At 40.6% G+C, this 144179-nt stretch overlaps 4 protein-coding genes across 5 annotated transcripts; 3 read left to right on the top strand and 1 right to left on the bottom strand.

The window, feature by feature from the left end:
• The first annotated feature begins 1159 nt into the window (after positions 1 to 1159).
• LOC131830456 (probable inactive serine protease 58) lies at positions 1160 to 8253 on the top strand. Its single transcript, XM_059172688.1, has 5 exons — positions 1160 to 1449; positions 2562 to 2718; positions 4389 to 4639; positions 7442 to 7578; positions 7971 to 8253. The coding sequence occupies exons 1-5, from the start codon at positions 1410 to 1412 to the stop codon at positions 8118 to 8120; spliced, it is 735 nt and encodes a 244-aa protein (XP_059028671.1). The 5' UTR covers positions 1160 to 1409; the 3' UTR covers positions 8121 to 8253.
• A 5861-nt stretch (positions 8254 to 14114) lies between these two features.
• On the top strand, positions 14115 to 21166 carry LOC131830455 (probable inactive serine protease 58). Its single transcript, XM_059172687.1, has 6 exons — positions 14115 to 14179; positions 14431 to 14517; positions 16679 to 16817; positions 17044 to 17300; positions 20685 to 20824; positions 20919 to 21166. The coding sequence occupies exons 2-6, from the start codon at positions 14478 to 14480 to the stop codon at positions 21066 to 21068; spliced, it is 726 nt and encodes a 241-aa protein (XP_059028670.1). The 5' UTR covers positions 14115 to 14179; positions 14431 to 14477; the 3' UTR covers positions 21069 to 21166.
• A 14520-nt stretch (positions 21167 to 35686) lies between these two features.
• On the top strand, positions 35687 to 43014 carry LOC131830454 (putative DBH-like monooxygenase protein 2). Its single transcript, XM_059172686.1, has 13 exons — positions 35687 to 35974; positions 36866 to 37012; positions 37523 to 37684; positions 37903 to 37986; positions 38732 to 38899; positions 39094 to 39196; positions 39379 to 39545; positions 39867 to 39958; positions 40186 to 40282; positions 40424 to 40483; positions 41586 to 41716; positions 42367 to 42481; positions 42772 to 43014. Exons 1-13 carry the CDS (start codon positions 35687 to 35689, stop codon positions 43012 to 43014), a joined length of 1857 nt encoding a protein of 618 aa, XP_059028669.1.
• A 4954-nt stretch (positions 43015 to 47968) lies between these two features.
• LOC131829864 (probable maltase-glucoamylase 2) lies at positions 47969 to 141307 on the bottom strand. 2 transcript variants are annotated; one of them, XM_059172069.1, is made up of 48 exons: positions 141208 to 141307; positions 136291 to 136396; positions 131986 to 132065; positions 123869 to 123992; positions 123642 to 123751; positions 123159 to 123313; positions 122157 to 122328; positions 119334 to 119433; positions 116706 to 116818; positions 116461 to 116586; positions 113998 to 114129; positions 113808 to 113906; positions 111247 to 111360; positions 110073 to 110157; positions 107496 to 107613; positions 104087 to 104258; positions 103464 to 103580; positions 100543 to 100697; positions 100331 to 100415; positions 99293 to 99349; positions 98245 to 98369; positions 97106 to 97194; positions 96145 to 96188; positions 92721 to 92888; positions 91383 to 91538; positions 90023 to 90244; positions 87917 to 88071; positions 86726 to 86894; positions 85166 to 85262; positions 84621 to 84733; positions 84038 to 84163; positions 82428 to 82556; positions 81070 to 81177; positions 79491 to 79553; positions 78540 to 78674; positions 76881 to 76965; positions 75738 to 75876; positions 73775 to 73908; positions 73466 to 73500; positions 73253 to 73369; positions 72580 to 72728; positions 72361 to 72445; positions 71471 to 71527; positions 70935 to 71059; positions 68640 to 68728; positions 58770 to 58819; positions 54196 to 54369; positions 47969 to 52867 (listed from the first exon to the last, which is right to left on the bottom strand). In XM_059172069.1, the coding sequence occupies exons 2-48, from the start codon at positions 136394 to 136396 to the stop codon at positions 49649 to 49651; spliced, it is 8577 nt and encodes a 2858-aa protein (XP_059028052.1). In that variant the 5' UTR covers positions 141208 to 141307; the 3' UTR covers positions 47969 to 49648. The 2 variants fall into 2 exon arrangements, with proteins under 2 accessions (XP_059028052.1, XP_059028053.1); XM_059172070.1 differs by lacking the exons at positions 47969 to 52867; positions 54196 to 54369 and adding an exon at positions 56726 to 57075.
• Positions 141308 to 144179: the final 2872 nt, after the last annotated feature.

Raw genomic sequence — 144179 nt, 5'->3', positions numbered from 1 at the left:
CAGAGAAAACCCTCACTGGCAAATTCCAGTGAACATTTAAAGAGAAATTAACACCCATCCTTCTCAGACTCTTCCAAAAAGTTGAAGAGGAGGGAACACTTCCAAACTCATTTTAAGAAGCCAACATGAGTCTGATACCAAAGCCAGAGAAGGAAGGACGCATCAGAGACAGAAAACTGTCTCTGATGGAACCCACTATTTGTCTCATATCTCTGCAGGGGTGGAAGGTAGTTAAGTTCCCATATAAGGCTAACTTAAAACCGGAGTGTAGCACATTGGAGAGTAATAAATGTCAAAGATAAAAACTGAACAAGAAAGAAGAATGATTTTATTCAGACTATTGCAGTAAGAACACCCCAGATCCAAAGATCAGAGTGTCTCAGCAGGATGGTTTTGCCTTAAGACTTCTAGAGGGAGAAATAAACATGTTTATAGTGGGGAGTTTTGTAGTTGACAAAAACAACTGGTTTCAGTCAGGGGACTTCTCAGTCAGCTGAACAAAAAGTGTTTTTTCTGTGTTTAACCAATTTCAGGGGAAAAAGGAATTCTAAGCTTAGCTAATCACTCATGAGACAAAGAACAGGGAGATGGGAGGGTCAGTTCTGGCCACCTTAGCAGGTGCAAGTGAAAGGGGAAAGTTCTGTGTTTGGTTTTGTCACAGGTAAACAAGAGTCATCCCGAGTTTTATGGGAGCCACAAGAAAGAGTGGCAAAGTCTCTAGTAACTCCTGTGCAGAAGGGTAGTTCTTTGTGGTAAGCCATTTCTCCGAACCCAAATTTCTGAGGATTCTTAACAGTCACTGTTTCTGGGAGCACAGGGCTCAGATGAAGTTTAACATGTCAGAGGAAATCCAGAGATTCAGTCTGAGTCCTGATTTTGCCAATAACTTACATGAGGACCACAGCTTCCTCTTCATGAACATGGGGAGTAAGAGATGGTTGGTTAAATTTATTTCTAAATAAATTATCTAAATGTTTGGTGAGTCTCTACAAATGGCAGAGAGACCCTTTAGAAGAAGGGAGATGGCAAATGAGTGTGGCCGGGAGGGACACCGTCACAAAGGGAGTATGGGACAACAAAGAAAGGCCATGTCACAGAGAGGGAAGGAAAGTGTCAGCAGATACATCAAACTCCTGAGAGATTTGCAATCAGAGAGGAGACATCAGGTGCTTGAATTGGTTTGCTCCTTCCTCTTCCACCCTGCATCAGAGACAGTGCCAAGCTGGGCATCATATAATTGGGTTTTGAGCAGCGCTAGTCTCAAGACTGCTATGAGATCCTTGCTTCTTCCTCTAAGCCCCAGTTAAGGTTTCCGTCCAGCTGTCGTGGCCAAAGACACTTGGACTAAAGACTGGGACGGTTTGCAGCGTGATCCAACTAGCCCACTTCTGGCAAGATTCGTGCCTGCCATGAAGCCCTGTCTCATCTTCACTCTTCTAAGCACAGCTGGTGAGCAGCTGGCCTTGGCTTCCTGGAGAGGGATAGGTGGGGTGGGTCAGAAGGGGAAGTAGGTAGCCACAACTGAGTAGACAGGAAAAGGTGGGCATTTCTTTCAATTAACTGTGGAAGGAAACAAAAGGAACCACTCCCTCTGCTGACTTATCCCATCGGGGGGCTCTTACAGTCCCTCCGAGCCCTGTGGTCATGGTGGGATAAGTCACTATATTGTCCCACTCTCTCCTGAGACTCAAGTGGGGGATTTTTTGGACTGCCACTGTTTCTGGCCAGCCACATCGCCCTCTGGGCAGGTGGACCCAGAGGAGTGTGCAGGGAAGGCAGGCGGGTCGGGTACACTATATCCCTGCCCCGAGCCTTTCCATCCCTCTCACTGCCAAAGTCAGGTGGTATGTAATTATGACTTTCTTGTTTATTTGGCAAAAGTTAGTTAAAAATAATGTTTTGAAAAAAAAATATTGGTTTGAAAGGACTAATGCATCCCCCCCGCCCCTTTTTGTAATATACCACACTGCCAATCAGGGTTTCTGATCAGCGCATGAGTTAGTCTCACAAAATTTTAATATATTTCCATCTCGAACAAAGACATGTGTCAAGGTCCGTAATGCATATAGTTTTGGTGACATGTATGATTCCTTCTGATTTTTAAAATGATGTTTAAAATAATTTGTAGTCCCTGGTATTATCTTTTTTTTCTTTTATTTATTTTCAGCATAACAGTATTCATTATTTTTGCACCACACCCAGCGCTCCATGCAATCCGTGCCCTCTCTAATACCCACCACCTGGTTCCCCCAACCTCCCACCCTCCCGCCACTTCAAACCCCTCAGATTGTTTTTCAGAGTCCATAGTCTCTCATGGTTCATCTCCCCTTCCAATTTCCCTCAACTCCCTTCTCCTCTCTAACTCCCATGTCCTCCATGCTATTTGTTATGCTCCACAAATAAGTGAAACCATATGATAATTGACTCTCTCTGCTTGACTTATTTCACTCAGCCTGGTATTATCTTTAAAAGCCTTAGGTCAGAGAACAACTACCCTAGCCAACTCTTGCCTCTCATTCTGTTTGACTCTCTTTCTACCTGTGACTCTATTAATTCTTTAGGAGTTATTCTGGCCACAGATTCTAAAGATGATGACCCGAACTTACCAGAAGATTTTACTATTCCATACATGGTCTATCTGCAGTCCAGATCAGAACCCTGTGTGGGGTCTCTCATTCACCCTGAGTGGGTACTGACAGCTGCCCACTGCCCTTTACCGTAAGTATCCCTTTGTTCCTGGGAGCTGAGAGGGATCTGTTTAAACAAAAGCATGTCTGGGGGGGCATCCCAACCACCCTTAATGACATTCTAAGGGAACGGGAAAAGCAGAGAAGAGAGAGGATCTCCTTCCCAGTAGGAAAAATAACACCCATTTGGGTGGTTTAGGAGGAGATCAATAGGAAGGTATCAGGAGACTCTCTCATGGAGAATAAATAATATCCATTCATTCAACATATTATTAGGCATTTACTATGTCTAGGAACTGTTTAATGCACTGAGAAAAGAGCAAAGAAACAAGATGGAAATAAATTTTCTCTCCTGAAGCTTATATTCTGGTAGAGGACGTAAGCCAAAACAAATAAACACCCCAAAATAAAACACCAAAGAATGGCAAGCTGTAACATACAGGAATGAAACCAGAGATCTGCTCTGGTTAAGGTGGTCATTTCAGGCCGCATTGAAGAGAGGAGACCAACAGGAAGAGGAGGAGGCAGCTGAATGCATAAAGCCTAGGAGAACATTCCAGGTAGAACAAACCCCTCAGATTGTTTTTCAGAGTCCATAGTGTCTCATGGTTTACCTCCCCTTCCAATTTCCCTCAACTCCCTTCTCCTCTCTAACTCCCATGTCCTCCATGCTATTTGTTATGCTCCACAAATAAGTGAAACCATATGATAATTGACTCTCTCTGTACGTACAGTCCCTGAAGTAATGAAGGTATTTGGCCAACTTTAAGACCAGTGTGGCCTGTAGTGAGTAGGGGAATGCCTACAGAGTGAGGGAAGAGTCAGGCAGAAGCCACAGGACACAGGCAACAGGAGAAGGACAAGGAAACAATGCACAAAATCCTGCTCCCCCTTGTAAATCTGCATCCCTGCTGTGACTGCATGAGAATGTGCTGTGTACCTGGGACCTATTTAGAGTTTCAAGAGTCTACAAGGCTCATTTAAAACTCAGTTCTCAGCCACCTGATCATTCAAGACCATTTATTCAAACACAGATGGACCCCCTGCTCCGCACATGATAAGACATACAAAGGAAAGATAGTTCGTCCCCTCCAAGAATGGGAGTTGGAAAATTCAATATTCTTTCCTTAGCCATATCTAGTGCATGAACTGTTTTTGGTAGGAAATGGTGCTTGTATCTGTGGCACAATTGGATTCCTGGTGATAAAGTGGGTGTGTTTGAATGTGTCCAGGAAATACAATGGAAAATCATAATGGGAATCCTGATAGACTAAGAGCCTTGAGGATCGATGATAAAGAAGGCAGCACATTGCAAATACAGTGACATGGGCTTGAGAGGACCTAAGAATATCTAGAAATGAAGGGTATTATACACTTGCTTGAGACAACATGGTAAAGGCACATCTCTATTACTTACCCACTCAGATTTTCCAAATCTTAGTACCAATAATAAAACTAGACTGTACCAAGTGTGCTCTAGGTGACTGATACATGCCAGATTTTATATATACACTGGCTCTAGACCCTAATACAACAACCCCGTAAACTAGTACAATTTGACAAACCAAAGCAAGTCACTTCAGTTCTCAGGAACGAGAGAGAAAATGAAGATGACTGGGGAGGTCACTTCTGACATTTGTTGCCATTCTGACAATTCTGTGACATTCTCTTTCCCAACACCCTGCCCTCTTTCTTCCAAAGCATTAAAATCCGACTGGGAGTTTATCAACCCAGCATCAGAAATAAGAAAGAGCAGATACGGAATTACTCATTGATTATCCCTGCCCCTGAGTTCAAGGCACGATCTCTGGAGAATGACCTGATGCTGATAAAACTGTCCAAGCCTGCTGTACTCAACTCCCACGTGGGGACCATAGCCATATCTATGGAGCCCTTAACATTGAATGATTCCTGCTTTATCCCAACCTGGACTTGGAATGAATACAAAAACCGTAAGTGTTTAAGTCTGTGTTCTTCATCCTGAGGAGGTTTTGGAGCTGGGAAAAAAATGTGGAGGGATATAGTTGAAGGGAATGCTTGCCATGAGGTAATGTTTTTGACCCTACAGTAATTATTGCCAGGACCTTATCCTACCGAGGTTGTAAGCCAAGAAATATCATTCAGAGACTGATACAGAGCAGCCAATCTGACACTAATGAGTGGACCACGCAGTAACTGCCCTATCTCTAGAATATTGAAGACCAGAGTCCAGGGAACTGAATTCAGGTAACAGTGGAGGAACTAGAAGTCCTCACCTAAGAACAGTATCAAAGTGTCCTGTGGGAAGCTGGCTTACTGTCTCATTGACAGCTGCTGAAAGTCCACCACGCAATTTATCCAACAGCACTGAGAAAACCAAAAACAGAACTTACAGTGAGGTGATAGAGGACACTTCCCATCCCCTGCCACAGACAACCCAGTCTATGTTGATGATGATTCGCTTAAGCAGACCCTGGGAGATGAGGGTAGCTGAGGGAGCTCTTCCCACCCACAGAGTGCAACTCTTATACCTACTGCTTTCCCCCAAATCTCCCCCTCACAGGTGGACACCAGGGCCTGCACAGGGGCATTGATTTTGATTATGACATACTGTTGGTGTGTCTCTGGCCTTGACCTACCTCTGAGAAAAATTGCCACAGACCCTGTTGCCGGCATGCATGCTTCCAGCCTCTGAGCTCTCTTGGCATGGGCAGAGAAAATCCAGTCTCTGCAGGAGCATGTTTTACCAAGGGCACTTTATGAAGAAAGTTGCTTTCATACGCATTTGTTGGTTATTGGTGGGTCTTTACTACATGGGGCTGCTAAAAACCTGTCATACCCTCTTTAGGGATTGTTAAAGGATAATGGGACCACCACTCAATACCTGAAATGAAATGATAAAGCTAAATTTATTAATGATTATAGTAAGGAGGAACAAAGCTGAGCAGACACCAGTCTTACTGAGCAGAGCAGAGTACTGGGCCAAATGGGGTTTGGGGAAAGCTTTTGGTACAGAGATTGGAGGACTTTCAGAGGCCTGAAGGAGTTTACATCTGTAGGGGCGTGGCGGTTGTTCATTGTTTGGCACTTTCCGGCATATATATTGGAGGAGGTCAGATTGGATGATTTTTTTTTATTTTTTTATTTTTGTATTACAGATTTTTATTTATTTATTTGACACAGAGAGAGAGAGATCACAAGTAGGCAGAGAGGCAGGCAGAGGGGAAGAGGGAAGCAGGCTCCCCGCTGAGTAGAGAGCACAATGTAGGGCTCCATCCCAGGACACTGGGATCATGCCCTGAGAGAAAGGCAAAGGCTTAACCCACGGAGCCACCCAGGTACCCCCAGACTGGCTGATTTTACAAAGGTGACATTGATTGTCTTGTTGAAGCTGTGTTCACTGATGCAGTTGTCATGACATTAATCAGGTTTACACCCAGCACTGATGGCCCCAGAACAATCCATCTGTCCCATAAAAACAAATAAAAAGTGGGAATTTTATATTCTCAGTATTTGGCAGCTTCATTTTTAATTCAGAAGAAAATTTCTGGGAATCTAAGTGAATATATTTTCTTTTTTTTTTTTTTAAAGAATTTATTTATTTATTTGACAGACAGAGATCACAAGTAGGCAGAAAGGCAGGCAGAGAGAGAGGGGGAAGCAGGCTCCCTGCTGAGCAGAGAGCCCAATACGGGGCTCAATCCCAGGACCCTGAGATCATGACCTAAGCAGAAGGCAGAAGTTTAACCCACTGAGCCATCTAGGCCCCCCATGAATATATTATCTGAAAAAATTGAAGTTTATGATTTTTATCCTTGAGTTTCAAGTCTTATTCAAAGTAATTACAAAAGTAATTTGTTACATACTGTTTGAAAACAAAATAAAATCATACAAAGGTTTTATCAGATGGGTTCTGCATGTCAGAATCATAGTGACAAACTAATTCTGTAAGCTCTTTGGTGTAAGAGTTTGGATGTTTATTAGGAATTCATTATTTCAAGTGCTTGGTTACTTTCGCCTTGTTTATGCTACACATTTCAATTCAAGGTTAAAAACCTAAAACTGAACATAATTCCCCTCTCTTTTTTGACTTGACACTTTCTGTTTTAGGACATCAGGTTGATACACTATCAGAAAAATCCTGCTCTGTAAGCCACACTAGGGTTAGTTTGTGCAATCTCTAATCTGTCTTTTGTTGCCTTCCTCCTTGTCTCTCCCACCAGAGATTAGAATTATATTGGTTAGAAATCTTGCATTCTGAGGTTAACAGTAGAGTAACAATTACAATGAGGGAGATGAACACTCTGACTTCTTTGGGGGAAATATATTCGTATCCTTATACACACACCTATAAATAATCCATTTATAAATGATCTATTTCATTAAAAAAGCAGCTTTAGACACATTACAAATAGTTTCTCCCTTTATGGTTAAATGTAAATGTAAAAATTAAATGATTAAATATAAAGAAGTTGACGTAGATGCCAAATATAAAGATTTCTTAGGGATAATGGGTTTGTGTCTGTTTTCATGGTCATTTATAATCTCTGGTGGGTTTTCAAAGGTTTCTGAATTAGGCCAAGGAGACGGAGAATGACAGATCTGTTGTCTGATGTAAGGAAAAACGTCGTGATCTGAATCTGCAGCTCTGACATAGTTACTGAATGAGAAACCCCCAGAAGGATGGAATGTGTTCACAAAGTAGGGAGTCATCACAAGAGTATGTGTGACAAGCACAGTAACTGTGGACTTCATTTGTCTTTTTTTCCCCATAGTTAGTGACCCTGACATCCTGACGTGGATAAACCAGCCTTCTCATCCCTTCAATTACTGCAACAATATGGTAGGAAATAGAATGGCAGTACACATCATGTGTGTGGGAAAACCTTTGAACATCATATCTAAAGTCAAGGTATTTTTCCTTTCTTCAGATAGAAAGATTGCAGGGGGTCCATGAAGAGGAGGGGTGATTGTAGAAAATCAAATGATGCTCATCCAAAAGACCTGGAGTCGCTTTCTTCTCCCCCCAGGTCTTTGGGTTGGTCATTAATTCCTCTTCCCTCATTTTATAGTTCTCGGTAGAACTATTTGTCATTTCTCCTCCTGCCTGAACTCAGGTTGGGCTCAAGCTTGAACCAAGAAAAGTTAGATCTAGGTGGATGTGAAGAAAGGGTTGTTACCTTTCAAGAAAAATGAGTCTAGTCCTTTAGATGCCTCTGAGTCTATAATATGCCATGTCTTTGAATTTATTCTTTTTCCATGAGGACAAAGCAACATTGACCTCCTGTTCCCTCTCTCTGGCAGGAAGTCTCAGCTGCTCCAGCCATCTGCAATGGGAGGCTGCATGGAATCTTGTGCTGGGACAAAGGAAGTGTCACCCTGGGAAGTGAAGCATTCTTCACAGAAGTCCATCACTATGCAAGATGGATCATGAAAACTATTAATACCCACTGAGGCACTCTGTTCCTCTGTCCCCCAGGGAAACATCTTCATGATTTCTGTACTGAATTCACAATTCTCTTGACCTTTCTTGTTCTTGGATAGAATCCAAATAGAAAACATTCAGTTTAAAAAAAAAAAAAAAGACACTAAGAACTCATGCTTTGACCGCCAGTCTCTTTATACCTTAACTGCCAGTATGATGAGAAATGTAGCAACGTGCCTGTCAAGTGTTCATCCCTTTCAAAAAGTATTGAGTTGTCAGCTCCTTAGCAGACATTGCATATGCTAGGGACACTTGAGAGACTATGACCTATGCTTGGCCATCAAGCAGCCAGTTATAACACCTTATGGCTATTGTTAAAATTGAGATAAGAAGTAAGTTTAAGGAAAGCAGAGGAAAAAAAAATTCCAGGTGTCACAGCGAGAAGGCATTTCACCAAATAGGCAGACAAATTAGGAGAGAATATTGTAAATCTGAGGGAACAGTTAAGTCAGTCAGAAAGGACAAAAATGTGGCATGTTCTGGAAAATATAACTAAATAAATAATACTGGAGGGTAGAAAGTAAATTGTCTGCAGGGGAGGAGGCAAGATGTGATAAAAGATTATTATTTATAGGTGAGCAAGGTTTAGATTGTGAAGGACCTGAACTGTTTGGTGAAGGAATTTAGATTTTATCCTGTTGGGATCAGAGGGAGGTGTCATACTCTATGGTAGAACCTCATCAAATTTCTGAATTGGGAGATAGTGAAGAAGCAGAACCTGTAGAGTTTACACGTATTGACTGTGAGTAGAAAGAGAAGTGTCTGGAATAATGCCCAAGTTTCTGACTTGGACATCTGCGTAGATGAGGGTTCACAAACATGCAGAAAACCAATATTTTCATGTGTAAAGGGTCAGAGCACAATCATGAGCAGGAAAGACAGGCATGTTATACATAAGATCCTTGAAGGACATGGAGGTGATCATGTCTAGCACACAGCTGGAGACAAAGATCTAGATCTTAGATAATGTCTGGGCAATGACAATAGGGGAGTTATATATTTATGGGTGGTAGCTGTGGACTTCAGCAGAGCTCTGTGCTAGTGGGAAGAGCTCTGAATGATGCTCAGTCCCTCTCTTGCCCTAGCATAGAGTGGAGAGATGTAGACCATCCAGGACGCACTGACCAAGACATCTAAAAATATGGAATTGAAAGGATTCCAAGTCACCCAAAAGTATGGGTCTACAGTGAGAAGCCATGAAGTCACAAATAGGGGAGTGGCAGTATGATATGAAGTCATCTATTAGGAAGGGAAAGGGGATCAGAGAGGGTCAGTGAGTTTAGAGAGAATAATGACACGGAAAGAAAAGACTCTACAAAGAGGGAAGAGATTCGGCATTCCATCCCATGAGAGTGGGGGTGAATCCATGCAACTGTAGAGATTGCAGGGGAGGGGAGAAAGGTTGTTTCCAAGACACTGATATACTCTGCTTTTCTTCCTCCACCAAAGCAAAATATTTAAAAAAAAAAAAAAAGCTGGATTATGACTAAGCCCATAGCTTTTCCTGACACATAAACAAAAAGAATCAAATTCTCAACTTGGGATACACTAAGGCCAAGTTTAATTCAAGATGTTTCCTTTTCTTGTAATTCTTGGCCATCCAAAGCACAAGTCCCTCTGTTTGCCTGTCTTCTCAGGCAGCCTTGCTCCTAGTTTCTCCCTGCTTCCTGTCTCTGATTCACTCACTACCCAATACGCTTTGTCCCCTTTACTGAATCAGATTCATATTATTCCAGAGTTTTTAATAAAATGATCATCTGATCATTTCTAAATTATGTCTTCAACACATACTGGCAATCCTGAATTTCCCAAGTCACTCTCTGTACAATGTTTCATAATGGCCACCTCAAGCATTCTCCTCCTCCTCTGGCCATCAGTGCTTCATCTTCAGTGAATGATGTCCAACTAGGAGGTTGAAACCATCAATGATAATTTCAACTTTCCTACCTCCCACTCTGCAAACATATTTTGTGCTTTTCTTCCTCATTCTTTTTGATCTTTTCTGGAAGTGAGGCCCTATTGTCTCCAGCATTTACCCTCACTTATGATATGGATCACTTCTCCTCTGACTTCCTCATGGACGGCTCTATTGAGCATCTCTACTTCTTTATATTTTTCCACTTCCCCTATCTATTGACTTTTTCCTATCACCATTTAAACAAAATAAATCCTATTCCATCTAAAATATGGACCCCAAGGATGTCCTCCCTTGATCTGCTCTCTGGTTGCCTCCTGGGTTTTCTTTGTAGGCAGTGCCTACTTGATAATTCCTGAACAGTCTGCTCTGGAGGATTCTTCTTGGTCTGTCTTCACTCTCTTTCATACATGCTCTTCTCTTTTGAGTCTTGATTCAACTTCCCAGAGGCTTTTCCCCCATCTCTTTATTTGATTAACTTCTACTCATCCTTTAAACCTCGAATATCACTTCCTCAAGGAGGTCTTCTTCTGACCCTTATGTTAGGGTCCCTGCTATATGTGCTTCTATCTCCCTTTCCTTCCACCATTCTGACATTCATGATGTCAGGTTTTCTTACACCCATCTTCTCTGTTAGACTTTATCATCTCATCTTCCTTACCACTAAATCATCAATAGCTAATAAAGTGCTGGTACACAGTATGCATTTGTATTGGTTTTCTATTGCTGCATAAAAACATTGCCACAAATTGAACAACTTAAAAGAGCACATATTATCTCACAGTTTCTGCAAATCAGGAGTTCAAGCATGGCTTAGGTGTGTCCTCCATTCAGGGTCTAGCAAGAGTCTGAGGTAAGAATTTGCTTCCAGGCTTATTCAGGTTGTTGGCAGAATTCATTTCCCTCTGGTTGTATGATAACAGATACTTTTTGTGGGCTCTCCCCTGAAAGCTGCTCTCAGGTCTTGAAGCTATCCTTAGTGCAGAGAGGTCATCCATACACAGTTCTTTGCCACTTAGGCCTCCTCAGTGTGTCTGTTCGTGACCCCATGCCAGTGAGAAGAATCTCTATTGTGCATGCTAGCAAGGTGGATGTGTATATGTGTGTATATACACAATGTTAATATTCTCTATCGATGTAATTATCAAGATGAAATCCCATAATTTTGCCATATTCTATTAGTTCAAAGGAAGTCACAGGTCTCACACCCACGGAAAGGAAATTGCAATAACCCCACTGGGGTTTGTCCAAAATATTCAATAGAATTTCATAAAATAATAAATGTATTGGATCCCTATCTCTCACACAGTAAGGACTTATGCAAGTCTTATATATGCAAGGCTTACATAATAAGACTTTTCATTATATAATTCCTGTTTCTTTTTTTTTTTTTTTTTTAAGATTTTATTTATTTATTTGTAAGAGAGAGAGAGAGTGAGAGCGAGCACAGGCAGACAGAGTGGAAGGCAGAGTCAGAGGGAGAAGCAGGCTCCCTGCGGAGCAAGTAGCCCGATGTGGGACTCGATCCCAGGACGCTGGGATCATGACCTGAGCCGAAGGCAGCTGCTTAACCAACTGAGCCACCCAGGCGTCCCTATAATTCCTATTTCTTTCTCTACCCGGTTAACACTTCTGCTATAATACATGGTTGCTATTCCACAAACACACCATGTTGTTTCACATATTCTTGCATTTACAGAAGACTTGCCCTCTTTTTGAATTATTTTTTCTCTTCTTTTTATGCCAGACAAGCTCCTTCCCCTTCTCTAAGACCCAGGTAAAGTATAATTTTTTAGAAACTCTTTCCTTTCACACAGTATACACTCAAGAAGTATCTTTAACCTTGTGCTCAAAGCACATAATTCAATTAAAAAAAAAACCAAAACTTTTCCCACATTAGGAAACAAAGCAGATGAGAATAGGGAAAAAAGGAGAGAGAGAGTCAAACCAAGAAGCAGACTCATATCTACAGAGAACAAACTGGTGGTTACAGAGGGGAGAGAGTGAGACCTGGGTAAAAATAGACAATGGGGATTAAGGAGGGCCCTTGCTATGATGAGCACTAGGTGATGTATGGAAGTATTGAGTCACTATATTTTACACCTGAAACTAATATTACACTGCATGTTTATTAACTAAAGACTTAAAATTTTCTCCCACATGTTATTATAAAAAATTTTAAACATGCAATGAGGCTGAAGGAATTTTATAGTGTATACTTATATCCCCGGAGTAGTCTACCACTAAGCAGTCTGTTGTTGTTTTTTTTTAATATCTTGCACTGATGTAGTATAACCATTATAGCAGATGAACCAATACTGATACGTTCTTAGTAACCAAAGTCCATAGCTTATGTTAGGGTTTGCTCTTTATGTTATATAGTATTATGGGTTTGGACAAAGGCATAATGTCATGTATCTGCAATTAGACTATCATATGGAATCATTTTACTTCCCTAAAAATGCCCCATGGTCTTCCTGTTCACTCTTCTCCCCATCACCCCAAATTCTGGCCACCACTCATCTTTTTACTGCCTCCATAGGTTGCTTTTCTTCAAAATGTCATAAATTGGAACCATTCAATATATAATACTTTTAGAACTGGCTTCTATCACTTAGTAATATGCATTTAAGGATTCTCTATGTGTTTCTCTTTTTTTTTCTTTCATCTCTTGATAGCTTGTTTTTTAAAAATCACTGAATAATACATTTTCCAGTGTGGATACACCACATTTTGTTTATCCATTTATCCATCTTGGTTGCTTCCAAGATTTGGTAATTATGACTAAAGTTGTTGTAATTATTCAGGTGTAAGATTCTGTGGACATAAGTTTTTAGTTCATTCAGTTAATAACCAGGGGAGTGATTGCTGGCTCATATGGTAAGATTATGTTTAGATTTTAAGAAACCACCAAACCATCTCCCAAAGTGGCTATACATTTTGTATTCCTACCAGCAATAAATGAACATTCTTGCTGTTTTACAGCCTCACCAACATTTGGTGTTCTTGGTCTTAAACTTTATTCTACCATTCTACCAGGTGTGTAGTGGTATCTTATTGTTGCCTTAATTTGTAATTTCCTAATGTATGTTGAGAATCTTTTCCTATATTACTTGTCATCTATACTTCCTCTTTGTTGTTGTGGAATGAACTGTGTCCTCCCAAAATTCCTATGTTGAAACCATAAACCCCAAAGTGATTGTATTTGGAGATAGGTCCTATAAGGAAATAATTTGGGAGAAATGAGGTCCTAAGGGTGGGGCACTGTTCTGATAGGATTAATGTCCTTATAAAAAGAGACACCAGAGAGCTGTATACATAAATACAGAGGAAGTACTGCAGGAGGATACAGTAACCTACAAAGCCAGGAAGAGAGCTCTCACCAGAAACTGAATTTGCTGGCACCTTGATCATGGACTTTCAGCTTCCAGAACTGTGAGAAAATAAATGTCAGTTGTTCAAGATCCCCAGTCTATAGTAATTTGTTATCATAGCCTCAACAGACTAATGCATTTGGGACAGTATCTGTTCAGATATTTGGTGCACTTTTAATTGGGTTATTCATGTTCTTGTTGTTGAGTTTAAAGATCTCCTTATATATTTTGGATCCAAAATCATGTAACGGACAACGTGTTTTGCTAATATTTCCACCTAGACAATGATATCGGTGGAGTTTTAGCTCTGAACGCTTTGTTTTGCAATTGCCTTCTTATGAACCTATCATTCCCACTGGTCTATAGGCTCTCTGAAGGCAGAGCAGTGTCTTCACATTTAAGCATCCTCTACAGTGAGCACAGAGCCTAGCACAAGTCAGACACATAATATAAATTACTGCCAGCTGTTTGAATAAATGAGTGGATGAACAGTATCATGAAAGGAAAAGCTGATCTATCTCAAGGAGGGTTTCAGTGTCAGGCAGAGGGGTCAGACCAGCACCAGCTGGCTGGGTTATGGCCATTGGAGACAAATGTCTGTGTCACACAACCAGGGGTTAGCATCACACAGATGGGAGGGGTCACTGTCTTGAAGGACCTGATTTCAGAGTTTGACAAAGGGTGGACCAGAGAAGAGGGGGCTGGGAAACACTCTGAGCTCCAACATCTCTCAGATTAGGTATGTTTTCCCCTGAAAAGGGAAAGCAAAATGCTGAATTCCAGATCCGTTCTCTGTCAGGGACCAAATCACCTGCTCTCCATTCTTGTCCCTCTGAGACCTGACATCATTCCCTATTCTGACCAATGGACATCTCTTTGGGAGCTGAAACCTGCCACTAAAGGAATTCATGTTTTTGTTTTCAACCCTGAAACCCCTTCTTGCTGTATCTTACTGAGTCCTTTTCCACCCCGCCTCTGCATCCTTTCCAGAGACCCTAGGCTGAACTTCATCCTTTGAAAAGGCTTTTGAAATCAATATGAAGTTTATCTTCTTCTGGGCTCTCTTGAACCTGCCTGGTGAGTATCTTCACAATTTTTCTCTTTACTTGACAAAGAGAGATCCTAGGGGAATCATGAAAGATAGACAGATACAGACAGGAGGCATGTTCCAGACTACAAGTGTATAGAACTGACTTTCCCTCAGCACTGCCACTGCCCCCATCAGCTTTCCACCGGTGACACTGTCTGCCTGCCTCACCTCAGCTTTATTGCTCATATGCTCTTCTGAAAGTATGGACATTAAAATCCAAATACCAAACCCTAATACCAAACCAAACAGCTTTATTGCTTGCATGCTCTTTGGGGAGGCATGGACACTGAAACCCTAATACCAGGGAAGACTGTGACCCAACTCTGGGCCCATCCGGAATGGGACTTCTCCCCTCGGGAGTGAATGAGAAGCAGAGGCAGGGGTTGAAAGCAGAGGTTCAACTAACAGGCACAGCAGAGCAGAGGTTCAACTAACAGGCACAGCAGAGCAGAGGTTCAACTAACAGGCACAGCAGAGCAGAGGTTCAACTAACAGGCACAGCAGAGCAGAGGTTCAACTAACAGGCACAGCAGAGCAGAGGTTCAACTAACAGGCACAGCAGAGCAGAGGTTCAACTAACAGGCACAGCAGAGCAGAGGTTCAACTAACAGGCACAGCAGAGCAGAGGTTCAACTAACAGGCACAGCAGAGCATTCAAGGGCTTTTGATCTTGTCCTTACAGGTTCCAGTTACTCAAGCAAAAACCTTGGAGGCATTCATAAAATCTTTCTCTCACACTCCACATTCAATCTGCTTGGAAGATTTTGTTGGTTCTATCTTCTAAATATATCCCAAATCCAATCACATCTCACCACCTCCCCTGTTCACAATGGCCAAGACACTATCATCTGCCTGGATTATCACATAAATCCCCTAACAGGCCTCTCTGCTTTCTACCTCTACACTCAACATTTCTCAATAAGGAAATGACCATCACTGCCTTACACAAAACCCTGATGCTGTTCCACATTCCTTCAGAAGAAAGTCCCACATCCTTATGAGGCTTTACAAAACTCTGTATCATGATCTTGCCTCCATCCTTTCCTGCTCTTCTCCCCTTCACCTGCCACGCCAGCCACACTGGCTTTTATGATGCTCCATACAAAAGTCTCAGGATGGGGCGCCTGGGTGGCTCAGTGGGTTTAAGCCTCTGCCTTTGGCTCAAGTCATGGTCCCAGAGTCCTGGAATCGAGCCCTGCATCGGGCTTTCTGCTCCTCAGGGAACCTGCTTCCTCTTCTCTCTCTGCCTGCCTTTCTGCCTACTTGTGATCGCTCTGTCAAATAAATAAATAAAATCTTAAAAAAAAAAAGTCTTAGGACTCTTGCTCCAACTGTTTCCTCTGCCTGGATCCCCATTCCCCAGATATCTGATGATCTAACTCCCCCACCTTCATTTCATTGGTCATTTCTCATCCTGTCCACAAGGCTTACCTAAACTGACTACTGTGTAATATTTCAGAATGCCCCACCACACACATGCACATCTCTGTACTGCTTTTTCCTCTTTCTCTATTCTACTATTTTTCCCCACAGCACCAATCTCCTTGTAATACACTAGACCATTTACTTATGTTTTGTGTCTACTGTTATAGAATGTCTTCTCTCATCAGAATATACAAGAGCAGGGGTATTTCTCTGCTTCATTCTGTGTAAACCCCTGTAACAGAGCCTGACATATACGAGGTGCTCACACTTAACCTGTTGAATTATCTCCCTCTCCTCAGATTGTGAGAACAGTTGGCCCGTTCTTTAAAATGGCAGTTATATTGTTTTGCCTTGCATTGTTGTAGGGAGAAAGGGGTGGGACTGGTAAAAGCATTCTTAAAAAAGTATAAATAGTAAGTTCTCCAGGAGTTGATTTAACATATGTTCACTGAATTGTAGAAGATATTTAAGAAAACCTATATTTTAATCTGAAAAATATTTATTGACAATAAAAGGGAAGCCCCTTTAGTTTTGAAATTGATATGTTTCTATCATTTTATTCATGTTTTTAGAAGAAAGTAAGCCAGTTTGCAAATTTAGCTTACAGAAAAAGGTACTGGGGAGAAGGGTAGGAACTTAAACGTATTAAGTAATTTTCCTTTGTTTTATTCTAATGATCTCTGCTAAAATTTCAGAATTCCCTGTCTATTTTTCTCTTTCCAGTTGCTCTGGCTTTTGATCCAAATTACCGAAATGATATCACTCCCCCATACCTGGTCTACCTGAAATCTGATTACTTGCCCTGTGTTGGAGTTCTGATCGACCCCCTTTGGGTGATCACAGCCGCACACTGCAACTTACCGTGAGTAATAAGCCCCCAATGCCACTTTGTGCTTTGGATTCTCTGGTTGGGCAGAGACCCGCCTCCCTGCCTGGTGCCACTGCTCAATGAAGTGGGGTTAGGGAGGCTTTCTGGGGACATGTTCAGTAGTAGAGAATAAGGTCTGTGGGAGGGGGCTAATAAAGGCTCATAAGGATGAATAAATAATCTCTGCCAAGTCTTCTCTCAAACAACTACATTGTTCCAGAAAGCTTCAGGTGGTGTTGGGGATTACAAATCCATCAAATGACAATGAAAACGATATACAAGTAGTTGGCCATGTGAAGATGATCCAACATCCATACTTCTCAACCACTTCTATTGAGCATGACCTCATGTTAATCAAGCTGGGAGAAAGTGTTGAACTTAATGACTATGTGAAACTGGTCAACCTGCCTGAAGAACCTGTCCATGAAGGAACCATGTGCATGGTCTCCACATGGGCCTACAACCGATGTGATGACTGTGAGTGACCTCAAGATAATCCTTTTCTCCCAGAGTAGGACACATTCTTTCCCTTCTCTACTCTTGGCTTCTGAATTCTTCCCAGTGAGGCTTCTTTCTAACCTCTTAATTCATCCTTGTCATCTCTTTTCCCGTTCCCTATACCTCACTAAAGGAGTCCTTCAAGCATTTCCCCCCCACTGTATCCTGCTATCATCTTTGTTTCCAGACATGATAGAAAAGATGTTAGTGCGAAGAAGACATTTGTATTCTAGTCCTAATTTGCTGGGTAACGGTTGGCCACTTTGTCTTTGGAGCATCAATTTTCTGAACTCCAAAATGTGTTACAAACTTATCAGATGTTTTCAAACCGTTCTAGGCAATAAAGAGAATTAAAGCCTTGAAAGAAGGAGAAATAATATGCATGTTTTAAACATAAGATAAACATATAATACTGTGCTAAATCAGGCAGAATTTCTGTATGCAAGATTGTGATACAAAAATAAATATGAAAAGTTTAAGAAAAATATTTCTGAGGGGTGCCTGGTGGCTCCTTCGGTTAGGCATCTGCCTTCAGTTTGGGTCATGATCTCAGGGTTCTGGGATCGAGTCCCACATCAGGCTCTCTGCTCAGTGGGGAGTCTGTTACTCCCTTTGTCTCTCCACCAACTTGTGCTTGCTCTCTCTCTTTCTCTCAAATAAATAAAATCTTATAAAAAAGAAAAAAAGCAAACTAATGATGTACTACATGGTGGCTAACAACATAATAAAAAAAGAGAAAAATATTTCTGAAACATTTTTCACTGGCAACATTCTGAACATTCACTCATTTCTTTACAAAATTAAAAAACAACTACCATTTGTAACAGTGGAGACTCTCCATATAATCTGAACCTCCTGAAATACATGTTCAATCTCAGTTTTTTTCTACCTCACATGCTTCAATTCCATGAAAAAACTTTGAGCAAATTAAGACAGCTTTTTCTCTTCTAAGTTTTGAGCCTGTCTGCCCACTATCCCATTCTAATATTTTATAAATTCGAAACCACTATCTGTAGCAATTAATAAAGAGAGTAATGGCTATGGGAGAAGGAAGGGCTGACTATAAGGAAAAGGGAACTATGGTCTGAATGTACTATATAGTTCTATGAGAGACTTTTAGGAAGAACTATTAGTACAATTTAGCTCCTGAGTAAGTTGTTTTTGTATTTAATATTCATCATTGTTATATACCATAGTATGAAGAAAGGAGATTCATGTTGATCAAGCCTGTTAGATTATACCCATCCATTTACCCTGACTCTATATTTATAAAAGTCAGGATAGAAGGATAGAAGTCACGTTTTCTAACTGTGCTGCCATTGTCCCAAACGTTTTAAACTGTTCTTTTCAGACCTTGAGGTACACTTCCTCGAATATATCAAAAATGCAGAAATTCTTTTTTCCCAGCTTTATTGAGGTATATAATTAAAAAATAAAGATTATATAGATTTAAGATGTATAGTATCATATTCATATATATATATGTGCACACCCATAGCACAGAGACACACACATACAAATATAGTACATATACATATAGTATATATAGTGTATATGTAGTGTATGTACATATATTGTGTGTGTATATATGTATATATAAATATATATAATGTGAAATGATGCCCCCAGTCGAGCTAATTGTCTATCACTTCAGATATTTACCTTATGTATATGTGTGTGGTGAGAGTATTTAAGATCTACTCTCTTAGAAAGTTTTAAGTACATGGGGCCCCTGGGTGGCTCAGTGGGTTAAGCCGCTGCCTTCAGCTCAGGTCATGATCTCAGGGTCCTGGGATCGAGTCCTGTGTCAGGCTCTCTGCTCAGCAGCGAGTTTGCTTCCCTCTCTCTCTCTGCCTGCCTCTCTGTGTACTTATGATCTTTCTCTGTCAAATAAATAAATATAATATTAAAAAAAAGTTTTAAGTACAGAGTACAGTATTATTAACCATAGCCACCATGCTGTACGTCCAATCTCCAGTACTTAGTCATCTAATAACTAAAGTTTGTACTCTTTGATCAACAACCCTCCCCACCATATCTTCCACCCACCAGCCTCTGGCAACCACCATTATATTCTCCATTTCTGTGAGTTTGGCTTTTTTTAGATTCCATATAGAAGTGAGATTATACCGTCTTGGTCTTGCTTCATCTGGCCTATTTCACTTAGCATTCTGTCCTCTATACAAGTAGAAATGTTTTGTCCTGTGAGTGTTAATTTGAGTTTTGAAAATAAATGTCCCCCTGGTGAGCAGTACGTTTGACTCATCTGGGTTATGACACTTCTGTCAAAGAGAGATACAACTTACCCCCACCCCACCTCCAAAATTCAGTTTATTTTGATCTGGCTAATGAAGTAATCTTTTTTTTTTATACTTTTTAGCAGATACTGAGTTTTTATGATCTGACAAATTAAAACTAGATTCTCTCTACAATCTAGAAATTTCAAAGTAAAAGAGATGTTATTTAAGGGTACAAACTTACAACTAGTAGAGAAATAACTCTGGGAGACCTAATGTATAACATAATGAATACAGACAACAATATCATATTATAATCAAACTTTCTAAGAGACTAGATCTTGATTACTTCCACCACAAAAAAGAAATGATAATTATATGACATGATAGAGGTGTTAACTATAGCTACAATAGCAATCACATTACAATCTATAAATATATCAAATAAATATTTTCACACCTTAAACTTATACATTGTGATATGTCTTATATATTTCAATAAAAAATTTAAAAGGAGACTGATGAATTTAAACTGTGGGACAAATAATAAACGTGAAAGCTCAAAAACTAAAATAAAATAACAAAGAATTCCATGTTAAGGCTATTCTTTAAATTTTACTTTTAAGATTTATTAGTTTATTTGAGGGAAAGAAAGAGAAGGAGGGTGTACTTGCAAGGCTTTGGGGAGGGGCAGAGGGAGAGAGAATTTAAAGCAGACTCCACCCTGAGCACAGAGCCTGAAATAGAGCTCGATCTCATAACCCTGAGATCACCACCTGAGCCGAAACCAAGAGTTGCATGCTTAATTGACTATACCACCCAAGCACAGTCAGTTAAGCATTTAGAGTTGTTAAAGTAATTGATTTCATTGCAGAGATGTCTCATATTTTGCATTATCACTTCCAGGAATTTAGCCTCTTTTATAAAGAGATAAACATTTGTATCATGAGAAATGGTTAATCTGATCATTTCCTACTATCCAGCCAGCCCCATCTGTGATTTCTCTGTGTTTGATCTGGTGTCCTTTCTTCCAGAAGAAGAAAGGTGCTGAAAAAGAGCGCAAGGAGAAAAGGAGGTTTGTTATCTACTAACTCTTAAGGAAGTTGTACACCTTTCTTTTCTCTAGCCAAGGAGCCCAACTCACTACAGAATGTGAACATCTCCATAGTCTACAGGAATGAGTGCCTTGAGGCCTATAAAACTTACAGGATCGAAGATAGTATGCTATGCCTGGGCATCATTCCAGGAAGGAGGCAGCCCTGCAAGGTAATATACTCTCAGTGCCTTCGGTTTCCCATTTTATTTCTTGTGTCTTTTGCCAGAAAGATAAGATAACCCTATATTCCTTTTGTTCTGGCAGGAAGTCACAGCTGCGCCAGCAGTCTGCAATGGGGTACTTCAAGGAATATTGACTTTTTTGGATGGATGTGTTTTGAGAGCTGATGTTGGCATCTATACCAGAATCTTTAAATACATGTCCTGGATTAGAAATACAATGGGAAACTACTGAGCTGCCACAGCAGGAAATCTAGATCATGTGACACAGGCTGTCCCTATGTCCAGCCTCACACTGAAGCCTAAATAGATGCTCTCGGTCGCACCAGCATGCCTGTGTCCCTTCTGCTCAACAGAGTGGATGATTTGTACGTCCCCATATTGTGACTATACATGACAACCCTTCTTCCACCCCTTTTGACAAAGATGACAAATACCATACCCCTTAGGCAGTTGAAGTTTAGGTAGTAGGGATTGTATTCTAACAAAGGGATCATTGACCCATTGAAAAAGGCCACTAAGCCATTTGAGGTGACAAAACCCTTATTTACTTGCGTTGAGTTAACATGTGCTTTTGGCAAGTTACACATGCCAGAAGGGAAAAAGGCAGCCTGACAAAGAATGAGCTAACTAGAAGCATGAGTGAAAGAAAAGGTTTCTGGGAGGGAACCTGTAAGAAGTATTACACTTATTTTCTCCTTGCCCATATGACTCTCAGCACCAGCCATAGATCCCGGTCATTCATTCTGCAGGGCTCTGGGTAGAGACTTGAGTTGTGAGAGGTTAATACAAAAGTGAACTGGGGCATAGGACCCAGCAGATGAAACACAGAGTCTGGGCCAGATTGTCAACACCTGCTTGCCCTTTCTATTACGCTGGCTGCTACAGGGACTCCATTCTCTCCAACTGTTACTCTTGCATTTTTCTTCCTCTCTTTTCACCTCACCCCTGCAGCTAGCTCCAGTTCCCAACAGAGAGTTTTCACTGACAGTGACTGAGGATCAAAATCTCAGAAACCAAACTGCATTTTAGAGGGTTTTGCCTGTGGCCACTATAGGTGGACTGTTGAAAACTTACAGTCTAGCTAGAGGACAAGGGAACTCCTCTCAGGAAGCAAGTTCCAGAAGTAAATCGTGTCCTTTCCAGGATTTGAAAACCTCTTGGTAAAGCCTCGCTTGCAGCGCTCAAAAGCAACCCTTTGTGTATGAATTACTAAGGCAAATGTGAGAGCTTCACCTTTATGCGTGTTATTAACTGACATTTTAGCTATGGGAGAAACAGATGGTTTTTGCAAGAGAGCACCTCATACTGTGGAGATATTCCCCACCTTAAAATGGAGCTATGATTTCAGAAGTTATCCTAGTCTCTTATAAGCTAGTTGATTCTAGGTGATGAAGCTTATGTCAAGTTCATTGAATTCCATAGGCATCAGCCTACTGTCACACCACTATCACTGTACAGTGACTTCCTTGGTTGGGAAACATTCTTCTGTTGTGGGGTATATAAGGCATTCAGTTAATTCAAGGATGGTGGTGCTGGGAAGATAGCAGGAAATGGAAAATCCAAATCTAGACTTATCATTCTCAGTGAGGACAATAGCTATTCCTTCCATGCTGAAAGGGACTACTAGGGTACCTAGGGTATAGTACTACATCAGGACTGTATCAGGGCTGAGTCACTGACACGGACACATTGTATCTGTAGCAGTAGTAGTAGTGAGGTGAGACTTTTAGGAAGTCCTTGTATATGCTCCATATGGTCCCATTATTTGTTTATGAAGTCACTAAAAAACCCTTGAGAAAATGAAGGACTTTAGAACACACCTGCTTACCTGAACTCTTATTAAAGTTTACAGAACTGAAAGCATTTTGGTGAGAATTCTTATGGGATATAATATTCTCCTGTTCCAAGCCTACCCTGAAAAATCCTACCAAAGAATTTTTCTCCAAACAGCTAATCCCTGTTCCTTCCCTCTGTTCTTCCTCCCTCTGAGTGCCTGTCAAGGTAGGCCAGAGACAACTCCCAAGAAATTCACATAAACCTCAGCCTCTCGGGGAAGAAAACAACCAGATGTGTTAATTGAATTTCTGAATCTCATTCCTCTCTTTCCTTCAGGGCATCCCTCGGAGGGGTCGTATTATCACAGTAGTCGGCATGCAGTCAGTCCTAATACATCAACCAGTGAAGTCTTTCTACCCTCACTGAACTATTTATAAAAAAAAAACTCTAAGAGGTCACAGTGTGGCTTAAGGAAAATTTCCCAGAGCAAGGGCTAGTGCAACTTATTTGGACTTTCAGGGCCTAGTTTTCCTCCGTTGTATTTACACTCCAAGTTGGGTGTGGAATGTTGCTAAGCATATCCAAGTCAACGACAAAGAGTCAGGTAACCTCACCTAGATAGAGCAAGTTTCATGGCCAGCGGGTGATCTGGAGTCAGGCACTTAGTCTCCACTAGACCCCAGTGGCAAAGCAGAAGCTATTTCCCAAAGAGGAAAAAGGAGCATGACTTTGCTACCATTATTTTGGGACTGCTATTTTGACTTTCTTATTAGGCTTTGCCATAAACTTCATTTAGTACAGAAAAAATACTTCTAGAACCATTGGATCTACAGAATTTTAGCTTAAGAAACAGATCCAATTAAACGGTCCAGAGCATGATATCCTAATGAGATAGATATATGTTTCTTGTAAAATGTATAGGTCTTCAGATACCATTCTTAATAGTAGGGAGCACCAGTATAACAAGGCATTCATTTTAATAGAGGAATCCAACATACACCAGTAAGTTCCACTGGTTGTATCACCTACCTACTACTACATATCTGGCTTTCCAAGACACCCAGGAAACTTGCTCCTTCCTTTTATCTCACCCTACCAACATGATATTGTTAATACAACGGATCAACATGGTACCCTTTGAGACTGTCAAGTTCCTTAAAGGCTATATTCAGATTCAGGGACAGAGCAATGAGGACTGCCTGAGTGTGGAGGTAAAAATATACTGTTGTCCCTGACAAACGAAAGCTCATTAATTCTGAGCTTCTCAATGCAATGTACAAAAATACATGTTCCAGATGGATAGTTGCATACTGAGTGTGAAAGACTGCATTTATTTGCTCTAGTAAGGAGCCACATATGGACCAGCAACTATAATTGGAGTTTACCACGCAATATTCAAACACTATCATTCTCCACCACTCTTATGACATGACCAACTGAAGAACCAAATGAAATTATAATACAAATTATCACCCAGCGTATTTCAAGTCCATATTGGCAGTACTGGCCTCAGCAATGTGCTGATGTTTTAGATTTACTAAGGGGAAGTTCCATCAACTCTCTTTTAGCCCTTCCTACAACAAAAGCTTACTTCACAGGCCTGACAGATATTGTAGTGATTCTACCAGTTGAAGAAAAAAAATATATACCCCTTCCATGCCTGCCAGTGCACATAGGTACTGTGGAAGGAAATTCTAGATGGTTTCAGAGCCCCACTGAATTACTCTAAGGAAGACTTAGGTAAAAAATCCAATTATCCCTCAATTTTCATAAGCCCCACTCTGATCAGAGGATAGCACTGATTATGAATCTTCCCTCCCCAACCACAAACATCACAGATTAGTACCAATTCAGAAAAAAAAAAAAAAAATTCAACTATGTTCTTGTTCCCAGAGCACAGGTCACCAAGTAAATAGACTCAGGTCCTCTTTGTACGGGCTGGAAAGGAGATTCAATGTTAGAACAAGGTTCATTCCTTAGGGTACTGGGTTCCAGTTCATTCAAGGGGCACTGAATCAGGTAATGTAAGGAACTGAGCTTTGTGACCTAGGGAGGAGCCCATACCACTTTAACATGTTGACTCCCATCAGTCCACTATTACCAAATCTGTCAGGTGTTTTTTGGTTCTATAAATCAAGTAAGAACTTGAACTTCCTATTAGTTTCATTCTTGGGGATCCCATTTTTGTAGAGAACCCCTGAAAGAATTTGCTTTAGGGCCCCAAAACATCACCAGATAAGATCGTTTGTTTGTTTCCATTTTAACAGTAAGAGAGGAAGATGAGTTTAATAGCTTGACATTTATCTATTTCCTTAAACAAGTTAAACTAAAATCTGAGAGGCCCGTTAGCAGAGGACAAAGGCCACTCTAAGTGGGGAATGTGACACCTGTAAGGTTCTTCTGCACAGCCTCTTTGTTTATTTTCACTTTATGCTTTTAGTAGAAAATATGATAGAATCCACCACTCAGTATGCTGAATGATGGGAGACTTCTTTCTAATTTTAAGTTGCAGCCTTGGGACTCCCATGTTGCCATGTATCTAAGCCATATTCTCTAACAGCTCAGTAAGTGACATGGCCAAAATTTTCCCTTCCCATCTGCCTTACTACTTTGTCTCTCTCAATTTGTTCAGAACTCATGTGGAAAAAATGGAGGGGGGTGGTCATTCATCAGTTTCCTCAAATCATAATAACATGTTAGGATTTAGAGAGCATGTTTTTCCACTAAGTATGGGGACACCTCCTATAACCACTATTCTCCAGGCTGAAAAGCTATGATTCCAAAAACTAAATGAGAATGGATAGGCCAGCATCTTACAAAAGCAAGGTGAAGATTAGGAAAGAGCTTCTGTTTGTGCAGAAATTAATACCAGCTACAGTATGGATGAGACTTTGTAATTCTTCTCATGTGCATTCACTTCAAGAACAGGAGGTTATCCGAAACCATAAATTGAGCTCTGTTCAATAGGGAATCAAGGTTTTAAAAAAGCCTCGATTTAACGCCGTTAGCTATAACAACTAGAGTTGCCCACTGGAAGCTAAAGATGGAGATGAGAAAGGCTAGCCTAGGACCTGACACTGGCAAGGAATCCCAAGGTCGTCGCTCCCAGGTCCTTTGAAAACTCAGCAGTACTAGGTACCTTCGTTATATCACATTGGGGTTTCTGGTAACTACTCTGACTAAAATCAAACTGATGTTCCTCATTGTCTCTCTTGCCCAGTCTATGATTTGTTGTCTACTGTCGGTTTGTTTTTAAGAGATTATTGTAAATAATGTAAATCACATGCAGGATTTGCTTCAGCTATAAAATGCACATCTAAACTTGCTTTTGTCTGGCTCTCTGTAGCCCCAGACTCCTACCTTGAGCCATTTAGTTGGCACACCTATAATCTCGAGTGCCCCATCTACAATAGCAGCCCAAGATGGGGCTCCAGTTCTATCCTTGGTTAGAAGAAGTTTAGCTCGTCACCAAGCCAAACTTGCTGTTATACTTTTCTACCCAAATAGCCCAATTTTAGAGACTGGGCTTCTGTTCTATTCCTGCAGGGAAGCTCCCTCTTCTCCCCCACCCCTTCTTTTAATCCCAGTTCCATTAATGCTGTCTTTGTCTCGACAACCTTGTCTGATTCCCCAGCTCCTATAAGCCTAAGACTCTACCTAACCCTGCGCAGATGCTGCTGTGGACCCCCAGGAGGCCTGCTGCTGACTGCTGTCCATATAGCTTGCAGGCCTGCTGCCCCTCTGCTGGCCACCAGCTCTGAATTCCCTTCCACCTTCACTTCAATATGCTTTGCTGTCAGTTTAGCTGACTCTCCCTTGTGACTGCTATTCCCCCACTCTGATTTCCACCATCTGTCCCTCCAGTGTGAGTTTATCTCACTTCTAGAGCCACAGAAGGATGATCTTGGGCTTAGCAGCGCTGAAAGAGCGCAGGTTTGGGATCTAATTTTGTGTGTAATCCCAACTTCCACAGCTATGAGCTGTAGGTCCTCAGGTATTAAGGAATTTAACGTGTCTTGTTTTAGTTTATCTCTAAAATGGGACCGATAATACTCTTCCAGATTGTTGGAAGTAAATAGGATAATTTGTGTAAGTCATGGAGCATAATATTCAGCATATAGTAGGCATTCAATATACGATGATCCCCCTTAATCTTTGCAAAGGATTACTGCTCATCTGTTGCCATTTCTTCACATCTGAGTTTATTTTTATTCATTTAGAATGGAAACTATTTTCATGGACACACACACACACACACAACACACACACACAGATCAATCAATCAATCAATCAATCAGGTTATATCTGAAAGCCAAAGAACATTCTTTTCCTTTTTTTTGCTGACGACCTCATTTATTTGCTAGTACAGTACTTTTTAAAATCAAATTCACTAAATACAAATAATACAAAGAGTGATATTTTGATATTACCATTTCAAGCAAAGACAATTTTCTCCACACAGGTGTCTAGCTGGAGAATATCATACATAGCAACTTTGAACTGCAGACTACGTTTGCCTCAAGAACATATTCCAAGCAAGAGCAATGATAGAGAGCAAAAGAACATTCTGATAGAATTTACCAATATATGTTCCCCTTCTTCAGGTGTTAGGCACCTGTGCCTTTCCCAGCCTGCATGGGAAAAGCCCTTAGGTATAAAATACATAAAGGAAGTTTTGCAATGTCATTGTATTTATTTGGGTAGAGGTCTAAAACTATAATTGCAAGATAAGTACATTGTAGTATCACTTAGATAGGCAATTGCCAGATAAGGTTGCTTTCTTTTTGAAGTGTTTCCCTGATTTCAGAAATCCAATTCATTGGATATAAGGAGGAGAAAAAACAAAAGTAGAAAAGTAAGTTTAAATTCACAGTCTTAGCTATTATATTACTTTATTAAGTTTTCTGGCATTCTATAGGTTCTCCTCAGTTTAGCTAATTGTTAATCCATGCTGGGATTCATTGTCTACCAAACCCAGTTAATACAGTTTATTCTTAACAAGCCTCATTAGTGTGTTATGGATGGATGTGTGCTTAAACTCAAAAGACTTGCACGGATCCTGAAGCTCTAATTATTAACCCATTATGAACTCTCTCTTCCCAAGCCCACCTCTGTCTAAGCCTCTACCTTCACATTAGATCCATGCTGGCTCTCCTGCTCAGGGGCCTGAAATGATAGCGTAGGGGCCCTAAATATGGGCTATGTTTCTGTTCAGGGCTCAGGAATCTGAATTATAAAAAAGACACTCATCCTACAAGTGAAACTTTGAGCTTCTGCTTTCTGTTCTCCGAGGAATATGGAAAGTAAGAAGATGGGTAAAGAGAAAACACATCTCATATTTCTTGAAAGTTCACACCATATTTGTTAAAATACTGAAAACTGAGTGGGTATTCTACACATGTATTGATTAATTGAGAGGATGACTAAGACAAAGGAGAACAGAGAGATGGCTGTCTTAGGTAACGATACTCACCTGGCAGCCCTAGAAGTCCGTGACCTTAAAACGAATCCAAACTGCGGCGATACGACAGAGCAGAATCCAACTTACAGAATCATAACCTATGTTACTTTCCCCTCCAAAGGACTGGGTGCAATTAGTATAATTCTGTCTATTCCCATCTGGACCTATTGAACCCTAGGGCGCATCTGTGGGGCCACTGTCTTTTCAGGATGCTCACCTGACCTGTTGCCACATCACATGTGGACGTCCTTGTCCTCTTTGACCACATCTGCAACATGAAGGGCGCTGCCTTTCTGGAAGGGACAGCGATGCCTGCCACGTCACACCTCCCTCGATGCAGTGACAATATATTCATTACTCAACAAGGCAGCATTATGGCGTACTGAGAGTCACAGGTCTGACGCAGAATTCCTGTATTTGAGTGCTGGCTAGGTCGCTCAGGTGTCACATACCTGTTTCCCTATGAAAACAAAAACAAAAATAAAATTCAAAAAACTTGGTAGTGCTTGTCTAATAGGGCACTTGAAAGTATTGGATGAAAAAAGTGAAGTTTAAATATGTTTTAAATATGCTTCCCAGAGGCATGGATGAATCCCTCACACCAGCCTGCGGACAAGAGACTACATCACAGAGACCAGTATTTCCTATGTGGATAACGACATTATGTTAAATAACATAATCCAATCCAAAAGCATTGTTTGGGCCCTTAACATCTGCCAATCTAGGGGAACTAGTTTAATCACCAAGGAATTAAGGGTCTAGGGGGTGGTATTAAGGCGTAGTTCATGGTCCAAGTGGGTAGGGCGGCATCTGGGTAGTGTCCACCGAGCTCCCAGGGACGGAAGTTCAAGGGGTTCATCAGAGTAATGGTGTCTTCCATCGCTCTGGTGAGGGCGTTCAGCTGTAGTTGTTTCCAGAGCTGCTAGCAGTGGACCTCGGCATTTCTTAAGAACAGGTGGTCCAGGCCTCTCTGCCCGGCCATCTCTGTATTTAACAGCCTCTCGGTGGCCTAGCACCAAGGATTTCCCGGTGAGGGCGTTCTCAGCAGTACCTTTCCCGGAGGGAGGAGAGAACACAGGTATCCATTTGTCTCCAGAACTCTGGCCAGGCTCTAGACCTGCTCCCCATGACTGCTGTAGTCCTCTAGAGCTGGGCAGGTGTTCACCATAACACCTGAGTGGAGGTAGGGGGGCGGTGAGAGAAGGCACACCTGTCATCCACGCCAGACCCTGTCTGAGCGGATCATGGAGAACTATGGGCCGATGGCGCCCCCTGGTGGACAAAATTGCTCCCTCTCCGCAAGCCCTGAAGAAGTGTGCTTGCCTGCCGCTCTGGGACCCAGAACCCCAGACCCTCATCAGAGACTGCGCTTCGAAATGACTTCTCATTCACCCCTCTCCCCTGGCTCCCAGTTACCTGCTCATCTGGTCCACATGCTCTGGGAGAGAGCTGCTCCTAGCTAGAAGCAGAGTGGAGCCGTTACAGCCGCCTTCTGGCCGCCCATCTCTGCGGCCTCCCTGGATTGGGGTTTCTCTCCCTGGGCACCTGCCTGCTGCTTCTGGGCCATTTCCCTGGGAGCTGAGCCTCCCTGCTCCACCCTCACTCCACGCATGGCCTTGCTCAGGTAGCAGACCCAGTTCTGAGCCGTGGCTGCTGCATCAATGTTTGGGGAGCCCTCACCGTGGATCCAGACCCTGGTCCTCTCTAGGTCAGGCTCTCTCTGAAGAGCTTACTTTTTAAAAAGATCAGCTTGAGATGGGGGTGGGGGGCTGAGACGTTTAGGTGGTGGTGAGCACCAAGTATGGGGATCAAATTGAAGAAGTGGGTGTTTATTCTAGGGTGTGAGTGAGGGGCTACACTCTGAGATACTCCCTCTTCCTCCTTTCTGAGCCCTCAGGATTTCTCCAGGTTTCTTTCCAGCACCCCTCTGGGCGTTGAGGCCGGTATTAAGAAGCATCCGTTTGCTACGTGGGCATACCGTGGAGAGTCCTGCCGTTTGATCCTAATAGCAAGCCTCTGAGCTGGGTCGAGTTACTGTCTGTACTTACAGGCACAGAAACCAGGGTTCGGGGAGATGGAGTCTTTCCCAAACCTTCCAAGGGGCAGAGCAAGGTCTGCAACGGAGCCCTTCAGAGGTTGAACTGGTGGTTAAATCGCTGTGCTGGGCAGGCTGAGCCCTCCCAGAAGGGCATGGGAAAGCTGCAGGAAGAGTCACTTGTAGAGAAGAGGCAACCGGGGATGTAGGGCAGCGCAGGGGGGTCGGGGCGAAGGAGGAGGTTGGGTCTGTGGTCGGCGCCCCGGATGGTTTGTGTTCACTCGTCCAAGGGGGGGGTGTCTCTCACTGTGTGTACTGCAGGTGCAGTAGAGGCCCTGGGTCATATTGGCCACATGCAGCCTCAGCTCTGTGCTGTTGACCCGCCTGACCCGGTAATCTGCTCCAGGAACGGACACAACCTCCTCATCCCCAGGACTCCGCAGAGTGGCCAGCACCTGTAGTGACCCCTGGAGGTCCTGTTGGTACCAGCTCATCCAGGGGTACTGGGAATTCCTCAGGATGCAGTGCAGGGTTTTAGCCTGTCCACAAGCTACCGGGACCCACCTGGGCCTTTGCTCCACCAGGCTCGCCGTGGCACCTGAAATACACAGTCAGGCCAGGCTAAAGTTCCCGCAAATAAAGTAACTCCTACAAATAATCAGCTGCAGCCAAACCCCAAAGTTGGGGTGGGGGGAGGCATGAGCAATGCCAGAAGCAGACTCCTGGGAACAGAAGGAGTGCTTTCTCCAGGGCTGCTATGCCAGCGAGGCTCTTAGCAAGGCTGGGACCTGGGAGCAAAACTTTCTGTCCCTCTTTCCCTCCCCCAACCCATGGACTGGCTTTTTCTGCCTGGCCTCTGACCTGTACTCATGGTAGCCACGAGCACCCAGACCCACAGAATGGATGGCGGTCCCATTCCCTGGCCCCACAGGCTTTCTCCGGCAAGGCAGCGGGACAGGGCCAGAAGAGCAGGATGCGGGTCTCTAAGGTGACAATTAGTAGCTGACACTCTAGGCCTGAAACTCAAAAGAAAGGGGCTTTTCCAGGAAGCTCAATATTTTATCTCATTGTTTCACTGAGTTTCAAACCCCATGGGGTTTCCTGTTTCCTGCATGCCAACGGCCCTAACACAGACAGGTGCACACTCCCCAGCTTCACGGAGTGCCTTACTGAAGGTACGTGGCCTGCACCCTCTCCCGAGAATCTGCACCGCACATCTTCACAAGGGATTCAAACATCTCAGTGCAAGCGAGCAGGCGGCTAGATTGAGTGAAGACCGCCCTCCCCGTGTGCCTCACACACGCACAGAGACCGCTCCGAGGCCTTCCTGGGCAGCACACAGTGAGCTCACATTTCGGATTCCCGTGTTCTCCTCTGTAAGGTCAACTAACAAACATAAGAGACTTAATTATCCCTGTTGGAAATAAGGGAAGAGACTTACCTCCTGTCCATTTTCTTAGAACATTTACGTTAGCAAACTTGTAATTTTAAGTTTTCTCTTTCTTTGAAATATATGTAAGTCACCCAGAAATGTTTTTCTCCGGGACCTGCAATGAATCTCTTTGAAATACAAAGAGATTGTATTTTGAACAACACATTTTGAACAATCACATTTTGAACAACAAAATGAGCCTAACCTAATTTAGAGTGCATGACTCACACTAAGATGTAAAATTATGCCCTGCCAAAAAGATAGGGCAAGCTGACTTGCCCTCCGGGTAAACCTGGAAGGGACCCCCAGTTAGCAAGGGACTCTGGAATGTCCTCTTCAGCCTCTGCTTTGAGGATCGGTTGTCCCTTATCTCGAGAATGTGTGTGTAATGGGTTGTGTCTGATGGCCTATACAAAAGGCTGGGATTTCTGCCTGTCTTTGCACCAACCTAACCAAATGCCTGAGATGTATATATATCACATTCTGATTTAATGCTTATTCAATAATAAGACTGCTTTCTTTCTTTTTTACTTCCAGGGAGAGGTTTCCTGTGTTGAGAAGAGTTCTGATTTTTGGTTACATTTTCCTGACAAGGCCCAGGGCTGGAACTACCTAGTGCTCGGACTTCAGACTCAGTTTACCTAGCTTGAGATGAAGATAATAGAGTGATTTCATAGGAGTCAATAGATCCGGCCACAAAAAAAATTCTTGGAATACAGTTTGGCACAGAAGGAGTCCTTAGTGAGTTGACTTCTGTCACGTCAGTGGTAAATTGCCAGTTCAATTTACATATGACAGAATTTATGGCAGGATTTACCTCCCTTTATCTCTCTCTTAGTCATCAGCTGAGATGAAAATCACAAGTTCTCATAGCTTTCTAACATTGGCAAGAGGAATCGTTTTCTAGAAAGTTTGGAAGCCAGTGATCTGGGATATTAAATTAAAAAAACAAAACAAAACAAAACAAAAAAACCCTCTCAGGGCACCTGGGTGGTGGAATCAGTTAACTTGGTCTCAGCTCAGGTCATGACCTCAGGGTCCTGGGATGGAACCCTGCATCAGGGTCCTCGCTCAGCGGGGAGTCTGCTTGAGGTTCTCTCTCCCTCTCCCTGTCTCTCCGACTCATGTCCCCCCCACCAAAATAAATTAAAAAAAAAAGACCCTCTCTTCACCCTCAACATATGACAGGCAAAAACATGGGGACACATAGGGTCTAGCAACCAGACTTTACTATTTCAAGACCTGGGATCGCACTGTATTCACCTCAGCGCTCCCAGTGTGGAGTCTGAGCCTTACGGGGCCCTTGATGAGGGAAGAAGGGAGCTGGATGGAGCCAGGTGAGATCACGGACCCATCACTCCGGAGAGCTGACACATCGGGGAACAGCTGTGGCCTGACGTCCTGGGGCTTTGCGCCTCCCAGATTCAATATTTTTGTTAATCTGCTGACATATAAATACTTACCACAATACGGTTCATGTGGTTCTAGCAAAGAACAACAGTTACTGATGCTGCGTGCTGACAACATAATACAGGTTCTAATTCAGTTGTCTTCATAGCTTTGCAATCTCTGTGGTTCTGGATTTTTTTTTTTTTTAAGATGCTCATTTTCATTATGTACAATTTTGGGTAGAAAGTGGGTTTGTTAATATTTTCATATCAGGCAACTTCAAATGAGCATGATCCAATCGTGCACAAAATGTCCATCTCCCGGCATGCCGAGGAACATGTGCTGCTTCTCTTTTGGCTTTTGCTCTCTTACCTCTTCCCAACCTCTTCTGTCCAGAGAGGGCGGGGGATGACGCTCTGGGAAGCATTGCCCAAATCACACGTCCTGAACACTAGAAATGCGTATGTGCTCACACAGAGGTGTCCTCCCCTGGCAAGCCACGCGCATCGCAGTCTGAGGTCACAGTGGAGAGAGTGACTCTGGGGATCAGGGACAGGCTCTGGAAGAGGGGAGCAAAGTGTAACTGGTCCGGGAGAGGTGAACAGGGAGAGAAAAGCGCAGTGGGTGGCCAGAGGGAGCCCACCAGCAGAAACCCTGAGGCTGTAGGCACTGGCTCGCAGCTCCCTCCCTCAGGCAGGCGCTCTGGCAGGTAGACAGATTTCAGGATAAGGGATTCTGGCCCCATCTTGGTTTACAGGGCTGGCCGACGTGTCTCCCTGTCGCTCCCTCCCTTTGCCTTAATCCCCAAACGCGATTGGGATCAGAGTGTCTCTGACACTCCTGTTATCTCCTCCCTGGATTCCTGCTCCTCAAGGTCAATGCCTCCCCAGCTCCTCCTCCTGTCCTGGCCCTGCTCCCATCCTGGGCCAACCTCCCTGCTCCCATGCCCAGAGTTGGCATTATGGCTGCTGCCTTGGGAGATAGGTTTTTTTTTCCTCCCATTGCACCCCAGTTTCTACTCAGGTGCTCAGGGGAGCAGCCAACAATCTCAGCTGGGGCCTTACCAGCTTTGATGAACTCAGTAGAAAATGGAAAGAGCATGCACGCCCGGGATGGAGGCATGAACAGATGCTCCAGGCCCTGAGCACCACGGTTGGAGCTGAGTGCCTCTGTGATGTGTGGTCCGGTTTCTGGGCTGGGGGGATGCCTCCCAGGCACATGTCCTTGTTAACTTTTCAGAGCCTCTCCATTGTCTGTTGCAGAAAAGACACTGGGGTCAGTGAAGTGATTTCCAGCTTTGGCTCAGCTGTGTCAGAAACTGGATAGAAAAAAAACGCCAGGCGGTGCCTGGGGGGGGGCTCAGTGGGCTAAGCCTCTGCTTTCAGATCAGATCACGATCTCAGGGTCCTGGGATCAAGCCCCACATTGGGCTCTCTGCTTGGCAGGGAGCCTGCTTCCTCTCTCTCTCTCTGCCTGCCTCTCTTCCTACTTGTGATATCTCTCTCTGTCAAATAAATAAATGAAATCTTAAAAAACAAAACCAAAACAAAACAAAAAACGCCAGGCATACAATGAGATGTGTGTGTCCCCTCCCTAAGAAGCAGTCAGCAGATGACAACTCCCTCTACCAGGGCAAGCCATGGCAGGAAAGCACTTCTGGCAGCTGGGCACCCTTCGGTTGTCTGTAACTTAAGCAAATAATGGAAAGAGCGCTGGTCTGGGGGCAGATCCCCCGTGTGCCGGTGTTAATTCCGCCTCTGACTGCCTGGGGGATCAGGCACTACTCCTGTTACCGCTTGGTATTTCCTTTGCCTCATCTAAAAATTGAGTGAACCTAAATTCCTTTCCACTCTGGTGTCTAATATTCTAACATTCCTTCTGTGCTTTCATGGTTTGAAAACGGAAGCACTTGTCGGTGGGGACCCTGGGCCAAGCCCCCAGTGGAGTGAGAATCACTAAATGCGACTTCTCTGGCAGGCAATTCATGGAGGGAAAGGTAGAGCGCCAATGATCCCAAGGGCCAGTTTACATTTATCTCCCATTCTCTCCCTCTTCTTCCCCTCCTCACCCTCCTCCTCCTCCTCGCCGCTCCCCAGGAATATGCAGAAACCCAGGGCTGACCCAGACTTGCCCATCTGGAAAGCTGATTATGGCTCCTTCACCTCTATGTGTCCTTCCAGGGATTAGTAGCAAAGACTCCTCCGGGAGATGGAAATCATAGCCTTCCCCGAACACCCCCTCAGAAACTTCTCTCCCTCCTCTGCTGCATGTCGTCAGTCTCGCCCTCACCCCCGGCTATGCCCCAGTTCCAGATATAGAAAATGCCCATAAAAGCTGGGGCCTGGGGCAGGTGCCAGAGAGCAGAGTGCTCCGTAAGGACATCCAAGGATATGGGGATAGGGGGTGCAGAAAGGGAGAGAGAGAAATAGAGACAAGGGGAGAACAGCAGGGAAAAACCAAACCCAGGGAGGACCCTGGCATGGGTTGGGGTAGAAGAGTCTAAGGACCTTCTCCTGAGAATTTCATGTCAAGTCCCTACTCTGGGACAAGAGCACTCTGCTCTGCACCCTCACTGGGCACCCCACACCTCCAGAGTTATGTAAGTGGCACCACTCTGAATCCAGAGGATAATCAGATCAGAAGAGCCCCAGTCTGTCCCTCCCCCATGGCACGGGGCCTGGCACAGGTAGAGGCACATATAAACCCATACTTCTTGAGTGTCCGTCTGTAGGAGAGATGCTCCAGACCCCAGGAGCCATGACCTGTGCCCTGCTCTTCAGGCTTCTCCTACTTATGGCCCTGGTGGCCTCCTCCCAAGGCAAACGCCTTGGCCCCACATCTCGCCTGCGTTATTCCAGGTTCCTAGACCCTTCCAATGTCATTTTCCTGCGCTGGGACTTTGACCTTGAGGCAGAGATCATCACTTTTGAGCTGCAGGTCCGGACAACTGGCTGGGTGGGCCTGGGTGTCACAAATCGCTACACCAGAGTGGGGAGTGATCTGGTTGTTGGAGGAGTCTTGCCTGATGGCAACGTCTATTTCTCGGTAAGTCTGAGGGTGATTCCTTTCCAAGGATGAAGGTCTCTTGCTGGGTTGAGGATATCTCTGGGTCCAGGAAGGATCCACATTTTCCAAACTTATCCAGGCGCATGCCCAGAACACCAGCTGACTACTGATCTCTCCTTACAGAAATGGCCCATTGAAGAGTTTCAAATTAGGTCTTCTGGACTGCATGCCCCTAAGATGCTAGGGATTGGAACCACTGGACTGAAAGAGTCCTACACCACCAACTACAGGTCAATAGGGGAGGGTCAGTGTTACCTGAGACCAAGTCTTCAGCCCTAATTTCTGTTAAACTCAGTCAGGTGGGCAACAACAGGCAGTGGTCTAATATCCACAGCAGCAGCTACAGTAATAAGAGCTTAACATTGTTACGTACTCTTGATCAACCAGGCCTTGTTCCCAAAGCTTCCCATGTTAAACCTCACAGCCTCACTATGAGGTACATGATTACTACCCCATTTTACAGATGAAAAAGCAGCCCACCCATTTCTCCCAATCTCACCCACAGGAACTGCATTTAAATGGGTAAGTGTCAATGTTATGAGCCACAAGAGAGGACAAATAGCATAGAGACTTCAGAGCGTAAGGAACTGTCAAGGGCTGGAGGTAGAGGAACACTAGGATTTATTGACTTGAGATTTGGAACAGGAAAAGTAAATCAAGGCCAAGTGGCGAAACCCCATCAGACACTGTGTATCCCTCTGCCCCAGGGATCCATCCTATGCCATGCTCTGTTCCAAGAGCAAGCTATGAAATAAAGGACCAGATTCTGCTAATTTAGTACCCTGGGGTTACTAAGGGGACACCAGCTTCTCCAAAGTTGTGATAATTGGGGCTTCCTGTTCTTACTCTTTGATATTCACTGGACCCCAGGATCAGCACCTGGTGGATGAAGACACCCTAGAGGAGGACGGGAGCCAGGATGCTGAGTTGCAGGGGCTGATGGAAGACGCCGTCTACACCACCATGCGCTTCTCTAGGCCCTTCCGCTCCTGTGATCCTCATGACCAAGACATTACGGTAAAACAGGAAGGGAGGGGGGAGAAGCATTCAACTGTAAGCAGCTTTTCCTTTCAGGGATGTGGAGTCAACCCCAATCTAGAACATGCATGTGTCTTAGGCAATGGTCGCAGTTCCCAGGGATTCTGTCCCTCTCCACATTTCCAGGCACTGCCCCAGTTGTGCCCCTCTACAAATCCACAAGCCGGCAGAGTGATTCCCCCATGGATTAAGCACCCACCCCAACCTCCCTGGATCCCCTCTCCAAGAACCTTCCTTGATTTCACTGAACTTTAGAATGTCATTTCTCAGATGTGGACACAGGCATCACGAGGGAATGTGTGCTCAATGTTTCCAGCAAGTTGGCCCCTGAGGTAGAACTAGAACCTGACCAGTTCTGACCCCCAGTCAGAAGCTCTTTCCACTCCACTGTGTAGATGTGAGCAAGTGGCTTGTGTCAGTCCTTGGGTGTGGGTGTTTGCGAAGTGCTATTCACGGGCAGTAGCACCTTAATGCCTATGACACCTCCAGAGTGACACCATAAGGGTGTTGGCCACCTATGGCCTGGATGACACTCTGAAGCTGGATCGGGACCGTACTTTTATCAAGTCCATCTTCCTGCTACAAATAGTCCATCCTGACGACCTTGATGTCCCTGAGGATACCATCATCCATGACTTGGAGCTCACTGATGTAAGAGTCTCTACCCATCCAGCCACCTCCAAGCCTCCTTCCCATCTTCCCACTCAATTTAGATCCTCCTTTTGCACCTATACTTAGTACTTCCTTGAATTGAGGTTACCGTGACTTCCTATAATTCCCTGAGGACCACCAAGCTTGTCTGTCCCTCCCCTGTCTTCTCTAAGGGCCTCATTACCAACCCAACTCAGCCTTTATGTGTCCTTCTCCAGTTCCTCATCCCAGAGGATGACACCACATATGCCTGCACCTTCCTCCCTCTCCCCATCGTTAGCAAGAAGCATCACATCTTCAAGGTACAGTGAACCAGACATTGCTAAGGCAGTTGAACAGTGCAGTGGGCAGTCAACTCTGAAGGTATGGTGTTTAGAAAATTGCTGAGAAGAAGCTGAAGAGTAGTTGTTTCATGCTTTCCTGAGTCCAAAACTATAACTCCCAGCACTGTTCTATACGAGCCCCACAATACAGCAGAGATTTTGATGAAGGTCATCAGTTAGTGTTTCCAGAGAGCAAAGTATAGTCCCCACCTTGGACCTAGAATTGTGCTCATGGTCCAGGAGGAAGTTCAGGCTCGGGGGACAGGGCCAAGGGCTGTCAGGTTAGTGAAATCTGGCCAGAGGGAACTCCAACATGGTCACCTGATTTCACAGTTGAGTTATTTCTAATTTTGATCTTACAAAAACTAGCAAATGTGTGGGAGCCATTTTTTTTTTTTTTCTTTAGAGGAGAATCCAACAAGTCATGTGCTCAGATATAGTGGACTGGTGAGGTTATTAAGGGAAAGTCAGAAGTCTTGGGTATATTCTTGGCTAGATTTAGTATGTTGTACACTCAGGGGAAGAGTTTAAAAGGGTGAGGGCTAAGAGAAGTCGAACAAAGTGGGGGTAAGTGATGGGTTGGGGAAGAAAAACAGAGAACAAATAGAAAAGAAAGAGACACAGAAGTGGGAAATGGGTATAGATTTATTGGGGGAAAGAGGATGGGAGAATAGGACTTGACATAGAAGATCTTGACCATGATCTGCCCCCTTCTCTCACCCAGTTTGAGCCCAAGCTGCTCGTGCACAATGAGACGATGGTGCATCACATCCTGGTGTATGCTTGTGGCAATGCCAGTGTTCTCCCCACGGGTATCAGTGACTGCTATGGAGCTGACCCTGCCTTCTCCCTCTGCTCACAGGTCATCGTGGGCTGGGCTGTCGGGGGCACAGTGAGTCCTGTGATGAGAGAACTAGGTGGCTAAGGGGGTGGGGTGCATGTTGTCAGATGACTGGGATTGCTGGATTGATGGCAGACCAGGAGACAGTGGAGGTCTGGGATGAGGGCCAGAAAACATGGGCAGGTCCCAGCCTCTGCACCTAGCACCCAGCCCTGCTTGCTGCCAGATCTGCTTTCATCCAACAGAGTTACCAGTTTCCAGACGATGTGGGTGTCTCTATTGGCACCCCCTTAGACCCACAGTGGATCCGACTGGAGATTCATTATAGCAATTTTCACAACCTTCCTGGTAAGTATCTACAGCATTTATGGAGGAAAATCTGGTGCAGCTTCCTGATTCTTTTAGGTGTTGGGAAGCTGCTGTGGGTTGCACGCTGGCTCATTTTGGTCACAGCCCTGTCCCAGCTTTCCTCTTGTTCTCACATTGTGACCAGCTCTCTTGTCCTCTGTCATTGTTCCATTCCGCACCAGGCATTTATGACTCCTCGGGCATCCGATTATACTACACCGCACAGCTGCGCAAATATGACATGGGGGTCCTCCAGCTGGGCTTCTTCACCTTCCCCATCCACTTCATACCCCCGGGCGCGGAGTCCTTCCTGTCCTACGGGCTGTGTAAGACAGAGAAGTTTGAAGAGGTGAAGCTGGGAGGCACACCTTCCCTGAGGTTCCTTGTTTCCCATCACAGATCTGGGCTGGTCCATAAGCACACACAAGTCTGAGACTTGGACAATAACTACAACCTGGTGCTCAGGAGAACCACTAACGTGAATCATGCAAGAGAAGGAAAGAGTTGGGGCTTTGGGGACTGTGAGGTGGGGCGGGAAGAGGGTCCAGGAGGGCCCAGGAAGAATGAAAGGGGCTCCTGTCATTCATGCAAGGAAGGTGTCAACTATTAAGGGAGGCAAATGGAGGAACAGGACAAGATGCAAACCAGACGTGTCTCCTCCCCATCACAGATGAATGGGGCCCCAATGCCCGACATACAGGTATATGGCTACCTGCTTCACACACATCTGGCTGGCCGTGCTCTGCAGGCTGTGCAATACAGGTAAGGGAAGACATGGACTTGAAGCTTTCCCATCTGCATATGGGAACAAATTTGAGGATACTTATTTATTCTGCAGTATAAGGTTATGCTTGGTTGGGATAGGAGGAGCTGGAACTATCCCTAGAATAGAGGTGGTCAGAATAAGACTGTGGAAGAAGTTTTCTGTTTTATGTGCAACCAGTCCCCCACCCCCAGCATGAGCTCATACACTGCTTTGTTCCCTCTAGAAACGGAGCACAACTCCGAACAATCTGCAAAGATGACTCTTATGACTTCAATCTGCAGGAGACTCGAGATTTACCTTATCGAGCAGAGATCAAACCGGTGGGAGCCTATGGGAAGGCATGACTGGAGTTGAGGGAGGAGAGGCAGGATCAGAGGTCATTACTGTTGGCCAAGAGGGTTCTAAGGCTGTACCAGTCCTTCTGTGTCTTACTTTCAGCCTTCATGTTTCACTCTGAACAGGGAGATGAGTTGCTGGTGGAATGTCACTACCAGACGCTGGACCGGGACTCCTTGACTTTTGTAAGTACCTCCCTTCCCACCATGGTCAAGCACAATGGGCTCAGAATAGAGCCCATCCCTGGCCTTGGCTATAGAGTGACTCTGATTATTCTAACTGAAACCTTTTTCTCCCTCCAATATTATTATCTACTCACATGGGGCTTTTCATGCTCTCACATCCCTGTGATTGTAGGATGTGTACAAGGGTTCCCTACTTTTCCTGTCAATGACCAATAACACCATGGGAAGACAGCATGCTATAGTAAACCAGAGCATGGACTCATGGCCTCCATGCCTGGTTCCAAATGTCAGCACAATCACTAGCTTTCCAATCTTAGATAAATTATTCAATCTCTTTGTGCCTCAATCTCCTAATTCATACAGGAACTAATAATAGTACCTCTTAAAATTGTTGGAAGAGTTGATTACACTTTATAAGACATCTAGATCCTTTCCTGGCTTATAGTAGATGTTCAGTTAGAGTTAGCTGTTGTTGTTATGGTCACAAGGGACCCCGCCATTTTTGTGTGTCAAGAGTGGCTCAGTGCTTATAGGATTCCAAAGGAGTTGCATGCTATTGAGGAAGAAACTATAGCCATATATATTATTATTATGCAAGGTGGAAAGTGATACATACTGTAAGACACAAATGGGGATCATGCACAAGGGGATTCCCAGGGAAAAACCATAAGACCCTCCTACGGTGAACTGAACATGTGACATATTTGAGTAGGTCCAGCTTTAGACATATAGAGATGAGGAATCCTGGAGAAAATCAAAAGGTAGTGACTTTTTCAGGAAACTCAAGATCTTCTCTCATTTTCTCAACCATCTTGTCTTTTCAAATCAGAGCAGAGGCCATGGAAATGTAGAGGACAGGGCAGATATTGTTTCTTTGTAAATAATATCAATAACTGTCCACCAATTGGAAGGAGAGGAGGGGAAAGGAAAGGGTGTGTAAGAAGTAGATGAACATTCATTCAGCTGGTTGTAGATTAAGGGAAAATGAAAACAGCATCATTGGTAGAATGACCACCTACACTATTTCCTACGTGCCTTGTCCCCCTCTCTCTGCTTGCTTTGTGACTTTGTGTTCCATCTCTGTCTCACTTTTCTTCCTCAGGGGGGCCCCAGCACCATTAATGAGATGTGCCTCATCTTCCTCTTCTACTATCCCCGAAATAATATCTCCAGCTGCATGGGGTACCCTGACATCATCCACGTGGCCCATGAGCTTGGGGAGGAGGTATCAGAGTGAGTCATCTTGGAAGAGAAGAACTTCAAGTGTGTGTGGGAGGGGTCTTGGTCTGACTCTCCTCTCGATGCTCTGACATAACACAGAATAGGGTTTTTTTTACCCCCATATCAATGAGATCATCCAGAAAAGCAGGTAAGAACTGACCTCTAAGAGTTAGATACCTTACATACAAATTCTCTGTCTGCCTTTATCTCATGTGCTACTCACTCAGTCAAAGACTCTTAAGTCATTAAGTAATGACCCTTAATTATTTAGGGATGAGGGTTGTCTCTGAGATTCAATGAAAGCCCTGAAACTCCTTTTCCAGGAAAATGCATATCTGTGCAAACACACCCATTCCACACACAATTTCAGGGCCTTTACATGTTCCCTGAATCCCTCAATCCACCTTCTTGGACTTCAAGGCTCCCAGATTAAGAACCACTTCTTTAAAGAGTCAGGAGTTTCACTTTTTCACTTTAAAAGAAACTGCTCATCTGTGAATTTTGCTGTTTCTCCATCTGCCAAATTCGTGGTTTTCTTATTGAGTCGTGAGACATTCCTTCTGGCTTATGCCGACATGGAGATGATGCTAACAAACATGAAGGCATTTTGTCAAAGCTTTAAGTCGACCCTAACTCATCGTGTGTTCCCCCACCCACGGCAGCCCCATGGAGGGCATGATGGCCATGAACAATGTTGAGTGGACCCCAGAGAACATTAAGAAGGCTGAGAAAGCTTGCAAGGAGGCCCAGCAGATGGTGATAATAAAGACCATTGATGTGAGTGTCCCAGGAGACAGCACCCTCTAGGGATGGTACTGGGCTAAGCCAGGAAAAGAAGGGAGGAAGCCGATGAATGATAAAGGTGGGAACACTGGGTCAGGAAGGAGGGGCTGGGGAGCAGAAAGATGCCCTGGTGCTGCTCCGGACTGTGGAGTGGTGGTGGGGTCTCCCAGCTAGTTTATGAGGCTGCAAAGACTGGGGAATCAGCAAGTAAAGGCTGAAAAAAGGAAATGAGTCGGGGAGGATTCTGTCTTTACCCATTTTCTCCCATTTTCCTCGTGCTGCAGGAATTGGTGGAAAACACGACAGGCTGGATTCCAGACATCATCCCAACGACTCGGGGACCCTGCTTGGAGTCCTCTGGAGGCAAAGTGGAGCCTCAAGACAAAACCCCTGCAGGCTTCAGGGCTGCACCAGTGGCCCTCTCGGGTTCCAGCACTGCTACCCAGAGGCGCCTCTCTCTGGCTGCCCTCTTGTTTGGGCAGGGGGCTCTTTCTTGGCTTCTTGCCACCCTGAAAGTCGGAGTCTGATACTGTCTCCTCATTTCAAATACTCAGGTTACTCTCTGCTCAGCCTTCCTCTTATTATCAAATACAGAAATTCCCCTCTGCTTGGGCTCTCCGATGTCCTCTATCTGTGCCCCTTCCCAAGACCCAGGCCACGACATTGTAGGCCTGGGGGTGTCACCTATTCCATAAAGGCGCTTCCATGCTGAGGGAAGCAATTCAGCCTCTCAAGCTTTGAAAACACTGATGGGACCACATGTTTTCGGACAAAATCTGGATTCAAGGCTGGACCACACTCTGAGAAGTCTGATGCTCCAGATTACCTAAGGGGATGCCAGCTGGGGAAGTGGCTTGCATGCAGTGGGAAAGCCCTCCAAACCCTCCCTTGCCCATGCTGACCATAAAGGGGGCTCCTGATTCTCCTTTCTTAGGGCATTTTTTGCTCAACCCTCCCTGTGAGGCAGAGGCAGCAAGCCACGTATGTGATTGGTAATAAGGGAGAGGCTGTGTTTATAAAGGACAAAGCTCAAGACATCAAATTAAATAAAATTTAACTCGCTTCCTGTTGCCATCTCCTTTCTTTGAGCCTTTGGTCCAGGAGAGGAAGCTGGGAGGTGTCTCGAATGGTTCAGTATAAGACGTACAGAGGGTATTTGAGGATCCAGTTGCCCAAAAGGCAACATCAAATGCGGTCCTTGCTCTTCTCACCTGGCATTTCTATTCCAATATTCTGTATTCCTCCAAGGCTCCCAAACAAATTCATTCAACCCCAACCTCCAGATTTAAAACAATAACCAGGGGCACCTGGGTGGCTCAGAGGTTAAGCCTCTGCCTTCGGCTCAGGTCATGATCTCAGGGTCCTGGGATTAAGCCCAGGATCAGGCGCTCTGCTCGGCAGGGAGCCTGCTTCCTCCTCTCTCTCTGCCTGCCTCTCTACCTACTTGTGCTCTGTCTGTCTGATAAAAAATAAAATCTTAAAAAAAAATACAATGGAATATTATGCAGCCATCAAAAGAAATGAAATCTTGCCATTTGCGACAACATGGATGGAACTAGAGCATATCATGCTTAGCGAAATAAGTCAAGCAGAGAAAGACAACTATCATATGATCTCCCTGATATGAGGAAGTGGTGATGCAACATGGGGGCTTAAGTGGGTAGGAGAAGAATCAATGAAACAAGATGGGATTGGGAGGGAGACAAACCATAAGTGACTCTTAATCTCACAAAACAAACTGAGGGTTGCTGGGGGGAGGGGGGTTGGGAGAAGGGGGTGGGATTATGGACATTGGGGAGGGTATGTGCTTTGGTGAGTGCTGTGAAGTGTGTAAACCTGGTGATTCACAGACCTGTACCCCTGGGGATAAAAATATATGTTTATAAAAAATAAAAAATTAATTAAAAAAAAAAAAAAACCTCTCTGGCTGGGTTTCAGACACCAACCCTTAGTTTACACTGCAGCTTTAATCTCAGGTCTACCCTGACAGGTTCAAGCCAGCTGGGAAGCTACCCCTAGGTTCTGAGCCAAAATCTCCCTGTGACTCCCTTTGCCCAGCTCATGGCCCAGTGCAGGTCCCAGGCACCTCTGCTTTCCTTCCTGCTCCCTTGAATTTCTTGCTCTTGTTTGGCCTCCCTTCTTTCATCTTATTTTTCTTTCCATCTCCTGACTTCAGCATTTAGTGATCATGCACATACTGAGCACCAACTGTGTGCTTGACGTTAGGTTAGAACAGGAACTGGGAAAAACACCTGCTCTGCCCTTGTGGGGCTGTGGTCAAGGTTCTATGATCCCCTCAAGGGCCATTTTCTCCTTGGTCTCACACTGTCCACCTCTGAGCTTTCCCCAGTGCCACTGAGTATCCCCCCCGCCAACTGTCTAAAGAGAGGAACTCTACTTATATCATCCTCTTGGGAATGACGTTTCTATTGTTAAAAGGGATTCATTTACATTATACATATACGAGACAGAGAGCTCAGGCCAATACTTATGGGGAAGTATTCTATATTTTAAAACATTCATACTTAGGATACAAGACTTTTTACCTCAAGGCTTTCCAGCTCATGAGCTTTGTGACTGCAGTTTCCTGATGACCTAACGACACACTGCAGGAGGAAGGGGCTCAGTGCTGAGGGGGAGAGATGACCCTGAATTTCCTCAACATTCTGTCCCTTGGACCTGTCATCCCTCATCCCAGAGGAGTCTCTAAAGTCAGGTTGGCTCTGAGTAATTGAGACTATAGTTCCTTCTCCACCTCACCTCCTCTACTCAAAACACCATATTAAAGGTGGAGGGTAGGGGCGCCTGGGTGGCTCAGTGGGTTAAAACCTCTGCCTTCAGCTCAGGTCATGATCCTAGAGTCCTGGGATGGAGCCCTACATCGGGCTCTCTGCTCAGCAGGGAGCCTGCTTCCTCCTCTCTCTGCCTCTCTGCCTACTTGTAATCTCTGTCTGTCAAATAAATAAATAAAATCTTAAAAAAAAAAAAAGGTGGAGGGTAAATAAAGGATTCAGTCCCTCGTTATTTTTTTCTGTGGTTTTTGTGCGGTCAAGAGGAACCGTGGGCTCATGTTTACAATGACCCTGGTCTTTCTTGCTGAATATTTTTTTAAGATTTTATTTTATTTATTTACTTTAGAGAGAGAGCACACAGGTAGCGAGGGGGCAGAGGGAGAGTCTCCAGCGGACTCCGGCTGAGCAAGGAGCCTTGACATGGGGTTGGATCTCATGATCCCAAGATCATGACCTGAGCTAAAATCAAGAGTTGGCTGCTCTACTGACTGAGCCACCCAAGCACTCTTCTTGTTGAATAATTTGATACAATGACTAACTTATGGAAAAGTTGCAAGAATTCTCATATATCTTTTATCTAGCTTCATCCATTGTCTATATTTTATCACAGTCTTCTCTCTCCTCTTGGTCTTCCTTTCTCTTCTCTCATTCTTATGCTTCCTCCTCATCCTTCTCTCTCTTCCTCTCTGTCTCTCTCTCTCCTTCAGGAAGCTGGTAACTTAGTTTCTTTTCCCTGTTGGCTAGAATTTCCACCAATGTCTACATTCCTGCTACCACTGAGTCAGGATAGACTCAGAAGAAAACTCCCTGCCTCACCACTCCACCAACATGGTGGCTCCCAACCTTGACTCTGTATTGGAGTTACCTGGTTGATGGGCAAGAGTCCAGGCATTAGTGAATTATGGAACGCTCCAGGAGCTCCCAATACATACCCAAGACTGAGGACCTCTAAGCTAGAAGTTCAGCTGCTCTTGACTAGTCCAGTTCCTGCACAGACAGGAATCATGGTCCAGCTTCACACATCAAAGGCTCTACTCAGGCCCTCGCCAACCAGAGTGCCCCAGTAAAGAGCCTGGAAGTCCCCATTTGCTAGGAGTTAGAATTTTAGTTGCTGGATTGTGAGGTTATGTGGGGACCTCAGAAAGGAGGCACATTTAGGGGGCTCAGGGAAGTGGCTATTTACCAAGAATTACTCAAAAATAAAGAGTAAAGAACAGAGGACTTTTATAATGCTGAATAATGAATGCAGGAGGAACTTGAAGTTGGAAAATCACCATTTGAAAAATCTATAGTAAGAATTGATTCAGGCAAGACTCATCAACAGATGACAAATAGGAGGGGAATCAGATAGCTACCTAGCCTCAAAGTATCTCATCGTGATGTATTTATTACTTATTGCGAGAAAAAAATAATAACTTTCCTGTGGAGAAACCTGGCACACATCACCTCAACCAAAGTAATATCACTAAAACTGGGCAAATAAATAGCCACCATGTATGTCCTGCTGTGGTGTGCCAAGAGGGACACAGCACCACTTCTGTGTTATTTCTGCCCCAAATGTACAACATCAATGCAATCATGAGGAAATATTAGGCAAACTGAAAATGAGGAATATTCTACAAATAGCTGGCTAGTAATCCTTAAAAACATCAAAATCATGAATGAAAAAGAGGGACTAAAGAATAGTTTCAGCATAGAGACCACTAAGTAGCAAACAATCCAATTAAACAATTCAACGCAACATGTGCTTCTGGGTCAAATTCTTTGTTGCCACCTAAACCTAAACACAAATAAATACTTTGTTTGAACAAGTTAAGTTCATCCTCAGTTTTCCAAATCCCAAGTACTTTAAGCAAAGCCTTTGGTCAATTAATCGGCTGGTAGCAGAACACCGTGTGCCTTAAGACACAGAACACTTTGTCTCATATCAGGGTTTGTGGTGCCAACAAGATGAGGGCATTGGCGCTCTCTTGGTAAAGACACAAGTGAGGGAGTCTATGACCAAGGCCAGTGGTACAGTTTGGAATTATGAGTTTCGTTTTGTTTTAAGTTAGAAGGTCAAGTTGAGAGGCATATATGCCTTGGTATAAGGTCTATCAATTTAATTCAGAAGGGGGCAGGTTGTGGGAAGATTCCAAAAGGCAAATGCAACTAACTGATGAATCTTTGCGCCTCATGCAGAACCCCATCAGGCCAGCCACACAATAGGGCAGGTGTGGTGGTAGATCAGAATGCTGTGCAGATGTGTTCATAGTAGGGGGTGTATGTAGTTAGAACCTTAAGGCACAGTTGCTGGAGTTCCTAAGTGCTGGGAAAGTTCATAATGTATTTGACTATGGAAGTGATCTTCAAACTCTTTGTGGTCTCAAAACTGCTCTCTTTATGGGGGTTCCTGGGGGGCTCAGTCAGTTGAGCATCCAACTCTTGATTTCGACTCAGGTCATGATCTCATTGTCGTGAGATTGAGCCATGAGGGAGACTCCATGCTCAGTGTGGAGTCTCCTTGTCCCTCTCTTTGTGCTCCCCCCGCCCCCGTTCATGCTTTCTCTCTCTCTCAAATAAATAAATAGAATCTTAAAAAAAAAAAAAGCACTTTACATTCAAATTTAGTGAAGACCCTGTGCTTGGTTTAGGTGGCTTGTATCTGTTAATATGTACTTTCAAAATTAAACTTGAGTCATTTACAAAATACTTTGTAAAATATTTATTTTTTCATTCATTAAAAATAACAATATATCAACTGCATGTTCACATAAATAAAATATTTTTATGAAAAACAAATATATTTTCAAAGAATAAAATTGTGAAAAGAATGATATTTTATATTTTGTAAATCTGTTTAATGTCTATCTCAATAGATACAGGTAGATCTTAAAATTGTTTCTGTATTCATCTATAGCAACACCACACAGCATAAAGTCTCTGGAAAATGCCACTGTCTACTAATAGAGGATGAAAGTTAAAAAGGAATAGAAAAGCATAGTATTGTGAAAACAGATTTGACCTTGTGAACCCCAGAAAGAGTTCTATGGCCTCCATGGGTCTCCAAACTACATTTTGAGAATACTGTCCTAGGATTATGTCTTCAATTGCATTCAACTGGCTATATTTGGTTATGACCATGAGTCTATTTATGGGGTCTGGCTGATCTAAGAAAGTAACAGACCAAGGATAAAGAGTAAATTTGGATATGAACGACCAAGAACATGATGAAAGTCCTAACACAGAAGGGGAGTTCACAGTGAAGTAATAAGGGAAAAGCTGGTAGATAGGAGAAAAAGTAAACAAGATTATAACTAATTAAAAGTCTACAAGAAATCCAATCCCAGGGTAGAGACTATCTCCCCTAAGCCATATCTTTAAATATTCATCTCCACCTGAGTCATTTCTAGTCTACAGAAGAGTTAGAGATTTGTAATTGAATCCAGTCATTCAGGATAACAGCAAGGACCCTAAGATTATCTCCTAAGGAAAACTGACTGTTAATTTCCTGGAAGTGCATTTAAGGTTTGTAAATAAAAGTACTTATCAAATTTGCAGTAAGAGTATCAGTAGTTCCTATGGAAGTAGTGGTTGCAAAGATTAGGAAGTTATGTTTTTAACATCTATAATCACATTTTTATTTCCTATGATAGTAAAAGTAACATCCAACATTTTTAATTTAATTATTTTAGTTCTTGGAGTCCAAATATATACAAGATCTACAGTGGTAGCACTTTCCATATCTATGGTTATACCTAGGATTGTTTTAGAAGTGAGGATATTATCAGGATGTGTAATAGTGTATTATTCTATTGGTAGCCATGGTATGTGGAAAAATCCATAGGAAAATAAGGCATGATTTTTAACATTACTAATTAAATAATTACTATAATATTAACAACTGTTGCTACAGTAGCCATATGAGTGCTACATATCACCAGTGCTTTCAGTTATGGTATCATATCCCATAACCTAAGAACAAGTTAGGCTACTTTAATAACTACATCTAAAGCAATAGTATTTACAGACACTAATATGGTACTTTCTGAGATACCAAAATCATCTATGAAGTCTCTAGCAAGGATATATAAAATATGTACCATTTAATTGATAAGTCTATAGGGCTCATAATTTTTAGAGTACATATTCTGGCTGCAGAAGAAGTATCCATGGTTTCTTTAATTATACTTCTAAAAATAGTCATGGATGTAGCTTTGGACATATCAGCTGTGTCTATAGTGCTTGGAGTAGCCATATTTATAAAAACTGGTGTTAATATCTGTGAAAACTTACATAGCATAAAATCATGTATCTTTTATTGATTTTTATATCTGTAATAGTTGTTTTAAAGAGATGTCTGTAGTAATTATGATGCTGTGGATAGTAATCATGGAACTAGAGTAGCATTTATGGCATTTTCAATATAAGTTGGTTTGGTAGCAGAAGCATTCATTGTTGTTCTATCAAGAATGATAGTATTTAGAACATATGTGGTAGTATTTATAATACTGGTGGTAGCATTAGTTGTAATAATAGGTAAATAACTGACTGTAGAGTTTTTTACCTGATGGTGAGTTGTTGTGTCTACAAGAGTAGTCATTGATGTGTCTAAGGCTATTGTGGTATTTGGAATAGAAACATGTGGAGTATTACCTGGAACACTGCTAGAGTTATCTGCATCAGTGATATTTACTGCCTGCCCTGTATTATTTATAGTATTGGTGGTAGAGATAGCTATGGTATTAGTGCTAATAGAGTGAATATCTGTAGAAGAAATAGATACTGTAGGAATAGTATTACTAGTACTATTACCACCAGATATTGTAGGGGAAGGAGAACTGGTAATAGGAGTATGGTTGCCAGTGCTAGCAACATCAGTACTTATAGAAGTGGTTACCATAGCAACAGTAGTGTTCATAACATGAGTAGTTACAGAAAAAGGAGTCGTACTAGGAAAACTATTGAGAATACTACTGGCACTACTATTCATAGAAGGAGTGGTTGTAATGGGATCAGTATTACTGGTGCTAGTAGTATCTGTACTTATTGGGGAAAGAGTAGTGGCAATTAGAACAGTAGTATTGGTGTTAGCATCAGTATTACTTGTTGGGAAATGAGTGGTTATGACAGGAAGAGTAGTACTAGTGTGAGCAGTAGTACTTATAGGGGAAAGCACAGTGGTATTAGTAACAGCAGTACTAGCTGTAACTTCAATAGTGCTTGCTGGGAAGGGACTGCTTGTGATAGGAAAGGTAGCACTAGTGTTAGTAGTAGTGACACTTGTAGGGGAAGGCATAGTGCTATAAGGGATGGTAGTTGTAGGTGTAAAGGTATTAGTACTTGACGGGAAGGATGTGTCCGTGGTAGGAAGAGTACTATTGCTAGTGGTCGTGTTTGTGGGGGAAGGCGTAGTGCTGTAAGGGGCGGTGGTAGTAGGTGTAAAGGCAGTAGTACCTGTGGGGAAGGGAGTGTCCGTGGTAGGAAGAGTACTATTGCTAGCGGCCGTGTTCGTGGGGGATGGTGTGGTGCTGTAAGGGGCAGTGGTAGTAGGTGTAAAAGCAGTAGTACCTGTGGGGAAGGGAGTGTCCGTGGTAGGAAAAGTACTATTGCTAGCGGTCGTGTTCGTGGGGGAAGGTGTAGTGCTATAAGGGGCGGTGGTAGTAGTGAAGGCAGTAGTACCTGTGGGGATGGGAGTATCCGTGGTAGGAAGAGTACTATTGCTAGTGGTGCTGTTCGTGGGCATGGGGGAAGGCGTAGTGCTGGAAGGGTCGGTGGTAGTAGTAAAGGCAGTAGTACCTGTGGGGAAGGGAGTGTCCGTGGTAGGAAGAGTACTACTGTTAGCGGCTGTGTTCGTGGGGATGGGGGAAGGCGTAGTGCTGTAAGGGTCTGTGGTAGTAGTAAAGGCAGTAGTACCTGTGGGGAAGGGAGTGTCCGTGGTAGGAAGAGTACTATTGTTAGCGGCCGTGTTCGTGGGGATGGGGGAAGGCGTAGTGCTGTAAGGGTCTGTGGTAGTAGTAAAGGCAGTAGTACCTGTGGGGAAGGGAGTGTCCGTGGTAGAAAGAGTACTATTGTTAGCGGCCGTGTTCGTGGGGATGGGGGAAGGCGTAGTGCTGTAAGGGTCTGTGGTAGTAGTAAAGGCAGTAGTACCTGTGGGGAAGGGAGTGTCCGTGGTAGGAAGAGTACTATTGTTAGCGGCCGTGTTCGTGGGGATGGGGGAAGGCGTAGTGCTGTAAGGGTCTGTGGTAGTAGTAAAGGCAGTAGTACCTGTGGGGAAGGGAGTGTCCGTGGTATAAAGAGTACTATTGTTAGCGGTCGTGTTCGTGGGCGTGGGGGAAGGCGTAGTGCTGTAAGGGTCGGTGGTAGTAGTAAAGGCAGTAGTACCTGTGGGGAAGGGAGTGTCCGTGGTAGGAAGAGTACTATTGCTTGCGGTCGTGTTCGTGGGCGTGGGGGATGGCGTAGTGCTGTAAGGGTCGGTGGTAGTAGTAAAGGCAGTAGTACCTGTGGGGAAGGGAGTGTCCGTGGTAGGAAGAGTACTATTGCTAGTGGTCGTGTTTGTGGGCATGGGGGATGACGTAGTGCTGTAAGGTGCGGTGGTCGTAGTAAAGGCAGTAGTACCTGTGGGGAAGGGAGTGTCCGTGGTAGGAAGAGTACTATTGCTTGCGGTCGTGTTCGTGGGAGTGGAGGATGGCATAGTGCTGTAAGGGGCGGTGGTAGTAGTAAAGGCAGTAGTACCTGTGGGGAAGGGAGTGTCCGTGGTAGGAAGAGTACTATTGCTAGTGGTCGTGATCGTGGGCGTGGGGGATGACGTAGTGCTGTAAGGGGCGGTGGTAGTAGTAAAGGCAGTAGTACCTGTGGGGAAGGGAGTGTCCGTGGTAGGAAGAGTACTATTGCTTGCGGTCGTGTTTGTGGGAGTGGAGGATGGCGTAGTGCTGTAAGGGTCGGTGGTAGTAGTAAAGGCAGTAGTACCTGTGGGGAAGGGAGTGTCCGTGGTAGGAAGAGTACTATTGCTAGTGGTCGTGATCGTGGGCGTGGGGGAAGGCGTAGTGCTGTAAGGGGCGGTGGTAGTAGTGAAGGCAGTAGTACCTGTGGGGATGGGAGTATCCGTTGTAGGAAGAGTACTATTGCTAGGGGTGGTGTTCGTGGGGGTGGGGGAAGGCGTAGTGCTGTAAGGGGTGGTTGTAGTAGTAAAGGCAGTAGTACCTGTGGGGAAGGGAGTGTCCGTGGTAGGAAGCGAACTATTGCTAGCGGTGGTATTCGTGGGGGAAGGCGTAGTGCTATCAGAAACATTAGGATTAGTTATAACTTCAGTAGTACTTGTTAGGAAAGATGTAGTGGTATTAGGACCAGTAATACTAGTTGTAACTTCAGTAGTACTTGCTGAGAAAGTAGTGGTTGGGATAGCAAGAGTGCTACTGGTATAAACAGAACTAGTGATAATAGTCTCAAAAGTGGTAGCTGTAGTAGAAATTGTAGAAGGATGTGGAGAACTTGTGGGGAAGGTACTTGTCATAGTTGTAGTAGAAACTGTAGGGCCTTCATATATCCATTTAACATCTGTTAGCTTTTCTAGGCTGATAATCTTGTCGGTAAGTTGAATAGTCAGCTTCTGCCAGAAAAGAAGAGATAAATTTGGTATTTGAGTAATTTTTAAACATCACATTTAAGTCATTTTTCAAATTATAATTTAACAAAAACCAATACATTCATTCTTTTCCAGAGATTAATAAAGGATATAAAGATTCCTTTCTGGGTCACTGACTTTAGACAAGTAAATAGGGGAATATGTTGTGTGCATGATCCTTGTACTGGAAATCTGTGTCTTTTCACTTCATTAGGCCACACCACATTGCTTACAAGTATTTGCAGCTTTGATTAAGCATTGATAACCAACACTTATAAAAATCTCTTTCCTTTGCCACTAGATTTTAACCTTCCAAAGGGAAGTCCGGTTTCATGTTTTCACCAGCCCCAACACTTAGTATAGTGTCTGGCAGATAATAGGCATCTGATATGCTACAAAATTTCCTACAAAGAAGGTCTGCATTAGTCTTAACTGGGAGTAATTACTTGCAGAGTGTGGTCTTGAGCTCAATAGCCCAGGAAAAATGTGTTGAAGTAGAGAACTAGCAAAGACTAGAGAGAGAAAAGCTATCTGATTGTTCGGAGGATCATTTTCCAAAATCCAGTATTAGCAGGGCAGGTACTCATTCACTGCTTGGAGCACAGGAATGATACTTAATCCATTTTCACTTTGCTAAATGATCCCCTCCAGGTCACCGGATCATACTTAGGACAGATCTAGTGTTATAAAGCGGGATACTTTTCCCTCTGTGGTTACTCTTGGTAACTCTACTGGTAATTTGTCTTCCAAGTAGATAGCTCCAAAATCGGGCCCTGCTAGAAGGTCTAGTAGGGTCTGCTATTTATCACTCTGTTTTGTTAACTAAATAATTTTATCTCACATCACAGGTGGGACATAATCATCATGATGATTACCACAGTTGAATTTGCACCAACCTGGAGGATCTACCAATTTGGCCAGGATCATGAGCAATTTCAGGAAAGAGGGAAAAAATCTCCCAACAATTTTAGAGGATCACTTTTTCATTTTAGCCTCTGCCACAGAAGGAAATAAGTTTTGTTATGCTAGCCTGAGATACTAACCTCACTTAATGCATAGAACTACTTCTGGGAAGCACATGGAAAGGATTTTACCAGACCATAGATCATAGATTCTTGGACTACATTGGGAAGACCACTGATGCTACACATTTTACAATAGGATTCAACATTCCCAACTTTTCAGGAACATACTACTGCATGTACCTTTATAACCTTTCAAATACAAGCAAGTGAAAGAATGAAAATAAAAATGGTGATAACTCTGCAGAATAATAAAATTAATTTATGATATAACATTCCTTTGTGACATACCTGACTGTAAGGTTCACTCGTAAAATTCACCACTGTAATTTTCTGGTTGTCATAGATGAGAGTGACCTGTATCACAGAAGTAGAGCTTGTTCCCCAGATTTTAATATATCCGACTTTCAGTGGATTTGAGTCACTCAGATACTTATTGTGTATGGTCTGGATTTGCAATAGATTCTATAAAGAATATATAAAGAGAAAAAATACATAGGACATCTATCAAGAGACTGTATTTCACATTAAAATATTAAGAAAACTCAAATTACTATTGTTGTGCTGGTTTGCTGTTTTTATTCTTAAACACTTCATGAATATACACTTCCTGAGCATCTGCCATGATAAACTTGATAACACCAACATAATGAAAGGTATTTTACTTATATCATTACTAATTTTTACAAAGATTTTTGAAAAGCAAGCATCGTTATCTCAATTTTACCGATGAGGAAATTGAGGTTCTGGTAGTAAAGAGAGTAGCTAAATGACACAGATATTGTTGGATCATGATGCACCCATGTGCATAGCTCTGTATGAGTTAACACAGTGTGAACACAGAATCCCAGCAAACAGCCCCTAGACTAAGGACAGTTTGCAATAAGTCTAGGACTTGACAAAATCATGAACTTTTTTTTTTTTAAGATTTTATTTATTTACTTGACAGAGAGAGATCACAAGTTGGCAGAGAGGCAGACAGAGAGAGAGGAGGAAGCAGGCTCCCCAGCGAGCAGAGAGCCCAAAGCGGGGCTCGATCCCAAGACCCTGGGATCATGACCTGAGCCGAAGGCAGAGGCTTTAACCCACTGAGCCACCCAGGCGCCCCCATGAACTGTTTTTGTATAACACAAGGTTTAAACTAATGTGAGGTAAGTCAAAAAGTAGTATGTGATTAAGGCCTAAATGAAAATCATAGTGAATATTTGTTACAGGTGCTAAGAGAAAGGAGAAATCACTGCAGAATAGGGAGAGTTAAGAAAGGGCTTAGGAAGGGCATGGGACTTTAGGAAGCCAGGAAAGGTAGATGGATTTAGAAAGGTGAAATGAATTAGGAAGGGGCTGGAGAGTCATGTGTAAAAAAAGGCACGTTTATTAAGTGCAAGAGCTGTGGTAGCTCATGCTGAGCAAACAAAATAAGACAGGTTAAGATGGGTAGGATGAAAAAGATTTTATGCGATGCATCAAGGAGATAGTTGCAGTGGAGTGACGCCACAAACTCCTTGATTCTTGTGGCAATAGTAGAAAGAAAAAGTAGTCCATTCAATTGGCTTTCTGGAGAATTTAATAAGCTTTGAGACTGACTGCACAATTGGAATCAAGGGAAAATGAAGAAAAGGGGATATAACTTGAAGTAAATGGGTCTGCTGAAGCTATTGCTTATTGATTTGGGAGCGCCTACTGTTAAATTGCCTGGAATTCTGGGGTGCCTGGGTGGCTCAGTTGGTTGAGCAGCTGCCTTTGGCTCAGGTCATGATCCTGGACTTCCAGGATCAAGTCCCACATCGGGCTCCCAGCTCCTTGGGGAGTCTGCTTCTCCCTCTGACCTTCTCCTCTCTCATGTTCTCTCTCACTCATTCTCTCTCCAATAAATAAATAAAAATCTAAAAAAAAAAAAAAAAATTGCCTGGAATTCTGAAAGCCAGTTGATAGCTTGAGATTGGCTAAAATGGTGGGAATACATAAACCACAGGAATTAACAAAAGCCACAAATTAGCTCCACACTCCTATTACTCCATGCCAGCCAGCACGCCATTGATAATTACCCCATGGAAAGTTAGAAGCTTTCTTTCATGTCAAGCCTCTGACCTTAGAAAGAAACGCCTTCAAAAATCACACAGAAATTAGAATTCACTTATCACTTCTTTGGAATAAGAGAAGAATGAGGTTTTAGAGTTAGAAAGCATTTAAGGAAAATGTAATGCTTTATAATAAAGAAACAAAGGTTAAACAGGGGAAGTGTCTTCCCTATGTTAAATACCTAGTTAGTACAAGCAGAACTAAAATCCAGGATTTCTAAATCAACAGTTTCATTTAAAAAAAAAAAAACATTTTGAGAGGAAAGATATGTAGTTTTTGATTCAACTTTTCTTAAATTAAGAACAGAGAATTTACTTATTTAATTAGTATACAAAGCCCTGCATTTAGTTTCAAAAAGGCAAGGATGGAGAGAGCATGACCTGACAATCATATCTATGAAGATAATTTGAAAGTTTTAGATGTCCATGAGATTTATGTGATGCATGTGTTTAATAATTTAGATGACCATGAGATTTATAGCATATGATACAACTGTTTAAAAAATTAAATTTAAAAACGTTTAAAAATGTGAGGCAGTAGGAGTAAGAAAATAGAGTATAGCTAAAAAGAGGTAACAGTTGGACAATGAACTATTTATTGTTTCATGTCACTGATGTTTTGAGGTTGCCTGTTTTGCAGTATAAAGTTCATGTCATCCTACAGAAATATATGGCAAGCCATATATGTAATTTTAAATTTTCTCATAGCCACATTTTTTAAAAGTAAAAGGAAATAGGAGAAATTGATTTGAAAATACATTTTATTTAACCCAACATATCTAAAATATTATCATTTTAACATGTATTCAATATAGAAATATTAATGAGGTATTTTACAACCTTTCAAATATTTCAAATTAGCCTAGTCACATTTCCAGTGCTCAAAAGTCACATGGGATGCCTGGGTGGCTTAGTCGGTTAAGGGTCCAACTCTTAATTTCGGCTCGGGTCATCATCTCAGAGTCAAGAGATAGAGCCCCACACAAGCCTCCACACTGCACTGGGTATGGAGCCTGCTTACAATTCTCTCTTTCCTTCTCCCTCTGCCATCCCCCCAACTCCAATTATGCTTGAGTGTGCTCTCTTTTTCTCTCTAAAAAAAAAAAAAAAAAAAAGTCACATGTGGTTAGTAACTATCATACTGGATAATGCAGCTCTAAGATAGTCTTTCAATCCTGGGTACCACGTTTTGAGAGGAATCTAGACTAATTGCAGTCCAAACAGAATAATCAGATCTGTTTAAGAATAAAACAGAGGAAGTATGAAGTTAGCCTGCAGATGAATAATTCCAAAAGAAGATGGAAGGTATATATAACAGACATCTTCAAATACCTGAAGCACTGCTATGTAGAAAAGACAATTGATTTGTGCTATGCTTTTCCTTAAATGCAAATCAATAGATAAAAATTATAAAGAAGCAAATTCCAGGTTTGACATAGAATGATATTCCTACTCTAATGAGAATGATATAGATTATCTCTGGAATCATTTAACATGCCTGGTAGATTGGTTGTATTATTTTCTCCAATTATTCACTCCTCCCTATTCATACCCTTTTTCCAAGTAATTTTGGCAATGTCCTCCCTCTCTGGATGGGGCATTGTATCCCATCTTTGTCTTTGGGCTTGGCCATCTGACTTCCCCTTGTTAATAGAATATTAGTCAACTTGGTGCAAATTGGAGATTCTAAAAAATGCTCAAGCATTTCCACTTCTGTTTTTGCCCTCTACCACAGTCATAAAAAGCGTCCTGTCCAGACCTGCCATAAGGCAATCTTAGGACATATTAATATAAGGACTGGCTTAAAAATTTCCAGGCAATTTGATAGTGGGCTTTCCCAGGGACATCTGGGTGGTTCAGTTGGTTAAGCATCTGCTTTTGGCTTAGGTCATGATCCTAGAATCCTGGGATCAAGCCCCATATTTGGCTTCTAGCTCAGCAGGGAGTCTACTACTCCCTCTACCTCTATGTGTGTGTTCTCTTTCACTCTTTCTTTCTTTGAAATAAATAAATCTTTGAAAACAAAAACAAAAAACCCCAAACAAAACTGTAGGCTTTCCCAAATCAACAAGAGCTAGCTTTAGGATGCCCATTTACTTCAAGTTATATCCTCTTTTCTTCATTTTCCCTTGATTCTGCTTGTAGTCAGTCTCAAAGTCTTATTAATTCTCCATATCACCAATTGAACATATTTCATTTTCTTAGATCACTGAAGAGTCAGCTCACTCTTATACATACATACCTATGTGAGTGAGTACAGCTGGGATCATCCAAGCAGCCAAACAGTCCCGTTACTGAGTGTAAGCCAGCCAAGATCAGCTAAGTCCAGCCCAGATTATCAGAACACTAAAAACTCCCGGGCTAAATAATGTATTGTTTGAATTATTTATTTATTGTTACAAGCTGCTGAAGTTTTGACATTGTTTCTTATACACCATTATTGTGCAATAGATAACTGATTTAGCATTTATCCCGCAAAATATTATCAGCCAGAAAATGCCATCTCATCCCCGGAAAACGTGCTGTACATTTGAAGATCCATTTTTTTCACCAGCATTATATGAACTACAAGTTTCTTCTTATAAAAAACTGATGGCATATTGGATAATTATCCAAATAAGGACTGTTTATTCCTGATGTTAATGTCAATGGACCCAATTTATAAGTGTAAAAGTAGGACATTCCTCCTATTAAGATGTAGGATATTATTTTGATATAGTTAACTGATAATGTTTAATCTGCAGCTAACTGGGAATGGGTTTATAAAATTCAATAAAATAGTCTTACCTGAGCTGCAGTAAAATTTGCCAAGAAATAGTTTCCATTTTCATAGGTATCTGCAAGCAAGAAAAAAGAATAAACTACTCATTGCTTCAACTGTAGCAGATAATCTTGTATATAGTCAAAGGGGTCACAATTACTGATCAGGATAATCATGACCTCTCTGAGAAACATTAAGGATAAGTAGCCAAGGGAATCTTTCACAACAGGTAAGTATGGAGATGGAAGAGGGTATTTCAAGTGAGGATCAAGTGGTTGTAAAACCAGAAAATCTTGGTTGAACTAAGGATAGATACCCCAGATGAGGAAATGTGAAGGCTACTGACTGGTTTCTTCTGTGCCAGTGTAGCAAGCACATAACCATGAAGGTTGACATGGCTGTGATGATAAAAGCTCAAAGCAGAGGAGAGTAGCTAGGAATTCAGGCTCAAGTCAGACTGACATGGATTCAAATTCCTGCTCCTACACTTAATAGTTGTGCAAACTATGACAAATAACATTTTATCATCTGTAAAATGGAGATAGTAGCACCTAGCTCATGGTATGCTGCATGAGCAGAGTAAGTGCTCAAAATGTATTCTTTACTATCATTAGCAAAGTCATCATCATCTTCACCTTCATGGTTCTTCTCTTAGACCATCCTACCACATTGCTCTAGTTCCCAAACCCTCCTGCCTCTACATAACTTACTCCATCAATTCTTCCCCAGACCCTCTTTTCTCCTCTGGGTTCCAATTATGCTCGAGAACACTCCATTCTGACAAACCCTCTCTATAGCAAGCAACCACCACATCTCTTTTTTTAGTGCCATATTGTCTCAGAAAAGGTAGCCTCTGTTTGTTATGTCTGTGGACTCGACTCATAATTCAATCCTACATCTCCTGTATTTCAGTTCTTATGTTTCCTTATTTCACTGGGTCTAATCTTTTCAAAGTCACCAGTGACACAGTATATTAAATCTAAGTATCTCTTCATGATATTCAGGTGTTTTAGATCTGTTTCCCCACACACTGCTTCCTTGAAATAATCCTTAGTAGAGGCCCACTTTACTCATCCTTCTCATGTAGGTTCTATAATTCTTATTTCTTAAGAGTCAGTTCCATTTCATGTTCTGTTCTTGCCCTTATGACACTCCATCTCTTACCAATATTCCAATATCTCTGCCCTTAAACCAATTAATTCTCTTCTTTATTTTCTATAAATTACCTCTATTCTTGCAGAAATAATCATAAGACCTGTATTTTTTAAAATTTAGCCTTGGTTAGAAAATGTAACCTAAGCAAATATCATAAGACTCTTCTAGCAGTTTGAACAAAGAATGGAATTTTGTTAATAAGGTGATCTAAGATTATCCTTGAACTAGCTATCAAGCCTCCTTATGTAAGGAAAAATTTAACAAATAGTTAAAAACCTATTAATGGAAAATTTAAGTTAAAGCTATACTTACATTATGTCTTGGTGTTTTAAATTTTGAATTTCTAAGTCTGTTTGGTGAAAAGGAGCAAAGAGCTTCTCCATAGGAGTTAAAAAGTGTAAAAATCTTTAAACTCTCGGTGACTATTGATTTTTAACCTTGAAACTAAGATATTTGTTGAAGGAAACTGAAATTTCATAGAAAATTGTTTTCCCCTTAAATTTTTGAAATATATTGCTCATAGGGAGCTGATTTCTTAACAAAAGCTGTGATGTTATTAACCCACTATGACATTAATCATCTAGTTCCAATTAGCTCAAGCTATATAAAAGGATTCTATGTTCCCTTAAAACATTGGGTCCCAACCATCAGTCATTTTGCTGGTGCGACATTTGGTGACATCTAGAAAGACATTTGATTGCTACATCTTGGGGTTGGAGGAAATGTTTTTGGCATTTGGAGGGGTGTTGCTAAACATCTTATAATGAACAGTTCAGCCACCACCCATAACAAAGAATTATCTAGCCCAAATTGTCAGTACAGTCAATCAGATGTCTGATAAGGGACTTGTATCTAGAGGATATAAAAACACTTACAATTAAATAATAAAAAAATAATCTAATGTAAAAGTTGACACAGTTTGTGAATAGACATTTCTCCAAAGAAGATTATGAATGGCCAGTAAGGTACACCTGGGTGCTCAGTCAGTTAAGCATCTGCCTTCTGCTCAGGTCATGATCCCAGGGTTCTGGGATCAAGCCCCACATGGGGCTCCCTGCTTGGTGGGGAGTCTGCTTCTCCCTCCTCCACTCTCCCTACTTATTGTCTTTCCCTCTCTCATTCAAATAAATAAATAAAATCTTAAAAAAAAATGAATGGCCAGTAAGTACAATAAAAGATATTCAATGAGATTAGTTATCAGGGAAAAACACAAATCAATAGAAGCCACAGTGGTATATTATTTCACCCAGCAGGAAGACAATAATAAGTGTTGGCAAGGATGCTGAGACTCTGGATCCCACATGCACTGCTGAAGGAATGTAAAATGGTGCCGCCTCCTTATAAAAGAATATGGGAGTTCCCACAAAAATAAACATAGAGTTACTATACAAAGGGGACGTTCCAATCCTAAGTATGCACCCTAGAGAACTAAAATAATGTCTATACAAAAACTTGTACACGAATATTCATAGCAGCATTTTTCTTAATAGTGAAAAAGTGGAAACAACTCAAGCATGTACTAGCTGATATATAAAATGTAGTATAGGGGTGCCTGGGTGGCTTAGTGGGTTAAAGCCTCTGCCTTTGGCTTAGGTCATGATCCCAGGTGCTGGGATCGAACCCCGCATCGGGCTCTCTGCTCGGCAGGGAGTCTGCTTCCTCCTCTGTCTCTGCCTGCCTCTCTGCCTACTTGTGATCTCTGTCAAATAAATAAATAAAATCTTTTAAAAAAATGTAGTATATTCATACAACATCATACTATTCATCCATATTAAAGAAATGAAGTATGGATACATGCTACAACTTGCTAGAACCTTAAAAATGTTATGCTAAGTGATAGAAGGCAGTAATAAAAGACCACACTTATTCCATTTATGTGACTCCATATGATTCCATTCCTATGAAACATCTAGCATACACAGATGTATAGTGACAGAGTAGTCAATGCCTAGAGTTGCATCTCCTGGGGCTGGAGAGAATGGGGGCAGGGCGAGGGAGGACTGAGGGGTGATATCTAAAAGATGGAGGGCTTATTTTGAGGGTAAAGAAATTTTTCCAAAATTGTCTGTGTAATGGTTGCACAACTCGGCAAACATGTGAAAACCAGTGAATTGTACACTTAAAAATGGGTATGTTACAGAGTGTGTGAATTGTATCTCAATAAACTTGTTACCAAAAAGTTAAAGACAACCCCCAAAACTAACAACAACAAAAAGGCATTTATTTTTTATAAAAATGTATATAAAAAAGACTTCTGGGGTGCTTGGGTGGCTCAGTGGGTTAAGACTCTGCCTTCAGTTCAGGTCATGATCTTAGGGTCCTGGGATGGAGCCCCGCATTGGGCTCTCTGCTCAGCAGAGGCCTGTTTCCCCTCTCTCTCTGCTTATCTCTCTGCCTACTTGTGATTTCTCTCTCTGTCAAATAAATAAATAAAATCGTTTAAAAAAAAAAAAGACTTCTACCTGATTCATCTTAAAGATGAATACAGTGTGATTTCTACTTGTCATAACACTCCCAGGCTTCTCACTCCTCTCTTCATCAGACTTTCTGTCATCACACCCTATTTGCAAATTGCAAGCCCCACCAGGAGACTCCATAAACATCTCAAATCCCAAGCATGCAAAATTAATCTCCTTATCTCTCAGCATTCGCTAACGTGGCTTTATTGCCCATGTTCCGTGACGATGATTCCATGATGAGGGAATCGCTTCCTGCCCAATCACCTACGCATGCAGCTGGCGTGATCTGATGATGCCGTCAACAGTCAGCCTGGCGAGATGTCACCGATGTGATACACTGTTAAATAACCTTGGCACAGCCACGAACTCCTTTAGCTGCAATTTTTTGCTCACCGAACAAATCCCTGATTAAAATATCATGCTTCACCTAGATTTAATTTAAGGAAAAATATGTACTTCCTAATAGATGGGAACATCCTAGCTCTTTCATATAATTCTTAAGTTTAAAAAATTGGCACTGTAGCTTATTATTTGTTTATAAGATTTAAGGCTGCAAATCTCTTAAAACCTAATTTGGGTGGCTGGTTAACCTCCTTTTTCTGACTTTTGGACTTCCTGTTGTCATAGTAATCACACTGATGTAAATGCAGTATATCTTACCTAATATATCTTATCTTAAAGACTTATACTGTAATTTTATTTACCTTGAGTATTAATGATATAGTCTACTCAGCATCTATGTGCCAGGAATTCTCTCTACATATGAAATCATTTTATCTGCATAAAATGATCTACATGATAAGTACAGTTTTGTAGATAATAAAGACAAGAAAATACTAGCAAAGAGATGTCAAGCATCCTTCCAAAAGACATATAACCAAGAGATGGCTGAAGTGATGTCTGATTCCAGGGCTATGGGATGCCACGTGCCACATGTCTCTCCATGGAATTCACTTATCAGATTAAACTTTACAGAAATAATTGAAGACTAAGTTGAACTTGGAAAAAAGTAATCAAATCCTTTCGTATCCCACCATTAACCTAGTCCTACCACTAAATGAACAATCAATTATTTGAAAAATAGCTCTTTTAAATACCATATTCAATGATTATGGGGTTATAATGCATTATGCATACACTGAAATTTAAAGTACCATCTGCAATACTATCAAAAACTTAGAAATACTTTGGATGTATTTAACAAAATATGTGTAAGACCCATGCACTGAAAATTACAAAATGCTCTAAGATAAAGAAGACCTAAGCAATTAAAGATGATACACAGATATTCCCAAATTGATTCATAGACTCAATGCAATTGCAGTCAAAATTCTAGCAAGTTTTTGTTAATTACTATTTGTCAAAAACAGTTTTGAATCTACCTTAATGCAGTGTGGTATTGGTATAAGTATAAACATAGAGAACATGAAACAGAACAAATAATATAAAAATAGATTCTCAGCCATATAGGACCTATTCATAGCTAACAAAAGTGTCAAGGTAATATAACAAGGGAAAAGATTCTGCTTTCAGAAAAGGTGCTGGATTAACTGGATAAACATATGAGGGAACAATGAACCTTACATACACACAAACACATACAAAATTATATACACACAAAATTTAATACAAAATAGGTGATAGTCCTAAATGTAAAAGCTTCGAGAAAAATCTCTGTAACCTTGGATTAGGCCATGTGATATTGTGATTTATATTCTGTATTTGGTCTTCATCCCACTTCTGCCACAGAGCTCTTAAAACCCTTGGAATTTCCTGAGTGATAAGAACTAAGTATTTTTTTGTTACGTTAATGAGTTGATTTAGGGAAAGCACTTCCAGTTCTGGGTAATCAACCCTGTGATTTGAAGGCTGGAACTTCCAGCCCCACCCAGAGACTTTTGGAAGGAAATTGGGGCTGGAGAGCGATGGTGGATAATGTAGTGTCAGAATTGAGTTGAATTGTAGGACACCTAGATAGTGTCCCAGAATTACTTGTAGGTATGGGGAAACACCGCCGCCCCCACCCAACAGACACACGTTAGAATTAGTACCAGATGCTTTTTAGACCAAAGCACAAGAAGCACAAATATCAAAGAAAAGCATGGTAAAAAAAAAATGGATTTTTATCAAAGTTTAAGTTTGGTTTTTTTTGTTTGTTTGTTTTTTGTTTTTTTTTTTGTAAGATACTATAAAGGAATTGTATAGGCAAGTTACAGACAGGGAGATAAAAGTTTGGTAAACATAACTCCTACAGATCACTAAGGAAAAGGCAACATAATAAAAAATAGGCAGAGGACTCGAACCAATAACTCAATATGAAGACATAGAAATAGCCAATAAACATAAGGTGCTCAACATCAAGGAAATGCAAATTAAATCCACCATAATGAGGTGCACTAGGTATTACTAAAATAGTTAAAATTTTAAAGACTGACAACACCAAGTGTTAGTGAAGATGTGGGAAATTGGAACTCTGAATTTTTGTCATTAGTGAAGAGAAACAGTATAGCCAGTTTAGAAAATACTTGGGGTTTCTTCAAAAGTTAAACATACACTTACCATCTGACCCAGCCTGGCAATTTCACATCCAGACTTTTACCCAGGAGAAATGAAAACGTATGATTACAAATAATACTCAAATAAGCAAATAATACTCAAAATATACTCAAATAATCATGGCAGATCAAAAGCTTCTGCACAGCAAAGGAAACAGTCAACAAAACAAAGAGGCAACCCACGGAATGGGAGAAGATATTTGCAAATGACAGTACAGACAAAAGGCTGATATCCAGGATCTACAAAGAACTTCTCAAACTCAAAACACACAAAACAGATAATCATGTCAAAAAATGGGCAGAAGACATGAATAGACACTTCTCCAATGAAGATATACAAATGGCTATCAGACACATGAAAAAATGTTCATCATCACTAGCCATCACTAGCCATCAAATTATAACCACATTGAGATACCACCTTACACCAGTTAGAATGGCCAAAATTAGCAAGACAGGAAACAAAGTGTGTTGGAGAGGATGTGGAGAAAGGGGAACCCTCTTACACTGTTGGTGGGAATGCAAGTTGGTGTAGCCACTTTGGAGAACAGTGTGGAGATTCCTCAAGAAATTAAAAATAGAGCTTCCCTATGACCCTGCAATTGCACTACTGGGTATTTACCCCAAAGATACAGATGGAGTGAAAAGAAGGGCCATCTGTACCCCAATGTTTATAGAAGCAATTGCCACAGTCACCAAACTGTGGAAAGAACCAAGATGCCCCTCAATAGATGAAAGGATAAGGAAGATGTGGTCCATATACACTATGGAATATTATGCCTCCATCAGAAAGGATGAATACCCAACTTTTGTATCAACATGGATGGGACTGGAAGAGATTATGCTGAGTGAAATAAGTCAAGCAGAGAGAGTCAATTATCATATGGTTTCACTTATTTGTGGAGCATAACAAATAACATGGAGGACATAGGGAGATGGAGAGGAGAAGGGAGTTGAGGAAAATTGGAAGGGGAGATGAACCATGAGAGACTATGGACTCTGAAAAACAATCTGAGTGTTTTGAAGGGGTTGGGGGTGGGAGGTTGGGGGAACCAGGTGGTGGGTATTGGAGAGGGCACGTATTGCATGGAGCACTGGGTGTGGTGCATAAACAATGAATTCTGTTATGCTGAAAAAATTTTTAAAAAATCATGGCAGGTTTATGCATAATGGAAAAAACTTAAAACAACTTAAATATTCATCAATAAGTAAATGGATAAACAAGTTATGGTATATCCATACAATGGGATATTATTTTTCAGGAGTCAAAAGGTAATAAGCTACTTTTATATGCCACCAGATGGCAAAATATCTTGCTACAAAAGTCATTTTGCTAAGAAGCAAAGCACAAAAGGATACACAATGTATGATTCTATTTACGTCAAGCCTAGAAAAGACAAATCTCATCTAGAGAGACAGAAAGCAGATCAGTAGTTCTAAGAGCCTGAAGTGGGGGTTGAGAGTGCGGGGTAGTTCGCTGAAAAGATGTAGAAGGGGAAATTTGGGTCATGAAAATATTCTAGATCTAGATTCTAGATTCTTGAATCTAAAATCTAGATTCTTGAATCTAGAATTCTAGATTCTTGAATCTAGATTCTAGATTCAAGATCTAGATTCTAGATCTTGACTGTGGTGGTAACAATATAAATGTATCTATTTGTCAAAACTTATTGAACTGTATACTTAAGATGGATACATTTTGTGTAAATACAACTCAATTAAGTTGATTAAAAGAGCAATAATTTCACTTCTAGGAATCTACCCTATGGAAATAATCTGAAATGCAAACAAAGGTTAATACTGCATGGTGTTCATAACAATGAAAACTAAAAACATCCTGTATCTTAGATTAGAGAGTAATTACAGAAAGTCAGATAAATTGTGGCATATCTTCTCAGTGGCATAGAGTAATCATAATGGTGTTTATCAGGAGTATATGATAACATCTAGACATATTTCTATCATTGTGTTAAGTGCAAAGAAACAGCATTCAGAAATTAAATATGCAGTATGTTTTCAGTGATATAAAAAGTTAACTGTTTTCTTAAATAACATGAAAGCAAAAGAATATAGCAGTAATATTACTTTTTTCCTAGTTTTCTGTCTTTAAAATATTTTCTTTAATGATGCTATATTACCCTCTTAATGAAGAAAGTGGAAAGGAAGATATTACTAGTGAAAAAAAACAAGCTATGATTTCAGAAAATGTGATATGTTAAAAGATTAGAATGTTCTAGTCTGCAGTAACAAGTATTGGACAATGGGCGTCAGTTGGTAACAACACATCAGTATTTCTGTAGAGATGTCTAAGGAAGAGGATGTTCTGACTATTGTGACAGCCCCCAATTATCTCGGTAGCACTGTCCTATTCCTAGATTAGGGAAAGCATACAAAGTAATATTTCGTTGACATAACGATCTTTTCAACAATGCTTAACTCCCTACTTCTGAGACACTAAGAAATTTTGTGAGCTTTCATTTGCCTCTTGAGTGAGCCTACTTAGGAGGAACAGGGTGCCTGGTAATAGGTGGCTGGCCCAAACAACAGAGCCAGGTCTATGAACCACTGTGAATGAATGAACTGTCAGCCTCAGAGTTGCATCCACACTTTTATCAGAACAAGGCAGTTAGTTATACAGAGATAGATCCCTCCTGGAAAGATATATTCAAGGCACTGAATGAGAAGAACATGCAGCCAAGAATACTTTATCCAGCAAGACTGACATTCAAAATGGACGGTGAAATAAAGAGTTTCTAAGACCGGCAAGGCTTAAAAGACTATGCAACCACCAAGCCGATACTGCTGGAAATATTAAGGGGGTTTCTTTAAAGGAGGAAAAAGCCCAAGAATAGCATTGAACAGAAAGATAGAGACAATCTACAGAAAGAAAGACTTCAAAGGTAACACGATGTCAATAAAAACGTATCTATCAATAATCACCCTCAATGTGAATGGCCTAAAAGCGCCCATAAAACGGCACAGGGCTGCAGACTGGATAAAACGACAGGACCCATCCAAATGTTGTCTACAAGAGACCCATTTTGAACGTAAAGATACACCCAGACTGAAAGTGAAGGGATGGAGAAGCATCTTTCATGCCAATGGGCCTCAAAAGAAGGCTGGGGTAGTGATTCTCATATCAGACAAATTAGATTTTAAACTAAAGACTGTAGTCAGAGATCCAGAAGCACACTACATCATTCTTAAAGGGACTACCCACCAAGATGATCTAACAATTGTAAATATCTATGCCCCCAATATGGGAGCATCCAATTACATAAGAAAACTGTTAATCAAGATAAAGAGTCATATTGATATGAATACACTAATCGTTGGAGATCTTAACACGCCTCTCTCAGAAATAGACAGATCATCGAAGCAGAAAATCAATAAAGAAACAAGAGCATTGAATGACACATTGGACCAGATGGACCTCATAGATATATACCCTAAAACAACAGAATACTCATTCTTCTCAAGTGCACATGGAACCTCCTGGCTGAATTCATAACATCACGTTGCTGAACCTACAAAGCTGGGGGCCCATACATTGTTCTATAGTAATTAGAGTGTTATATAAGGAGCAGGCAAAAATTGCAAAAATTCTCCCAACACCATTGCTCTATAACAGTAGCAGAAACAGGTTTAGAAACAGATTATGCCAATTAAATCCTGAGCTGTGGTTTTTCTGCTTGCTGTATGGAGATTCCAGAACCTTCATACTCACCAATGCTTTGTCCATCATCCCAGAATATCTGGCCTTCAGCTTTCCCATTGTCATCCAAAGCAACAATCAATCCCATAAATTTTTGTCGACTATGAAAAAAAAGGAGTTATTTTTCTCTAGATTATAAATTGTAAGAGTGAAGGACAGTTTCTGTTGAAAATATTACTCATCCAGAACAAAAAAAAATGCATTAAAAATGCACATAAAGTTCTAAAAATAGGTAAATTAAAATGTATCTTCTTTATAAAAGAGCTTATTGCATGCCTCTTAAATATTAAGGTTTCCTGGATGGTTTAAAACAGAATTTTATTTTCAAAAATTATACACAAAAATGTCTACTATATAACACAGCAAAATGTATAAATACCATTAAGGCTGAGCTATACTTAGATATTTATCTATCAAAATATATTTGCAATTAGAAATGGATTCCATCTCAAAGGATGTATGTGCAAACCAATTTCAATTAAGTGTAGTCATATTTAAATTATTTTATGTAATGAAAGAGTATTTGTTTGGAATTTTGAGGTGGCTTCTTTATAGTAGGGACTTATAAATAATTATGATAAGTAAATATGAAATATGTTTAATCAATGTCCTTTAATTTTAATATACCTCAAGATATTTAATTTTTTAAAGATCTAATTTTTAATAATTAACATGAAATTATCAGGCATGATCTTCTTGTGGATTAAAAATATAGACACTTGATGTGGTATATATACACAATGGAATACTATGCAGCCATCAAAAGAAATGAAATCTTGCCATTTGCGACAACATGGATGGAACTAGAGCGTATCATGCTTAGCGAAATAAGTCAGGCGGAGAAAGACAACTATCATATGATCTCCCTGATATGAGGAAGTGGTGTTGCAACATGGGGGCTTAAGTGGGTACGAGAAGAATAAATGAAAGAAGATGGGATTGGGAGGGAGACAAACCATAAGTGACTCTTAATCTCACAAAACAAACTGAGGGTTGCTGGGGGGAGGGGGTTTGGGAGAAGGGGGTGGTATTATGGACATTGGGGAGGGTATGTGCTTTGGTGAGTGCTGTGAAGTGTGTAAACCTGGTGATTCACAGACCTGTACCCCTGGGGATAAAAATATATGTTTATAAAAAATAAAAAATTATATTAAAAAAATATAGACACTTAAAAAATCAAATAAACATACTTACTTACATATGTATTATAAGTAATATATTAAGATATGAATTCCTTAGGAAGAAAACCACAGAACGACCCTTCAGTAGCTTCCAGACTGCTACAGAATAAAACACAAGGTCTTGCTTGTGTTTTTACACCCTCCATGACCTGATCTTAGCCTGCTTGAACTTTATTTCATCCCTCTTCCTCTCTATTCTCCAATTAAACTGACTGGTTTACTATGCCCCAAACCAAACTCATTTTTCACCTTTAGCTCTTTAATACTCCCAGAATATTTCTTTCCCTGCCTTCATATATTCAAATCCTATTTATTATTCAAGACTCAGCTCAAAGCTCTCATTCACGTGAACTCATGCTTTACACCACAAGGCTAAGTTAACTTCTTTCCTTTTGAATGGTTATAGTTCTTTTTATGTGTGTCTCTCTTGACATAACATGTTCCCTTTAATTTAGTACCTAAACACAAATATAAATATATAAATATAAATGTATAAATATTTATATTTATATAAAATCTATCCCGAGTTGACCAAAGTAGACCTGGAAATAAGCACTAAATCCTCCTTGGATAGCCATCACAAATCAAGGAGTTCATAATATCCCCAACATTTTTAATAGTGTGGAAACGGGTAAATGCTACTGCCCTCAAGAAAATTTTTGCCCCAGGGGTAATGGAGTAGCTCCGTTGATTAAGCATGGGGCTCTTGATTTTGGCTCAGGTTGTAATCTCAGGGTGGTGAGATCGATCCCTCTTACTTGGCGCTCAGCATGGAGTCTGCTTAAGATTCTCTCCCTCTCCCTCTGCCCTTCCCCCGACCCCACTCCTCCACCCCCACATGCACACTCTCTCTCTAAAATAATAAGTAAAATAAAATAAAATAAAATAAAAATTAAAGAAAATTTTTGCCCCAGGCCTTGGACACAGCTAAAGATAAAAGATCTCCCCAAGACTGACTTCATGAATGCGTTCTCCCCCAATCCCAGTCAAAAGGCCCTTATGGAATCGAATCAATAGGAGGGTTTGTAGTTGTATTTATTTATCCACAGAGCTTTGGTGAAGGTGGGCAGCTCCCTGAGAGGCTGCCTCATTATGACAAAGCGTGGCCATCCAGCTTTGTCCTCACCTGGCTTGAGTGTTCATTGCGGGCTCTTGCCAAGGCAGGATGTAGCCTCCTCTGATGTGAAGGTTGATGTGGTCAAGGGGTGCGCCCAGGGTTTTCCACTTACCTGTCGACACACTGCCAGTTTCCTAGGAGACAGAATATAGGCAAGGAGGGATGACAATAAAGAGAAGAAATGAACAGATGCATGCTTTAATACAAGTCTTTCTAAGGAAGCATGTTTGAAAGTCAGCAAGAAACAGTAAGTCAAAGGAAAAAAATCTCTGATTTTAGCTTTCTTAAAAACTCTAGAAATCTAGCCTTTTCTCTGTGTTCTCCAGAGAAGTAGGAGTGAGGGGAGAGAAAAGTCAATGTATGGGTGTCAGATTTTACCTAATTATGCTTTTGTGGATAATTTTGTTTAAGCAAACCTTGCTTGGCTGAAAGGTTGAAAATTACTGCCTTAGAAATTATGTGCCTGAAAGACAGAAGAAAGTGCTGGCCTCCCCTCTAGGCAGCACGGACCAGTCTGGTTCTTCACAAAATATGTGAGTTCTTACCGTGCTGTAGTCATACCAATGGGCTTTGGGAAAATAAGCAGGAATCGCAAAAGTATTCTGAAACATAAAAATGACACATTATGCATATTCCAATAATGTAATTAATAAAAATATTTCTCTAGAATTAAGATAAAAATGGGAATTTTATTAATGATTTTAAGAGTTGGGAAGTTTTTAAAAAAATTTTTAAGATTATTTTAAGACTTTATTTATTTGAGAGAGAGAGAGCACAGAGGGAGAGGGAGAGGTAGAGACAGGCTCCATGCTGAGCAGAAAGCCCAACACAAAACTCGATTCCAGGACCCTGATGTCATGACCCCAGCCAAAGGCAGACACTTAATCCACTGAGCCACCAGGTGTCCTGAGTTTAGGAAGTTTAATTGAAAAAGATCTGAGAAGGGGTTCCTGGATGGCTCAGTGAGTTAAGCCTCTGCCTTTAGCTCAGGTCATGACCCCAGGGTCCTGGGATTGAGCCCTGCATTGGGCTCTCTGTTTAGCAGGAATCCTGCTTCCCACTCTCTCTCTGCCTGCTGCTCTGCCTCCTTGTGATCTGTCTCTGTCAAATAAATAAGTAAAATCTTAAAAAAAAAATCTGAGAAAATTCTTCAAACATAGAGAAAACTTTTTTTTTTTTAAAGGTTAACTTTATAAAGATGTGGGGTAACAAGACAATAAAATGAGAAATCAGTTGGGGTTGTGAAGTTTTCATTAATGAGGATTTGGGGGGGGGGGAAGATCTCCCTTATATGTTCTAGAAAGTTATTTGCCGGAAAAGAGCGAGTGGGACAAGATGATCTTTAAAACGCTCTTCTTGCACTTGAGATTACGTGACTGAGGGTTTCTAATCTATGACAAAAAAACAAAAAAAAAGACAAAACAAAAAAACTCACACTTTTCAGCACAGGGCTGATTAAGAGGGCAGGACCCAACATGAACTGACAGTCTATATCCCACGTTTTGTTATCATTCGTAAACCTTAAAAAAAAAAAAAAAAAAAAAAAAAAAAAAGAAGAAGTATGAAATACCCATGAAACTGTTAGGACTGCTGCAGAGTGCTCGCCACAAGACATGGCCAGAACCTAGGCTTTGGGGAAACAGGCTGTACTCACTCATGGAAAAGGGGTCGGACGACAGTGCTGCCCTCAACATGAGCTTTATGCATCAAAGTGTAGAGGTAGGGCAGCAGGGTGTATCTGATCTGAAGGACTTTTCTGGAGAACATCTCAAAGGTTGAATTCCAGGCCACAGGATCTTGTCTCTAAAGAGATACAGGAACATGGGGGAGACACTTCTTTATGCTATGCTAACACTTTCAGAAAAAGGTCAGCAGGCGCTTCTCCCAGGCACCAGGGACACAGATTCCTCCCTTCATTCTGTCCCATCCTCTCTCTTGCCCCCTACTGTCTGACTGAACTAGTGCTACTTCCTTCCCACTCTGTCACATACTCCTAAGTCCCCTGCACAGGGCTGGAGAGACGGGGCTCTCTGCAGCACTGACAGAGCTTGGATGGATCTGAGTAAAATAAAAATTCTCCAAGGAAAAGGAGCTTCTTTTAGGTTAGCTCCACAGGGAGCTACAAACCCTGCTGTCCTCATAGGCACGCATCCCTCAAGACATGAGCAAAAGTGTTTTCTTGAGAATTGTTTATAACTCTGGGGTTTTGAACTCTGAGGGTTTCCTAAGAAATGGAGGGTCTGATTTTTATGATTTTTCCTCAACAAAAAAGGATGCTTCTTTTGAGGGTAAAGAAGAAGTGATTTGAGCACCAGCCGCTGCCTCACCCTGGTCCCGATGGTGTTGTGGTTTCTGGAAAAGGGATAAAAGGCCCCCAGTTGCATCCAGCGAACACACATCTCATATTCAGCATTTCCAAAGAAGCCACAAATATCTGCTCCTGTCTGAGAAGATGCAAAATCAGAACATGAGGTGGGACTTTTGTAGGTTGCAGACACGCTGGAATATGACTAATTAATAACGGCCCCGATGTAACTTACATACGATATTCCAAAGAGACTGAACTCCATCATGCCTGCAACGAGAAGACACAGCTGTGTTGGACACAGCAGCCCTTTCAGAGGGTAGTTTTGCCCTGTCTCTTCCATACCCTACTTCGAAGCCCTGGATCAACAATGATGAAAATATCGAACAATGGGTAGAGACTCAAACTCATACCCACGGAGAAGTCAGCTCCTGCTGCTTTCAGTGCCCATGTGAAGGATAGGCAGACATAACCAGTGTCTCTGCCACGACACACCCCAGCCTCCTCCCTGACAGCAGGGGCCCCTGGGGGGAAGCCCACACACCGATGATGGATTTCCTCAGCTGGTCCCACGCGGCCGTGTTGTCGCCCAGCCAGTGGCCTCCCCAGCGGCCAGAAGAGGGGAACGTGGAGCGCGTGATGACGACCCCTCGCTTTCCCGTCACTTCCTGCACAGCTCTGGTTGGAAGGGAACAAGGAAGTGAATTGGGCGTGAATTCGAGGATGGAACAGCTGTGGGACTTCATTACAGAGAGCCTCTCCAGTCTGAAATATGGGGTGGCAATGGTCTTCCATTTGGGGACAAAAGGTGTCTTCCCTGGAAGCATCTGCTATTTAAAGGTGATCCCAAGAGTTACAGCAGGACAACTGGAATCCATCATCCCCTAAATGTGGATTTCCTTTCTTTAAAATAAATAAATAAATAAATAACAATTTACCTAGTTGCCTACATCGAGGTGACAGGAAGGAGCTGGGTGAGGTGTGAGGCAGGTGTTTACAGAGCAATTGCTCTAACCAGGTATTAGCCTGGTCATTTGCCTCACAACCTCCTGAGAAGGTCTCCTTGGCCTCCATTCCTGTTACAAAACTGAGGCTCAGAGAAGTTGGACAACGTATCAGAGGACACTTAAAGAGCAAGGAGGCAGATCCGGGATCCAAATCAGAGTATATATGACTGTAGCGATTTGGTAATTCTCTCTGTGCTACTCCTCACAAAGTGGGATACACTTGGCACACAAGGACAAATATACACAAAGGATGTTCAAATACCTCCCTACGGAAGGTGGGTCTTCTGCCTGCAGCTTCAATAAGAAAATAAAAACAACGCGTGGCAGGAAAATCAATGGAACAAAAAGAGAAAGGCTATTAACAGATCCTAGTACATAATTTAATTCACATATTTGCTGATGAAAGCATTACAAATCAATAGACACAGATGAATTATTCAGTAAACGATGCTAGGGAAAGGGGCTCGCTACTGTGGCAGAGATTAATCCATGGGGTCACTTCCAATATTTCACACCAGCATAAATCCCCACCTGGATGGATACACACTTAGACACATCCACACACACATCTGACTGAAAGGTAGTGACGGTCTCAAATAAGGCAGGGATGGAGAGGAAGGGTAGATGTGAGGCAAAGAGCTTTGTCACTGACCATTTCAGAACTCTAGAAATTAACCAGCTCTGGAAAGCAATGGAAATGGTCTATCCAAGAAAAATGACTCAATCTTAGCAGGACAGTGAGGTCTGTGGGCTTTGAACTTGGGCTGCTCCCAGCTGACCCCATCCCTTGTTCAGTGGCTCCAACAGCCAGCAGCCCTGCAGCAGCCTCACAGGTCTGATCTCTTTGGATGCTCTGTGAAAAGTACCAGCCCCTGAACATAACTGATACTTTTGTTCTAGCTTCCAACTCCCTGGATGATCTCTCTTCCCAAGGCTCTGTGGCCAGAGCCTGGAATTCCCAAAACAGTAACAATTTTCTGGCACCATCATAGGTATTCAGGCTGGGGTTCAGTTGGGACAAAGCTCAGCTGTTCTTAGAGTAAATTCTGGAGCAGAAGAACAATGGAGAATTTTGCAAAGATTCTACATATTCCTGAGGACTGAAAAGACAGCACATGCACAAGGCTCTGGGCATGCCCAACACTAGGCCATGAGAGGAGAAAGTTCCAGGGACTTGCTTCTGGCCATACCATAGGTCCTGAGTCAGCAGGAAAGGAAAGGTCTTAGAAACTACCTCAAGTTGAAGGTGTGGTTTTTCCTACTTGTCCCCTTGGCAAAGGGTGGATGACATAGAGGCCAGGAATCCAGATGACCAAGAAAGCCTTAACATTCCCTCGAGCTTGACTAAATTTTAGGCAGGCTTCTTCCCTTTATTATTTTTTTTTAAGTTTGTTTATTTGTTTGAGTAATCTCTACACCCAACATGGACAAACTCATGACCCCAAGATAAAGGATTGCATGCTCTTGGGGTCCAGCCATCCTCTCTGGGAACACACTCACTCGTAGGTGGGTCTGGTCTGGGCCCATCCGTACAGGCTGTGAACGTCGTAGTGCCGCACCCGCGAGCCATCTGGCAGGATCTGCTCACTCTCCATGCACAGGGTCTTGCTGCTCAGGCCCTTTTCCCTGGACTCCAAATCTGAGTGGAAAGGCAGAGTTACTTCCCAAACAACTTGCTGTGTTCATTCACGAGAAATGCTCATTATTAGCTTTGCTGTTTCTCCATGTCACTCAACGACTTTGGTACCAGTTACCAGTTCCAATTTCAAGAATGATTTTGTCTACAAAATCAACATCTTTATAACTAATGAAGGGTAAAGACAGGGTGTGGAGCTGGGCAAGGCACGCTTCATTGTCCTCTGATATTTATAGCATGCAACCAGAGCCCACTTATCTGTACAATAAACTCCTTTGTTGTTATGACTGTTTCTTCCACTAGATGGTAACATTCTCAAGGGAATAGATCTTGTTTCAATCAACTGTATTAAGGTCTCTAAATTTTCTGATTCATTAGCACTTGCCTGATACATAAATATTGGGGGAGGAAGGAGAAGGAAGGGAGAGGAAGGTATGCAGGAGTTAGTGAGCCATGGGCAGGCTAACTGTGACCCAAACATCAAAAAACTTAGATTGCAGATTCTGTCCCACAAACTACTGGTTTGGTGTTTCTAAGAAGGTAAGTTGCTTCCTTCCCTGGGTTTCTGTAAGGACTCAACTTTCTGAGATACCTTTGATGGTAAGGTCCTATGATGCTCCATTCTGTTTGTACTACAGAACAACTAAGGCATGTCCTTCAGGAAGTGTCTGTGGACACGGACAGAGAGAGAACAGAGCCCAGATTTTCATTCTCTAACCAAAATAGTCTGTGTTGAGGGCGGGGGGCGTGGTTTATTTAAAGTGTGAGCAATCAGTTCACAGTTACCAATGTAATCATCCTTTGCTTGGTCTTTCATAATACATCATGTCATTATTTCTATGCCTATTCCATAATTTACACTTGTTCGAGGTTATTCTATTTGGGATTTTATGTCATGTGTACAAGTACTTTCATTCTCCAAAATTAGGCTTCACTCTGACGAGAGAAGGGAAACTTTCAGAGTTTTTGAGTAGGGGAGTAATTTGATGAAGGAATCATTTACATACATGGCATATAGGGTGGATTATTAAGAATTTCATCACTGCAGCCCCTGACAGATCCATCCACAAAGTTTGATGGCTCGTTCATATCCTGCAATGAGTTAACAAGAAAGATTCTGTGATGTCAGAGACGCTGTGGAGGACACAGGTTTCACGGAGATGAACACATCTTATTTAAGAACTCAGCTAATCACTTCATTGCCTCCATTTATTCTAAGACATTGACCCAGATGGACTCTAAGAACCCATGTTTATCTACGTAGAGGGTGAAACTCCTAGCTTACCTGGCATTTTTAAACTTGTGAGGATTATTTCATAGTAAAAATATAGCAAAAATATGGAGCTCATGCTGAATCCATGATCTAAGGAGATTCCTTGATACATCTCCCCACACAAGAAGCCCATTTTTGTTTTCCTATGTATGAATTACTCACTTTTTATCTGAGGCCCATGGTTGCTATTCTCTTCCCCTACTCTTTCTTAGTCCAATAGCTTGGACTGATTCTGACATCAGCAGAGACCAAACACAAGGACAAGTGTCTCGCTTTCTGCAGTAGATGCAGTCCTGAAGAGTTGTAGGTTAACCCAGAACCAAATCTGGAAATGAAATCATACTTGGAGTTTATTACTAAATTTAAGCAGTGGTGGTTCCTGAGGTCAATGTTCACTGCCTGCTTTGTTAGTGGAAAAGTTAAGATTTTGTAAATTGAACTACTTTTAACAGGAAACACTAGGGGCAAAGGCAGGTGTTGGGAACCTATTTACTATTTTTTTGAGTTTTTCAGCCACATCTTCCCTCCCCCAGAACAAATATCCCAGAGTAATCATCTCCCTATTCCTCGGAGCTACACATGTTCTTCATTATCTGTTTTGCCTTGTTCAGGCTAATTTTCCATGTGTCTGCTCTGGTCTACCTACACTGAGAATAGTGGCTGGAAAAGCCCTAGGGTTTCCAGTGGGCTTGTAGGTCTATCTCTGGGTGAATTATGACCTTCTTTCAGTGTAGCCCAGACCTGTGAAACCCTTGAGAGCTGGCCGAGAAAACGCTCAGGATTTCAGGCCACTGGACAGTGGGGAAGAAAACTGGAACACTGATATGCTTCCTATCCCTAGACAAACACAAGTAGAAGAGCCTTTGGACACATGTCCCACAGATATTTCATGAAGCCCTGCTCTTAAGCCCAACTGACATGTGTAAGCAATATCTGAACAGACCTTTGAAAATGAGTCTGTACCAGCACCGTGGTGAACACCTATTGTCTCTTGAATTCATGCCTTGCCAGCCCCTGCTCCACCCCGTATCACAGGATGCCCCTCAGACTCCCCTAGTATTAACTTCTGAGTAGTTTGGCCAATGGGAGGCACTAGCCAGTGAATGGAGGTTGGAAGACAAGAGAAGCTGGGGTATTTGTCCCTCCCCCACTTTCTCTGGCAGCATCTCTAGTAGTGGCCCATCTCCTCCAAGGGCTCCAGCTTTTGCAGGCATGTTCCTGGGCAGATGCACAATCCTCTCTGTGTCTCTAGGGGTCCAGAACCTCAATTATACAAGAGTATCCCTCTCTCCCATTTCCCCAGGCTTAGCTCCCTCCTCTGTTTGTCTCTGCATTGCCTCTCCATGGTTTGACTCCTAACATTTCCAAAAAGAACCACCAAGGGTGCACTTACAATCCACAGTCCATCAAACTTCAAGTTCTTCCCTGGCTTTTGGAAATCTTCATAGAGCTCTTTGATTTCCATCTTCCACCATGCGGCTGTACTATTACGAAAGAAGTCTGGAAAAGCAACGTTGGCTCTGTACAGCTGTAAGAGTAAATACATACTTTCAGGATGGGTCTTCACCTGTCCAGGAAGGGGAGTCTGGGGACCAGGAAGGGGTGAGGAGCAGGTACCTGTGCAAGGCACTGCCCCACTCAGGGTCTGAAACTAGTCTCAGCTCTGTTGTTGCTTCTACAGAGTTTACTGTGAACACAAAGCTCAGAGAAGGCTGACTGCATTCTTTATTCTCCTAGAAGGGCGTTAGATAGTCTTAAACCCCCTTGAAACATGAGATCTGTTTAATGACCGGACCTTTAATCATATGAACTGGAAAATTAACTATCTGGGTCTAAATGATCAAACTTTAGATATGTAAATATTTTTTCTACTCTGACCAAATAAAGGAGACCAGTAATCCAGGGAAAAGTGACCTGCAGATTGAAGGGGTGGCTTGATGTCCAGGTTGATGTGACATCAAGTATGGAGATCAAAAACATCAACCCTTTTGAACTGGCTGGCATATTTTCTTATATGGGGACAATTCATTAAACACCTAGTCTGTTCATAACCTCTCCAGTAAAAATATTCTGGATTTCAATTTATTATTTTTCAAGCACCATTGGATTTAAACATAATACCACCTATTAAAGGCACACATGTGAAGACACTTCACTTGATTTCCCGCTACACATTTCCAGTTCAGTTGCTTATTGTGTTTTCTGTTCTGTCTGATCTCATTCTACCAAGAAATTACCGGTTGACAAGCATGCTCAGAGAGTTGTTTAACCAAGTCCTGGGATAAAACTTATAAGTATCCAGATGTTTAGGGCAATGTGGACAGAAATATGTACACAACTATACCTTAACCTGAGTTTCATGGTCAAGGGATGTATCCACATTCACATTGGGCAGTTCTGGCCAAGCCTAGAGAGAAAGAAGAAAAATTAAAACTTCTGAAAGGCATTGCATAAGGACCATGAGATGATTCACGTGTCAGACTCTAATGACATGCATCTCCATAAAATTCTTGGATTTCTTTGTCATTAATTAAATAGTAAAATCTGAATATATGAAATTCTGTTAGGAGAAAATAGAGTAGGGTCCTTTGACTCATTTCATAAGCTTTCAAAATCATTAAGTTAAAAAACAAAATAAGCTAAATCTATTTTAAATATATCTTCTGAACAATCACCTTTCAAATGACTATTCTGCTGTCTATCATAGACATATAACAAAATTCTCTCCAAAAGTAACAAATTTAAAACATGACTCTAAAGAACTAAGATTGATTTCATTCACAACCTATAAAATTAGCCTTAATATTCTTAAGTAGCATTAACACTTACTGGAGACTCCAAATATACATAGCATTAAAAAAAATCCAGAGTTTCAACCAATCTCATCTATAACTAGAAGGGCATTAACTATATACATTAATTAACTAGAAGGGCATTAACTATATACATTGATTAATTAATCCATTCAGCAAATGCTTACTGATACTATATGATAGGCACTGTATTATAATCTGCATCTACTGAGATTTAAGTAAGAAATAGTCCTTGTTTTCTTATTTTTAAAGATGTGTTTATTTAAGAGAGAGAGATACAGAGGGAAAGAGCATGAGCAGGAAGAGAGGCAGAGGGAGAAGGGATCCTCAAAGAGACTCCTCATTGAGCAGGGAGCCTGATGCAGAGCTTGACCCCAGGACCCTAAGATTATGACCTGAGCCAAACCAAGAGTTGGACTCTCAACCCACTGAGTCACACAGTCATCTCTAGTCCTTGTATTCTAAGAGTTCACAGATAAATGTGTGTGCTAAGTGACATGCTATCCTCTCTGAAGATGCTAATATAGAAAATGGGAGAAATGAGCAGAGCTCAACTGGTCACTGAATGCTTCTATGAGAGTACATTTGAGTTGGTCTTGAAGTGCAGGTATTATCTGGGTAAGCAGAGAAGGCAACATCCAAAGGCACAGTAAGCAGAGCATGCACCTAAAACAGCAGGAAGCGTAGCACAGTTACAGAGCAGAGTCTGAATCCTGTGTAGGAGCTTCTGTCATCTGGGGTCAGGAAGTGCACCTATAATCCTGTTGCTATAAAAGAAACAGATGAAGACTGAGAGTTTGTCAGACACAGACTTCAACAGACACAGACTTCAGAGCCATTCCCAAAGGAATTCTTTAAGTTTGTTACATGACCAGCTGGAATACATAAAGGTTGGAGCATCAGAATATCTCCAGACAATAAAACAAAGCTCATTGATACTTTAGAGACTTAGACCTGTAACCTTGGTCTTATTAATCAGTATCAGGAAGAGTTCTACTCAGTCATGATTTATTAATTACCTAATATATTTTGCCAGGATTTATTGACAGCCTCTTTTAATCAAGACATTCTGGTGCTGATTAATTATGGGCATCTTCTCCCAAGGCTCACCTTTCCCCAGACAATGTCATTACTGTTGGGCCATTTGATGAACACATTGTTTTCCTCCCCTCTGGTGAATGGCTCATACTTGGTCTCGTTGCCAGAAATAGCTGGGTCCTGCAATGAAAGGGTTTAAAACAGCAAACATGAGGAAAACAGCTCCAAGATAAAAAAACAAAAACAGAATACCCATAGATAATTTGCTTTATGTCCATAAAATTCTTGAGGAATAAAGTATGCTGTTGGAAAACATTCCTGGAGATAAGCCAGGTTAATAAGACATTAACCTCCCACAAAGAAAGTCAACTTATTGTGCTCCTAGAGTATGGTATCAATACTCTCTAAGAACATGAAGCTTCTTTCTTCTGTTCTGTGTCCAAAGTGGCTTCTCTGTTTACCCCACCCCATACCTGCCTCAGTTACCCTGTATAAAAGTATCCTATTTCACAACTGTCATATAAATCACCACTATCTGAAATTATCTTTAATTTTTCTCATTTTTTGAAGTTTTTATTTAAATTCCAGTTAGTTAACAGGCAATGTAATGTTAGTTCAGTTGTACAATATAGTCACTCTTTAATGGTGATTTATTGGCTGTCTCTGATTGAATAAAATCCTGTAAAAAAAAGGACAATGTCTGATTCATTAATTTATATCATACACACAAACACACACACATACTTTTTAGAATGGTGATTTTCAAAGACCCAGTATTTAATTAATACTTGAATGAATGAATGAACGAATGAATGAATAAAAGTCAGGAAATAATGTTCTATTTCTTGGAAGCTAGAAGGGAGGACCATTTGCAGGTAACTACTTCTGTGTTTATCAAAATACAGCCTCCAGAGCAAAATCATAAATTGGTGTTCTGAATCTTAGCTCAGTTGTTTGTGAGTTTAATTAAGAAGAAGTAAATCCCCTGAGCCTCACCACTGCTGAGTAATGATACAACTGAAGTGGCTTTTGAACCCCCTAAGGTAAATATGAGACTAGGATACAGCGATTCCCTCAGAGGCACAGCCTAGAACAATGAGGCCTTTTGGATGTTGCTGCTATATTCAGTGGTTCAGTCCATAGTTCTGATTCTAACCAAGGGAATTGTAGTAACAAATTACATCCCAGTGATGGTTATGAAAAATTAATCTTGCTAAGTATCACCTTTGGAAAGCCATTTTTCATATGTTCTCCCCTCCTGTGTTTATTCACTTTTTAAAACTTAAAAAAAATTACTATAGTCTCACAGGAAGTTGCAAAAAATGTACAGGGAAGTCTTGTGTACTCTTCATCTACTTTCCCTCAATGGTACTATTTTAAAGCCATGAACACAGAAACAGAAAATGGGCTCTAATCTTCTAAATACCTACCAGAATGAGAATGAATCTCATGCCATTATTCTTCATTTGCTCAATCAAGAAGCTGAGGTTTTTGAAGCTGGAGCTGAGAGTGAAGTCCAGCTTCCGGTCCATGTAATCGATGTCTACGTGCTGGACGTCCTACAGGAAGGAGCAAGCAAGGTGCTGGGGATGCTGTGGCAGTACCCCTCAGGGCCTACAAATGCCTCTGCTGACCCCAGCCCAGGCCCCTCCTAATTTGTCCAATCTACCTCCCCAAATACACACACTGAAGATTGAAATTGCTTTCTGATTCCTGCATACAGATCACCTGTCCCCATCCTTGGAATTGTCTCTCCTTTCCCTCCCTTGATTTGATTCTTTTCCACTCTTCAAATTTCAAATTGGTGAGCCTATCAAAACAAGTGCTAGTTGAATATTCAAGGGTAGAAAGCAGGACTTCCCTGAGAAATATATTTATTTCCCCCCATCCAGTAAACCTCATTGGATTTATTACATTTAGAACTATCTTATTGTATAGCTTTTAGAATATGTGTATTTCTATCATTCTGTTCTACTGGATGGTCCTTGAGATGAGAATTTTGTCTTCCCTTTTCTCTAAATATTACCAACCCAAGCTTCTGCATGTGAAAGTCACTCCATCTAGGGTTGGTGAGTAATGGTTAATGTGGTTAATACTCACTTGAATAAAAGAGATACTCCTTTTTGGCCTGAAGAGGATAATCACCCATATTGCCTTAAGATTCTAAGTACAGCTTTATTGGGGAACAGAGACTTGTGCAAAAGCCAAAGCTTGGAAAAGAACAAACTGACATATAAACACTGATCACCTTGGTGCAGTAGATCTCTGGGTTTTTTCATCTGTTAATCTTCCCACTTTTTCTACTTTATGTTTAATACATATATGGTAGAGTAGTACATAAAAATAAAATACTTAAAGCCTGGGTGAATGTTTCAAATGATCTTGATGACAACATCATAACACTTCACTTTATTCTCATCTTCCAGTCATTAGCTGTCCTCTAAACTCTTAGGAGGTGGACTGACAGCAGAGAAAGAGCATGAGGAACAAAAAACTGATGATTACATAGTGCTCTCTGTGGACTTCTGCTTGCTGGCAGCAATGGCCTACGTTTCTCAGGGCTTATGAAGGGGACTAGGTGGTTGTTGTGTGATATGCATATGTGGGTATGTGTGATTCCCAGAGAGTGAAGACTTGATTTTAGCTGCTTTCTTTCATACTGTCACTTTATATTCATCCTCTCTAAGAATTGTCATCCTTTTGACAGAGTCTCACTTAGAAGTTCCCAAAGTCATGACTTAAGACTAGCCATGTCTACTGCAGGGCATTCTTGACAAAAGGCAACGAATGAGTAACAATATTGCTCAAACACACTGCCAACCACTGAAGAATTAAGGCAACTTTCAATTTTGAACCCTCGATTTAAGGGTGGCGTGAAATAAATTTGGAAATCACTGTATTCCACACAAGACTGGCTCCGTAACTACATTTTCCTGTACTGAAGTAGTCATCAATAATTTCCCTGAAGACATTTTCAATCTATAATTAGGCACAAATTCCCATAACTAATTAAACCATGGGCTGAGTGGGGGATTCATACATAGGGAATCTGTGCCGCCATCATTGCCTCATACAATTGGGAGATCTCAGTATCATTCTGGTATCCATAGCGACTTAGCTGGAATCCCAAGGCCCAGTATGGAGTCATTGCTGGCCGACCAATCAACTAGAAGAGAAAAGAAAAATGGGTCCAGGACGACTTTGGAGGAAAGGGAAAAAAAGACTTCTACTTGAAGCAACTTGAGCACTTCTACTGAGCACTGTCTGATCTAAGAGGCCTTGCTCAAGAAAAATAAGAAAGTCAAATGAATATGGACTGATCATCAATGCAGGATGACAAAAAAATCTCCTATATTCTAGAGATTCTACTCTGGGAAGGCTAAGAACTCAGGTTGTTACTGATTAGATATTCTTAGTATGCTTAGCAAATAATTAAGAGGCACATGGGTTATCTATATGCTTTTATACCTGTAACATTAGAACCTAACTTCAGGAAAGACAGCAATAATATAGTAGGAATACCCAAGGGACATAGAAACAAAAATCAACTATTTCAGTGATAAGAACATGGTAATAACCAATAAACATTTGATTGTTTATCAATGCATAGAGTGAATTCTAACCTCAGTGTATTGTTGAGTTACGAGTTCAGGGGTTGGCCCCAAAACCATATAAAAGTCCAAAATCCCTCCTGTGGTGCGGTATGTCAGGGCAGGAGTGGGCTGGAATGACACATCTGTTTAAAAAAAAAGAAGAAAAAAAAAGACGACAAGGAGTCCTTGGAGCTATCCATCCCCTAGATAGGAAATCTGCCCTAAAATGTACTCTTCACTTTCTCTCTTCCTTTCATGTCCTCCTTCCCTGGAAGGCTTTCTCTTATGCTGTGGAATAGGTGGATTTGCAGGTCCTCAAACATAATCTTAATCTCAACATCTTGTATCGCTCTGTGAAAGAAAGTTAAACTGTCACAGTGAAAGGTCATGCAATTTAGTCAAAATTTTACTGCTAACACCTGGCCTAAAGCTCTTCAAAAATCTGGAAGGAAGGAAGGAAGAAAGGAAAGAAGGAAGGAAGGAAGGACGGACTTGCCCTTGAATCTCTCTATTTCTACTGGTATTCCAGATCCCAGGAAAGTTGGTTATGTGCAGGAAACATGCCTCTGTCTTACCCATGGCATTGCTGTTTAGCAGGAGCACCCCATGGGCGCTGCCATCTTCCTCCAGTGCCATGTAGTAGGGGTGGACGCCATAGGAATTCTTCTTGTACTGGGAGAGTCATGGGGAACAGTAGGCAGTAATCAAAAAAAGAAATATCCAAAAAGTTGTTTCTACATCATAACACAAATAGCAAGCTCCTATTCAATATTGAAGATTCACCACAATGTCATGTTCTTTATGAAACCTTTCTTTCCACCGCAAACAAAAAAATCAAGTGCCCTCCCCCTCCATGCCCTCCTCATTTATTACTACATAATTCTCTCATAGCACAGATTATATTAATATAATCATATTACATATATTATATACATATATGTGTAATATATACATATATACATGTATAATATATACATATAATATATACACATATTATATATGTATATATACTATATATTATATGTACATATAATATATATGTATACATATATTATATATACATATTATATATACATATAATATATAGTATATATACATATATAATATGTGTATATTTATATACATATAATATATAATATATACATGTTACACATATATGTATATACATATCATATGTATGTGTAATGTATATACATATATAATACATATATAATATGTATTATAATATATACTATATATATACACATATATATGTATGTATATATACATACCAGTGTTAGCGGTAAAATTTTGACTAAATTGCATGACCTTTTACTGTGACAGTTTAACTTCCTTTCACAGAGCGATACCAGATGTTGAGATTAAGATTATGTTTGGGGGACCTGCAAGTCCACCTATTCCACAGCATAAGAGAAAACCTTCCAGGGAAGGAGGACATGAAAGGAAGAGAGAAAGTGAAGAGTACATTTTAGGGCAGATTTCCTATCTAGGGGATGTATAGCTCCAATTATATGTATATTATATATACATGTTACACATATATGTATATACATATATAATACATATATAATATGTATTATATTATACATATATTATATATGTACATATAATGCACATATAATATATATAATATATACATATAATATATATACATATATAATACATACATATATAATACATGTAAAATATAATACATATTATACATGTATTATATATGTATATACATATATGTGTAATATGTATATATAATATATATTATATATAATACACATTATATATTTTAATTATGTATATAATATGTGAGGAGGAGGGATATATAATATATATATTACTATTAATTCTGCATCTCTCTCACTAGCCTATAAACCTCTGGAGAACGGACAGCATTTTTTAAACAAGACATGTACCTGACACATAGAATATACTAAAGAAAAGTTTACGAAGTAAAATCCATAGTCCACAGGAAAAACATATGTTAGAGACAGAAGGAGCATAACCTGTGGCCTATTTTGTCTGAGAACAGAATTTGTCAGCACAGGGTGAAGCTCATTAATCGGCACTCTACACGTACATATGGATTAAGATAAATTTATACGGAGAGAAACTGATCGATAGTCTTTTTCTTTTGTGCTTACTGCTGGGGGCTCATCACGAGCAAACATTCCCCACGTGGTCCAGCTCATATTTCTTCTGAAAGCTGTGTGCTCCATCTCCCCAAAGCCATAGATGTACTGAGAGGGGAGGCGAGTAGAAATGGAGAGGAACATGTCGTTGAAGGTGAAGCCAGGCAGCTGAGAATCCCAACTGTAACACAAAAGCATATGTCCACATTGCTCTGATCATGGGCAGAGTAAGCAGGGGGCCTGTTTGGGAATTCTAGTGGCTTCTGAAGCCTTCTAAAGAATGCACAGCTGGAAGCAGACTCAAATACTGTGAAACGACATAGCTCATAACAAAGGCCATGACTCACTGCCAATGTTCTGCATTTGCCTTTTTGTTCTGTGGTCTACCAGTCTGAGAACTCCTTTTCTGGGCCATGGGCTCCTTGAAGGCAACGACTATGTCTCACTCATCTCTTTATCCCAGTGATCATTGGAGAACCGGTTTGAATACATGTATGAATCAATAAGCAAGGTCTAATCACGTTTCCCAAAAGAAAAGGGGGAAGCTCTTTGCATGAGTTCTCTAGATTGGTCAAAGGACTTCTTAGCAAAGAAGGCAACTGACCAAAGTTAGACACTCAGTCAAAGAGAGACAAAGGTTGTCTACATGTGCGCACAGAGGTGAGGGTTTTTACTTGGAAAGGGAACTTCAGCCCAAGGCAAAATCCTTCACTTCATTCCATTTAGCAGCAAGACAAGGGATGAGAAATGACAACTCTTTTAACATTTAACATTGGGAAAAGACTGTAAGTCGACAGCGCTGATAAAAGCAAAGATTGTAAGAAGCGGTTTCTCTTTCCTTAGAAAACTTTCCCTCTCTCCCGAGTCTTCTGTTATTTTGTCATGAGGCTACATAGAGCTGATTTCTATCCTTGGTCATGCTTACTAAAAAGAGTTTTCTGTTCTACTCAACAAGAACAATGAGTAGTACATGCATTTTTCTTTTTTCTGAAATCGAGCAACACTTATTTTAAGCCTTTGATTAATTTTTCTTGTTGAGTTAGTGACTAGGAGAAAATGGAGTAACAGATCTACTCCTGGAGTTTAACACACACATACACATACTTACATTGTCTCTGAGATTAATATTTTATGTGCATTAATTAGAACTATCATAATTAGGCCCAGAACCACTTTAATGAGAACCAAATAAATAGTGCTTACATCACAGTGCCAGAGCTTTTTCTTTGAATCTGGATCCCAAAAGGATTGTTTTGAATCTTGACGTCATACAGACGGTCTTCAGGGGAGCCAACTGGAGAGGGAGGGGTGTTCAGAGGCACGGGGACCTCGTACCTTTTGTTCGTGGAATCAAAGATCTAACAAGAAGAGAGAAGGAAACTTTCTATGGTATAATCTTCGACCTTGTCGCTTCATATCATTCAGTTCCCATGTTTTCTGGCCAGTTTGAATCACATTGGGAGGCATCAAATATCCCAAAGCAAATGGATGTGATTTGCTACCTACAATGCCCAATATGGATCCCGAACTCCCAAATGCCTCAGAAACACCTATTCATAAGCAGGGAGGGCACTTCCTCTAAATAATTTATGAAGTCAGTATATAGAATTTCACAGATAGAATGTATGTTTGTGAGCACATGAATATGTATGGGCACATAATAATGTAAGATTATGTTTGGGCATGTATGTGTATGTCAGAAATTAGAGAACTGAGTTTTTATATGTACTCAGATCTTACTGTTTGTGCTTTCAGATGCTTAAGACAAGTTTGGTCCATAGTCCTGCTTCTTAAAATTGTGTTTCTCAGACCCCGATGACTTGTCAGAAATGCAAAGTCTCAGGTCACCCTCTCCTTCATTTTCTGAATCTGAATCTTTATTTTCACAAGATCCCCAGAGTGATTCATCCCACATATTGTGAAAAACAATGCTTAGAGCTGAGTTGTCCAAGGTGACACGGGGTGACACCCCATGACCCCCCTGAATTCAAGGCTGATCTCCTGAACTCAGGAAACTCCTAGAAGTTTCTGCCTAATTGTAACTTTATCTTTTAGAAACTAACTATGGGATTTCTGGACCAGGAAAAGAAACATTTGAGGAGAGGTCTGTGTAGATGAATCAGAAAGTGCAGGCACAGTTACCTCAGCTTCATTATAATGTTAAAACCCCCTTCTGATATTCCTCCCAAACCCTAACAGAAGGAGCCGGCTTACCCCTGTTGGGGTGTCACCGGCTTTGAAAATCATTCCCAGAAATGTCCTTGTTGTAAACATAAAGATGACCTTGAGAGGCAGCTCCACCTGCTGTAGTCTTTGTCTCTAACTCACCCAGCAGTGGACCCACCAGACACTTATGGCCGTTAAATGCTCGAAAGGTGCTAATCTGAATTGAGACTTGTTATAAGTGTAAACTATACACCAAATTTTGAAGAGTTAGTATGATTAAAAGATTCTAGGGGCGCCTAGGTGGCTCAGTTGTTAAATGTCTGCCATCGGCTCAGGTCATGATCCTACGGTCCTGAGATCAAGCCCCGAATTCGCCTCCCTGCTCCACAGGAAGTCTGCTTCACCCTCTCCTGCTTGTGTTCCCTCTCTATCAAATAAATAAATAAAATCTTTTTAAAAAATAGATTCTAAAATAGCTCAATAACTGTATTTGGATTACATGGTAAGATAATATTTCAGCATGTTGGTTAAATAAAATCTTATTAAAATGAATTACATTTGATTTTTTTTCAAATACATCCTTAGGAGTGTGGCTATTAGGAAATATATGTGGTTCACATTGTACTTCCCTCAGAGCAGAGCTGTGGGTCTCAAAGTGTGGCCCCTTGACCCACCTCAGCATCAGAATCATGTGGAAACATGTTAGGGATGCAGACTCTCAGACTGGGAACTCTAGGGCAGAGGCCCAGCCATCTGAGCTTTAACATCTGAACTTTAATTTAACAAGAATTGTGGGTGATTCTGGAGCTTTCTGAAGTTAAGAGCCACTGTGATAGAAATAATTCTAACACTGGAAGTGAGTTAATGCCACTCGTGTGAATTTCCCATGGAGCAGACACATTTTTCACAGGGCTAAGGGAGGGGTCCTTTGAGGACACTTAATGACTGAGCGCTTGGCAGTGCAGAACATTCACAATCCCGGTGGGTCCAAGATCACATCCTGGACTGGTACCTCTCTGGGCCATGGTGCCTTTGTCCATTAAATGATGGATTTGGACCAACAGTGTGTCAATGACTTTCATCCACATGGAGCTGTAAGAACTCTGTGTTGAGAATCAAAACCTGCACCACCTTGGAGATTACCTTGAACTGCAGCATGTACTCTGTGTGGTAGATCACGCTCAACTGGAGGAAGCTGATTGTCGCAGAGAGAGAGCCAGAGGCAGTGGCTGCTCGGGCTGATTCAGGGGCCCCCAGGTGGGCAAGTTTTGTGGTGATGCCCGTAGGCAGGTACTGAATGTTACTGGCGGCATAACTAGGGATGGTGTCGTAGTAACAGGTGGGCACATCAGGAACATTTGTGCTCTGGAACAAGAGAAGAAATTCCCCATCAGCCTCTAGCATCACACTTCGAGGGTCTGATTTCTAGAGAAGCTGGTCACGCAAACTAAGTCTCTTACACCATGCCCAATATTATGGCTTTAATTATGTTCCTCCCAAAGATGTGAAGTCTTACCCTGGTATCTGTGAAAGTGACCTTATTTGGAAATAGAGTCTTTACAGATGATCAGATTCAATGAGATCATTAGGATCAGTCTAATACGATATGACCAGTGTCCTTATTAAAAGGGGAAATTTAGACACAGAGACAGACCTGCATTCAGTGAGATGCCCATGTGAGGATGAAGGCAGAGACTGGGGTAATGTTTTTATAAACGAAGCAAGACCAAAGAGTGCCAGAGAACCACCAGAACCTGGGAGAAAAGCATGGGACAGAGTCTCCCTCCCTTTCCTTAGAAGGAACCAACACTGCTGACAGCTTGATCTCAGACTTCTAGCTCCCAGAACGCTCACATAACAGATTTCTGTTGTTCTAAGTCACCTAGTTTGTGGCACTTTGTTACGACAGTACCACCAAATGAATATATCCATTTAAAAAACACATGCTCTTTGGCTTCCTCTCCTGGGTAGGCAGGTAAGGGGAAGCAGGAAGCCTGATCTGGAGACTAGAATCCTCAGGCAGGGTTCTACTCCTGGTGTCCTCATTGCTGCCATTGTGACCTTGAGGTAATCTCTCTGACTTTCATTCTATATATCAAATGAAGAGAAAAAGTCTTACCAACGTACCTTCTGCATGGACTCTCTAATAGATGAAAAAAAAAAAAAAAACCCTCACTTAAAATACTCAATACACAATGCATACCCAATGTATTGCTGCTGTGTTAAGAATAAAAGTGGGGCTTTAAATGCTGTGTTTGGAGGAAAGAGGGAGCCAGAGTGGCAGTAAGTGTTTTCTGATTCAGGATATCTGAGGAAAACACGGGTCTCCTCTCACCCAGAGCTGACAAAATAATTTTTCAGTTGACATAATGTCATTTTCTTTCTGAAGGATGATCGCTCTTTAACCCATCAACAGTTTGGAAGTGTTTTCTAAGTGTCTAATTATCCACGGGAAGTTTCTCCAACTTTCTGCTCACTGTGGTGGTGTGTTCCTGATCATTACCTCCCAAAGGCACCCCCGCTGCCGGCAACTCTCCTCAGACACCTTAGAATCCTCAGGGTAGCAGTTGAATTTCTCCAGGTCACTGACTGGAAGTTTCCATTCGATGGAGAAATTCTGACCAAGTGCCAGTCCCTTGAGATCACTGATCTTCACCATCTGGGGAAGGAGAAAGAAGGCTGCATGAAAAACAAGGTGAGGCTGAGACACCCAGCCAATGTCCTTCCCTGATGATCTGGAAGGGAAGCTAGCCCTTCGTCCAACACCACTTCATCATGGGATATTTGGAATATTATTTATTATCCCCTGCGTCTTTCAACCTTCCTGTCAGGAAAATGAACTTGGCTTATTCCTGACCTTTCTCACCTCATGGAGTCACTGTGAAATGTTGAATGGGAAGGGCTTTCATCATGTTAAGGATTACAGATCACAAGCAGGGCTCTCTGTAAGACTTGTTGCCCCCTGGGTGTGGTGCTCACACACTGTAATAACGATGCCAGTAATAACAATAGTTAAAACGTTATGGGGCGTTTATATGGGCCAAGCACTGTGATAACCACTTTAGATGCATCATCTCCACCAATCGTAGAAGGTAATCCTATGCTGCAGCTAATATGGCTATCTTCATTTTACAAAATAGAAAACTGAGGGTTAAAGAGGTTTAATGCTTTGCCCATGATCTCATAGCTAGGAGACAGCAGAACTAGGGCTTGAACCCCATTCTGCCTCGTACAGAAACCAGGCTCTTATTTTTTGTAATCTTCATTGTCAAAATGGAAGGAGGCTGCCCTAAAAAATAGTGAATTTCCCAGCACTTGAAACAGTCAACTAACAGTTGGAACCTTTTGTTAAAGATTAGCTTGTAAGGGACTCATTCAGTAAGGCCAGAATTGGATTATCCCTCGTGTTTTATTCAACTCTCCTTCAGTGTAATGGTATAAAAGCAGAGTGTCAATTGTTTCTCAAAGAGAGTCTTTAACTTAAATGAGAGGACAAACGTGTAAATACTCTCCAGAACTAGGCCAATGTACTGAATCATATTTTCACTATATCACATCTGGGATCAGCAGGTCTAGTTTTAAATCTGCCCAGAGAAGAACTGCCTTGCCTCAGAGTCCCAGCACCCACAGTCTTCTTCAGTGTTCTAATGCAAACAAAGCTCAGGAGTCCATATTTAGCACGCATAGTTTCTCCGGTAACTGCCCTATGGTACGGTAGACTTTGCAGCAAGCTAGCTGTCTCTGAACCTGCCCAAAGTGAAAAGAGCAAGGGAGAGCTGGCTGTCAGTATCGTAGGCCCGGGCTTTTGACAAGGGCCCTGCAAGATGGAACAGTCGCCCACCTTTGATGAAACATTGTAGGCAACATTTGAGACGGAGGTGGCAGAATTACTATGTAAGACAGTAAAATCAGTAGGTTTCTTGTCCATTCCTAAGATTATGATATCTGTAAACATGAGGTTGTTAGGGTCCATATAGTTATTATTTACAGTCTTTGCCTGTAGACGATTCTGGAAAGAAAGAAAAAAACAGAAAAACATCTGTTTAGAAACTAGGTACATCACCACATACCACTCAACATTTTTCTTTCTGACATCTGAGGTATGTTCTTTATCTCTGAAGTTCTAATTGGTGCCTGGTGATCATCCCCAGGAAATTTGCTAACCCAGACTCTTTCAACCTTCAATCTTTCAGTAACATTTCAGGTTTGTTTTGGCTCACTGGTTACTGATTGATTCCATCACTCAGAAAATATGTTCCTGACATCACAGAATTTCCAAGTGGACAAGATGGGTACTCTTTTTTTTTTTAATTACTTTTATTAACATATAATGTATTATTTGCCCCAGGGGTACAGGTCTATGAATCATCAGTCTTACACATTTCAAAGCACTCAACATAACCCATACCCTCCCCAATGTCCATAACCCAGCCACCCTAGCCCTATTCCCCCGAATCACTCAGCAACCCTCAGTTTGTTTTGTGAGATTAAGAGTCTCTTATAATTTGTCTCTTTCCTGATCCCATCTTGTTTCATTTTTTCCCTCCCTACCCCCCACAACCCCTACTGTGCCTCTCAAATTCCTCATATCAGAGAGATCATATGATAATTATCTTCCTCTGATAGACTTATTTCACTTAGAATAATACCCTCTAGTTCCATCCATGTTCTTGCAAATGGCAAGATTTCATTCCTTTTGATGGCTGCACAGCATTCCATTACACACACACACATATATATATATATATATATATATATATATATATATATATATATATACATACCACATCTTCTTTATCCATTCATCTGTTGATGGACATCTAGGTTCTTTCCATAGTTGGCTATTGTGGACACTGCTACTATAAACATTCAGGTAGATGTGTCCCTTTGGATCACTACATTTATATTTTTAGGGTAAATACCCAATAGTGCAATTGTTGGGTCATTTTTAACTTTTTGAGGAACCTCCATGTTGTTTTCCAGAGTGGCTGCACCAGCCTGCATTAAGATGGGTACTCTTAAATAAAAGGACACCAGCACACACACAGACCTATCGGCCCACAAAGATGAAGACACACACACACACACACACACACACACATGAAGTACCTAAATACTTTCTTTTTCCTTTTAATGATGATGAGGATAGGAGCTAAAATTTATGAGTGTTTACTCTGTACCGGGCTTGGTGCTAAGTATCTCGTTCCATTCCAACAGCAAGCTATGAGCCTGAGCCCATTCTTGGGAAGACAGAAGCCCCGGGGAAGCAAACAACCTTCCCAGAGAATCACAGTTCAAAAGTGATGAAGTGGAGCTCTGACCAAGGTGGACTGAAGAAAAAAAGGGGGGGATGGGCACTTTGATGTTTAAAAAGATTAGGAAACCCACAAGCATGCCCAAGTGATTTTTTTTGCAAAGGCTCAAAAGTTATGTAGTAGAGAAAAGAGAGCCTTTTCAACAAATGATGCTGGGTGAGATGGCCATCCAGAGGCCAAAACTAAAATCTGTGTCTCAATCTCACATTGTTTATAAAAACTAACTCAAAGAAGATCACAGACTTAAATGTAAAAGGTACAACTAAAATTTTTAGGAAAAAAATAGGAGAAAAATAGTCAAGAAATAGAAATAGAAATAGAAAAAGTCCTTACAGTGGACACGATAAAGCACGATCCATAAAAGAAATTAAAAAGATAAGTTAGGGAAAAAAAAGAAAAAAAAAGATAAGTTAGACACATCAAAATTTAAAACTTTTGCTTTGTGAAAAAATGAACGGACATGCCTACAGACTGATAGGAAATATTTACACACCACATATCCAAAAAGGAAGTCTTCTCTAGAACGTATAAAGATCTCTCAAAACTGAACAGAAAAATCAGCCAGTCAATGAGAAAATAGGCAGAAGAACTGGACAGACATTTCATCTAAGAGAATATAAATATACACAGATGGCAAATGAAAGGATGATCAACATCATTAGACATAAAGAAATACAAATTGAAACCACAATAACAGGTCATTATACCCTTATCAAAAGAACTAAAATTAAAAAAAATTATGACAACATATATGCTGGTTATGATACAGAGAAACTTGGTTGCTCAAACATTGCTGGTGGAAATGCAAAATGGTAGGGCCACTCTGAAAACCAGTTTGGCAGTTCCTCACAAAACTAAACATGCGATCACTGTAAGACCCAGCAACTGCACCGTTGGGTGTCAATCTCAGACAAATGGTAACCTGTCCATGAGTGTTCATAGCAGCTTTTTTTGTAATAGCCATGCCTGGAAATAACCATTTATTAAGTGAATTGTTAAACAGAAGGTAGACATATATATCTTGGAATGGTCCTCAGCAACAAAAAGGAATAGACTTTTAATATGTAATGCCTTGGATGAATTTTGAGAGAATTTTGCTGAGGGAAAAAAATGTCAGTTTCAAGCTTACATGCCGTATGATTCCATCTATATCAAATTCTTGAAAGGATAAGATGTTCCCATGAGGGGAACCTGGATAAAAGGGACAAGCAGAACTCTCTGTATTATTCCTTATAACTGCATGGGGCTCTATAATTATCTCAAAATAAAAAGGATAATTTATAAAACAATATCTGTTCTTATTCTTCATTCTTCCTTTCTTAAAAGAAAGGAGAAATAAAGGAAAGAGATATCCACAAAAGAAATCTCACACATGTACAATCAGACTTCAAAGAAAACCAAATTAGAATTCTCATATCCTCTGATAGCATTATTGCCTTTTCTTCCTCTTGATGCCTTTGGGAGAGAGAGAGATGAGCAAGCAATGATCTGTATCTTTCTGGCCATCCAAATTCTCAAATCCATCTTCCAACCTCTCAAAACCACCATTTAGTACCTATGCCAAGTTTTGGGGGCTGGAAAGGAAGGCCATTATGGAAGAACCTCAAAAAGGCCCCATACCACTCATCATCCCTGCCCACATCTCACACATACTTGTACCCCATTCCCTCTGGCCAAGGACACATCCCAGAAGTCAGGACTCATCAAGCTCAGAGACAATGATTTTTTTTTTTTCTAGAAGAAAGAAAAGTTCTTCACTGGAGTTATACTGACTTAAGAAGCTTATATATCTAACATAGATTTAAAACTCTCTTTTTAACTCTAATCTTTTCAGGGACCATCATGGGTACCATCCCTGTTCATAGGACCAAGCATCGCAGCAAACCAAAAACTCAAAAAGCCATCACAGAAAAGAACATATACTGCAAGTTCCTCAAAAACAGTACTTACAGAGCTGACAGAAAAATCATATAGAATATACTTCTTTTCAGCATCTAGAAGAGAGAGAGAAGTACCCATGATTATAGGAAGCAGAGGAGCTGCATGGTCACGCTTTTCTCTCCTTTTTCTCTGCTTATCCAGGTTCTGCCCTTTTTGCCAAACCTCCACCAAGTTTCCTGGACTGCTTCAACCAACCCTAATTGCTTTGTCCCTCCAAACTCCCATGATTCTCTGTGGTACCATTTTGCTGGCATTTAATACATTGTGACTTGCATTTGTAGTCATCCACATACACATTGTGTTTATCCTGCTGGACCAGGAGTTCCTCAGGGGCAATGCCTACATCTTATTCATCTTCATATCCCCTGCCTACAGGGCAATAATAAATAATAAATAAATAAATAAATAAATAAATAAATTTTTATTAGATTTTAGATAATTAGATAGATAATTAATATAATAGATAGATAATTAAATTAGATAATATAATAAATTATATAAATAAATTTATTAAAATCCAATTAATTTTAATAAATGCTAATTCAATGCAGGGCAGGGTTTTTATATAATCACAGACCATAAGCTTATGTCAGCTACTTCTGTGGGAATCTTACAATGGAAAAGCATACTATACAAATTAGATATTTCCCCCTCAATAGTAATCAAAGCAGCATTTTACAAATCTATTAACAAAAATGTATTATTTGATATTGGTAATGACACCCAAAGAAGAGATAATTTAATTAAACTAAACTCAATAATGTCTGTTGCTTTGGTAGTCAATAACATACAGGTTGATCATCTGATCTATTTTAATGCATTGTGCTTGGCTAACCGAACTTCCAGAATAAATTTGTTCTAAGCTTGCAGAAATCAGCACCGATGTTAATAGAGTTAGTGCCATATTGGACAGCCTGCAATGAATACTTTTCACTGAGAACCCCAGGGAGGGGACCCCCGGGAGGCCTACCATTAGATACACCATCATCCCAGTACAGCTCGCCCCGTGCCTGTCTCTTGTAGTCCAAGGCAACAATGAGTCCCAGGGAATTCTTTCGACTGTAAAAGAGCAACTCCCAGTTTCAGAGAATGAAGAAGGCATAGAACGTTGTTCAACCAGCCCCTTTCATGTCTCAGGGACAGATGAACTCAGAGTCTACCCCAGAAACAGAGTAGATATTGACATTTTATGAAACATGGACATTGGGTGTGGTTAGACAATAGAGGTTGGTAATGAATGACCATAGAAGAATGGTAGAAGGAGGCAGTTCCTGCCAAAGACTGGGTTTGTGATACTACTAACAATCAGCACTTACTGGGTGCTTGCCATGCGCCCCTCATCCTTCTGTGTCCCGAATACAGTAAGTCATGTCTATCATTCCATTTAACCTGCTTGATGACACTAAAACATCCAGTTATTGTCATCCCCAGTTTGCTCGTGTTGTGCAGCAACACAGAGAGGATGTTGCCCAGGGCAACACCTGTGGTAGTGATGGAGCTGGGGTCTGAACCTGAGCATTCTGGCTCTTGACCTTGGAAGCTATGTTCACTTCTGTGTGATAACTCTCACCTCCTCTTTAACTTGCATTCACTCAAGAAAATCTGCTTGAAGATAGTTTCTGGTCATAGGGAAATCCTCACAAGTTATTATTTTGACTGCTCTTAAATCTTATTCCATTCCCAAGTGAAAGACTCTAGAAACGTGAAGACTAAGGCCACCTTAAGGTAAATGAACATGAAAGTACCACTTTGGGGCCAACCTTGAAAGGAGGGGAGAGAGATTCCTTACTAGAGATGTCTTCTCTTGACTTATCTACTTTTAGTGTCTATTTGCCTGTCCCACGACATCCTCCCTTGGCACATCAGGGCAGTTACACCTTAAAAGATTTTTTTTTTAATTTATTAATTTGACAGAGAGAAATCACAAGTAGATGGAGAGGCAGCCAGAGAGAGAGAGAGAGAGGGAAGCAGGCTCCCTGCCAAGCAGAGAGCCCGATGCGGGACCCGATCCCAGGACCCTGAGATCATGACCTGAGCCGAAGGCAGCGGCTTAACCCACTGAGCCACCCAGGCACCCCCAGTTACACCTTAGAAGAATGAGGAACTTACCTGGCCTCGGTGGTTGTGCTGGGTTGTTGGATGGGAAATATGAAGCCCCCTCGGAGGTGAAGTCCTATCCTATCAAGTGGCAGCAGCATCTCCACCAATTGTTTCCTCCACTGGATGGCTACCCCCTAACCAACAAAAAGATGACAGAGCAGACAAGGGACCATTGGACTAGGAGGGACCATGCAGATCATTCTAGATCAGTTGCCTCATTTAAAGTAAGTCAGTCAGGGCAAGACAAATGCTCTATGGTTTCACTCATCGTGGAATTTAAGAAACAAAACAGATGGACATAGGAGTAAAAAAGAGAGAGGCAAACCATAAAACATTCTTTTTTTTTAAGATTTTATTTATTTATTTGACAGAGATCACAAGTAGGCAGAGAGGCAGGCAGAGAGAGAGAAAGAGAGGGAAGCAGGCTCCCTGCTGAGCAGAGAGCCCGATGTGGGCTCCATCCCAGGACCCTGAGATCATGACCTGAGCCAAAGGCAGAGGCTTAGCCCACTGAGCCACCCAGGCGCCGGTAACTAAGAGGAATTTAAATATAATTTAAATATAACAGAATTTAAATATAAATTCTCCTCCTGAAACTAACATTATACAATAGTGTAACTAAGAGGAATTTAAATAAAAACTTAAAAAAAAAAAAAAGAAAAGCAGAGATCCCCCCCAAAGCAAAGGGCAGCCCAAAGCATAATCAAAATAGCAGATTTGAGCCTTCAACCTGTCCTATTTCTTTGAATTACGCTGTGTGGTGATTCTTCCACAACTGGGCTTTCATTTTCTAGGGTATCCCAGCCTCAGTCCAATTATTAATCCTCATAGCTGCATAGTAGCCAGCTTGATACAATGAAAATTCCCCTAAACCTACCCCAGTTATTCAAATTACTTCATAGTACACCTAGAAAGGCCTTCCTCACAGAAAAGTATCCTCTATCAACCAAATGTAAAATGTTATGCTATTATCCTACCCCAAGCTCCCAGGACTCCTGCCTTAGATTGCCCTCTGCTAGAGGCTGGTCCCTGACGCAAGAGGGGCTGCCTTACTTACTGTCTCATAGTCGTACCAGATGGCGTCCGGTATGTATGCTTTCACTCGGTCCACACCCTAGGGAAACACCAATATGAGCAACATCAGCATGTCTCTCACAGTTTACACAATAGCTACGCCATCTGTGCTTGTGTGGGTTCATCTGAACAATCCTGAGAGATGGTTAGGACCATCCCATTCTACAGGTCCGAATACAGATACTCAGAAAAGTTGGGCAGTTCACCCAAAGCACAGTTCTGCCTAGAAAGTAAATTTCTAGGCTCCTGAACTTTTTAAGAGAAGCAGAGAAATTTTGTTCACTGAATTACTTGTGTAACCTGACAGGTGGGAAGAGACTGAAACAGCCAGGCCTCGAGGAGAGACTTCCAGCAGGACTGCTGTGGCTCGCAGCACCTGCCGAGAGATGGCCTCTGACATGAGTACACTGGCAATCTCCCGGGTTTATGAAGTGATCAGCATCGTCCTAATCCCTCCCCCACACTTCCTCCCTCACACTTTGGAAGGGTACATGTGGCCCTTCATATCTGGTCTTCAGAGTAACGCCCTGCCCTTGCCCAGACCTCTTTCCCCGATCCTCTCTTGACTCTTCTCCTTTCCCAGCCCAACCCCAAGAGCACATGTCCCCTGGTCCAAAGGAAGCACACAGAGGGATAGCCAGCCCAAACTCATGAGGCATTTAAAGCCTATCAATCCATGGTCATATGTTTAAGAAAACAAGTTTTAAGGTAATTTTGCAAAACAGAAATTGCTTTGCTTGGAGATAGAGGGAGAGAGAGAGAATGAGCAGAGTGAGGGGCAGAGGGAGAAGCAGACTCCACACTGAGTAGAAAGCCTGACATGGGGCTCAATCCCAGGACCCTGGGATCATGACCCGAGCCAAAGGCAGATGCTTAACTGACTGAGACACCCAGGTGCCCCATATTATATTTATATTCATATTTAAATGCAGCCATAGATACTTCAAGCTCAGCTTATTCAGCTATAGTACCATGAGGACAAATGTGATATTCCATCCCATTGTTCACATTAGAAACACACCTCATATAAAACAGGCGTGATGAGGAGTCCAGGCCCCCATAGGAACTGCTCATGTATGCCCCAAGTAGCTGGGTCCTGGTAGAACCTGAAAAACAGAGAAGGCAGATGAAGCCTCCAGTATAGAACAACTGTACCCTAGGTGGCAACAACCACTAACAAGACAATGGAAATGAATTGTCTGAAAGGGATTCTTCGCGAGTCGGGAAACTCACTCATGGACCAGGGGCCTCGCTACAGTGTCCCCCCGGGTGTGAGCTCGGTAGAAAAGCGTGTAGAGGTAGGGCAGCAGGGTGTAGCGGATGTTCAGATAATATCTGGAGGAATTCACCAACAGAGAGTGTTCACCAAAGGCAGCAGGATCCTGGTCCTAGAAGAAAATGAAGCAAATATGAGACACTTCCATTGCGTCTTAAAAGTTTGTTCCATTATGATAAGAGGCTTTCTCAGATGAGAGTAGCTATGTTCTCTAACTTGGAAGATATCAAAGCATTTCCAAAATCAAAAGGATCTTGGTAATGTTTCTTGATTTTATAGATGAAAAGACAGTATATCAAAGATTACATGATTCTCCCAGTGTAAAATGCAAGCCGGTGACAGAGCTTAAATTTGACCTGTGTCTTCTGATCCCAGTTGATGGTAGCCTCAAGGGTGATAAAGAAGTCCATGGTGGGGGGGGGGGGGCGGGGCACCTGGGTGTTATAGTCGGTTAAGCATCAGACTCTTGGTTTGGGCTCTGGTCACGATCTCAGGGTTGTGAAATCGAGTCCCAACCTGGGCTCTGCATTCAGCGTGGACTCTGCTTGGGATTCTCTCTCTCTCTCCCTCTGACCCTCTCACACACGTTTCCCCTCTCTCTATCAAAATAAATCAATTTTTTTAAAAAAGCCCAGGAGGTTGCCATGGAGATAAAGGGGTTACAGTGTCCCCTGCTCCCTTCTTAGCTGATCTAATTTGTTGTATATTGAGGTTTCTCATAATACTCCACTTGGCTAATAATAATAACAGCAGTAAGTTGTACAACCAGTGACAAGAATTTGAATTTGAAGCCCACTACCTTAGGCTGCATTGCTTAGCACCATGATCTATAATTCATCTTCTCCTTTCCATGCAATTTTATGAATTTACAATTTTGAAATTTATATGTAGTTTTGTCTGTAATGCGTTCACCATCGATATTTGTTTTCTTTTCTCTACCCCAGAAACAGTGACCTCTATTTTTTCTTCAATATACAATATGCAAAGAAATCATGTCTTTATCCAAGAGCAAAGAAATAGGCCTCTAGAAGGGAAATCTAATTTTCTTTGGACCCAGAAACAGAACTTTTCCATTAATGATGGGGCTTATTTTGTCCATTTTCCTTGTAATTTGTAAGATAAGAAAGATAATGTATGTCATATTGAGATCTGTAATCCTGCACTCTATTGCTGGGACTGAATTTTAGAGAAAATTACCTAAATTTATTCCTTTCTTTTGTTCCCAAAGATGCTCATTTCCTCCTTTCAAAGGGAGTAGAAAGTAGAGTGGTCTACTGCAGCAGACCACTGTATGCCTCCAATGTAGGGCTCATGAAAACCCTGAGACCAAACACTAATGAAAATAACATTCCACATTCTCCGTCACTCAGGTCTCCAACCAAGAATGTGTAGAGCTGTACTGTCCACTATGGTGGCCACATACCATGGGGAGCTTTTGCACACTTGAGATGTAGTTAGTAAGAGAGAGGAACTGAACTTTTCATTTTACTTGACTTTAGTTCATTTAAATATAATCCTAAAAACTGAATATTTTTAAAGAACTATTTTTAAATAAAATAAAGAATAAAAATAAAATACTTTTAAATAAAATATTTCTTCCATTAAATATAACTTTATTGTTTTGTTTTATTGCATTCCAACTGCTGAAATCTAGTATCCAAACTGAGATCTGCTGTAACTGTAACATGCACTTGAATTTTGAAGACTTAGTAGAAAGAAAAGAATATAAAATATCTCATTGATATTTTATTGATAATATTTGTATTTTATTGATAATATTTTGTATTAAACAGGTTGAAATGATCATGTTATGGACATACTGATTTACACAAAATATACTTAAAATGATTGCGTCTGTTTCTTTTTACTTTTTAAATTTACATTTAAACTTCATGTGTGGCTCTCATTGTCATTCTGTTGCGCAGCACTTGTGGAGGGACAGGAAAACAAGGACTGAAACTTAGCAGGCTAGGGGGTCTGAACGCTCTTATCTAACTCCTTCCAGGCCATCTCAAGAGGAAGGCAACCTGCCAAACATGCTTAGAAGCCACCAGCTTAGAAGTTCGGACACAACCCAACTCTCTCCAGCTCGTAAATGGCTAAGACAGTCTGGGGATAAAATACTTTGGTGATTTGGCTGAAAATCTTTCCCAGGTTAGAGACAAAAATCAAGAAGGGCAGCTAAAATGATCATCAGTAAGCTACCCCATTGAGTGTATTAAGATCTAACCTACTCAATTTTGAAACACTTCATTAAAATAAAGGGCATTCCACCTTACTTGTTCCTGCCATTGTCCCAGACATCTCCTTAAGAGAGGTTCTGAGCCCACTTCTATATACTCACCCATTTAAAAAAAATTTTTTTTTGGATAGAAAAGGATAAAAGAGTAAAAAATAGTGAGGAGGGCAGGGTCTCACAAATCATTCATAGAAAGAGAGAATGGTGTAACAAGGTGAAAAAAAGTCTTTAGATTCCTGGCCTGTCACTCCCTAAATCATCCCTCCTTGCTCCTCCATACTAGAAGTGGTTTCTCTTGTATTGCTTGAGGTAAAATACCAGTGGACTCTAACTGTCCCATCTTACACAGATGGTAAAAGAAGTGATAGCAGCACCATTGAAATTCTAGCAACCCTTCTCACCTTCATTGGTGAGTTAAGAAAATCAATATAAATCACAATAAAATCATTCGTTACATACATACATACCATGAATCCTTATCTCAATACTCTGCTTTTTAGGTCAATGACCCAAAATTTATCTGTTCTCCTTTTGTACTAATGGCCAAGATATAGGTTTTTGTTTCTTTTTCGATCCTTTTTGAGAACAAGTACTTTAGACAATCCAAGAAGTTTCCATTGCTTCTCTTGGGGACCTTACCCTGAACCCAGGCCCATTGTGATTCCTCGATAGTGGATAAAATGCTCCAAGCTGCATCCATCTTGTGCAGAGCTCCTCTGTGACATCTTTTGTGTAGCCACAGATGTTGGCACCTACCTGGAGAATTAGCACACATACAAAAGACAATGGTCATTGATAGTAGCAAAAGCATTGACCGTATTCCTATCTGGTAAAGGGGAAAAATCTTATTCCCATCATTATATGCTTACAGAGGTCCCAGACTTTCAGAGCCAGCCAACGGTACAAAAGCGACAAGTGTGCATGATGAATCAGCAGACGAGAGCTCATTTCAATGTTCAGTTCCCAATTTCACACTTTGTTATTCACTGATGCTTTGCTAATGGAATCTTCGGTGATGCTCACATATTTTACTTACGGTGTCTCCATGCTGACTTCAAAGACTCCATGGACGACTACCCAACGATAATGTTTTACCATTCTATCCTCAAAAGACAGTTCATGCTGCATGTGAAAATGGATTTTCTAATACATACCACAGGGAGACATAAATGCTCCTTGGTTTTTAACATCACAAAAGACTAATAAAGGAAAGAATACCAAAGAACAAAAGGTAAAAGTTCCTTGTCGAGAGTAAAACTCACCATGGGGATACCAAACAGGTTGAACTCAAGGATACTAGGGATGGACCATCGGAGATCATCCCATGTGGCTGCATTGTCCCCCAACCAATGTGCAGCATATTTGCCAGATCCAGCAAAAGTAGAACGGGATAAGATCAAGTTACTTTTGTTGGGGAAGATATTCTTCATGGCCCTGAAAAGGAATACAATCTATTGAATGTGAAGTGAGCTGTGAATATCTAGGACTCACCTGTACCCAAGGGGAACAATGGGCTTTCCAACAAAACAGAAAAAACATCAGGACATCACAAACTAGGTGAGCAAACTAGTTTTTATTATCTTATTTTATTTAAATTCAATTAACATATAGTGTGTCATTATTTCCAGATGGAGAGTTTGGTTGTTCATCAGTTGCATTAAACACCCAGCGCGCGTTACAGCACGTGCCTTCCTTAATGCTCACAACCCAGTATTTTTAAGATGTAGTACTTTTTTTAGTATCTTATATTTAAGATCTAGTATTTTTAAGAGCTTCTTTCCCACTTCTGAATAAGGTTTCAGACTTCATATAAGACAGTCCAAACCTCTACAGTCTAGTCCCCCCAAAAATGTCTTTATGCTCCTGGCCCCTCTTTCTCTTATTGGATCTGACTGTGTTTTGGCCCTTTTGATCAACAATACATTGTGGCCATGTCTTGAGTTCTTGACTCTACCTTTTCCACCTAGACAAAGCTTTTCCAATGTCCCTTGTTTCCATGTCTTGCTGCCCCTCTATAATCAATACTGTCTAGCACAACACCAGCTCAGGTTGTTCCTCTGCTGGAGCAGTTTGTATACCAGCTGGGCTCTAGGCAGCTGGGTTCCCCTAAAGCCTTAGAACTTATTATTAGCAATTCTCAATGTTGGGAAGTCTTAATCTAAAAAATAATTTTAAATTATTTTAAAATTATTAAAAAATAATTTTAATTGAGTAAGTCTCAAAAGATAACACATGATACTCTTTATCATGTGTTAAATGCAATTAAAATATAAAATATTATTTTCGTTGTACTACAAACAAACTACCATACATCAAATAAGATTCTATAAAAGATTAAGCAAAGGGATTGAGAACATGGAGTTCAGAAAGACAATTACTTCAGGATAGAGGGGAGTGTGAGGTGGGGTAAAAACACAGTGAAATATAAACTATCTTGCTTAACGTTTATTCTGAATATTCTTTTGCATAAGCTCTTTCCTGAAATGCCTCTCCCTTCTTTCCCCTGTCATGCTAAGCAGCTCATACCTTTCTTTAAAAAAAAAAAAAAAAAACAATCTGAAATTAAACAAAATTACAACAATGGGGTGGTGAAACTCGACCCACAATTGCTGCTTCTATATTTCCTTTCAGTACCACGGTCTGAGACAAGTACATGACCTGTCCCAGCCACCAACGGTCTCCCAACTTCATACTCCTGAGTACTACCTTATGTGGAGTCTATAATGGCAGCATGATAGAATGGCAAAAGAGAGAAAATTCTGAAATAGAGGATGGGTTTGAAAGCATGAAGTCTTCCCTTCTGACAATTTAGTGAACAAAAAGTAAAGGTAGCATAAAGGAGAACACTCAGTCTTCAACTCCTACCCTCATGTCTTTGATCTCAACAAGCAGGCACTTTGCCTTTATTACCATTGGCTAGAGGGTTTATGGCACACTGTAATCACCCACCATGAAAGGAACACATTCAGGTTGTACAGAGTGAAACTGAAAGCTGGATAAAGTTATCTGAGGTTACAGGTTTATGTAGAGGCAGACCTTTATGGTACCTCAGATTAGATAAGTCTCTTTTCCAGAGTAGAGGAACAATCTTATTCAGAGATCCTCAGGTCTGGCTGGCTTATCATTCATTGGTCCTGATCTCTGAGGGGATCTGGTCTTTCTACTTTCAGCTCAGAGGGAGAAGTTCCTTCTTAGGGTAACCACTGTCCCAGACGATAGTTCCAGGAAGGTTGAGCCAAATACTAATCAGATATATGGCTTAAATGTTGCTGGTGCTCAGATCCCACTGAACAAAAAACATACCCCCACTGTTCTCTGGGAACTTAGGTCATTCTGTCTGACCTAGAGAGCTTAGAAGGGCACTTAACCTTCTCCATTGTAATTACCTTTTAACTATTAATCATAGCTATTAGACTACACTAACCACCCCATCACAACCTTACAGCACTTTTATTACAGGGAGACACAAGCAATAAAGCAATTTGCAAGTCTCTTTCTGTCCTCCAGGCACTCCCTCCGACCCTCCATTCTTAGATAGAAGCATTTCCAAGTCAAAACAGATTGCAAGAAGAAGGAACTATGGGACCCATTAATCCAAGCCTCTAGTTTCAAAGTGGAGGGAACTGAGCCTTATTCTTCTAGCTTATTTCCCAGGAAAGGCAGAGTGAGAGAGAGAGAGGAGAGAGAGGTCAGAAAAGAGAGGATAACAAAATCAGAAACATGAGTCCTTCTTCTTAAAGCCTCTTTTTGGAGATCAAAACTTCTGCATTTATGAGACAAGGACCCTCTCTCACCTGGACGATCCCACATAACACAAAGTCAGGAGGGCAAAATGGTGCTGGAGAACAAAACAGGGGTGGTCACACATCCTCTGCAGGCCCTTCTTGATGTCTCTCTCTCAGGCCAGGCAGCTATGCAACACACATCTTAAGTACACACACTATTCCTCAGGCTAACGTTACAGGGACAACTTTGCCCTCAAAACGCTTGCCGTCCAGCAAGGAAAAAAAAAAAAAAAGGAGGGGATTGCCTAAATGTTATAATGTAAGGTTTTTGTATATTGAGTATATTGTAATACAAAAAAGGTAGCATAAAAAAGGGGAAATAATCTTTTCCTACAACTGACAGGAAGGTTTCTAGAAACATCTGAAAAGAGGTTTTAAAGATAAGCGTATGTTTGCAGACAGGAGAACTGAGAGAGAGTCTGGGGCGGCCAGTGGGGAGAGAAGCCAGGAGGATGTGGTGTGGGCAGCTCTGCCAGGTAGACAAGGGACACTCCGGCAAATTTGATTTTAATTTAAATAATAGATAATTTTTAGTGTAAATAGGTCCACTACAAATTTAACTGGGACCTATATTTTTATTTGCCAAATCAGGCAACGCTGGTGTGGTTTGGTAACAGGGCTGGCTTCCAACTGGGGGCTCTAAATACCTTGCACATTATTGCCTACCAGTATCTAAGGAAGTCCCTTAGTCACAAGCCAATCAAAACTAATCTCACATACACACCAAGGGGCTCTATAAGAAGAGCTCTTCAGTACCATCTAAGATCTGAGTTGCACATCCTTATAACCACAAAATATATTTGAAAAACATACTTATGGAAGATACACAAAAGCCACCACCTCCCACTTCCCCTACATAGAAATTAGGTGAAAACCAAGTGCTTACGAGTCTGTTGCTTTTGCCATGGAGTAGCCGTACAGACTGTGGACATCATAATGAAGACCCCACTGAAATTCCGCATCCATGCACAGGGTTCTTGCAAAAAGCAAGCGGTCCAGAATCCCTATGGGGAAACAGCCATCAGTGAAGCACTTTCCTGTCAATCAGCTCTAATAAAATAATGACCTAATTATTTGCTTCCCAGTTACTGTACCTTCCCACTCAATCTCCACCTGACAAAATCCGTTCCGGTTTTAAATTCTGTCCTAAATGCTACATCCTATCTGGGACCCACACTAAGCCCCACTCTAAGATAGATCATTAAAATTAAGGTGCATTCCCTCGGAGCCCATAAAACATGGCGCTAGGTGGAGGCAACTGGGAAATGAGCTGAGAGGAATGGGAAGTTGGCCTGAAATGAAATACAAATACAGCAGCACATTTCTCTACACATATTTGATCAAGAGGAATTGTGTAAACAACAGAGATGAAGGCAGTGGGAAGGAAATACTTTTACTCTTCCGTGATAGGCATTCAACCCCAGTTAGGTTTTGTTTTGTTTTGTTTTAAGAAATGAGATTTGAAGGGCACCTGGGTGGCTCAGTGGGTTAAGCCTCTGCCTTCAGCCTAGGTCATAATCTCAAGGGTCTTGGGATCAAGACCCATCGGGCTCTCTGCTCAGCAGGGAGCCTGCTTCTCTCTCTCTCTCTCTCTGCCTGCCTCTCTCCCTACCTGTGATCTCTCTTAAAAAAAAAAAAAAGAAAAAAAAAAAAAAGAAAGAAAGAAAGAAAGAAATGAGATATGAGACTTAAATAAAAGTTCCATAAATAAGAACTCAGATTCTGCTTCTAAAATCACCAATGTCTGACCATTATTTTCTCTTTTCACACCTAACACACTCAATATTTTCTGCCTTGTAGCCTAGAATCTCGTTCTTTTCTTTTTATACTTGTGGACCTATAGCTGGGCACCACATCAGCTCCCCTTCATCAAGCCTTACCATCAATATAGGGCCTCAGAATGAAGCCCAGTTCCAGAAAGTAGAGGAACCAGGAAACCCTGATGTTGACTTTTCCCTACTAGTCCCACAGAATCTCACCAGCCAACTTAATCAGAAATCAAGTTGAATGATAAAACATTATGAAATTTATATTTTCAACAGAGCTTGGTTTGTGGAATGAGACTCACAACCACTTCCATGATAAGATAAAAACACTAAAATTGTCCCAGGGTCAAAGGTAATATAAGTCTTTATCATGCTAATTGTACTGTCTAATCCTGAAAAGGTGAGATCACAGCAGAGCCAGTTAGAAGGTCCTGGCTAGTCATCCGTAGGTAGACTGAAAAGCTGGGACCTGGGGTGTGAGGTGCTTGCCAGAAGTAGGCAGAGGGGGAGGAGACTGTGGGTTTTATACAGAAAAGACAAAACAAAACAAACTTTGGCTCTCACTAAGAAGAAGATTAAGAGATTAAAAGGGAAACATGGTAAAGTGATCCCTAGTTGGAAAAAAAACATGGGGGAGGCGGACATAGACTGAGGAGAGAAGAATGAGGAATAAGCAGACAAGCAAACAGTAGATTTTACAATAAATTAAATGGCTTGAAGCCAGGATTCTTCCTTTGAAATTTCTCCACTCCTCTGGAGACCAAAAGGAGCTAAAGAAGCAGGTCACCGATGGTCCAAGGTTCAGGTAAAGTGGACAAACCAGAATTAACTGGCAGGGACAAGCCAGATGCTCACCAAAGCTGTGTTCTCCTCCTGAGGGAGTTAAGATTATATTTCACACTTTGGCTCAAGGTTAAACTGAGAATAAGTGATTGGATTCTGAGCAAAGAAATGCGAGCAAATTGCGTACGCCCTACTTTGAGGCCTGCCAGTAACACTCCTCCACCTTCTCTCTCCTTCACACAGGGAGCTGGAAACAAAGGACTCTGAGAGAACCCAGCCATGGAACCAACGAGATCCCTGAGCCACTGCTCAGGTGAGAGCCACGCATCTCACGCTAGAGTAGATGAGCCAAGAATGAACTTCTGTTGCTTTAATCCACGGAGATGCTGGGGTTCACGTGTTTCCACAGCACAATCCATCTGTTACTGTTTCACACACATACACACTTTTGAAATCAGGACTAGAAAGTCTAACTAAGAATGAGACTTAAATTAAGAAGAAGCTAAAAGGAACAATGGATACTTTAAATTGTGACTAATGAGCAAAAAAAAAAAAAAAAAAAAAAAGAAGTTCACAAAATTACAGAGTTACTTCAGTGGAAGGTGGTTTGGACCTTAAAGTATTCTGGAATTCTCATAAAGTTGAAAACTGAAACCATTTGCCTAAGGGGTTTGGAGACCACAAACAGGATGGGAGAACCACGGGGCCTTTGGGGGAGGCGCCCACCCGCCACCCGCTCGCCCTCGGTTCCATCGGTCAGCAGGTGGCCGGAGCCCCTGGTGCACTCAGGAAGGGCTTCGGTAGGGGAGCCGCTGCCGGCGTGTCCACAGACCCCCTGCCCTGGGAACTGAGACTGTTCGAGGCCACGTGGAGTGCCGTGGGGCGTGCTCTAAGTGTATCTTGTGACAACTTACGGGGAGTAAAAGGAGGAAAGTTGAAGGTATTATGTTCACACTCGCCATCGGAACCGTGGAGAAAGCTGGATACTTCATCCATTTCCTTCGACACACAAGAGACACAAGGGGAAGGGTTACAGATGCAGGGTTAGTCTTCCAGGAAGGGTTACTGAACTAGAAACCCCATGTCTGCGACCTCTGATTGACTGGGATCTCGAGTAATCTGCCTAAATCTTCTTGCCCTCTGTTTCATCTTTTAGATTGGGTTGTGTCTAAGGTGCCCTCCAAACCAAAGTGCTGTCAGGCACATTTTACCTTTTATACATTGATCTCAATTAGCTAATTAAGTGATACCATTTCCAAAGGCTGATTCTTACCTTATGAATAATGTGAGTTTTATGTAGCTGTTAATGTTTCAGTGCTGTTCGAAAGAGCCTAAGACAGAGGAGTATTTCTGTTTTATAATTCCCCCTGTCTTTTATTCCACTCAGTGAGGGGCAAGAAGATATAACAGAAACCAAATCTGTCTCTTTAAAATGGATTAAAAATAGGTGAAGCTTAATCTTGCTAACGGAAATAATTTTCCAAATTTCAAAGAAATATCTCCACCTGCTATCCCTACCTACAAAATAAAAGGGATTCATTAAATTGTTCTCTGATTAACTTTAAATTTGAATGAATCAGTGTGACAGCCTCTCATAAAACAGTTGAAAGACAGTTAAGGGAGGAAGAAGCTGAGACCCTGGAAAAATAAAGGACGTTCTCAAAAAAGAAATAATCAGTTGGTGGCAGATCCAGAATTAAAATGTGGGGTTTTGAGGGGTCTATTTTACTGCATATAAGCTCTGCATTAAGTAAAATGATTTTATTTATTTTTTTTAAAGATTTTATTTATTTATTTTACAGAGAGAGATCACAAGTAGGCAGAGAGGCAGGCAGAGAGAGGAGGAAGCAGGCTCCCTGCTGAGCAGAGAGCCCGATGTGTGACTCGATCCCAGGACCCTGAGATCATGACCTGAGCCGAAGGCAGCGGCTTAACCCACTGAGCCACCCAGGCGCCCCAGTAAAATGATTTTAAATACCACTATGTCAAGGAAACTATTCTGTTACATACAGATCAGGGTCAAAGCTCATTTTCAAATCTTGGACTATCCGTTTCCAAAAGAAGTTTGATTCCGGAATAACAACTTACAATCCATACTCCATCAAACTTGAGAGTTTTATGAAATTCACTGAACTGCTCCGTCCACCACTGAGTGCAAGTCGGATTACTATAATCAGGAAACACTGTCCTTCCGGGGTATCCCTAGAGAATAAAGAAGGCGGAGGTGGCAGTGGTTATGCCTGAGGGCCATGACACATTCTTTGCTGCTACAGCTTCTGCCACCAGGAGCCCCAGGCATCTTATCATTTCAGAATCAAAATTTCCCCCCAAACTAAATAGTAAACTGGATGCAAGTAACCAAAGGAATCCAAAAGGAAAGGAAAAACAGCCAATTAAATACATGAGAAGCCATCAGATGTCTTTTTTCAATGAAAACATAAAAACAAAATTTCATGATGTCAGACCAGCGAGGAACAGAGTCTAAAAACACTCATCCATCTAACTGGGTAAGATTTTAGGAGAGAATGACTAGGTTCACTTAATGTGTAATTAAAGGTCATTTAAACCCGCTTTGAATAATGATGTTTATAAATGATACATTTGGTTTAGGTAAAGAAATGATCTGTTTTAAATGGTGAAGTGAATTTTGTGCTTCTTACTTGGGTCCAATATTTCTTATCCTCTCTATTCCTACCGATGTTGCTTTTAACATTTCCCATAAATAGCGCAAAGATAGAACTTACAGCCAAATTACTGAAAACTCTGAATTGATAGGGTATAAGCTCTTTTGCTTACATTCTTATTTAAGTTCCCAACAAACTTATAAGTTGTCATTAGGTCATATATATATATTATATATAAAATATATATTCTCTACATATTAATGTATGTTATGTGTCATATATTACATATATTTTATAATAATTACATATATTTTATATATTATTACATATATGTGTAATAATATTACATATACAATAGTATTACATATGTTTTTATATGTTGCAGAGACTTCTTAAAAACTCCACATGAGAGCTTAAAATTCTCAGTTTCAGTGGATTGAACTCCTGGTCTCTTGTGTTAGGTGATAGGGCACCAAATAATTAGAGGTAATTTTGAACTTAGGAAATAGGCAGTGTGGTAAAGAAGTCAGCTACAGCAACATTATCTAGAGTAGGCCCAGCAAACTTCATTCCAACCAAAATCCTTATTTTTTATTTATTCGTCTATTTTAGAGAGAGCGAGAGTATGAGTGGAGGTGGAGGAGGGTCAGGAGAGGGAGAGAGAGAATCTTAAGCAGGCTCCATGCTCAGCTCAGAGTCCAATGGGGGGCTCAATCTCACAACCCTGAGATCAAGACCTAAGTCAAATGCTTAAACACCTGAGCCACCCAGGCATCCCCCAGACACCTTTGTAATAAATCTCCCCCCACCTCCAAGACGACTACCTCAGCCAACATCTCAGATCAAATGTTTGATGTTATTTGTTGGTCAATGGAGGCAACTAATTAAATTCTTGTAATTATATGCAAATTACCAATTGTGTACCACTCGAATATGAGTATATTGAAATGACTCACAGGTTTGGATAATCTACTTTTCAGATAATCAAAATCATGTTTATGTGACCATGGGCTCTGATTTTGTACTTATATATGAATACTGGTCTGATTTTTTAGAAATTCACTTCAAATAAAACAATAAAATCAAAGCATTGGTTTGGGGAAGGAAGAAACTACTGTTTCCTAGAAGGTTAGACTCAATGAAAAACAAATAAATAGAATTAACTATTGTAAATAAAATCAATGATAGGAATTAAGTGAGCAGTTAGATTAAGGGGCATTGATAAACCTGAAAACACAGATTTGAAAAGTAAACTGCCCAGGAGCAACACAACTTGCAGCCGCATAAACTCTCAGATTAAGTATCAGTTTTCGTAAATGTCACATAATCCAACCAAGTAGGGCTGACCCTATATATATATAACTGGAATAGAAAGTTGCCTCCATGATTTAATGTAAAGTACTCTGGAAATTAGGCTTCTAATCAGCCTACTCCAATGCCTGCAGAAAGGCTGGGCTCTATAAATCTCATTTAAAATAAAACTACATTAGCTGAGACAGGTTTCACATTAGACTATGAGCCTCCTGTTACACTATTGTAGCCAAACATATTGTCTTGGGAAAGAGAGAAACTGAGAGGCAGGTGGACTTGAAGAATAAATGAATTTTTTTTTTCTTATGCTACATTGCTTCTCAAATATCTATAGTCCAAAGGTCAGGGGCTAGCTTTTTAGAGACTAGACATTAATTTTTCCCACCACAAAAAGAGAAATGATAATCATGTGATATGGCAGAAGTGCTCTCGCCACAATGACAACCATATTGCCATATACAAATGTATCAAATTAACATGCTGTACACTTTACACAATGTCATATGTCAAATATATTTCAATTTGTTAAAAAATCCTTCAGAATTTTTATCATTTTATTATTACATCTACCATTTTAAAAATAATAATAAAAGAAGCCTCTAAAACCATGAAATCAATAATAATGTTACTACAACATGCCTTCTACTCACCTTCTTAACGAAAGTACAGACTTCCCCAAATGACTGTCACTTATTGATTCCCTTGCAAAATTACCTGCCCAACGACAAAGCCATTGTCCCCCAAGATCCATACTCTCTTGTGGCTTCCATTCATATAGGGCTGGTAGTCAGAGTTATTTAAGATGCCAGGATTCTAATAATAAATATGATAACAAATATTACTTTTATCACTTTCTTTTGTACTTCGAAAGGGAAAGTGAGGCAACAGACTTGTTTGAACATACCATAATGATTACATATTTCAGTCCTTGCTTATGTAAGTCATTGATAAAATTTGAAAGATTAGGGAAAGCCTTTTCATCAGTAGTAAAATCCTTATTTCCATCCATGTAGTCTATGTCAGAGTACTGGACATCCTGAAAGATAGTGACAGACAGTTAGAACCTAGGAAATATAACTATGCTGACTGAAGGTATCATTGCTCTGGTTCTTGCTCACTAAAACTGAAGCCATATTTCTTTCTTTCCTCCCTCTCCTTCCTTCCTCTTTCCTTCTTTTTTTAAGATTCTATTCATTTGGCGGGGGGAGGAGGAGAGAGAGAGATGAGCAGGGGGAGGAGCAGAGGGAGAAACTGAGGCTGACACAGGGATTGATCCCAGGACCCTGAGATCAGGACCTGAGCCAAAGGCAGAAGCTTAACTGCCGGAGACACCCAGGTGCCCCTGAAGTCATATTTCATAATGGTCCTTGAACTTCCAGGACTTGGCTACCTCTTAGAATAAGCCCCTTCTGAAAGCTTCAGGCACTCTTAGGTTGCAGCTTTATGTCTTTATCCTGACAGATGCATGTCATGAAGTACTTGAAGGAAGTTGAGGGTAGGAACTGTGTCTTGTTCATCCCTGCAACATGAGAGCTTGGATGCTGGACATAAAACAGGTGCTCTTTAAATGTCTGTTTGGGTGAGTATATGAGTAATGATGTAACCATGTGCTAGCTTGGACCCTAAACATTAAGCTAGAATATATCATAAGAGGAGAAAACAGTCTTCTTGCTCTATAGAACTGCTAGAATAATAACTCACAAAGATAAACGACAGAGGGGCAGGGCTTTAATTCACCAAAGTCTCATACATAGATTATTTTAGTGTTTGCATACCAATCTGTGAGGAGCAGGGGTCATTCCTGGTGAGAAGACTGACATGTGAAGGGGTTGAGTGACATTTCCCAAGGTCGTACGCATGGGTGGGTGGGGTCGACTGGGGCTTTTGGGATATGATCTTTGAGTCCAGCTGCTCTTTTTTTCCCAAACTGCCACAACTTCAAGGACATCTGAAGGTCTTCAAAGAAAGTGTTCCTCATGTGTCTGAGAAGGTTCTAGCTTCCAGACCCACAGGAAAATGTGGCTGGTGGCCTCTTGCCAATGCAGCACACCTGTTCTAACACTAAGCAGTCAGTACTCAGGTGCCTCCACTCCCACATGGTGGGAAAGAACCAGTCCGTGGAAGGAAAGCTCTTTTGTTCATGAATCAGCAGCACCTCAGGAAAGCCCTTTGCACCAGAAATACAGGGATAGATTGCAATAAATACAAGTCACCGGAAGAACTATTTTTGAATCCTCGTCCTGCCATTTGGCTAGTTCTAATGACCTTAGAGAAGTTATCAACTATGCAGTGGTATTTACAAAATACCAATAAATGATGTTTAACCATGATTGTGAAAGCACCTTGTAAAATAATAACCATGTGGCAAACTTTGGCCTGATTCCTCCTGGGATTAAGTGCTTGTGGGTATTGATTTGGGAGCATTTAAATAAAACACATGATCAATTTCCTCTTAATAGCAAAACACCACAGCAGGTATGTTTTCTCCCAGGAAAAAATCATCTCCCTACCTGCTCTTTTGAGCTGCCCTGAGAAGGCATTGTTAAACCCCAAGATCAGGCCAAAGTCATTTCCACCTGCACCTTCTTCCTTCACATGCTAAACAAATAAATGTTTGCAACACAGTTCCCAAGATCTAGCCCCAAATAAACTGTTCTCATAACTTCATTAAAGGCATTCCACATCTCCTGGAGGAATTGATCAAGTACTCTATACTTAATAATTATCTATTTATAGTGGACATTGAACATCATAAATACTTGGCAGCCACTGAGCTTTCAAAATTATAGTCTACCAGATCTGGAAGGAGTGTTTAAGGTTGCTATGAGAAACTCACTTCCTGTGATTCATTTTTACAGTCGTCAGCTCTTGTTAACTGTATCACCCTAGGTGATGCTTTCTTCCATAAAATAACAACGAATTTGGATGGAGCTCATCCTCTGTACTGCCTGCATTCCATGCCTAGTGTAAGGAATTCCTCACTACCAGTCCACCAATGGACTGGTAGAATATAATGGACTGGAGAATATAAAACATTCTCATTTTATAAAAGGGGAATTAAGTCTCAGAGATGCTAAGTAACTAGCCTAACACTGACAGAGGTAAAGCTAAAGCTTTGCAAAGAAGTAAAGCCAAACTTCAAGACCATATGCATCCGACCCCATAAACTGCTGTTTCTATGATGACACAGGTAATCAGCATGCAAATCTCTGACCATAAGTGTGCCTGTTTGTCTGTCTGTCTACGTATGTATGTACATATCTATCTATCTATCCACCTCTCCGTATTTCTTCCTAATACATTGAATCAGATGCAAAAACTAAAAGAAAGTGGTGCTTTACACATGTTAAGAGAAGTTCCAACTTACATAAGGGATCTGAGCTACACGATTTCGATCCACAACCTTCTTCAACCCATTGATGCCACCATAGTTCCTGCGACTAAGCTGGAACCCAAGACTCCAGTAGGGAGGCATGAATGGTCGTCCAATGAGCTGAAACAATAAATATAAACATGTCTAAGCATTTAAAAACTACTGTTTTGAGCACCATGTCTGATACAGAAAACACTGTTTCCATTTCCATTTATAACTCTCCAAGCCAAAGCCCATACCTCCAGATACTCCTGAACCACTTGTTCTGGAGTATTTCCCAGGAATATGTAAAAGTCAAGGATGCCCCCAATTGTGCGGTAAGTGATCGCAGGAGCAGGCTGCAGCGTGACCTCTGAAAGGATTAAAATGAGAGTTATAAGAATTTTGTGGTTGCAAATATGCTTTTCTCTGGAATATTAACACCTGAGTTATCCAAAACAATCCCAGTCTCATTTTGCAAGAGAATGAAAATCATGTTTCTTTCATTTTAATTTTTTATTTCTTTTCAGCATAACAGTATTCATTTTTTTTTATTTTTTTATTTTTTCAGCGTAACAGTATTCATTATTTTTTTTTTAATTTTTTATTTTTTAATATTCATTATTTTTGCACCACACCCAGTGCTCCATGCAGTCCGTGCCCTCTCCAATACGCACCACCTGGTTCCCCCATCCTCCCACCCCCCGGCCCTTCAAAATCCTCAGATTGTTTTTCAGAGTCCATAGTCTCTCATGGTTCACCTCCCCTTCCAATTTCCCTCAACTCCTTTCTCCTCTCCATCTCTCCTTGTCCTCCATGCTATTTGTTATGCTCCACAAATAAGTGAAACCATATGATAATTGACTCTCTCTGCTTGACTTATTTCACTTAGCATAATCCCTTCCAGTCCCATCCATGTTGATACAAAAGTTGGGTATTCATCCTTTTTGATGGAGGCATAATACTCCACAGTGTAAATGGACCACATCTTCCTTATCCATTCGTCTGTTGAAGGGCATTTTGGTTCTTTCCACAGTTTGGCGACCATGGCCATTGCTACTATAAACATTGGGGTACAGATGGCCCTTCTTTTCACTACATCTGTATCTTTGGGGTAAATACCCATGTTTCTTTTTTTTATGGATTACTGAAATTTATCATAATATTAAGTGAGTAAAGCACTAATGAAGAATTGATTTTTTAAGAGAAAGCAGAACCAGTTCTATTTTTTGTTATAATTTTTTTTTTTACTTAAATTCAATTAAGAACAAATTCTATTTTAATCTGGCTGTATTACAATACAAATGCTGGAATTTGTGAGTGATTTAATATAATGAAAAGTTTTAAAAACTTTATAGATGAGTTTCACTCACCAATAAGTAAGTAAGTAAGTAAGTAAATAAATAAATAAATAAATACAAGCCCTTATTAAGGTGCTATTAGTCCAGAAGCTTGAGGGAGGAGATTCTGGAGTAGGGAAAGGATTAACCATGAGAAACAACTTATAGAACACAGTGTTATTGCTTAGACAGACAACCTGGTTTATGTGTTGAAATCTACAGGTATCTTTGGGACCTGTCAATGCATCTTATTATGTACAGAATATTATTGAAAATACTGCATTAGAAGAGAACCCCAAAGAAGTTTTCAATTTGGGGACTTCATCAAGATCAAAAGCTTCTGCACAGCAAAGGAAACAGTCAACAAAACAAAGAGGCAACCCATGGAATGGGAGAAGATATTTGCAAATTACACTATAGACAAAAGGCTGATATCCAAGATCTATAAAGAACTCCTCAAACTCAACACACACAAAACAGATAACCATGTCAAAAAATGGGCAGAAGACTTGAACAGACACTTCTCCAATGAAGACATACAAATGGCTATCAGACACATGAAAAAAATGTTCATCATCACTAGCCATCAGGGAGATTCAAATTAAAACTACATTGAGATATCACCTTACACCAGTTAGAATGGCCAAAATTAGCAAGAGAGGAAACATGTGTTGGAGAGGATGTGGAGAAAGAGGAACACTTTTACACTGTTGTTGGGAATGCAAGTTGGTGCAGCCACTCTGGAAAACAGTGTGGAGATTCCTTAAGAAATTAAAACTAGAGCTGCCCTATGACCCTGCAATTGCACTACTGGGTATTTATCTCAAAGACACTGATGTAGTGAAAAGAAGGGCCATCCATACCCCAATGTTCATAGCAGCAATGGCCACAGTCGCCAAACTGTGCAAAGAACCAAAATGCTCTTCAATGGACAAATGGATAAAGAAGGTGTGGTCCATATATACTATGTAGTATTATGGCTCCACCAGAAAGGATGAATACCCAACTTTTGTATCCACATGGACAGGACTGGAAGAGATTATGCTGAGTGAAATAAGTCAAGTAGAGAGATTAAACTATCATATGGTTTTGCTTATTTGTAGAGCATAAAGAATAACATGGAGGACATAGGGAGATGGAGAGGAGAAAGGAGTTGGGAGAAATTGGAGGGGGAGATGAGCCATGAGAGACTGTGGACTCTGAGAAACAAACTGAGGGTTTTGGAGGGGTGAGGGGTGGGAGGTTGGGTAAGCTTGGTGGTGGGTATTACAGAGGGCATGTATTGCATGGAGCACTGGGTGTGGTGCATAAACAATGAATTCTCGAACACTGAAAAGAAATTTTAAAAATAAATAAAAAATTTAAAAAAAGAAACAACTTTCAGCATGAGCTGAATTTATAACAGTTTACGCTACTTTGGGGTTTCTATACAGAAGTATAGTAGGTTAAATACACATTCTGTTAAACAGTGATCTTGCCATAAAAGTCATTTTTATAAAAGCCACATCCCAAAACGTATTCCTGTTGAGATAAAAAGATGCCTCCTACCCATGGCATTACTGTTCAACAGAAACACCCCAAAAGAGGAGCCGCTGGTGTCTTCAAGGCACAGGAAGAATGTATGAGCTCCATACAGATTAATCATTCCCTGTCAAGAAAGATGATAACAAACAATAGTAGTACATGTTAAAAATGGTTTTCTTTACCCTAAAATAAAATCAGAAGCATATAACATGTACTTGGTCAAGACTTGACATAGTTCAGTATTCTATCAAGATGGTATTGAAATGGTAACATCAACTGATATATGAAATAAAACACATACCATGGAATATGATTAGTAATAATAAGAGATGAAAAACTGATCCATGCTACAACATGTATAAATCTCATAAATGAGATGCTAAGTGAAAGAAACAGACACAAAGGAAACCATATATTGCATGATTCCATTTATAGGAAATCTCCAGAGAAGTTGAATCTACACAGACAGAAATAGATTAGTGATGTCCTGGGACTCAAGTGGGTACTGGGGTGGGAATGGGGATTATGTCTATAAAGGTATGAGGGATCCTAGTGGGGTGATGAAAACCTTCTAAAACTGGATTACGGTGATAGCTGCACAACTCAGGAATGTACTAAGCAATCACTGAACTGTCCCCTTAAAACAGGCGAGTTTTATAGTATATAAATTATATCTCGGTCAAGTTACTTTTAAAAATTTGGAAAATATCTGCAAAGACATAACATGTTAGCAGAAGATGATGTCATTATGAGAAATTTTGTATCTCTTTATGTCTAACCGTATTTTCTAATTTTTCTAGAATTAATATGTAAGACATCAGCAGTAAATAAGTTTAAAATTTTTTAAAAGATACTGAACCTGTCACAGGGCCATGATGAGCACTGATATAGAAAGAGATAATGTGTATTACTATGAGTGAAAAAAAGATAGAGAAAGAGAGGGGGGAGGAAAGGGAGGAAGGAAAAAGGAGAGAGTGGGAGGGAAGGAAATGCAGGCAGGGAGAGAGGGAGGAAGGAAGGAAGGAAGGAAGAAGACGCCTCTCTAATCTGTGACTACATAACTCAAGGATTTGTCAGCTCTAGAAAGCCAAGCTTAGTACGATGGTTAGGGTTCCATGTTTGTCAGGGGCCTTGAGCAAGCACTTTAGTGAATGTGCTGATATTGCTTTACTCTGCTCGGTTCAGTAAGTGTGTTCCCCTCATTGCCTCCGATCCTGGTGGGTGGGCCCGTTAATGTGCTACTTGATCTGTTCATCTTCCAAGGAATACGAATTCCAAAACCTCAGTCCCATCCCTCCCTTGCAAGGTACATCAAACCTGCATCTTTAGCTCAGGTTTGGGAAACATCATCAGCGCAATAGAGGCTTTCAGACCTGCTCTACAAAGCAATGCTACTCAAAGTGTTATCCATGGACTGGTACCTCCCCACACCTTTTGCTGTAAATCAGCAAGGAAAGTACAAAAACAAACCAACAAAAAACAAAACAAAACAAAACTAAACCAAGAGAAAGAGTTCAGAAACTTTTATACCATTTTTTTAAAAGATGTATTTATTTATTTATTTGACAGAGAGAGATCACAAGTAGGCAGAGAGGCAGGCAGAGAGAGAGAGGAAGGGAAGCAGGCTCCCTGCTGAGCAGAGAGACCATGTGGGACTCAATCCCAGGATCCTGAGATCATGACCCAAGCCGAAGGCAGTGGCTTAACCCACTGAGCCATGCAGGCGCCCCTTTTATAGCAATTTAAAAGAGTAATTTTATATCTCTTCATTCTAAAACTTGAGCTTATATTTTATATGTCTTTGAGTAATTTTATTTCATTTCCCCAGGATTAAAAAGAAAAAGAGAGAGAGAGAGAAAGGAACTAATTCTTCACTATAGATAAGTTGAAAGGCACTGCTCTAGACCAGCTTTTTATCCACCATAATGCACATGTGGTTCACTTGTAGATCTTATTAAAGTGCAGATTCTGGTTCAGAAGGTCTGGGCTCTGACCTGAGATTCTGCATTTCTAAAAACCTCCCAAGTAGTGCCAGCACTGCTGTCTCCAGAACATACTTCAACTAGCAGAGACCTAGAATAATACTGAAGAGGATTTTTTTTTTCTTTTAGTCCACTAAGTTCTACTGGGAGTAGTTCCGGCTGATGCTCTTGCTTAGATACTACCCAATTATTAAAGACAAACATAGTTATTTTGCAGAAGGATTTTCTAATATACATTAGGCCACCATATAGTCATTGAATTATATTTTCCTTTAAAAGTGGGATGTTTTTAAAAATTGATACATTACTGATGAATCACTGACCTCTACCTCTGAAACTAATAATAATATAATTAACATATATGTTAATTATATTATGTTATATTATTATATTATATATTACATTATATTGTATTATATATTATATTATGTTAATTAACATAACATATAATTAACATTATATGTTATTTAGTTGAATTTTTTAAAAAAAGATCTCATCATGAGGAAAAAATGTACCTAGTGTGGTGACAAATGTTAACTAGACTTATTGTGGTGATTATTTCACAATATAACAAATATCGAATCATGATGCTGTACACCTGAAACTAATAAAATGTTGTATGTCAGCAATACCTCAGTAAGAAATAATAATAATAAAAAAACAAAACTAAACCAAAAAAATTGATATGTTACTTATTGTGAGTTTATAAACCTCAAGAACAAGTATCATCCAGCACAAATGGATCTAACTTGACAAAATAAGATACAGATAGAACTATGTAGGTTGTCTGACTCTAGGTCACTCTCTGGAAAGGAGAGAAGGGATTCCTTACCATGAGACATAGGTAGGAGGAAGGGAAGCTCACCTTGGTGGGCGCGGCATCGCGAGTGAAGATGGGCCAGGTCTTCCAGGTCATGTTGTGGCGGTACTCTTGGTGCACATGCTCCCCCAGCCCATACACAGCAGTGCTGGGCAGTCGGAAGGACAACTGCAGGTACTGCTGGGCGAACTGCAGGGGCCCGATGCTCGTGTCCAATCTGGGCCATGGGGCAAGAGTGGGAGTCACCAAAGAGCTCTCTCTGCCAGGACCTCACCCGCTGCTCTCCCTGTTCACTTTGAAAACAGTTGTTTCAGGTGTTCTCAACCACATTCGTACTACCTTGGAAGGCTTTCTAGGGTGTCTCTGATGCTTTCATTCTAGAGGAGATGTGATACCAGAAACGCAAGTTGGATGGCTGGGGCAAGAGAGCAGATGGGACCTTACATTTGCTGGGCAACTACTTTATCCCATGACCTGCTCTGGATGCTTCATGAATATAGCTTCGTTTACAGAGCAACACTGGATATTCTCATTCCCTTTCTATAGATGTGGAAACTGAGGCTGGTGTGAGATGCTTTGCCTCACATCCCAAAGCTGACCGGTGACTTGCTGGTGCCAGAACTTGAATACAGATTTTATTCACATTAATCCCTATACTTCTCCTATACAATTTATGTTTCAATCCCAGGCTGTTGTTAGGTTCTTCATGGCAAGTTTCTCAGGGAATAAAAACTTGGAATGATAAACAATGAAGCTGAGTTCAAAAGTGAATGGTAATCCAAAATAATAAAATTTCCTGTTTCATAATAGACATTAACTGCAAGTGCATTTATCTAACTTAACATACTAGCATATTATTTAGTATGCTGTCCTCCATAATCATGACAAATTAACAAGTGTTAATGATTTACAGTAAAAACATTACATTTTTCTGAGGTCCAAACATTTTCCCAGGTCATACTTATCTCACCATCCACCCTCACTAAGTCAGATTGAATAATTGAGACTGTATATTCAAAAATACACAAAGAGTGTTGAAAAGCTCACAAGACTCTTTTGTTGCTTGTCCTCATTATTTTGAAGCTGAAGGGCTTATCAATGACCTCTACATAATAGTTCAAATTGGAGGTCTTGGTGGTCCTATCAGACAGGTTAATAATTTCAGAGGGAACTTCATAGCGTCTGTTGTTGATATCATTGATCTGTCAGAAGAAAAAGAGAAAGACCAACTCCAGATGAAACCACATCCTTGTAGAGCTAGAAAGGATCCTCACTCTCAGCCCCCAGTGGAAATAGCTTCTAATTCTTAATCCTGTGTTTCTTGAGTTGTGAGACAAAAATCACCCAATCACGTGTCCTCCACAAAATACGAAACAGCCCACACATCACATTGGGAGATTCCTGCCGAGGGGAACAAAAGCAACTTCTGCCTCTACACCTCTATGCAGTGCCTGAAGGAGAAGGATCTGAACCCAGTGTAGGGACACTGCTTTCCTCAGAGATGTATTCAGTGGTAACTACCAAACCAACCTTAAAGTGAAAACGATTGGATGTCTGATATTCAGCTGTGAAGCCAGCCTCCTTGACATCATATCCAAACAGAGATGGGAATGACAACTTTTCCAACTGGGCTGTAAACCCTAGAGATGGGGGGAGGAAAACGGAAAGGGGGAGGAAGCTTTTAGACTTTATTTTGCGGTTAGTGTATCTGAATCATACAGAATGATTCCCTAGGACCTCATCAAGGTGATGCTCACCTGTCTTTGTATCATTCTGTCTACTGATGATGTGATAGCCCCAGTTCCTGGGGAAGAAGCACCAGGGGACATTAATATCTGGCACAGGTTTCCAGCAGCACTTATGTTGCTGGCTGCAGACATTCTGTAACAATGGCAGCGAGTGAGCATGATATAAAATGAAGGAAAGAAAGTTCCATCTATGTATTTATAACCAATTTTATTCCAAGAAGAATTTAAGATAGGTCCCATTTACATGCAAACATTTATTTCTTCTTCTTTTATTCTCACATTTGCCCAGCCATCCAATATGCATTTATTACCTAGCCGACACGAAGCTAATAACACATATAAATAAGACGCAGTTCTTGTCTTTGGCAAACTTCCATTACAGTCTAGTAGTACATGCAATTTCAGTATAACAGGAGTACTCGGACAGAGAGTGCCCAAGGGCTAAAGAAACACACACGCCAGTCAGGGTACACAGCCTAGAAGACTGCAAGCAAAGTGAAGAAGGCTTCCAGTAGGTGAAAAGCAAGCCCACTCCTAGTGCACTGGGAGGGATTAAATAAGGGAACAGGAGACCAGTATTCCAAGCAGAGAAAGCAGCAATGCATGATAGATTCATAAAACCACAAGTTTATTGTGCCAAGAACACTGAGTAAGAGAAACACACTGGAGGGACACAATATTTATACCACGAGTAAGCTGGATGTCGGACCAACCAGTTTAGACTTTCTCATAAGGAAGGGTCATGGAAATGACTAACAGTATATATACTGTTAGTCATTTCCGCATGTGGATTATTTTTACTTTGTTTTGTGGATTATTTTTACATATATATATATATATATATATATATATATATATATATATACTGTATATATATAAAGTAAGAAAAGAAAAGAAAAGGAATTAGGAATAAAGACAGAACTGGGACAGAGAGTAACATAAACAAATTCATGATGTCCACAAAGTAAAAATAATCCACATGTGGTTTGTCAGAGTGGTTTGATTATGGAGTTTTAAAATTATTATTTGGGGTGCCTGGGTGGCTCAGTCAGTTAAGCGTCTGCCTTCAGCTAAGGTCCTTGATCCCAAGGCCCCAAGGCCCACCTGGGGTCCCTACTTCTCCCCCTGCTTATGCTTTCTCTATCAAACAAATAAATAAAAGCTTTAAAAATGATTACTTTTTGGTAAGATGTATTTTTATAGGTCCTACAACTTTAATATTCACTTACATAAAAGTTGTTTGTTATAATGAAGAAATAAAATAGATAGCAAATTGAATCAAACTGTTGAAACAAACATAGGCATCCACTTCTCCACCCAACTAAATTTACATGAAGTGACAGAAGTATCATTAAGAAAAAAATACAAAACCAGGGGCACCTGGGTGGCTCAGTGGGTTAAAACCTCTGCCTTCAGCTCAGGTCATGATCCCAGAGTCCTGGGATCAAGCCCCGCATTGGGCTCTCTGCTCAGCGGGGAGCCTGCTTCCTCCTGTCTCTCTCTCTCTCTCTCTCTCTCTCTCTCTCTCTCTCTGCCTGCCTCGCTGCCTACTTGTGCTCTCTGTCAAATAAATAAAATAAAATAATAAAATAATAAAATCTTAAAAAAAATACAAAACCATTACAAAGCAGCCAGCTGTAATGCATTAGGGCAGAAATGGTATGAAATTACTGAAACACAAGAAGTAGACTTTATCAATTCTAGGGAAAAATATATTCATAACCTAGAACACAGGAGGAGGAAAAGAACTGCTCCAAGACAAGTCAATGTGGAGAAGTGGAAGAGAACCTGGGGCATAGCTTTGGATGATTAATTGGGAAGTTCCATGAACATTTAGCTACCCAATCCAACATTCCTTATAGTTATTGGTAGGCTCTGGATAACTGATGGGCATCACGAAGTATTTGTTCAGAAACTTAAGGAAGTTAGGAAAGATGCTGGGAACCAGAAAACATGGCAATGCACCAGTTAATAAGCCAGGCCCCTCACCCCCAGACAAGTACCACATTCTCTCCAGGAGTCCTTTCCTTCCCTCCTAAAGACTTAGTGCAAGCCAACAGCATAGGACAGGCGGTCATAGATAATTAAATACAAAGATGACAGCTAAGAACCACCAAACATGAGAGAAACCAACACTATGATAGACACCAAACTTAATAAACAGAAGAAACAAATTGTAGGAAACAATTAATTGGGAAAAAATTACAAACCTTTTAAATAGATATAACTATTATCTTTAGAGAGAGGCACATAACTATTGCTTCCATTAGAAGAAAAAAGCAACAAAGAATATTGAAAGTTAAGATCTGGAACAAAAAGATTTAAAACTCCATAATATTTTGACTAACAAAATGGAAAGAGAACGATGTCAAGACAAGAAGAAATTTCCTTTTAAAATCACATTTAGGATTACCTCAGAACACAAGGACAAAGATACGGAAAGAGGAGAGAAAAGGTAGGCGAAGTGACCAGTGGGGCCAGACTAGAAGATTCCAAAAAGGGTGAAAAGAGGACACAGGTGAAGGAAGGGGGAATCAAAGAGAGAAAGTGACGTCAGACGTGATGAACAACTCAATCTACCACCCAAGTACTTAGAAAAGACCAAAATAGCCCCAGAAAAACTACATGACCCAGAAAAGACCATAATAGACCCAGAAAAACTACTTAAAGAGTATAAGCAGTAATTAATGAAAGAGAAAATAATCAAGTGTCGAAAGTTATCAGTTTAAAACATGAAAGAAGCATCTCCTCTGTTCCAGGTATGCATCTAAGTTCACATGATACAGTGCAGCCGGCAAGCTTAATACGTGAGACAGACACCACCATTAATTAAATACATTGTTTCCACTACTAACTTGAAATGCCATTTTCCTGACAAGCTGAATTTCAGTGCACATATATGAGACTGTGAATATGCATTTTGGAACTTACTATTCTATAGGTATGGCATATGTGTCAATTCCTGCTATAATTCTACACGGATAATTATTACAGTGCAAGGATGTATTTTGATATTAGCTTGGCCGATCAATAAATCGAAGAAATACTCTTTGAAAAGATCAAAGAAATATTAATACCTTAAGAAATCCTCTATTGACAAAAAGAGGGACAAACAAGATTAGAGACCAAAATGGTGAATGAAAACAGATATATAGAAATTTTTTTTTTGAGAGAGGGAGAATGCAGTGCATGAATGGGACAGCAGGAGAGGGAGAGAGAAAATCTCAATTAGGCTCCATGCTGAGCATGTAGGGCTCCATCTCACGATCCTGAGATCATGACCTGAGTCAAAATCTAGAGTCTGAGACTCAACCAAGTGAGCCAGTCAAGTGCACCAGGTATATAGGATTTTTAACATAACTAAGGATTGTAAGAAAACTATAAAAATATTTGTCAATGAATGTGAAACTATAATGTGAACCTTTAAATAGCAAAATATCAAATAATCAACTGAAATGACCAGTTGCCATGAGAAACTGTAAGTAACCGAAGATGCTTACCTAAAAAAAAAAAAAAAAAAAAGATACTTTGCTGAGATGATTTGGGGAATAGAATATTCTCATATTATATATATTTTTCAGAACACAGAAAAAGATGGAAAATTTCTTGATTCATTTTATTAAACTTTAATAATTCTGGCAACCAACTAGACAAGGAAAAAATATATAAGCCAATTTCACTTAAAAAACATAGACTTTTTATAAACGTTAAATAAAAGGTTAACAATTTGTATTCATTAGTGTATTAAAAGAATTCATGCATAATAGCTAAGTAAGGTTTATCAAGTATAAAACTAAAATGGTTCAAAATTTAGAAATACTTTAACATAATTTACAACATTGACCAAAGAAAATCCTAAGATCATCTCAACAGAAGCAAACTTTTAAAAATTTTTCAATTTATTTATTTTGAGAGAGAGAGAGAGCACATGCATGTGTGTGTATTGGGGGGGAGAGGGAAGAATCTCAAGCAGACTCTGTACTCTGCATGGCTGACATGGGGCTCCATCTCATGACCCTGAGATCACGACCTGAGCCAAAGTCAAGAGCTAAATGCTTAACCAACTGAGCCACCCAGGTGCCCCAGAAGCAAACTATTTTTAAAATAAAATAATGTGGTAAATTCAAAGTTCCTAAATTTAAAAAGAAAATTACAAAATAATATATAGTATAATTTTTGTTAAAATAAAACAAAAATATATTAATATATGTGCATAATATATGCATATATGCAAAAACCTAGAAAAATCAAGAGAAAGATACACAACAAGGTATTGAGTTGACTCTGGGGAGGGGATTTGGAGGTAGAGAGAAAGCATTATGAATAAGGAAAGACCTTCCCACTTTACTTTGTACATAAGTATGTTTCAATCTTTTTCATTAAAAGAATTTATCCAGCATAAATTCTGTGATAAAAAACACAAAATATGTCACAAGGCTACTCATTTGGAAAAGTATAGCACCGACAAGTATTTCAGATGCTAACATCTGATGCAATTGCTTTGAAAGATGATAAAATGAATATAACTTAAATCAATCATGTCTATTATAAACAAAGCAATCACATTATAACCATAAAATAGTCTTAAATGTACTTATTAATTCTGCATAGATACAGCTGATATTCCTGCCTCATCCTCTCCAGATAAGAACAACAAAAAACGCTCGAGGGGCTCAGTGGAGAACGAGTTTGCAGTTTCTGGATAACTGATATTCCTCATTCTGAAGCAGATACCCAGTGGCTCTGCGACCTCTGAAACTGAGGCTGGTAAAGTCCAAAAGTTTAGTTTCACTGCCATAAATTCTTCCAGTCTGTAGACCTCAACAGAAAGCAGCAAGATAAGAAATATAACACACTCTGGTAAATATGGTATTTTTTAGCGCAGTCTGCCATAACATCCCTGCTTTAATTTTAAGCCATCCCCAGTGTTGCAGACACAGAAGTTCAGACCTTTGATGTTGCTACATCTCCTTATTCTTTTCCATTTCCACTGCCACCACACAGGAACACAGACCCTCAAAAACGGCTGATTGGACGATAGTGGTTGATTCAGGACAAGTCTCCCTATCTCTATTTTTCCCCTAACACCACCTTTCCAAAGATTATTCTCCAGTTATCTTTTAAATAGACTTTTATGCTATTTTCCACTCAAATTATTAACTAGTAGAACTTGAGAATTGGTTAGAAATTATCTAACCAAACGTCCAGTTGATATAAGGATTTTTTTCAGTAGTGCCTCTGAGAGATCTGTGAATGATGTGTAGTGAATTTTTTCAAAAATCCCAAAATTTCACCTTCATAGTTAATATTTTACTGCAGCGTTATTTCTTATGTTTGGTAAAAATCAATCTCCAGAAAGTTCCATTCTCTGAAACTTACTATATTTGCATATTGTCTTTTAGATAAAATATCTCAAACAATATTTAAAAATTAGAAGAAAAATTTACCCTTCATGTTAGAAGACAAAGAAAAAATTGCATATTGGGAAAAATTTAAATGGTCATTAGTTGCAGGTATCATTATTGTCTAAGAAAATCTAAAGCTCCTATAAACAAACTAGGATAATTAATAAGGAAATTTAAGATTATTTCTGGTTCCAAGATCAATATTCAAAAAACCTATTTTAAATCACTATGCCAATAACAACTTAAACAGGAAATTAAAATTCAAAAATATTTAAATAAAATCAAATAGCAAACAGAAAAAAATTTGGAAAAAACTTTAGATCTCTACACCAAAACCTTCAAAATTAAGTTTCAATAAATAAAGAAATATAGCATGATCATAGATTAGAATATTCACTCCTGTAAATATGGCAACGGTCACAAAATTATCTGTACATTTTATGTGAAGAGAATAAAATTTCTGGCATACATTTTTGAAGAAAATGAGTGATTCTAAAATGTATTTAGAAATCAAAAGCATCAGGGCACCTGGGTGGCTCAGTCTGTTAAGTGTATCCCTTCCGCTCAGGTCATGATCCCAGGGCCCTGGGATCTAGCCCCCACATCGGGCTCCCTGCTCAGCAGGGAGTCTGCTTCTCCTTCTCCCTCTGTTCCACTCCCCTGCTCATGCTCTCTCTCTCTCAAATAAAAAAGTAAACTCTTAAGAAAGAAAGAGGAAGGAAGGAATCTAAAGCATTAAGAATAGCTTAGGCAATCTTGAAGAAAAATAAGAATGATATGGAGGACTTACACAACCACATATGATGACCTTTTATAAAGCTATACTAATTAAGGCAGTGTGGTATTGGCAAAAGAGTAGACTAACAATGAAACAAAATAGATATTCCAGAAATAGGTCCTCACGGAGACATAAAATTTACAGTAAAGGTGCCACTACAATGTAGAAGAGAAAAGATAGTCATTTCAATAAGAGGTGATGGATCTATTAAAGAGTCAAGAAAAGAAATGTCCTGGACTTCTACCTGATACCATACATAAAAATCAATTCTAGCATGCTTAAAAATCCAAATTTGAAAAATAAAGCAATGTTTTTACAGGGATATATAGGAATATATTTTTCTAACTTTGAAGTAGGCAATATTTTTAAATAGAATACAAAATGAATATTAAAACTCTTTAAGTGGATTTTGTTAAAATTAATAACTACTTTTCATCAAAAGTCATCATTGGGTTAAAAGTCAAATCACAGAATAAGAGAAGATACTTAAAAAAAGAGAAGATACTATCTATCGATAGATAGATAGATAGATAGATAGATAGATATCTGATAAAAGATTTGTATCCAGAATATATAAATGATTACCACAAAGCAATAAGAAAAATATGAACAGCCCAACAGAAAAAAACTGGTTAAAAAATTAAGACACTTTACAAATGTGATTATTCATGTAGCCAAGAAGTAATGTGAAAAGCTGTTTAGCTTCTTTAGTCATGAGGGATGTACATGGCATAGGGAATGTAGTCAATGATATTGTGATATTGTTATACAGTAACAGATGGTAACTATACTTATCGGGGTGAGCATTGTGTAATGTATGGAAATGTTGAATCACCAGTTGTACACCTGAAACTAAAATAACATAGTGTCAACTATACCTCCATATGAAAATTTTTAAGTTAAAATTACATTAAAACAAACAAAGAAAAAGGAGAAAACACCAAGAGTAGGTTAGGATGCAGATAATTGCTCTTAAATACTGCTACAGGGAGTGTAAATTGGTGCAAACACTTTGAAAAACTATTTTGCAATATCACTGAAAGATAAAGATGTATATATCCTATGAACTGGAAATTCCATTCTTTTTTGTTTTTTTCCAGTTGTCACTGCTTTTTTAATTTAATTTTTGCAATGTTCCAAGATTTATTGTTTAGGTACCACACATTCTTATGTATTATTATTTGCCTAGAATATAACTGTATACTTAATAACTCAAGAAGAACTACAGAAACAATTTAGAAATGATAGGAAATTTCAGCTGGCCAATTATATAATTAATATGTTATGATGTAATATAATATAAATATATAAATATAAAATAAATAAATATAGAATAATCAGTAATTTAAAAAGCACCAGTTAGAAAACATTGTGTTTTTTTGTGTTTGGGTTTTTGTTTGTTTGTTTGTTTGTTTTTTCAAGTTTTCATTTAAATTCTAGTTAGTTAACATAGAGGGTAAGATTGGTGCCAGGAATAAAATTTAGTGATCTGTTTAACCCCATTTTAGAAGGCTCTTGTTGTTACAAATCACAGGAGTTCTACAAGTGACTGACTCTGTCATCCAAATGTGCTTGATGGCCTCTGTTCGCAAGGAATACATGGTCTAGCCCCCAGACATTTCACCTTCTCGTGGCTAGCCTTGGAATCACACTTAGAACACATTTAGTAATGCTGGGACTTCCCCCCCTTCTTCAGACACTAGACCCCATGAGCCAACATTCACTTAGTTCCTCCTCCTCGCTTTCCATTTACCCTCTCCTGCTTCCCCTGCTTCCACAGTGTTGCTGTTTATTTTAATAAGGCAAGGAAGAAATGACTCCAAACAAATCAGGGGCCCTCCATCCCCTCCACCACCACCTCTGTCCTGCTTCATATATTTCATATATTCATTTCTTTTAAATAAAACCCAGAAGACCAATAGCAGGGAGCCCACTTTTCTGACCTCGGACACCACCTGTCCTGGAGCACAGTCTATCCTCTCTGACTCAGGGATCTCTGGGCATTCTGGAACAAATGCAGCCTCTGCATAGGAATTAAAGGAAAAAGTTGAACATTTATAGTGCAATCACAATACCAGGAAGGGTGCAGGGAAAGTTATAGACTTTCAGCCAATTCTCCAGTCAATGCTTACTAGTGGCCGGTATCTACATGTGCATACAAGTGCTGAACACATTTGCCTTTTGTTCAGTTGGTTTTTACTGAGATATCATTCACATGCCATAAAATTTTCGCCTTCTTAAAGTGTATAGTTGAATGGTTTTCAGTATTTCACAAAGTTGTGCAACCAAGCACCATTATCTAATTCCAGGACATTGTCATTAGCCCAAAAAGAAAGCAGGTACCCATGAGTGGTCACTCCTTACCCGCTTCTTCTCCCAGTCTCTTCAAACCCTAATCTGCTTTCTGTCCCTGTGGATTTGCCTAGTCTGAGTACTTCATATAAATGAAATTGTAAAGTATGTGGTCTTTGGTGTCTGGCTTCTCTCACTTGGCGTAACTATTCTCAAGGCTCACCCATGGCGCAGCATGTAATAAGTACTTCATTTCTTTTTATGGATGAATCATACCCACAGTATGGATATCTAACCCTTTACAAAAATCCGTTCCAAAGTTTATGTACATTTGTGTTGTTTCCACTTCTTGACTATTGCACAGAATTCTACAATGAACATTCCTATACAGGTTTTTGCATGAACAGATGTTTGGAATTCTCTTGATTATAGATCTGGAAATAGAATTGCTAAGTAATGTGGTTAACTCTATCTTTAAGTTTTTGAGGAACTGCCAGACTTGTTCCCAAAGGGACTTGCCCCATTTTACATCCCCACTAGCAGTACGTGAGAGTTCCAATTGCTCCACATTTTCAACAATGGTCATTGTCTGTCTTCTTCATGATAGACATTTTAGTGGGTGTGAAGAATGTTTGATTTTGACTTGCATTTCCCCAAAACTGACACTGAACATCTTTTCATGACATATTGACCATTTATAGATCTTCTACGAAGAAATGTCTGTTCAAATCCTCAGCTCACTTTAAAAAACTAGATTATTTTTCTATTTTGTTTTGAATTGGAAGATTTCTTTATATATTCTGGATACAAGAATCAGATATATTCCTTGCAAATATGTTTTCCCATCCAGTAGGCTGTCTTTTCACTTCCTTGACAGTGTCCTTTAAAGCACAAAATTTTTTAAGTAAAATTTGCCTATCTTTTCTTTGGTTATTACGCTTTGGGTGTTATATCTAAGACACTGTTGCCTAGCCCAAGGTGAAAATATCTATAACTATGTTTTCTTCTTAGAATTTTATAAATTTGGCTCTTACAATTCAAGTTTTGATCCATTTTGAGCTAACTATCATGTGTGATATCAGGGGGGGATCCAGCATTATTTTTTTACATGTGTATATCCTGTTGTCTCATACATTTATTTTTTTGCTATTTTCCCCACTCATTTTCAGCCATCTGTAAGGTAAACTGGAAAGATATTATTGTTCCAATTTGAACAAAGACCTTCACTCAACATTGCTATGTTTACTTTAGTTTTTTTTTTTTTAAGATTTTATTTATTCATTTGACAGAGAGAGATCACAAGTAAGCAGAGAGGCAGGCAGAGAGAGAGGAAGGGAAGCAGGCTCCCTGCTGAGCAGAGAGCCCCATGCGGGACTTGATCCCAGGACCCTGAGATCATGACCTGAGCTGAAGGCAGCGGCTTAACCCACTGAGCCACCCAGGCGCCCCTTACTTTAGCTTTTGTCACCTTTGTAAGCTCCATCCCCACCTCTGCCACCCTGCAATGTAGCTTCAGAAGTAGGATCTAGTTTAACAGGCTCCATGAGCCAGTCAACACCCAGAATTCCATTTGAAGCTTGAGTCAACAGTTACTGCGGGCATAATAGGTACCCTTTAATACCTTTGTTTCCATTCAAAAAAGACTCAAAACAACTCTCCTATATTTATGGCTCTATACTTGTTTGTATATATACTTAAATAAAAATTTATTTTAAAATTGGGTTAAAGATCTAAATGTAAGACTCTTGAAACTGTGAAACTCCTTAGGACACCTGTGTGGCTCAGACAGTTAAGTGTCTGCCTTCAGCTCAGGTCAGGATCCTGGGGTCCTTGGATTGATTCCCACATAGGTCTCCTTGCTCTGTAGGGAGCTACTTCTCCCTCTGCCTGCTACTCCCCCTGCTTGTGCTTTCTCTTTCTCTCGTCTGTCAAATAAATAAATAAAATCTATACAACAAAGGAAACCATCAACAGAATGAAAAGGTAACATAAAGGATGGGAGAAAATATTTGCAAACCATCTATCTGAAAATGGGCAAAATTCTAAAATACATAAGGAATGCATACAACACAATAGTAAAAACAAATAAAAAGGATCTGATTAAAAAATGGGCAAAAGACTTCCATAAGCATTTCTCTAGAGACACACAAATGGCTAACAGAAAAGATGCTCAATGTCAGTAATCATCAGGGAAACTTAAATCAAAACCACAACTAGATATCATCTCATATCTCAGGATGGCTAATATGTTAAAAAAAAAAAAAAAAGAAAGAAAGAAAGAAAAAAAAAGTAAGTTTTGGTGAGAATGCGGAACAATTGGAACCTTTGTATGCCCGTGGTGGGAATGATGCAAATTGGTGCAGCCACTATGGAAAACAGTATAGAGGTTCCTCAAAAAACTAAAAATAGAACCGTCATATGATCCAACAATCTCACTGCTGGATATTTATTCAAAGAATTCAAAGAATTGAAAGCAAAACCTCAAAGAGATACTAGTACTCTCATGAACGAAGATGTGAAAATGAACCAGGCATCCATCAACCAATGGATGGATAAAAAAAATGTGGTGTGTGTTTATATAACAGAGTATTATTCAGCTGTAAAATAAGGAAGGAAACCCGGTCATTTCCAACAACACGGGTGAACCTGGAGGACATTATGCTAAGCGGAATAAGCTGGTTATAGGACAGATGCTGCACGATTCCATTTATGTTAGGTATTTAAAGTAGTCAAATTCACAGATGCAAATACCAGAATGATAGTTGCCAGGGCAAGGGGTAGGGGAAGATGGAGTGTTGCTAACCAGCATGTATAAAGTTTTAGTTATGCAAGATGAATAAGTTCTACAGATCTGATGTACAACATCGTGCCTCTGAGTAATTGTGCCTGATGTACACTTGAGAATCTATTAAGAGGGTAGACTTCATGTTAAGTGTTCTTACCAAAATAAAAGAAATTAAGAAAGAAGCCTCCTTTTTAACTCATGGAAGCATATCTTCAAAAAACATCTTGAAAAAAGCCCAATATATAGAACAGGCGAGAGTTGACTATTCTGCATGAATTAGACTGTGGTTTCAGGTAAATGGAGGCATGAAGATCTAGTTTTATGTTAACTAAAAGAAACTACTTATTCATGTACATTAGATAGTAATGTCATGGGACTTGTTACCCAAACAAAATTTAATAGGGTAAAAATAGTAATGGTCTAAAAATAGCTTTTATCAATGTTTTTCAAATCCTCTTTCAAAGACATAATTGTTCCTAGAAAGCACCCTAATGTTTACTGTGGATAATAGTGAAGAGAGATTGAGTAGGTAGGGTTCTGCTATCAGCACAATTTCTTCTCAATATACACTTAATCTACATGTAAATGTGAGCTTTAGCAAGCAAAATAAACCACAAATACTGTTTTAATTAGGGATAGATTTTTATATTACACACTATTATTTTATTATTTAGAATATCATGTGCATGGAGGAGAAAGCATTCTCTTGATGCTCCTGTGTGAAAGAGAACAGTTTCAAAGTTATTGACGAAGAAATCATAGCTATTTCAATCAGAATATGGGCTGGAGGCTGATTATAATTGATATATTTAAGCCAAGTTAATCAACTTGCTGCAACCTGATTTCCTTTTCCATAATGTAGTGGGATTGGGCACTGTTACCTCAACTGTTCTTTCTACTTGAAGGCTCTACTACTTTATGACTGGATTGAGGGACAGATATCTGACAAGCCTAATTTTGCATCTTGTTAAAATTTCATCAAATGGGACTTGGGAGATCCTGAATGTCATTGGCATTCAAGGTTTTGTTGTAGAAAAAAGAAAACTTGTCTTTTGAAGATTGACTGACAATTGGTTGTGGATGTGGATTTTGAGTGATACAACATGGTGCCATGCTGAAGAGTGAAGGAATATAATCCTTCCAACCCCAAAGCCACAAGCATCTTCCTTACCTTCAGTTTTCTCAAACACAAAAAACATCAAGAAGATATCTAAGGCCAGCACAGTTAGGAAGAAGATGATCAGAAGGACTTCCAATACAGTGAGTTTCCTTGCCATCTAGATGGACACAGATAATGGGATTTAAGCAAACCACAAAGTTCCATCAATCCAAAAGGAGAGGCATCATGATTAGAATGTGAACTCATTTGCAAGATGACTTAATTACAAGCATTCCTCCTCACATAAACCAGAGAATATTTGTTTCCACTCATCACAGTATTTAAAGTTAACTCTAGTCTGTGCATCCATCACCTCTAGAACCCTTGCCTTTTTGTCTGCAGAGGAATTGAGTATTGTCTAAGGCAAGAATATGTCAGACATAAAGAACGGAATACAGGATAGAGATGAGGGGTTGAGGTGCTTCACAAAGCCCTTTTAGACACCACTTTGATCCTCACACCCACCCTGGGCGGTAGAGTGGAGGGTACACTCAGGGAAGGAAAATGTAACAAAACCAGAATCCTGGTCTTCTTATTCCAATTCCCATGCCATTATGGCAAGATGTTTAATTATTTAGAAGTGATTAATTCTGTTATAACTCTGTTAAGACTGAACCTAATCCTGATCTCCAACACAATGCTTGCTTGCATGGTCACAGCACACAAACCCATATAAATTTGGTGGCTCACCATAGCCTTGCCAATCATGCATACATAGACCCAAGTTTTAAAATAGTTGGTGCATTGGAGTATGTAGTGAACTGGGAACCAAAGAATGTTTTGGTTCTTGCCCTGACTTGCATACCAACAGGTGGGCATTTTAACTGTCTGGGTGTGCATTTCTTCATCTCCAGACGTAAGATTCTGGAGGTACTCCCAAGTTTCTGCTCTAATTATAACAAATCTCACATTATACATATGTCTCACAACCCCATGACGGCCCTCACCATGTCATTCCTGGACTGACTCTCCACCATCTTCAGCACTCCTCCCACCACGGCTGTACATTGACTACGCCCTGGAATGCATCACTCTCGAGCATTGTTCCATTTCTGAACTCACTCTTAGCCTTCCTATTTACTGGGCAGAAACCCATCCCCTTTTATCCTGTTATTGCACTGTTTATTCTTTGATCTCATTGAGGCTTCTTTTCTGTTCCACTTCCTCTTAATCTCTTAGTCCCTCCTAGCCTCCTGGCTATTACCGTTCTCTGACATTGTCCTCAATAGTCCTTGCTCCCTTACCTGCTAACTGAATCTATACAATGAAACCATTGATCCAAACTTCTGCCCTCCGGGTTTATGCAATCAGCCCAATGGGGATGCCACAGGGTTCATAATCTGACAAATATACTGGGCCTTCAAGCCTAGGGACAGTCTTGCCATCTTCTCTCATTTTTCACAGAAGAAACGTCAAACATTGATCCTTGTTTTCAAGCCCCAACTGTTGTTACCTACACTGTTACTCTCAACCAGTATCATCTCCAACGTTACAAACAAAACAACTATTTTGAAGAAACTATTTCATCTCCCTGCTTCTCAACCCAAGCTTTTCTATAAAAATTACCTGTATTTAAGTAAACTTATTTTTCCCCTCTTCTCAATAGAAGAGTTTTCTCTCCTCTTGCTAAGGATAACCCTTGTATCTATTCTACAGATCTCATACACTTGGAATTCCTCAAAAATCTTGTTCCGCCAATTATCCTTCCTCTTCCTTGCATTATCAACCTCTGCCTCTGAATGTATTCTTTCCCCTCAGAAGTATACCCCAAGTCACCCTAAATTCTGGTTATTACTCTGTGTCTTTCTCTAGGTACCAATATAACTTTTTTTTCCTCTTATAGCTAACTTTCCAAAAAGATAATGGTACACTGTCTGCCTTACCTTCCTTGTATATTACTGGCACGGCTTCTGTTTCTTGCATTCCACTGAAATTCCCCTAAAGGTCACCAGTGATTCAGCTGCTGAATACAATGGGCACTCTCTTAATTACCCCACTATCAACCACTCCTTCTTCTTAAAATTTCTCCCTGTTTGGATTCCTTGTCATTTAATCTTGGTTTTCACCTACCTTTCTGGCTCCTCTTCAATTTTCTTTTAGTTCTCTGTTTCATTAAGATATTGATATTCCCTGTATTTTCAACATAGGTCCACCACCCTCTCTCATTTAGCAAGCTCCACCACTCATATTATTTCATATAACACCTGAGGGCAGTGCAATCTGTATTTCTAGCCCAGAGATTCAGATTTATATGTGCAACTGCCTATTAGATATCTCACCAGGATGTCCAACACACTTAACCAAATTCAACACATTTGAACATGTGTTCTCTGCTCCCCACACCCCAGCCCTAACTTCCACCAATTCTGTCCAATTGGCCTCTCCTCAATAATTAATATCTTGAGGAACAGAATCACAATTTTGTTAAAAAATTCCGTGTAACTTTTTTGACTTCTCTCTTTTTTGCAATTCTCACAGCCAGTCACTAGTTCAGTCAGACTTCTTCCTCAGTATCTTTCAGATCTGTTTCTTCCTCTCCATTCCTACTGGAAATGCTTTGGTCAGGCCATTATTTTTGGCCTGGACTGTGACCACAGCTTCCTCACTGGCTTCTTGCTTCTAATCGGAGGACGGATTAGTCTTTTTGCTGCAAAAAACAGGGTTATTTGGTCTTCTTATATACAGGTCCTCAGTGGTTCTCCAAATAAAATATACTCTTTAGCTTTGTAGTCAAAGGTCTTCGTGACATCTATGCCTGCATGGCCCGCCTCTTCTCTCCCCTATGTTCCAGCCATACCAAACCAACAACTGTGTAGTAATGATCTATAAATCCATGTGAAAAAAGAATTTTCGTTTTTCTTTTTCCTACTTCGATATTCCTTTAACTTTGCATTTCCCTGTACTTGTGCTCTTGTCAGCCCTGGCCCATTGCCATGACCATTTCTATAAGTATTTCCAATGCACATAGTTTCGCTTTTTAATTGCGGCAAACTTTTGGTTAATGTGTAATAGGCACCTTAATTTTGAAATGGGGGTAAGAAGCAAGGGTCTACATATAATTTGCCAAGGGAGGGTGGAGTTAGGATTGGGGTTTGGAACTGAAGGTAGAGTATATTAACTGTTTTTTCCTGTTAACCTAAATCTATCAGGTGTCTCTCCTCTAAATTATTCAAAGTTTTACTCTAATCCCTATAAGATGTATGTAACATATAATATTATATTCCTATGATACCCCTACACCAAAGCTGACCAGGCAGGCATTATGATTTCAATCTTATGTCCATGTTAGCGTATTTTGCCTAACCGTGGTTAGTCGTACAACTGAGGCAAACACTGAGGCTCTGCTTCTTAAACTAGTCCGAGTATTTGCACTCTCTCTACAATGTCTCCTAGGCTTCAGAGCTTACAGATCTAGAGGCTGGATCTCCAATGGTAGAATTTCAGGCAGTGAAAGAAATCTGAGGGACCAACCTCATATGCTTGCTGTACCTGACTTCGTTACTTATGCATACAGCCTATGACTCACTACCACAGCAAGCAGATTGTCACTCATCTTTCCTTCTCCAGGCATTGTGTCTTTCCACGAGGAGACTTTCCTTCCCCACCTCTACAAACCCAAAGCAACTACTTCTTCCAAAGCTCCTGAAAACTTCCAGGGAGCAGGCTCAATACCCGAGGCTCAAGAAGTTCAGAAGACTCTGGGGACAGCCTCAGGCATTTTCCTGCCACAGGAACTATTGCCATCCTGGCAGAGAACATTCTGTAAAGGTAGTAAGTCTCTCCTACTTAGAAGCCCTCCCTCCTCAGAGCTACTCTCTGTTAGGGGACAGAGTCGACCACCCCTCAGTTAGGCAGAGAATACTCTCGATAATGCAAGTCACACAGCGAGGTTTATTTCCAGCTAGCTGGGGTCCAAGTATCTGCCCGGTGCAGGGGGTTTCGACAAGGACCCCGAGCCCTCAAAGCCAAGGGTTTATATAACATTTTCAAGGCACTTTTTCATAGCTACATATATATCTTGTGCCCCACTTTGACAGTTTAACTTTGTTTAACTTTTTGCCACCCCAGTGTCACCTGGCGGTTAAGTGAGATTTAGGTTTAGAAGAGATTTAACTTTATTTACATTTTCTTCTGCCTCAGCCTCCTTCAGTTTTATGGTGGGGAGGGCGACACCAGGCCTCAAGGAACTGAGTCATTTGTCTCTGGAAATTGGGCCATTGAAAAGATAGCCTTTTTGTTGTAAATCACCAGGACCTTTGCAAACCCAGTGAGACTCCTGTCTTGCAGGATTGTGATCTCTGCAAGTTAACTATTTGTTTTTCATTAACATCTGGTCCCTGTGGCGCCATCGCCTAACCACCCTGGTGGTATATGATTAAGTTTTTAGGTTTTAGCTCCTTTCTCTTATCTCAAGTCACGCAGTGTGGGCCGGTTAGGGACCCTCAGTAACATGGTTTCCCAGCCTACACAATGGCCATTCTTATGCTAACCCACTCTTACACTCTCCTTTATCAAACACAATTTTTGAACAACTAAAACCAGGTTATTATTAATTAACTTAATGATCATATACCATTTCTCTCTCTGCTCAAATAGATGCATTCACTAACTTCCCAATCCATGTCACTTTCAGCTAGCTTCCAGAAGTATCCTATCTGTTCTTTCCTTTTTTTTGTCTCAGTGAGAGAGGAACACCTTGCATTTGACCCTCCGCATCTGTTAAACCTCTCCTGGCCCATCTCCTGTCCAGTCAGCCTGTACTCCATGCACTATCTCATCCCCACTCCTCATAGTCTCTGGAAAAGAATGAAAATACCCAGAACAAAAAGTGTTGTGTTGTCCAGATCATTTAGCAGAGCAGACAGGGACATTTAAAAGAACAGAACACTACTTATTCAAAGCACCACATACATGGAGAAAAGTACTCACCTCATAGCAGTATCGCTTTATTTGCTGTGTCTATCCCTCACTGGTTCTTGAGGAACACTGAGCAGAGGTGTGGTATAGACAGCTTCTACCAGGATTGATTTATTGCACTGTAAGTTTGACGGCGATTGGAGGAGAGGAGTGCATTTTCCAGCGAACCATAAAGGGCCTTTGCTTTCCTTATGACTTAGAGAAAGCTCCATTTGTTAATAAAAGGGGAAGTTGGGCTTTTGTTCTTATAGTTATGCTTTTTCTGTGTTCCTGTTCATATCCAATTACTTTGCTTGTCACACTGCATTATACTTGCTTGTCTCTCCACATAGCCTGAAGAGCTCAGGGAGCTGGCCATCTTCAGTCATACCTGCAGATCCTGTGCTTAGCACTCTGCCCCACATAAATATGTAGCTATTTGTTGAATAAATAAATGAAAAAACGAATAGCTCTTGCTTGGTTTACCCATAGTGTTCCTTTTCTCATTTTGTCTCCCAAAGTCTTTTTTTTTCTTTTTTTAAATTCAATTAGCCAACATATAGTACATCATTAGTTTTTGATGTAGCGCTCAATGATTCATTAATTGCATAGAACACCCAGTGCTCATCACATCACATGTCCTCCTTAATGCCCATCACCCAGTTAGCCCATCCCCCCCACCCACCTTCCTTTCCCACAACCTTCAGTTTGTTTCCCAGAGTCAAGAGTCTCTCATGGTTTGTCTCCCTCTCTGATTTCTTCCCATTCAGTTTTCCGTCCCTTCCCCTATGATTCTCTGCACTATTCCTTATATTCCACATGAGTGAAACCATATGATAACTGTCTCTTGACTGACTTATTTCTCTCAGCACAATACCCTCTAGTTCCATCCATGTCAATGTAAATGGTAGATATTCACCCTTTCTGATGGCTGAGTAAATCCATTCATCTGTTGAAGGACATATCCTCTCCTTCCACATTTTGGCTATTATAGACATTACTGCTATGAACACTGAGGGGCAGGTGTCCCTTGGGATCACTCTGTTTGTATCCTTTGGATAAATACCTAGCTGTACAATTCCTGGGTTGTAAAGTAGCTCTACTTTTAACTTCTTGAGGAACCTCCATACTGTTTTCCAGAGTGGTTGTACCAGCTTGCATTCCTACCAACAGTGTAGGAGGGTTTCTCCTTCTCCACATCCACATTCTAACTGGTGTAAGGTGATTTCTCATTGTGTCTTTATTTTAAAAATATTCTTGTGAAACACTTTTCTATGAGGTTAAATGGTTCATGGTTAGTTAATGAGTACTGGTAATCCTTTTGTCAAATTGGTCACATGCTTGAGCTTTTTGCCATGTAGTGAGCTACAGAGTTAGACAGGTAACATTGCCAGTGGTTTTCTCTTCATTTTGGCAGTGGAGGAGTTAAACAGCACCTGTACCTCTTCCTGCTTTATTTTTATTTTTATTTTCTACTTTCTTCTTTTTTTTTAATAAAACCACCAAAGTTCTTTTGAGTAACTCAGATATTAATTTAAATAAGCATTCCCATCAAATGTTCTCAATAAAATAAACACCATCAAAGTAGATGCTATATAATCTTAAAGTGAGAAGATACCACTACTGGAAATGTGTCATGCTCTTTGACTGTTCGGCACCTTTAAAAAACTTCTAATATTTAAGGAACTTTCCACCTTGGGGTTCTGTCCCGCTGATCCCAAGTAAGAGGCTAGAAATTCTCTTTCACAATTTTCCTTTCAGCCAGGGTAGAGGCAGGTTGTCTGTGCTCGGCCAATGAGATGTGCCTATGAATCCAGAATGGTGAAGAGACATTGTTTCAGAGGCAGCAGGGACTGGGGAACCTAGTGGCATCCTACGCTTGGTATAGGGGGGATAAGCTGCCAGACAAATGCTAAGGACCATGGCAGTGGAATCTCCTACAAGGTAAACAGGCTGCTGTACCTAGCCACATAGGCTATAAACCTGACAATCTAGTCCTCCTGGAGTTTCAGTGAGTCACGAAAATCTTTCAAGATTCTTTTTTGTTCTTAAGCTAGCTAAAGTGTGTTACTTTTGTACTGAAACATAACTCATATGCCATGACATTCACCCTTGCAAAATATACAGTTCAGTGGTTTTCAGTATATTTACAGAGTTTTGCAAAAATCACCGCTATTTAATTGCAGAACATTTTCATCATTCCAAAAGAAATCCATCACTCATTCAAGGTCACTCCCCATCCCCCTCTCCTCAATCCCTGCAATCACTAATCTACTATCTTTATGAATTTACCTATTCTGAACATTTCATATAAATAGAATCATATGATATACAGCCATTTGTGTCTGGCCTCTTCCACTTGACATAATGTTTTCAAAATTCAACCATATTTTACACAGGTATCAATGCTTCATTCCTTTTTACAGCTCGATGATATCCATGACATCAATATATTACAGTTGATGTACATTTAGGTTGTTTCTCTTTTTTTTTTTTTTTCTTTCAGGAGCACTGCTGCTATAAACATCATGTGCAAGTTTTTGTGTGGATATGTATTTTCAATTCTTTCAGGGACACACCTCAGAGTAAAATTTCTGGGTCATATGGGAACACTATCTTTAACTTTATGAAGAATTGCATTTTCCAAAATGGTGACAGACAACATTTTACATTTCCACTATCAATATATGAGAATATATGGTTATTTACCCTATATATAACAATATATGAGGGCATGCCATCTTTCAATGGCATCTAAGATCCATAGTAATATAGGAGCCATAGTAGTCCATGTTTGCTTCAAATCCTCAGTGCATGGAAAGCATACACACACATACACAGAAAAACTCTGGGAATTTCGGGAATGACATAAACACCTATCTTTTGCTCCAGTAAAAGAGAGCCTTTGTTAGAGGGAAAGTGTACTTGGCATTTCAAATTGGGACAATATCTTGGCAAAAGATCAAGAAAGGAGATTTGCTCCTACATAAGATCATTCTATTCTT

The sequence above is a fragment of the Mustela lutreola genome, chromosome 4 (genome assembly GCF_030435805.1).
Source record: "Mustela lutreola isolate mMusLut2 chromosome 4, mMusLut2.pri, whole genome shotgun sequence".
Classification (NCBI taxonomy): domain Eukaryota; kingdom Metazoa; phylum Chordata; class Mammalia; order Carnivora; family Mustelidae; genus Mustela; species Mustela lutreola.
The sequence above is the reverse complement of the archived record's forward strand: the minus strand, read 5'-3'. Positions and strand labels throughout refer to the sequence as shown.

Excerpts from the sequence above, each read along its gene's own strand:
- LOC131829864 (XM_059172069.1), bottom strand. The coding sequence starts at position 136,396 with ATGGCAAGGAAACTCACTGTATTGGAAGTCCTTCTGATCATCTTCTTC. Across the intron at positions 84,164-84,620 it reads TAACTCAACAATACACTGAG|TTGATTGGTCGGCCAGCAAT; the intron begins GTTAGAATTCAC and ends TTTCTCTTCTAG. Across the intron at positions 73,501-73,774 it reads GCTGAGGAAATCCATCATCG|GCATGATGGAGTTCAGTCTC; the intron begins GTGTGTGGGCTT and ends TTCTCGTTGCAG.
- LOC131830454 (XM_059172686.1), top strand. The coding sequence starts at position 35,687 with ATGACCTGTGCCCTGCTCTTCAGGCTTCTCCTACTTATGGCCCTGGTG. Across the intron at positions 39,197-39,378 it reads CAATTTTCACAACCTTCCTG|GCATTTATGACTCCTCGGGC; the intron begins GTAAGTATCTAC and ends ATTCCGCACCAG. Across the intron at positions 40,283-40,423 it reads ATCGAGCAGAGATCAAACCG|GGAGATGAGTTGCTGGTGGA; the intron begins GTGGGAGCCTAT and ends CACTCTGAACAG.
- LOC131830456 (XM_059172688.1), top strand. The coding sequence starts at position 1,410 with ATGAAGCCCTGTCTCATCTTCACTCTTCTAAGCACAGCTG. Across the intron at positions 2,719-4,388 it reads GCTGCCCACTGCCCTTTACC|CATTAAAATCCGACTGGGAG; the intron begins GTAAGTATCCCT and ends TTTCTTCCAAAG. Across the intron at positions 4,640-7,441 it reads TTGGAATGAATACAAAAACC|TTAGTGACCCTGACATCCTG; the intron begins GTAAGTGTTTAA and ends TTTTCCCCATAG.
- LOC131830455 (XM_059172687.1), top strand. The coding sequence starts at position 14,478 with ATGAAGTTTATCTTCTTCTGGGCTCTCTTGAACCTGCCTG. Across the intron at positions 14,518-16,678 it reads GGCTCTCTTGAACCTGCCTG|TTGCTCTGGCTTTTGATCCA; the intron begins GTGAGTATCTTC and ends TTCTCTTTCCAG. Across the intron at positions 20,825-20,918 it reads GAAGGAGGCAGCCCTGCAAG|GAAGTCACAGCTGCGCCAGC; the intron begins GTAATATACTCT and ends TTGTTCTGGCAG.